General features: G+C 37.5%; 2 long non-coding RNA genes across 4 annotated transcripts; both read left to right on the forward strand.

The window, feature by feature from the left end:
- Nucleotides 1-2,211: 2,211 nt before the first annotated feature.
- On the forward strand, nt 2,212-80,594 carry LOC129534745 (uncharacterized). Of its 2 annotated transcripts, XR_008681438.2 has the most exons (4): nt 2,212-10,170; nt 22,288-22,379; nt 23,700-23,858; nt 73,321-80,594. It is a non-coding gene; the product is annotated as an uncharacterized lncRNA (long non-coding RNA). The 2 variants fall into 2 exon arrangements; XR_008681437.2 differs by lacking the exon at nt 2,212-10,170 and having other exon boundaries at nt 16,258-22,379.
- An 11,920-nt stretch (nt 80,595-92,514) lies between these two features.
- Nucleotides 92,515-103,186, forward strand: LOC129534746 (uncharacterized). 2 transcript variants are annotated; one of them, XR_008681439.1, is made up of 4 exons: nt 92,515-93,825; nt 93,995-94,159; nt 100,802-101,023; nt 102,401-103,186. It is a non-coding gene; the product is annotated as an uncharacterized lncRNA (long non-coding RNA). The 2 variants fall into 2 exon arrangements; XR_010134477.1 differs by lacking the exons at nt 92,515-93,825; nt 93,995-94,159 and adding an exon at nt 94,179-94,289.
- The last annotated feature ends 40,993 nt before the right edge of the window (nt 103,187-144,179 follow it).

Genomic DNA, 144,179 nt, shown 5'->3' on the forward strand with positions numbered 1-144,179 from the left:
GATTATTTTCATTTTAAAATTAATACAAATTTATTTTGGGAAATCCAAAAATATATCTTGTTTAAAAATATCACAAACATCTTTGCCTCTTTATAGTAATCCAAGTGTGTTTTAACTCACTTCTTTATTTGTTGTATTTATATGTTTGCTTTTTATAGTGATTATGCAACTCTAAACCCTTCCTTTTCATTTATGAAAATGATATATATATATATTTTTCCAAGAGCTAGCGTCTCTTATATAATATTTAATGACATTATAAAAGCTCACTGAATGTATATACTATAATTACTTAGCCATGATTCTATCATAAACAGAGATTCTGTATCAGTCAGGGTTCTCCAGAGAAAGAGAACCAATATAGATATATAGAGAGATACAGATATAGAAACAGATTTATAAAGAGATTAATCATGAGGAATTTGCTTACTTGATTTTGGAGACTGAGAAGTCCCATGATCTGCCCTCTGCAAGCTGGTGACTGAGGAAAGCCAGTGAGTTAGTTCTAATCTGAGTCCAAAGGCCTGAGAACCAGGAGGCTGATGGTGTAAGTTCTAATCCAAGTCCAATGTCTGAGAACTGGGGAGAAGATGGTATAAGTTTCAGCTCAAAGGCAGGAGAATATGGATGTTCTAGCCCATCCAGTCAGGGAGAGAGAGTGAATTCTCCATTTCTCTGCCTTTTTTCTTCTATTCAAGCCTTCAACAGATTGAATGCTTCCCACCCACGTTGGGAAGGGAGATCTTCTTTCCCCAGTCTATTGATTCAAATGCTCACCTCATCCAAAAACAGGTATTTGTTTAACCAAACATCTGTGCACCCCTTGACCCAATAAAGTTGCCACGTAACATTAATCATCACAGGACACAATCCTACTGATTGTTCGGAATTATTCTGTCATCAGTATTTGTGCTTATTTTATCTTTTTGTTCATGTTTCAGAGTTTATAATTAATTTCTTATAATAGATTTCCAGATATGGAATTACCAGATCAAATTGCATAATTAACTTTACATTTTCAGCTGGGCACAGCTGCTCTTGCCTGTAATCCCAGCACTTTGGAAGGCTGAGGCAGGAGGATCACTTAAGCCCAGAAGTCGGAAGACCAGCCTGGGCAACATAGGGATTCTCTGTTGCTACAGAAAACTTTCTAGAAATTAGCTGGGCGTAGTGGCACACACTTGTGGTCTCAACTACTTAGGAGGCTGAGATGGGTGAACTCATGAGCCTGGGAGGTTGAGGATGCAGTGAGTTGTGATTGTGCCATTGCACTCTAGCCTGGGCAACAGAGTCAGACCCTGTGTCAAAAGAAAAATCATAATTGTCTCAAATTATTTCTGAAATAATTTTATCATACTATATTTGACCACACATTTATTATTATGTATGATTTCATATGCTTAATTTTAATAGAATAAAAATTTATATTTCATTTTCCCCATATGCTTATTAACGATTTATATGTTCTCTTTCTTTAAACATCAGATCATATTCCTTGGCCACTTATCTATTGGAATTATAGGATTTTTTGATTGATTTCTGAAGTCTTCATTTATTAATATTGTTACTATTAATAATATTGATATTTCATCTAATGTGACCTTAATTGTATTATTTAACTTTGTATTCTTTTTGAACAAGGTTCTAACTTGATGTACCAAAAATCCATTTTTACTGTAATATACTTAAAATGATAACCATCTCATTATCTTGTGATTTAATGAATTATTATTTTTATTTCTCCCTGAATTCATGTTTGAATGTTTGCATCTCATATCTTATTTTGGAATAATATATGAGTTGAGTATATAAATTCATTATTTTCTAAATAGCAAACTGATTACCAAAACAGTTTTATTAAATAATCTGTCTCCTTCTCACTGGTTTGTGATACCTCTATGACTGTAGTAGTTCTCATGGAAGATAAGGTCTAATTCTTATAAATATGTTTTGTAGTGTTCATCGAGGTCCATCTAATTTTGTTAGTACCATGTTCACTTAAGTATTATAGTTTTATAACATTTGATGTCTATTATGTCTTGCTCCTCATTTTAATTATTTGAAAACTAGCTCTCCTCATATGATTTAACATATGGAATTTGAAATTTTAATTTCCAGTTTTTCAAAAATTATTTCTTTTATTTATAATAAAATTACATTAAATAAAATAATTTAGCATGAAGATATATTTAAATATACATCCCTCTTGCTTGAAGCATGGTGTATCTATCCAACTTCTTAAGTCTGCTTTAATTCTCTCTATATTTGGTAGTTTTCATTAAATATACACTAGACGTGTTTCATTGAGGTTACTTTTAGGTATTTTGTTACCACAAATGGGAATGCAATTATAGGCAAAGCAAGCAGAAACATACGGCTTTGATGAAAGCTCTAATCTCAACACTGTCCATATATATTTGACCACATCATTAGACCTATAAAAGTTTGCATTCAGGCAATACTCCAGATTTTATTTGATCTCATTTCTTGTTTTGAGCCATCTGGCAAGTATTCACAATTATTGATGGCAAGAATTTCTCAAACTGGATCAATAAAATGTCTTCCTTCCTAAATCCCAGTGGAATACACTGAGGACTGTGGGGAAGTTGATTTACTTAAAGATTCCGACAGTTCTGTAGAGGAAGTAAGAATGGAGGAACTAAAAGCTCTGTCACAGGCTCACTGTTCCATCTACACTTTCCCTTCCTCATCTCATTCTCACCCTGAGCACCAACCACCATATGATGTAGCTGCTGTCCAAATATAAATTTCTAGTCCAGGTCCTCTGATGAACCATAGCATAAATATATCTTCACTCAGACAAGCTCAATTTGTCCAAAACTGAATTCAAAATAATTTTGCTCAAGTAGGTTACTTCTGCATTCTATATGGGCAATGGCACTACTATCCCCGCAGCTGGTTATGCCTAAAAGAGACTATCTTAGTTTTTCGTTTCTTTTTATTTCCCCTAGAGTGTAGTCTCCACGTCTCCTTAACATCTCCTTAGTGCAGAACCTCCTCTGCCTCCTATCTGCTACTGCCTTGGTTTAGGGCCCCGTTTTCCCTCTCCCAGGCCTGAGCAATAGTTTCCCCACACTTCCTCCTCTATAGTCAGCTACTCCCACCATCTATCCTTCCCACTTTAGACAAAGGGAACTTTCTAAGAAGCAAATCATTGTTGTTGACCTTTTCTCCCTTCCAAAATACTTCAATGGCTCATTATTAACTTAAGGAGAAAAAGTATTCTATTTACCTGGACAACTATATAATATCTTGCATATTACTCATCCTGCTAAGTAACCCTTAGTTAAGTGAAAGCATTTGCATTGCTAAGGTAGTAACAGGAAACAGAGTGAAAGAAAATAGTCTGCCGAGCCTGGTGGCTCATGCCTGTAATCCCAGCACTTTGGGAGGCTGAGGCAGGTGGATCACAAGGTCAAGAGATCGAGACCATCCTGGCCAACATGGTGAAACCCCATCTCTACTGAAAATACAAAAATTAGCTGCAAGTGGTGCGGGCACTACTCGGGAAGCTGAGGCAGGAGAATAGTTTGAATCCAGGAGGCGGAGACTGCAGTGAGCCAAGATGGCGCCACTGCACTCCAGCCTGGCGACAGAACGAGACTCCATCTCAAACAAAACAAAACAAAACAAAACAAACAAATAAAATAGTCAATAATCAGGCATTGAACATTCAGCTAGGAAACCTGAGGGAATCAGCACAGTTTATACCAGAATCCAGCTCCCACTCCGGGAGAGATAAGAAGAAGACTACTACTGAGGCTTAGGACAGTGTAGAGGAATGAGGAAAAGCGACCTAAAATTTTCGTGTCTGGGAGAAGAGGGAATGAGCAGTGGCTGAGGGGAGCAGGAGGTCAGCATGGAGAGAAATAAGGAGACAGTTTTGGTGGCCAGCCCAGGGGCTGTGTGAAATCATTGAATGGGAGTCTCACCAATGGCAGAAGCCAAGCCAATGCCTGATTTTTGTGCTTACCTTCAAACTGCCTGTTCCTCTTCTTCCTGTCTTCAGTGGTTTTCCATCAACAGCATGCCATTTGTGGTTCATTCCGAAAAATGGCATTCTGGCCCCATGACTTTGCTTACTTTTTATACAGGCCACTTGGCATGGCCATTCTCCAGTCCCCTTTAATGGTCCAAAACATTTAGAAGACTAAGAAACAGAGAGTGAAGTGAAATTAAGTCCTGAAAGAGCCTTGTGTATCAGGGAAATCCTCAGCGCTCCTACTTGGAGGGACGGCACTGCGATTAAAGCACTTCAGTGACATGTGCATACACTTAGCTCTCCAATGTGACCTGTTCCTGTGGCCTCCCTTGCTTCAACCTAGTCACCTGTTCTAGTTACCCGTAGATACACCAGGTGGTGGGAAACTTTGACAACTTCACCAACACTCTTCCTTCTACTGAGAAACTCCCTTCCCTATCCCACATAATTTTCCAGTGCACACGTTAATCTTGCAAGATCATATCTTTTTAAAAAGTGTCTGTCTCTTACCTTGTCATACACATGTAAATAAAAAGGTGCAACAAAGTTTTTGGGTATTGACCCTCCCCACCATTCCACCCACCCACCTCCACTCACCTGTGGCTCCAGCCTCCGGAGCTTATCCATCTCTCTATTACAACAAGTACTCCTTCAAGCAAATGTTGAATAAATGAATGAAAGGACAAACAAATAAATCTGTTCTGTCAATCCTTAATAGCCAGCTGAAGGCTTAAATCAGAGAACTTAAATTGCCCCTGAAATAATCACTGCAATCTGTACTACTCTTCAGACAATTCCCTATTTCTGTCAACCTACCCCTAACTCAATATTTAACTGATTTCTAACTTTGTGTCTCAACTACGTGATGCTTTCCAAAACTAGAATTACCTTGGCAGCCAGGTTTATAGACTTCAAAGAAACCTGATGCTGCTATGGATGGAAATAGGGGGCAAGCTGGTTTGTGTGGTGAGTGCCAAGGTTAAGTAAATAGACATAGTGGAGCCAAACATTCACCTGCATTTCAATAGGATCAGATTTACACACACACACACACACACACACACACACACACTCTTAAAGTTAGCGATTTATGCTATGAGAATGAGAATATTTTAGACTTGAGGAAACTCAAATTTAATAAAACCTGTAAGATGGCTGGCTATGACTTTATGTAAGCTGAATAAACATATCTTCATTCAGACTGATACTTCTGCCTTTCTTCTTTGAGTCTCTAATCATCCAAAGCCAACTTTTCAGTTCCTGAACACTACAAATTATCTTCTATGAAAGTCATTGTTTTGTCTATGAAGCTTATCATAACTTCAGGGAATTTCACATTTGCATTTCTGATGGACTACAGTCTAAGGTGTTAGAAAATTGGTTTCAGCTTTCCCCACCTTTTTTTTTTCCACTGTGAAGCAGCTCATTACAAAATAGACACATTTCTAAATCAAATACTTGAGTTATTATTGATGCATGTAGAGAATAGAGATGATTTGGTTAAGAAATGCCTAAAAGTTACTTTCTTGTTCCCATGATTTTCTAGTTGATTGAATGATTTATATGCTCAATTCCAAATTTAAATGTATGGTTTTTAATCATCATGATATAGTTAGTGGAAGGCTTTTAACCTTTACATTTAAGAAGCCCTTAGTACAACTCAAGCTTATTGACTTCTAAAGCTTAACATACACTATTTTTAAATGATTCAAGTCTATACATTTTATAGGTCTATAGTTTGAGCAATAGTAGAAGAATGTTTAAAGAGCCACTTGTTTTCCAATTACTGTAGTCATGGCTCCAAGATAGGCATGAATCCCCACCCTAAAAACAAAACATGAAAAATTGGCATACTTTGAGTAGACTACCTCTGTAAAGTATTAAAATCTCCAAACCCAAAGCGACTCTAAGACTCAGTGTAATTCATTTATTCGATGGCACTATAATGGGATTTCTTGCACAATGAGAAGCAAGCAAATATTATCTTCTTTAAGTTCTTAAATGTTTTATTTAGTATCCCTAAATTAGGAAGGGAAACTAAACATTCACATAATCAAATATATAGGAGGGATCTGTATATTCTGTATTTTTTGAAGTTTTTTTCTACTGGAAGATAGCATCTCATTTTGCTGTGACGGGCATTAAGACTGTGATTTTGAGATATGGTCAACCAAAACTTCATGCAACTAATTCCAGGGTTTATAGCAGAAAAGAAATTGTTGTGTACCTCTCATTACAACTCTTAACTATTTTTAAGGTAGCTTATATGGTTGACTTAGGGAAAAGGATGAAGATCCAGAAGAAAAATAGTGAGACTTCAGGTGATAGAGAAAAAGAGTTACAAAATGTTCTAAAAGGATAAAGCCCAAAGGCTGTAGAGCAACACAGTAATATTAAATCCTGGATTAAAGTGAAATGATTTAGGAGACTTTATAAGACATATCTGCAAAGCAATGCCTTTAGAAATATTTATTTAGTGAGCCTAATTATGTAAAATAGCGAGAATTGGTGACAAAGTACAATATTGTCTCTTCAGATATATATTTAACAAAATTAGGGAGTTTTGAGTTCGAGCATTTATCATCCTACTAAAGCCTTTAGCACATAGTTAATTCCATGGCATGTATTATCCTGTCTTCCAGAGACAAGTACAATGGGATTAAGGAGGATGAATGGACTGTCTCACTTAGCCTGGGAGATTCAGGTGAAGTTTGTGCACAGACTTGAAAGAAATGCAGAATTTCCTAGGGTAGGCAGGAGATGGGGCTTGCGGTGAGGGAAGTAAATTTCGAAAAAATATCATGTGCAAAAAAGGTACACTGGTATGAGACAGCATGGTGTCTTTAAAAACTGTAGAGCAGTATTCCGATAGCATTTAGTTTAACTCCATCATTATATTTTTAAGCTATTTTTTGTACTATACTTCTAAAACATGTTTCTATCCTAAGCAAACTTACACAAACACCATAATGAGGCAAAATTTGGCACTAAAGTATAAGCCATAACATTACAAAGGCAACGCATACAGGAGATTTGATATAAGAGTGTTTTGTACATATTTCAATTATTAGCACAGGGTTAGATGTAATTCATCACTCAAAACTGATTGTTTTACTTGTACAGAAGCCAGTATGACTGAAGCTCTCTTTTCAGTCAATTAATGTCCACTTGCCTGCCAGTTTTTACCATACATACCTGTGCCCTCCATGAAGCTAATTCCCCAACTGTTTAGGAAATTCAAATGGAACTCCTAAATAGTTCACACACAGCTTTTGTTAATAAATTACCCAACATATTTCAACCAGGTCAGGCTTCACAGCTATACATTTTTTAAAAAGTGTAAATTAACTCTTGACAAGGGGAATTCAAAACCATTCAAAGGCAAAGCCTGTGAATGAGACAAAGGATGAAAGGAAAATAGATGAAGTAATGCAATAGCCAGCTGAGGAGGAAAGGATGCCAAGTAGCTGTGATACAACAGCATGAAGCAAAGTGACTTCATTAATACTCTGCAAAGTACCAGAATGCTGCACAAGACAACACTTCGTTTCCAAACCAAACACAACCAGAGTTTACCACTATTGATTTTAAGTAGCAGCTGCCTAATTGATAGAAAGCAGATACTTGAGCAGCTGTTGAGATATGCAAATGCAAATAAGCATTGTCACAAATATATCTGTATCACAGCGAGTATGGCTTTTGGTTTAGTTAGTTACACAATGATTGTGATATTTAGCCATCAGAGTAATTGAACTTTATAAAGTAATCAGCAGTAGCAAACAGGTATATAAATAGCAGTTACTTAGATGATAGTCAAATCACAATTAAAAAATATATAAAGAACTTTATTACTGTGCTTTTATTTCCTAATTTTAAAAACATTTTAATCTATTCCAACAATAATTTACTTTAAAATGATAATCTTTGTCACAAGAATATTTATTCTATGAATATTTACTCAGCATCTTCCACGTTAAGTGTTTATGATGCAAAAAACAAAAATTTTCCTACAGTTATTTCTGTGTTGCTGACGTTAAAAGAATTCATAGAATAAACAGCTTAGGGAAAAATGATAAATGTGTAATCACACAACTCCTTAGCATTGTTAAATATGTATCTGAAGAGACCATATTATATTATTCAACTCCCTCAAATTTCACAATCTAAAATAGTGATATATTTTGGCTGGTGAAAATTTTAGACTTGACATTCTACTGTGGATTATCAATTTCAAAGAATTACATTGCCAAGAATATGCTACAAATAATGTTCATGTTATACTGAACCTAATCTAGTTTTGCCTCCACAAGTTCAGAAGATACTTCCAATCCTTTGTCAGCAAAAGCATCCATTTTAATTGAGCATTGTGTTCCATTTACTGTATATTTAAGTTGTTGTTATTACACAGCAGGAACTGTACTAGGAGAAGGAGCCAGAAAGGTGGTGACATACTTTTCCTTTCATGGGGAAACAGTCTAATGGAGAGAAGGACAAGTAAGAAACCACAAAGTGTATTTTGGTAAGTGTTTTGAGAGCAGCTCTAGAGGCTCAAAGGAGGAGTTGTTGGTTGGGTCCCCTGAGAAAGCAGGCCTTGAAATAAGGACTTGAATAGAATTAGTTTATTTGGGAAATGATTACAGGGAACAGAAGTAGGGAGCGAGGAAGCAAGACAGGAAAGAGATAGAGTCAATTAAAGGTGCGTTGTCCAGCAAGTTCCCACCTGGCTGGCTGAAGCCTAATCCAACTGGGGAAGTTTGGGAAATGGTGTAAGACACAGTCTCAAATTTATCACACCTAAGGGAGAGGGATTTGGAGTATTTATAACTGCCAGCAGTCCTTGGTTGCAGTCTATTCAGAAAGGTATTAATTCTCTTACGCTTATGATTTGCAAAGGAAAAGAAAGTCCTCAGACCAAAACAATAACAGCAACAACCAAAAACTGTTTTCATTTGGAAGGAGGACCAAAAGGAAGGAATAAGGGTCAGGCACTGACTCTACAGGTACTCACTGATCTCTTTGTTATGACTATGGAGTTTTCTTTACTTTATTCCCACATTTTTTCACTGCACTGGGACCTGCATTTTTTTTTCTGTTTTGTCATTTGTCACGTTTGACTTTCTACTTTTCCTTAGTTAGGTCGTGAGACCAATCACAGAAATTATTTATTTATACATTTTCAAAATGTCTTTTCCTCTCCTACCCTTTTTCATGCTATTTCAAAAATTACACCACTGGATACATTTAAATGTTCTTCCTGTTTTGCATCTAAACCCAGCAGTGAACTATCACTAGAGAAAAACACCTGACTTCAGTGAACACCTGGTCTCAGATAAATTCATGACCACAGACCTCAAGTAGGTGCTGAGCACAGCCCCGCCATCCTCTTGCTACCCCCATCCTCCACTCCCAAACTTGACTATTTCATAATGGCTCCATGGTCAAAGTTTGATAACCATGCCTCAGCTGATAGTCTTGCCTCCTATTTCACTGAGGAAATGGATGCTGTCATAAAACAAAATACTTCATTTTATCACTAACAATTCTACCTAATTATCATTATCTATGCCCATGAACTCCATTTTCCACCTGTTACAACTGATGAACTTTATTGCTATGGCCAAAACTTCCAATGATACACTGGATCTCATCCCTTTTTTTGTCAACTCAAGAACTTTATTCCTACAGTTATCCATCTTTCCTAAAACATATATCTCTATATCTGTAGGATTAGTTTCATCAGCATTTGAACATACTCTAGGAAGTACCACAGTAATGTGAGCTTTAGTAATTAAATACCAAACTAAATAGCATTTCTAAGCCTCAGTTACTTCATCTATCATAAAGAATAATAAAATCTACCTTTTTGGATTATTGTTAGCATTAAATAAAATGAAGCATAAAAAGCTCCCAAAATATATGACATTGGTTAATAATTTATTAATATTCTATTACATAGCTAAATATAACAAAGCTAAAATATTGTCTTCTCTCAAGCATATCTTGATTTGTACATTCATTCTGGAACAGATACTCAGACTCAAAGCTCACTGGAGAGCAGAATGAGTATTCCAAAAATGGCCATCATATGTCTGGACCTATATTCTCTTCTAGAACATTGCCCCTACTCCATCAAGAAGTTGAGTGTATGTACTTCTCTCTGAACCTGGGTAGGTCCTTATGACTTTTTGACTTTTTCAACTGATATGGTATGGCAGAAGCAAAGCTGTGTACATCTAAGGCTAGGCATTAAAAGGGGATAGTGCATCCACCTGGTGCTAGTGCTCTCTCGCTGTCTCTCTTTTCTCCCTCTCTCTGTCTCTTTCTCTCCTTCTCTTAAAATGATCACCCCTGGAAATGAGCCAAGTAACCCAGGCTACTTGGACCAGCCCATGTTGAAAGAAACTGAAGTTCCCACTCTGTAGTCATGGCTATGCTTTACAGCTGACAGAGCACCACCTTGCCTGCTGTGTGAGTGAGCCATCTTAGAAGCAGATCCTCCAGTGTTCAGATGACTCACATCATCTGGTGTTGTATAGATATGGCTTTTACATAATGACACAAACTCAATATTTTTAAAACATTTATTCATGGAGTAACACTGCCAACTTGGACTGTGAGAGCAGAGACATTAAAAAATGAAAAGGGGTCTTTAGACTCCAAATTTATACAAGCAGGAAGCAGACTGAGAAAAGTACTTCATCAAACACATGTTACATATTATGGAAGAGGAAGGATAATTCAGAAGCAGAACCAAGAATTTAAAGACCAGACCCAAGAGCCATGGAGCTGACATGACAAAGTGCCACAGACTGGGTGACTTAAACAACAGAACTTGATTTTCTCACAGTTTTGGAGGCTAGAAGTCTGAAGTCGAAGTGTCAGAAGGGTTCGTTTTTCCTATTATTATTTCCTTCCCTGGTTATACACATTTAAAGCTTATTCCAACTGATTTAGTACTTGGAAGTAAGGTTCTTCAAGTATCAGAAACTAAAATGTGGCACTAAATATGTAATGGAAGCAGAGCTGCATAGGTGCATAGCAATGACTCAGATAATGAAAGCCGAAAATCTCATGATCTTTATAATAAATCTACAAAATATTTAGTAAAGTCATCACCTGCTACACATTGGAAGCCAACCACATGCTGCCAAAGGCTACATATAGTATTAGGAGAAATGGTAAAATATTAGTATGGGTTGTCAGAAAAATCCTAGCATGACAAATTCAAGGTGGAACTAACTACCTGGCCAGAAGACAGGCACCTTTGCTAAGGAAGGTACTCTTTGCCTATAACCCACAATCTCAGTTGACTGAGAGTCTGGTAATTTGAAAACTTTCATGGTTGAAAAAGCCAACTGCCTATACCCCAAATTGAAACAGTTAAAAGAAGCGTCTGAAAATTCTAGCCTTAGCGATAAATATGACTTTTGCCACACCATACAAAAGTTGTGAGCCTGCTGGCAAAGATAATGCATTACTTCATATGTTCTCAATGCAGCAGACAGCAAGCTGAAAATTATTTAGATGCACAGAGCACAGAGGTCTGTAAATAAAAGACCAGGGTCTTCAAGCTTAACAATTCCATTTACCCAAGGTCATTGGCTGTGTTTATTCACACTTGGAGATGACCAAAAAACAACTACGCTGAAAGTCTGTCATACTTCTTAGGGTATCTTATTGTCCAAAACTAATCCAGTGGGTCATGAACCCATACTAAAAGGAAGTGGCTTGCTACATATGTGCAGTCCTTAGTGAAGATATTCTCCTGAATGTCCATTTCAGATGTGGCCACAGAGGACAACAGAAAAGGAAGACCCTCCTGAAGAGCAAATCCAGGGGCCACGAAAGAAAATGAACAAGAGAATTTTTATTGAAGAGCAGAACCTGGGACTGCCAGATGGACCAACTAAAGAACTCACTTCACAACTAGGGCAGTGAGTCCTCACCATTTCTTCTCAGCAAGAGTTGGCTGCTGTAAAATCAGACAGATTATTCATGCCTTATGGTTAATAAAAGTATCTATAGGTAACTGAAACTTGAGGAGCCAAACTGAGGCCTGAGGAAGGAGACTGTACATCATCCAGAGAGAATGAACTTGGAGCAGGATGTAAAGACTGCAGGGGAGAAATCAGGGTTTTTCTGCTGGAGGAAGAAGCAGAGGGTACATAGACATAAGGTATCCAAAGGCGCCCACTATAGAAGCTGGGACAGATTGCATACTTATTCTCAATTCTTCACTCCTTCCTATGCAGTAGAGCAGAGAAAATCGAGTATACCTGTGACTTGCTTTGACCAGTGGAAAGTTAGAGGGGACAAGAGCACAGGCTTTAAACATGCCCATATGGGACTTCTGTGCCTACCATGAGAACATGCCCCATAATTGTTAATGCAGGGAGAATGAGGAGATGTGGTGCAGACTCTTAGCCAATCCCAAGAGCTGGGTTCAAGGGTAGCCAACACTCATCCTAGAGAAGTGTCCCCTCTGACCTGCAGACACGTGGCCAGGAAAAATCAATGCATGTTGTTGTAAACCATTGCATTTCAAGGCTGTTTGTGATGCAGCATCCTGGCTAATAAACCAGCCAGGTCTATTCTAACAATTGTAGCTCAGAGTAAAGAATGTGGGCATCTCATCAGCAGACATGATCACTAAAAAGACAGAGAAAAGATACAATGAGAAAACTATAAGCAAACTCTTGGAAATCCAAAGAACAAAATACAAGAAAGAAGAAAGATTAAGAAATTTCTAGAAACATCCTACAGTGGTCAGGAAGACTGAGACATTGAGCCTAGGAGATAAAAATGGACAGGCAGATTCACATCATGCTTAAAAAGAAACTGCAAATGATTGAGAAGTTTTTTTTAAAGTGGAACTATTTCAAAAGTAAGAAATTAGTAAAGGGACAAAGTTGTTAATGCACCATAAACAAGTGATCAAAAGCAGAAAAAAAAATGAACTGCTGTGGAAATGGACACAGTGTGATCCTATTTTTAGTGGAATACTTGAGTTTTTTAAAAAATTAGGAGGAAGGTAAAAGGTTCAGAAAATAGAAACAGAAGTGTAAATAATACTATGAAATGGGCCTAGCTGAAACAGCTGACTTTTCAAAAGAATACATTAAATGAAGAATACAGAATGAGATCCTTAAAAAAAGAAGTCAGGAAAGTATTACACAGAGTAATTGCAAAGGCCTTCTCTCCTTATAACACGGAAATTGATGGATTTGAGAATAAGGATATTAAAAAAGATCTTTAAGAGTCTACAGGAAATAGAAGAGCTAAGACAAAGCATGGATGTCATGTAGAATATTTTATGACAAACTGCTGACCTGAGCCAATAATTCTTGGGCTGGGGAAAAAAACTGTTTCTCTATAGATAGGGGGGTGGGGGTGAGGGTGGGGAGGGAAAATTGTGATGCTTACTTTCTAAATAGATTTCAAAGGAATGCGGGAGAACACAAACAGAACTAGCTTGCATTGATTTTTTTTAATATTAGCATTTTGTTGATAAAACAGAAAGCAGGAAGAAAAATAATAAATCATGCATGTAGTAATAAAAAGTGTGGTAGGTGATTAACGTGTTAAGAGTCAAGGGAAGAACTCATCAGAAGAGTAAAAGAAGAGAACTGAAAAGCAAAGGGGGACAATCAACAAAATGTGAACATACAGTTTATACGAGGAATGCAATCATACAGGTACCAATAACTCAGTTGCAAGGAATAATTGAAATATGCACATATATAAAAAGTGCACATACTTTGTATAACTTGAAAAACATTTGAGGATCAAATAAAATAATGTATTCGAAACTATTTATAACAAGCATGAAGTTTTCTACAGACAAATTAGTGGGTGCAATACTGAGCACTACTCCTTGAAGGTGAACAACATAGAAATATTGTTCAGTGCAACTCAACAAATGTTTATTTAGCGACTGCAATGTACTGAGCAAATTTTAGGCTCTGGTAAGACACATCAGTAATGAAGACAAACATATGCATTAACTATATCAAGCAGGACAAAGGGCTCTAAAGAGAATGAATGCAGTTCTCCAAACAGAGATCTCTGCTGTCACTATTGAATATCTTGTAAACTCTCCAGAAACGTGTATGTGCAAGCGTGTGTCTGTTTGTGCATATATATATGTGTGTATATTTTAATGCTATACATTTGAAGATACCTTATTACACTATTCACGACTTTGTGATTTTCTCTTAACACAGCAATTTGGAGATTACCGCCTTTCAGAACATAGAGAGAGCTACTTCATTTCTCCTAATAGCATATTTTATTGCATGGTTGTGCCATAATTTATTGAATTACTGGCCTTTAATGAACAATTATGCCATTTCCAGTCCTTTCTTATTCATGTAATGCTTATTTTCATACTGTGCTTTATATATGGGCTAATATACCTGTTAACACAAATCTTGAGAAGTGAAATTTCTGTCACCCGGCAAGTGAATTTTTAATTTTGATACAGAGTGCCAAATAGCCTTCAAAGTGAAACATTCACTTATATTCCCACCAACAGTGCACAAAATTGCTTTTGCCCTCAAACTTCCTGCCAATGCCATTTATTATCAAACCATTTGATCCTTGCAAGTACAGTAACTAAGAAGCTATCTCATTGCTGTTTGAATTACAAACTACAAATCTCATTGCAGTTTAAAATGCAAACCATAATGGTCTTATTATGAGCAAATATGAGTAGGTTTCTACATATTTAAAAGTCTTTTGAGTTTCTCTTACTGTGAATTATCTGTCTATAATCTTGGCCTATTTTTAAAAATTAATAAGTTAGAAGAAATGAGCCAATTTTCATATATCTTGGCAGGTTTTTCCAGTTTCTTATTTTCCATTCAAATTTATTTATGGTTGTTTTAAACCATTCTGACATTTTGATCTTTTTTTAATTTTGAGATTATTGTAGATTTATTTGCAGTTTTAAGAAATAATACAGAGAGAATTCCATATACCTTTCACCATTTTCCCTCACTGGTAACGTTTTGCATAACTACAGGACAATGTCACAAGTAGGAAGTTGACACTGACACAATGCATCTACCTTATTCAGATGTCAGATTTACATTCACTTGTGTGTGTATGTTAGTTCTACACAATGTTGTCACAGTGCAATTTCCTGTGTGCACTACTGTGGTCGAGATACAGACTTGTGTTTCATCGCAAGGATTCCCTTGCTACCCTTTTCTATTCACAGTCCCTCCTTAAGCCCTGACAAGCACACATCTGTTCTCCATCTCTATAACTTGGTCACTCCAAAAATGAATGGAATCATGGAGTATGAATGGAATCATGGAGTATGCAATATTCTGAGATTGGCTTTTTCCACTCAGTGTAATTGTCCTGCATTTGTAAAAAAATTGGCATTTCGAATTTTGGTACTATGCTATTTAGCTTAAGGTTCATACCAAACTTTAATTGTAGATTTAAACTTTTTCATTGTCTTTCGTTTGGTAGTTTCATGCAGTTTTCCCTAAAGTGGACCTTGTATAATTCTAATAAAATTACTCTTGCTTGCTTTTAGTTTTAATTTGTTTACCTATATTTTGCTTCCTGCCTTTATTGATTTTAGATGAATATCATAATAGCACCTGTGTCATTTTGTGGTCCAAATTGATGGTCTTTTAATGAGCAATTTTATCTCATTGATATTTACTGATATGGCAATTAGCTATGGCATTTTATTTCAAGTTCTACTTTCTGTATTTAATGCCATTTATTTTTGCTATATTGTCTATATTTCTTGTATTTGCATGTTTTACTTTTATAATTTGGAAAGCATATTCTCTTCTTCAGATTTTCTGGTAGTAACATATAATATACACATAATATACACATATAAATATATATGTATATATTTAAAGAAAGGACATGAGAAATGCACATACAATTCTGCAAAAGAACAAATAGAAAAAAGGTAAGAACACATCAAAAATATTTAGTCGTAAAAGACATGAAAATTATAAGAAAACCCTTCTCTGAGAATTCAAAGAAATTTTTTAAAAAGTCTTCTGATACATATATATGTATATATGTATGTCTATATATGTGTATACATGCATGCATATATGTATGTGTATATACATGTGTGCATATATATACATGTATGTAGTATATATACATGCATATATATGTATCAGAAGATTTTAAAAATTTTCTTTGAATTCTCAGAGAAGGGTTTTCTTATTTTCATGTCTTTTATGACTAAATATTTTTGATGTGTTCTTACCTTTTTTCTATTTGTTCTTTTGCAAAATTGTATCTGCATTTCTCATGTGCTTTCTTTCTGTTTGTCTTTGTTATTTTTGTTGTTTTTCCCCAGGCCAACTATGCATTAGAGGATAATGTTAGAAAGCACATCAGTGGAGTGAGTTAGATATTCGGGTAGCTTGCATTCAAATTTGTGTCTTGAAATGTTTCCCAACAAAAGACTGTCCTAGAATTTGATTTTTCTCTGGGATAAACTTTCCATATTATGCAATCATGTTTGCCACCAGATTTTATGCAGTAACTTGGAGTTTATTTTACTTTTGTATATCAAATAATCAACTGAAAGATTGCTTGCTAACATTTTCCCTCCCACTCAGCTAGAAGGATTGATGTTTTGTTTTGATTTCTGCTTTTTGTTTGTTTGTTTGTTTGTTTGTTTTGCAAAGAGAGGTGTGTAGGCACTTTACTAGCTCCACCTTCTCTGACATTCTTTTCTGCCCAGCAAGGTTAGTGATGCCCCAGACTCTGACACAGCAGCTGAGCGCTTGCTGTTCCAAAGAGGCCCTGATGACATTTCAGAAAGTGTAACTTACCTTTGGATAATTCTGCGTGCTTTCTGTGAACATGGAGGCACACACCTCCTGCTGCTTTCCTCATTTTAACTAGATTTAAATTTCATAACACTTTTACAGCCCTCCAGGTTTTCATTTCTGCTTCTTTGTTCTCTGTTTTGGTTTTAAGTTGGTTTCAAAGAACGGGGCAGAAATGTCTTTACTCTGCCATCTTTAATTGGTTCCTGTACTCTTCAATACATTTTAAAATTAAAGCCAGAGAAAGAATAATTAAACTTCCATGCTGCAACCCATAGAAGTTCCAATTTCTTGTGTATACAGACTCTCTCTCTCTGCATTTTTAAGAAGTTCCATACACTTTTAGGAAGACTTACTGTCTTCTCCACCAACCTGAGACACGTACCCCTACAAGGGTACATGAAATTCCACTCAACATTCTGTGAGTTCACACCAAAGATTCATACGGCTACACATTGTTCCTTCTATCATTTTCTAAAAGGGTTTTCTTCTCATATTTTCTTGTATGGTTATAAATAACATGTTCCTGTTCACAGTTTGTATTTAGAACATTTGCTAGGCATTTTGTTTTCAATCATAATCCTTAGAGCCTTGAAACAAACAAATCACATATACTGTATAGAATGATATCTGCTTGGTATTTCTGCCTTAGGAAATAATGTTCATTTTTGAGACTTCATTTTAAGGTACAGCAGAATTTAGTGATATCACAATCCCCTACACAGTTCTAGTAAAACTAAATGAAACAGTGTGAAGCTCCTAGCTTTATCTGAACTCCCATGTCTGAAATCTGTCATTTGTTGGTGTTTAGTTTGCCTGGAATGTTTGTTTACCTACTGCCTGTTGACTAGCTTCCAAATCCTCTTGATGAGTTGATTTCATAACAGCTGAAAATAACATTGCATTCCTCACCTGTAACAGGTGGTCCCCAAGTGGCTGTCCATCTTCCCTTGTGTTCTCTGCTGTGAACTGTAAATCATGTCAAGAAACGACAACCCGTTAGATGACATGATCTACCATCACTGCGAGGAGCCACCAGTCACAACATGCACACACTTTATCCATCCTATGCGCAAATAATAAATTTGGTCAAAAGATTGCCATTTCGTGTTCTGGAAAACATGAACTTATGTGAGCTTATACATAAAATATTTTAATCTATAATCTCATGTATATGTCATTATGTCATATTTCCCAGAATTCAGCTGCCAAAAATAATATTAAAGAAGTAGTTCATGTCAGGTAAGATGTGAATGCCCCATAAATACTGATTCTGAACCTCTAGCAGCCATACATATGTTAATTCATTATTCCACAAATATTTTGTGCACATATTCTGTGCCAAGCACTGTGCTAGGTCCGAAGGATACCAAAATTAATCATTACAAACTCAGAGTCCAAAGAAAAAGGCAGACTCACAAATAAACAGCTGTAAAAATGTGTGTTGCTCTATTTGGAGGTATTACGTAGACATTAGGGAGAGAGCATCTGTATTAGTCCATTTTCACACTGCTGATAAAGACATATCCGAGACTGGGCAATTTACAAAAGAAAGAGGTTTATTGGACTCACAGTGCCACGTGGCTGAGGAGGCCTCACAATCATGGCAGAAGGTAAAAGGCAAGGAGAAGCAAGTCACATCTTAACATGAATAGCGGCAGGCAAAAAGAGCTTGTGCGGGGAACCTCCACCTTATAAAGCCATCAGATCTTGGGAGACTTATTCACTATCACGATAATAGCACAGAGGAAAGTCCTGCCCCCATGATAAAATTACCTACCACCAGGTCCCTCCCACAACTTGTGGGAATTCAAGATAAGATTTGGGTGGGGACACAGCCAAACCACATCATTCTGCCCCAGCCCCTCCCAAATCTTATGTCCTCACATTTAAAAACCAGTCATGCCTTCCCAATGGTCCCCCTAAGTCTTAACTCATTTCAGCATTAACTCAAAAGTCCACAGTCCAAAGTCTCGTTCGAGACAAGGCAAGTTCCTTCCACCTATGAGCCTGTGAAATCAAAAGCAGGTTAGTTACTTCCTAGATACAGCAGTGGTACAAGCATTGGGTAAATACAGCCATTCCAATAGGGAGAAATTGGCCAAAACAAAGGGGCTACAGACCCCATGCAAATCTGAAATCCAGCAGGACAGTCAAATCTTAAAGCTCCAAAATGATCTCCTTTGATCCCATGTCTTGCATCCAGGTCAGGCTGATGCAAGATGTGGGTTCCCATGGTCTTGGGCAGCTCTGCCCCTGAGGCTGTGCAGGATGCAGCCTCCCCTCCCTGCTGGCTGCTTTCATGGGCTGCCATTGAGTGTTTGTGGCTTTTCCTGGAGCACAGTGCAAGCTGTCAGTGGATCTCCCACTCTGGGGTCTGGAGGATGGTGGCCCTCTTCTCATAGCTCCACGAGGTGGTGCCCCAGTAGGGACTCTGTGTGGGGGCTCCAACCCCACATTTACTTTCTGCATTGCCCTAGTAGAGGTTTTCCATGAGAGGCCTGCCCCTGCAGCAAACTTTTGCCTGGACATCCAGGCATTTCCATATAGCCTCTGAAATCTAGGCAGAGGTTCCCAAACCCCAATTCTTAACGTCTGTGCACCACCAGGCTCAACATCAGGTAAAAGCTGCCAAGGCTTGAGGCTTGCACCCTCTGCAGCCATGGCCTGAGCTCTACATTGACACCTTTCAGCCATGGCTGGAGCAGCTGGGATGCAAGACACCAAGTCCCTAGACTGCACACAGCATGGAGACCCCAGATTCAACCCATTAAACCATTTTTCCTCCTAGACCTCCTGGCCTGTGATGGGAGGGGCTGCTGTGAAGACCTCTGACATGCCCTGGAGACATTTTTCCCATTGTCTTAGAGATTAACATTTGGCTACTTGTTACACAAATTTCTGCAGCTGGCTTGGATTTCTCCTCAGAAAATGGGATTTTCTTTTCTATCACATTGTCAGGCTGCAAATTTTCCAAACTTTTATTCTCTACTTCCCTTATAAAACTGAATGCCTTTAACAACACCCAAGTCACCTCTTGAATGCTTTGCTGCTTAAAAATTTTTTCTACCAGATATCCTAAATCATCTCTAGCAAGTTCAAAGTTCCACAAATCTCTAGGGCAGCAACAAAATGCTGCCAGTCTCTCTGCTAAAACATAACAAGAATCACCTTTGCTCCAGTTCCCAACAAGTTCCTCATTTCCATCTGAGACCAACTCAGCCTGGACTTTATTGTCCATATCATTATCAGCATTTTGGTCAAAGCCATCCAAGAAGTATCTAGGAAGTTTCAAACTTTCCCACATTTTCCTGTCTTCTGAGTCCTCCAAACGGTTCCATCCAATCTCTTCCTGTTACCCAGTTCCAAAGCCACTTCCACATTTTTGGGTATCTTTTCAGCAGTGCCACACTTCCCGTACCAATTCACTGTATTAGCCCATTTTCACACTGCTGATAAAGACACACCTGAGACTCAGCAATTTACAAAAGAAAGAGGTATTGGACTTACAGTTGAACATGGCTGGGGAGGCCTCATAATCATGGCAGAAGGTGAAAGGCAAGAAGGAGCAAGTCACAATCTTACATGGAGGGGGTCAGGCAAAAAGAGCTTGTGCAGGGAAACTCCACCTTATAAAGCCATCAGATCTTGTGAGACTTATTCACTATCATAAAAACAGCACGAGAAAGCCCTGCCCCCATGATTCGGTTACCTACCACCAGGTCACTCCCACAACATCTGGGAATTCAAGATGAGATTTGTGTGAGAACACAGCCAAACCCTATCAGCTTCATTCTGGGGTCAGGTGGTAGGGACAACACAAACACCAAGATAAGTTCCTTTGGAGATATGGCATGAGCTGAGGCTTATAGGATGAATAAGAAGTATGCTTGGTAAAAGACTTCAGACAGGAAGGCATTGGGGAGTGGCATTTCTTGGTAAAGGAGTTCAGGCAGGAACACATTGGGGAGTGGCATTTATTGTATAGGGGAAGGAGCAAAGGTATAGAGTTGAGAAGGAGGTTAGAACACGCAAGGAACTACCAGCAATACTATAGGAGTTTACTTAGTGATGCTGGGGCCAGTGAGATATGTGGAGCAGTAAGCAAAAGGCAAGGTTGAGGAGCACTCCAGGAACAGTCTGTAGGAAGCCAGGCTGGATCCTGTGGTCAGGAGCTTCTGAAGAGCTTCCTGTTGTGGATATTTGCTTGCACTTAAATAACTTTCGTATTAGTCTGTTTCCACACTACTGATAAAGACATACCCAACACTGGGTAATTTATAAAGAAAAAGAGGTTGAATGGACTCACAGTTCCACATGGCTGCAGGGGGCCTCACAATCATGGTGGAAGGTGAAAGGCATGTCTTACGTGTTGGCAGACAAGAGAGGATGAGAGCCAAGCAAAAGGAGAAACCCCCTATAAAACCATCAGATTTCATGAGACTTTTTCACTACCATATGAACAGTATGGGGGACACCGCCCCCATGATTCAATTATCTCCCACCAGGTCCCTCCCACAATACATGGCAATTATGGGAGCTAAAATTCAAGATGATATTTGGGTGGGGACACAGACAAATTATATAAGCTTTATTGAGGTTTAATTTACATCTTAAGATTCACTTAGGTGAACAATTCAATGATTACTATTAAATTGACAGAGTTGTACAATCCTTAACACAATATAGGTTTTAGAATATTTCCATCATTCCAGAATATCCCTCATACCCATTTATAGTCACTACTGACTCCTACCTCCAAGAACCAGGCAAATGCTCATCTGCTCTCTATGTCTATAGATTTGTCATTTCTGGACATTTCACATAAATGGAATCATAGAATATGTAGTCATTTGCATCTGGTTTGTTTCATCAGGCATCAGGTTTTTTAGATTTACCCATGCTGCAGTATGTATCCATAGCATATTTGTTTCTATTGTAAAATAGTATTCCATGGTATGGATATAACATCATTGGCTTATCTTTTCACCAATTGATGGGCGTTCAGATTGTTTCTATTTTTTGGTTAATATGACTAATGCTGCCACAAGCATTCACATGCAAGTCTTTACACAGACATGTTTTCATTTCTCTTGGGTAGATATTTAGGGATAGAATTCTTGGGTCATATGGTAAATTTATGCTTATCTGCTTAAGAAATTGTCAAGCTATTGTGAAAAGCAGCTGCATGATTTTACAATCCCATCAGCAATGTCTAGGGTTCTAGTTTCTCCTAAGGAGTTTTAACGAGACGGATAATATGGCTAGATTTGTGCTTTAGGTAAATCAATCTGGTAGCTACTAAAAATGAGACTGAAAATAATGAGCCTGTTTAGGAAGATGTTACAATAATCTAGGTGAGATCTCTACTACGATTCCCAACTAGACCATTGGAGGAGAAGATTATCTCAGAAGAAGAACAATGCTGCTGAATAAGAACATGTGATTTGCTTCCATCAGTTGCTCAGCCTTGGGAACGTGACTCACGGTGGTGTGAGGACAAAGCAGGTACCTGTCCGCCAGCCAGATTAGCTGAGGAAAATACACTTCAGGTATGTAAGCTTATGCCTTCACATCTGAAATGTCCTGAACTAACATATACACCCTCAAACTTTCCAACACTTATACTATCACTGTGTCATTTTTTCCTGGTTCACCAACTGCATACTGGACACAGTGCTGCACATGCTATTGGGTATTTTTCCTCCTTTAGAGATGATGTTCATTTGGTTCTAAGGATAATTGCAAGAATATTGTTGTGCTATAAGTAAATAAATGCTATGTATTTATAAATTATCTGTGTTAAAATTATACTATTTCTATTGTTAGCACACACAGTATTAAGTCATGTGGCCCAAATCTCATATTTCATAGCATATTATGGTTTTATTAGGATACAGTAAATTAATATTTCAGTGAGAAAGTATTTGGAAGTACCCATAAGCCTTATCAACAGCTCATCCCAATGTTGCCCTTCAAACAGCCACGTGGAATTTGTGTAAATGAGTCTAAATGAATGATAAGGACAATATGATGTTTGAGTTAAAATATCTTTTGAAACTGAAAATGAGCAGCTAGCCAAAAAAAATCTGTCACTTTAAAAAGATCAGGAAAAAGTCTTAATTCTGCCATTGTGCAATGTATAGCATGTAACTAAGAACAATATCTAAGGACAACAAATATAAATATTGAAGGAAGTTGAGTAATATTTAATTAGATTATACTATATTTGGTCTAGGAATAATAAACCTGTAAAATTATCTACACTATGAAACCAAGCTCTGTATTATAACATATAAATGAGTTCTCTGATCTTTTAAAATATGTATTTCTAACAACCTTGTAAATGATTAATATTTCAAAATACTGCTACTACTGCTGCTACTACTAGTAATAACAACAATTTTGAATAGGCTTGAATGTCTTAAAAGTTGTAAAATATAATTTTATTAATGATGATTAAGTTCCATGTGAATAAGAGAAATAAAATGACTACAAATATTTAACCAAAAATAAAAGAACAGAGGGTTTGCCAAAAGAGACCAATTTACTTATTAAATAGAATGCCCATACATTACAGTTTCCTGAATGAAACACTTTTATAACTATTGTCCTGATGGCCAATCCAGTTTAGCATTTTGTCCTTGATTGCTTTACCTTTCAACAAAGTATTATTATCAATATTATGATTATTGTTATCATTAATGAAAATAAGCCAGATGGACTTTTACAACCTCTACTTCATACTCCCAATCTTTGTTATAATCATGTCTAAGTAGCATGAGACAAATCCAGGGAATGCAGTTCTCACCTTAAATGGGAGTTAATCTTAAAGAAGACCAGCAGTAATAACCTATCTCTTCCCATTTCAGACTCAACGTAACCAATACCTGCCTTTCAAGGAAAACTCATATGGGGCTCACTGATGAAACAAAGCGAGTTTGCAAAAAAAGATTCGACATAGTCAATTCTTTGTACTCTTCAGTGATGGTAGCTGCCTTAGTGGAAAATGTGGGAAATTACAGATTGGGGTAGGTGAATTGAAGATCAAATTATTTATTTTTGTTGTTATAAATACAAATTTTGATATAATATAGCATCATGTGTAAAACAATTTTCCTAACTAACTTAAGAAATATGTGGAACAGAAATATTTGAAATGTGGTGGTGTACAAGGAAGTGAGCTTGAAGAAAAGAGAGTCCCAAAAATTCACGTTTTACACCAAGAGAAATAAAACCATAGTAGTCACAATTTATGAATCTTTTTACACTTGTATATATATACTTGTGTATTTGTGTGTATATGTATTTGCAACTGAATTATAAACTTTAATGATTAAGCTGATTTGAAATAATTTTAGGAAATACTTTAGTATGGCAATACATACTTGGTCTTTTTGTTGCCCATAATCAATTAGATTTGAGAAATAATTAACCTTTGAATAACCTCTTTGCAAATTTACTTAGTTATCCTAGCAAAGTATTAAATATTTTGTAAATGAGTCCTGACATTTCTGATTGTATGTTTTTCAAAATTGTTGGAAATCTTTAAACAAAATCCTGGAGCATCCAAATTTCAACTACTAAAGATTATAATTTTTTGAGCACCCATATTTCAAATATGAAAGCTTTTGGCCAATTGCATTTATTGAAAATAAAGCTTTCATACAGGAAGATATTGATAGCTCTTAAAAAGCAAGGGATACATTGAATTGATTAGATGATAAGCGGGCAAATGGTATGGAGGATGTCATTTTGAAATTCTCTAAGAGCATAATTGAAATGTATTCACTTTTAGGAAGAATTTTGATGAGCCCCTATTTTTCAGTAAATTTCTTTTTAAACTTGTATTACATTTTATTTTGTCTCTTTTTTGTTATTATTATTATACTTTAAAGTTCTGGGGTACATGTGCAGAATGTTCAGGTTTGTTACATAGGTATACATGTGCCAGAGTGGTTTGCTGCACCCATCGACCCATCATTTACATTAGGTATTTCTCCTAATGCTATCCCTCCCCTAGCCTCCCACCCACCAACAGGCCCAGGTGTGTGATATTTCCCTCCCTGTGTCCATGTGTTCTCATTGCTCAACTCCCACTTATGAGTGAGAACATGCGGTGTTTGGTTTTCTGTTCTTGTGATAATTTGCTGAGAATGACAGTGTCCAGCGTCATCCATGTTCCTGCAAAATACATGAACTCATCCTTTTCTATGGCTGCATAGTATTCCATGGTGTATATTGCCACATTTTCTTTATCCAGTCTATCATTGATGGGCATTTGGGTTGCCTCCACGTCTTTGCTATTGTGAACAGTGCTGCAATAAACATACATGTGCATGTGTCTTTATAGCAGCATGATTTATAATCCTTTGGGTAAATACCCAGTAATGGGATTGCTGGGTCAAATGGTATTTCCAGTTCTAGATCCTTGAGGAATCACCACACTGTTTTCCACAATGGTTGAACTAATTTATATTATGTACCATTATAGAATGAAAATGAAGTCAATGATTTGATGGTAAAGAGCTGCATATAATATGACTAATACTAAAATAATAAATAATTTTATAAGAACTGAGGTATAGGCCCACCAGCATAATCAATCTAATTATAACTATTTCAAAAATTCTATTATTCTAATTATTCAACTATCTGCATTTACTATCAAAAATGCTTCAGCTTGAGAATAAATGATATGATCATCCCAGTTTTGATCAAGTAACTATTGGTGGACAATTTTGTGCAACTAGATCCTAAAATAATAAAAGCCTCTTTTCTTCATCATGATAGAAATAAAAATTCCTCTTTCCAAGTGTCTCTTTATGCTCATCCTACAGGAAATTCAATTAAAGATATTATACAATACTGGATGTTAAGGCTCTCAATCAAATGTTGCCATTTATTTCATTAAATTGTCTTTGTAACAGGCTAATTAAATTATTGCCCAGTTTAGAATGTAATTTCTATAGCTTATACAACCAAACTTAATATCCTTAATAATTCAAAAACAGCTATATTTTTATACTTGAAAATTGTTTCTGTATGTTGAAGATTACAGATTTGCAATTGTTCTGGCAAGTGTGAGCCTCTTTGAAAGTAGATCATATCCTTAAATGAATAGCAAATAAATCACAGCCACAAAATTGCATATATTGCATTTTGCAAATGATAGCCTCTTAGCTGCTCAGACTGTTATTTAAATAAAATGAATAATTAGAGCAGAAAACTGAAGAGAAGGTCCTATTTTTATCTCTGTACTCAATAGAATGTTTTCAAGACAAAAATTAGTAAGGAGCATGCTTGCTCAATTCCTTTAACTTTAAATCAATGTTTACTCTCTGAACACTTATATTGTAAATGTTAAGTAGAGGCTTAGAAACTGATAATACTAATAATAAAAAATGAAAAATTGAGTAGGCTATCCAGTTATTTGCCAATGTTTAAAAGCTATTTGGCATATCATTGGCACAATTTAGCTGACATAACTCAGGTGCTTAATTTCATTAATTTCAAGATAGTCAAAACATTTGGCATAAGAAGATTAAAGGAAACTCAAAATATAAACAGAATTAAAATAACATCATAAAAATAGTAGTTGCCGAAATAATGAAAAAAGTGTTAATAGCAATAAATTAGGGCACACATCAATCAATATGAAAACATACTATAAATGATGTGAACAAAAGATACAAGTTAAAGAGGCAAATAGTCAATAAATATGCGAAAAATTAAACTCACAAATAAATAAATGCAAATTAAAGTATAAGCATAATGGAATTTTTGCTCTCCAAATTAACAAATAATTTATTATCCCATTTCTCTCTGTGGACAAGAATATGAAAAAGATATTCTGATAACCTCCTGGTGAGGAAGCAATTTAGTATAATTTTTTGAAAAGTAATTTAAGGCCAGGCACGGTGGCTCATGCCTGTAATCCCAGCACTTTGGGAGGCCGAGGTGGGCGGATCACGAGGTCAGGAGATCGAGACCATCCTGGCTAACATGGTGAAACCCCGTCTTTACTAAAAATAAAAAAAAAAATTAGCCGTGCGTGGTGGCAGGTGCCTGTAGTCCCAGCTACTTGGGAGGCTCAGGCAGGAGAATGGCATGAACCTGGGAGGCAGAGCTTGCAGTGAGCAGAGATCGCACTACTGCACCCCAGCCTGGGTGACAGTGCAACGCTCCATCTCAAAAAAAAAAAAAAAGAAAGAAAAGTAACTTAAAAATACATATTAATAAAGATATTATACAGTATCTTTGTATAATGTCTTTGACCATATGTCTATGTATTTTAAAAATCCATCCCTAACTAATTATCAGAAATGTGAGCAAAGATTTATGCATAGTGATTTTACCGCTTTTTAGTTATAAAAATAAATCCTGAGTATGACCTAAATGTACAGCAATAGAGTAATAGTTTAATTAAGATGTATTCATAGAATGTAAAAAGTATTCAATGATATGAAACTTCTTTATTTTTAAGTGAAAAATGATGGCAAAAATATATACCTCCAATGTATCTATGTCTGTGTCTATCTAAATATGTTCATCTATCAATGTATCTGTAACCCTTTATGTTTACAAAATTAAAACTTAGAAGACTATATCTCAAAATGTCATTTCTTATTTGCATCACTGTTTTGACAATGAAAATGTATATTTCCTTTACAATTTGAGAGACATTTTACAAAAAAATTAGTCCAAATTTTGTTTAAAATGTTAAGAGCAGCATAAGTTTTGTGGGACTTTAAAGTAAGAAATTAAATTAAGGTTTTTCATAAGATAGCAATTAACTGGTCATTTTAATCTAACCAGTAAATTTGAATTAATTTGCTGCTAATGGGTTTGCTTTAGTTTAAAAGTATATGGAGTGCCTCAGACTCTTCAGGCTACTATAACAATATACCATAAACTGGGTAGTTTATATACAACAGAAATTTATTTCTCACAGGTCTGGAGGCTGAAAAATCCAAAAACAAGGCTCTGGAAGATTCTGTGTCTGATAAGGGCCCACTTTCTCATTCATAGATGGAGCCTTCTCACTGTGTCTTCACATGGTGAAAGGGATGAAGGTGCTCTCTTAGGCCGCTTTTATAAGGACACTACTCTCATGACCTAATCCCATTTATGAGGGCTCTATCATCATGACCTAATTCGCTCCCAAAGATACCACCTCCTGATTCGATTATGTTCATGGTTAAGATTTCAACACATGAACTTGGAGGAACACAAACATTCAGATCATAGCAGGGACTATTTGTTATTAGTATTATTCTTATTTCTTAATTACAAGTTTCATTAAAGGAACCAATAGCTAGGGAATACAGCCAAGTTTGTTTACAAGTATGAAGAACCACCAGTGCTACAATCACAAAAAATAATCTATGAAACCACTGTTGAAAATATTTTTATGTTATATTGTAAAAATCACTGAATTTATACCAGTGTTTATGGCAATATTTGCCCAATTTACAATCGGAATTATGTTGGTACTTTTTTATATGTCAAAGAGAATATAAAAGTCGCTTTGTTCTTATAAAATATAATCGGTAGATTAAATTTTAACCTCACTGAAGTACAAATAAGCTATCTAGATAGTATAAAAAACTAGTTAGAAAAAAATTTCAAACAAACTGTTGGTTTGAGTTTTTTTCTTCACAGTATATAAACATTTAAATAAAAAACTTTAAAATAAACTTCACACCCGGTTTTCTCATGTTTAAGAAAGTCAGTACAAAGTAGTAGTTAATAAAGCTGGATAAGAAGCAGATTACCTGGAACTAAGTTCTGCTCTGGCACTTATAAATTGTATTATTTAGGGCAAGTTATTTAACTTCTCTGTTCTTCAGTTTCCTCATCACCAAACTGGGAATAATAATTGTATCTACATTAAGGGATTATTTTAAAGATTCAAAGAGCTAATAAAATGTAAAGCCCATAAAAGAGTACCCAGGACACAGTAAGAGCTTAATCAATACTAACCTTAATTATTGTGCCCTCAGTCTACACTCATACTTTTCACAGCAAATCTTGAGTGAATAGTATTTACTTTTTTTCATTCATTTCAGAAGCATTTGTTGAGTACCTAACAATATTTGTAATTTTGAAGGCAAATGTTGGATAAGCCCTGGTGGGGAAAAAAGACAAATGTAACCTATTCTGACCTCAAATAATGCATGGCTTCATGATAGAGAGAAGGATCCTATAAAAAAAAAAAAAAACAAACCAAAAAAGTTTTGGAAGTACAGAAATGTACTGGCTGCAGAGGAGCAGGCAAGACATAGAATCTAGGCAGGCGGTTGGGATTAGGAAGGGCTGGTCTCTGGGAAAATCATTCATGCTCTGGGGTTCAAACAATGCATTGAATTGTCTTGAAAAATAAAGTGAAATAGATATACGGGGGAAAAATAATCCACACAGGCACAGATGCAAAAGAGATTGTGATGCATTTGAGGAAATGGAAGAAAACTGATTTGGCTAAGTTCAGGATACAGGTGGGAAAGAGAATTGTGAAAATTGTGGCTGTATAGCTAAGGAGAGGTCAGATTATGAAGAGCCTTCAAGTAGAGTAAACATATAATTTATTGTTGTACCAAACTATCTTTGCAAGTGAGGGGGAGAATACTAATTATTTTACCCGGAACACAGGCATAAAACAAAAATCTCCATAGTGACTTGGAATGTATAGTACTTCTAGGCCATGATTACTTTCATCTATGCATCTATGTTCTCTCCATCTTTTTTTTTTTCTTTTTTTGAGACAGAATCTTACTCTGTTGCCGAGGCTGGAGTGCAGTGGTAAGATCACAGCTGACTGCACCCTTGACCTTCTGGACTCAAGCAATTCTCCCACCTCAGCCTTGCAAGTAGCTGGGACTACAGGCACATGCCGCGACACCTAGATATGCATTTAATTTTTTGTAGATATGGGGACTCACCATATTGCACAGGTTGTTCTTGAACCCCTGTGCTCAAGCGATCCTCCTGTCTCGGCCTCCCAAACTGGTGGTGTTACAGGCATGAGCTACAGTGCCCATTGGCATCATTTTACCTTTACCTTGGGTACATGTATGTGTTGCATAAGGGAGCAGGGAGCACAGGGAGAGGAGAATCTCACAGGCAAGGGGGTTCTGGTACCAGATAAAGGAGATAGATACAAAGATAAGCCAAACCACAAATGCTTATTCAGCATTCTTCCTGAACTATCTTTCCTCCCCTGAAACTCCTTTTTCTTTGTTTTCTTCTTGTGTCTTTGATTACTTTTTTCAATTTCCTCCATGGGGTTCTCTTTTTTAATACGAATTTTTTTCTTTGCTTCTTTTCTTTTCTCTAACTGTATGTAGAGAGATATGAAGGCAAACATAATCCTCCCTACAGTGTCAATTTCAATCTTATTTTAATGGTTCCTGAATGTTTCTCTTGGTACTGAAACCAGCCCAACTTCCTCACAGAACTGATGTTTATATTTTTTAGATAAACATAAAAATTGACTCAACCAATCTTAAAATGTAAAACTTAAATTCGCCTTATCTGAGTTCCTTTCTCAGGAAACCCACTCTCAGGACTCCCAAATAATCCATAAGTATCTCTGAGTGACTTTTAGGTGCCCAGTAACTATAGCCTTTTTCACAAATCAGGGTCTCATATCTAATGCTGGGTCCAGTAAGGGACTTTAAACTTCATCTTAGGCCCTCCAATATGACTATAATATTTGCATGTCACTAAAATATTGTGGTGTTAGGAAGGAAGAAGGACAAGAGAAAAATTCAAAGAAGGAACTTGAAAACATTTTTAAAGTTCTATGTAAGGAATTCCACAAAAACACCTTTTATATTTTTTTCCTGCAAGAATAAGAAAATCCAATGCAAAATTGCTTAAGCAATAAGCAAAATGTATTATTTCACATATTAGGAAGTCTAAAGTTTGAAAGGTTTGAGAGTTAGATAATTCAGTGGCATATTGACATCATCAGTGACCTAAGTGTTTTCTATCTTTATGACCTGTCATCCTCAGTGAATTGCTTCGCCTTTTATGGACCCAAGATGACTGTAAAATGTAGAGAGGCATAAATGCAGTCTTTCCTTCTATGGGTCTCCTTAATGGACTTTATCCAGATGGTTCCCAGCAGATGTCTCCTTTCAGCCTATTTACCAGAACTGTGTGACAAGACCAAGCCAACACTATCAAGGAGAATGTTCTTGATCTGATTCTTTTAACCCATCTTTATTTACTTCTTGGAGCTAAAAATAATCCAGAGTGCAGGGACACGAGATACCTGAACAAACCTGAGCTTCTATTAATAAAGAAGGTGGAAAATAGTGGTTTACAGGAAAACAGCAGTATCTGCTACATTCTACATTCATTCTAGGTTATAAAACAGTTCCTCACGACAGAGCCAGACAGGTGTAGAACCATACACGATCAAGATGCAGCAAATCAAAGAGCTGTGTGTCTAAGCATCTGAAATCCATCTTTGACAATGACTATATACATGATATGAAAAAAATTTTAAAAGGTTAAGTGATAGACTGATTTGAGTTGAATCTAAGCCGCTCTTCATATTAGCTGTTGTTCTATTCCTTCTTGTGCTCCTCACTAAACCTCAGTTTCTTAATCTATAGTCGGATAAAAATAGAAAAATAATGAGAGGAAAGTTCTCTGTGGTAACACTTATATGATTCTGTAGTAGTCTGACTGTTTGCGCCTTTACCTTATGACACTATAAACTTAATAGACTTCCAACTCCCAGTCCCACATATAAGGAGCTTAGAAGCCACCACTCCATTGTAACAATAGGTAAAAAGCTGAACAAACTGAAAAGTCAACAATTCTTTTTAGATCCATAAAAGAGGTGAAGATCCAGGCAAACTAGTGGCTCCAAGATTAGAGAGACACACAGACAAATACAGAAAGGGGAGTCATGGCTTATCTAAACAGAGACTCACAAGTGGAAACCACTGCAGGAACTAGTGCCAGGGTAGAAAAACCTAAACTGTAATTGATGAATTGCTGGAGAATCAGCGTGGACAAGTCAAGAGTTTATAGCTCCAGAAGGACCTAAGCATAAGGGAGACTCCATACTTTTGTGTCTTTTATCTCTAAGAACTTGACCCAGTAAATATTGGATAAAAATTTCTTTGTGCTTTCAGCAAAGTGAGGGGAAAATGAATCATTTTGAAGCATGCTAGAATACTCTCTTCTTAAAAAGGCCTCCCTGAAGAAAAACTAATTAACTAGACCCTAATTTCATAGGAGTATTATCATAGTCTAACTAACCTGGAGGAAAGGAGATACCCAACTTCAGCCAGGTCTATTATTCCACACGGCAGAAGGAAAATACCAGTGTCCAGCCCACTGTAACCATCCTGTCCCACCTAAAAGCAAAGAAAAAGCTGAGATATACGTATGAAGTACAGTCTAGAGGCATAAGATCCCTGAAAGACTTGGAGCTAATCATGAGACTATGAACACTTCTCCTCCCACACCTTACCACCACATTATAAATACTTATTTACAAAAAGCTAGTTCCTTGACAAGATCAATAAAATTGATAAGCCTCTAACCAGGCTAAGAAAAAAAGAGAGAGGACACAAGTTACTAAGTAAAAGAAATAAAAAAGGGTATATCACTATAGATCCCATGGACATTAAGAAGAGAACGAAAGGGTGGGCGTGGCAGCTCACACCTGTAATCCCAGCACTTTGGGAGCCTGAAGTGGGTGGATCATGAGGTCAAAAGATCAAGACCATCCTGGCCAACGAGGTGAAACCCCATCTCTACTAAAAATACAAAAATTACCTGGGCGTGGTGGCATGTGCCTGTAGTCCCAGCTACTTGGGAGGTTGAGGCAGGAGAATCGCTTGAACCCAGGAGGTGGAGGTTGCAGTGAGCTGAGATCACACCACTGCACTCCAGCCTGGTGACAGAGTGACTCCAACTCAAAAATTAAAAAAAAAGAGAGAGAATAAAATAATACTATGAACAGCTCTATGTCCACCAATTTGATAACCTAGAGGAACTAAACTAATTCCTTGAAAGACACAATCTGTGAAAACTCATGCAAGAAGAAGTAAATAATCTGGATAGGGCTATACTTTTTCAATAAATTGAATCAATAACACATAACCAGTCAAAACAGAAGGCATCAGGCCCAAATTTATTTATTCACTGGCAAATTCTACCAAACATTTAAGGAACAAATTGTATTAATTCTCTATAATCTCTTTCAGAGGATAGCAGAGTAAATGCTTCCTAACCCATTCTATTAAGCCACTATTACCCTAAGACTAAAATCAAACAAAAACATTATAAGAAAAGAAAACCACAAATAAAGATCTCTCATGGACATAGATGTAAAAATCCTCAACAATATATTAGCAAATTTAATCCAACAATGTATGAGAAGAATTATACACCATTACCAAATGGAATTTATTCCAAGTGTACAAGGTTGGTTCAACACTTGAAAATCAATTAATATAATCCAACACATCAACAGGATATAAAAAAAAACATGATCATATTAATAGATGCAGAAAAGTCATTTGACAAAATTCAACATACATTTGTAATAAAAAAACCCTCAGTAAACTAAGAAGGAAATGTTCTCAACTTGATAAAGAATAGCTACAAAAAATTTACAACTAATATCATACATAATGGTCACCAACATTTCCAAAAAGATCAAAAAAACACGAAGATGTCTCCTTTCAGCACTCCTTTTCAGCATTATATTAGAAGTCCTATCTAATGTAATAAGACAAGAAAAATAAATATAAAATGTGTACAGATTGGGAAGAAATAAATAAAACTATCTTTCTTTGCAGATGACAGGAACATCTATGTAGGGTATCCAAAAGAATCAATTAAAAAAACTCCTGTAACTAATAAGGGATTAAAGCAAGTTTGCAGGATACATGGTTAATAGACAAAAGTGACTTGTCTTCCTGTATGCCAGCAGTGAACAAATGGAATTTGAAATGTAAAACACAATACATCTACACCAGCACCCCCAAAATAAAGCTTGCAGGTATAAAGGTAACAAAATATGTACAAGATCTATCCAAATGTAGAGAAAATAAATCAAAGAACTAAATAAATGGAGAGAATTCCATGTTCATGGGTTGTACAACACAATGTTGTCAAGATGTCAGTTCTCCCCAGCTTGATCCATAGATTCAATGCAATTCCATTAAAAATCCTAGCAAGTTATGTTGGGGATATCAAGAAATGGATTCTAAAGTTTATATGGAGAGGCAAAAGATCCAGATACCCAATATAGTATTGAAGGAGAAGAACAAAGTTGGAGGACTAACACTACTTGACTTCAACATTTACTTTAAAGCTACAGTAATCAAAACAGTATGATACTGGCAAAAGAATAGACAAATAGATAAATGAAACAAAATAGAAAGCTCAGGAATAAGCCCACAAAAATATTGTCAGCTGATCCTGAGAAAGGAGAAAAAGGCAATACAATACAGAAAGTCTTTTCAACAAAGAGTGCTGAAAAAACTGGACATCCACATGCAAAACCATGAATCTAGATAGAGATTTTGCATTCTTCATAAAAACTAGCTCAAAATGAATGACAGAACTGAATGTAAAATTCAAAACTACAAAACTCCTTGAAGATAACATAGGGTAAAAAATAGATGGCTGTGGGTTTGGCTATGATCTTTTAGATACAACACCAAAGCTATGGTCCATAAAAGAAATAATTGATAAGCTGGACTTCATTAAAATTAAAAGCCTCTGCTCTCTAAACAGAAAGTGTCAAGAGAATTTGAAGACAAGCCACAGAGGAAGAGAAAGTGTTTGTAGAACAAACATCTGACAAAGGATTTTATCCAAACTATTCAAAGAATTCTTAAATCACAATAAGGAAACAGCCTGATTTAAAAATTGGCAAAAGACCTTAACAGGTGCCTCACCAAAGAAAATATACAGATGGTAAATAAGCCTACAAAAACAGGTTTCACATCATATGTCACAAGGAAAATGCAAATAAAACAATAATTAGATATCACTGTATACCTATTAAAATAGCCAAAATCCAGAACACTGACACCACAAAACGCTGGGAAGGATATGGAACAACAGGAACTTTTATCCATTGATGAAAGGAATGCAAAATGGCACAGCCACTTTGCAAGACATTTCAGCAGTTTCTTATAAAACTATACATACTCTTACCATGCAATCCAACAATCACTTTCTGTGGTATTTATCTAAAGGAGTTGAAAACTTATGTCCACACAAAAACCTGCACACAAGTGTTTGTAGCAGCTTTACTTGTAATTGCCAAAACTTGGAAGTAACCAAGATGCTTTTCAGTAGATAGATGGATTAATAATCTGTGGTACATTCAGCCAATGGAATACTCAGTGCTAAAAAGAAATGAGCTGCCAAATCATGGAAAGACATGAAGAAAGCTTAAATGCATATTACTAAATCAGAGAAGCCAAACTGAAAAGGCTGCATATCCAATGATACGACATTCTGAAAAAGGCAAACCTATGGAGACAATAAAAAATAAAATCAGTGGTTGCCTGGGGAGGGGGGCAGGAATGGAGTATAGAAGATAGTTAAACTACTCCCTACAATACTATAGTGGTGGATACATGTCATTATACATTTGTCCAAACCTATACACAAGGAGTGAACCCTAAATTAAACTATGGACTTTGGGTGATAATGATGTGTCAATGTACGTTTATCAATTGTCACAAATTTGATACTCTGGTGAGGGTTATTGATAACATGGGAGGCTATACATATGCAGGGGCAGGGGAAATACAGGAAATCTCTGTACTTACCTCTCAATTTTGCTGTGAACTTAAACTACTCTAAAAAATACAAAAAAAAAACCTCTTTCTAAAAAAAAAACTCTTTAAGTTGAGGAATGTATCTTCATTGTGTCCCCGGTAGCTAGTACAGTGGCAGAATTGATGGCTTTTAAGTATAGCTAATGACTGAAGGAGCATGTTATAAAATGTTTATTAAAGCCTGTTCTATAATATTTGGCAGGTAATAGACATTTAATAATTATTAGATCATAGCTGATGATTTGACTCTTGACAGAACTAATTGCTACTTACATTTAAATAATGCTAATTAGAATGACAGGCTATTGGAAAGCATGCAGAAGAAACATATGGAAGTTAATAAACCTAGAGTCAAGGCCTGCCCTTCTGACAGTTATTCAACCCTAATAAATAGCTTTCTCTTGCTGACTCTCAGTTTCCTCACTTATAAAATGAGCACATTACCTACCTCATAACGCTGTTGTGATGTTGTGATGACTAAACATTTCTTACAGTTACTAAGTGGCTCTATGATCACTTCAATAAAACTATGTGCCAAGTTTCTATGTAATGATAGCCTGAGAATCCCCAAAAGTATTGGTTGCTTTCCGACCAGTCAATAATAGCTTACTAATTTATCTGGGATCTCATGTGACTTGCTTCGTCTGTTCCAATAAATTTAGCATAAATTCAATTTGTTCAAAACCCACTACTACTACTACTATCTAACATTTCTAGTATGGCTACTTTGTACTAGGTTCTTTTCTAAGTATTCCATGCATTCATTCATGGAAACACTTTTATTATTACATTTTGCAGTTGCTAAAACTGAATTTTACGTAAGACAAAATTATTTTCCTGTGTTTATACAGTTTGTGAGAAGCAAAAGCAAGTTGTATACCCAAGTTTGCCTGATTCCAGAGTCAGGTTAGTTATCCACCACATTATAACAACACTCAGGCAAAGTTTACATGTCTAGTTAAGGTCAATAATGGTATAAACAGGAATTAGGTAATAGGCCATTTTTGGCTCTCTTAGTGAGATAGTAATTAAACATTTTAGCTGAAATTTCTCTTTACTATAACATACCACTTGATAAAGCATACATTAATTCTAGTCTGGTTTTGCTGTTGAGAAATTATCTACATTTACTACCTTATTATAACATATTATTCTTTTCATTTTAAAAATGGCCATTAGGTTTATCTTACTTATATTACAAAGTGTACTTTATTTATTTTTTAACTTTTATTTTAAATGTAGGGGTATATGTGCAGGATGTGCAGGTTTGTTACATAGGTAAACTTGTGTCATGGGTATTTGTTGTACAGATTATTTCATCACCCAGGTATTAAGACTTGTATTCATTAGTTATTTTTTCTGAGTGTATTTTAATAGAAAACTAAACACTAATGAAATCACTGAAGATATCATAGGAATGTAAAACCCTCAAGAGATGATTTAGAGTTTTCCATTTTCAGTTCATGGAAGGCAAGGTTTCCACTCAACAGAGAAAGTACAAAATGGCAGTCATCAGGACTAAAACATTACAACTGTAGAAGTTACACAATGTAAAGCTTCTGATATTATAGGCACAAATTACATCATGAAACCATTTCACTAGAGCACATTAGTAAACTCAGTTTCCAACGGATTTCCCTTGGGGCCCTCGCCGTATTGAAACAATCACTATCTTGAGAAGAAAAATGTGTTCATTTGTTCCCATGAACCAGCACCTAGCATACCTGTCTTCCACATCATAGGTATCCAATAAACGTTTCCTGAATAAGCAAATGAAGAATGAATGAATGAATGAGGAAATAGGGAATTCAAATTTCTTCCAGTCTTGAAAGGATTGATAGTCTATGTGGACAGAGCATAGATGTAAATAGATTTTTAAGAAAACAAGGTGCAGACATGAATATTTAAAGAACTTTCTAAGGACTACAACAATTGATAGAAACTATCTCAGAGATCTGTGGGGCAGGATGCAACTCCGAAGGCTTGCTATCCACTTATAACCTCTTCCACTGGCTAAGGGAGACAGTAGGGACACACTGCATAGAAACAGGAAGAAAGCAATAATTAATGTTTTTTAAAGAAAACCATTAATAGTTAATTAAGAATTAAGGGCCCATGGTCTCTGAGGTTGGAGTCATTTCAAAGTACTAGAAAAAATGAGCGTAGGGAAGAAATCATATTCATAAGTACCTTGCTCTAATATTTCCAAATGTCCATCAAGAGAAACTGTTGCAACTTGCTGACTTTAAAATTCTAGCCTTCTCTGGCTTCATGAAAACCTTGCTAGCCTCCTGCAAAGTTACAGTTCAATCTGCTTCACATTGGGTAAAACAATACCCAAGGTACAGAGGTGCTGAAAGGCTTAGTTATTGTTAGTTAAGGGAGCTGACAATCTTGAATAAAAAGCACTCTTAGTGCAAAGTAGAATTGTAATCAGTGTCATTGTCATTTGAACCGCATTGTTTGCAGTGTAACCAATTGTGAAACCAACATAAATTCAAAAACTAAATTAGAAAAACAGATGCTTCTTTTGTTTGGAGATTTTAGTCCCATCTAGCTATACTGTATATCATTTTCTTTGACTTACACCACATAGAAAGAAAAATCAGAGCGCATAATACAAAAATGCAGAAACATATTTAGCAAATTTGTGGATTTCGTAAGTCATTTATAAACTTTGGATTTACAAACAATTTCAAAGGCTTTTGAAAATATTTATACACACAAGAATCTCTATACTACTACATATAATTATACCATGGCTTTTCCAAAGCATATTCCAGAGATAGACTTTCGGCAGAATATCAAGTTTCTTATTTGGGGTTTGTCTTGGAGACAGTGAACAATTTATTTTTCAGTCTCTGTCTCCACTGATGCTTGTGATTAAGATAAATACATTGGTGCAATGAGAGAAAAGAGATTTATCTTGTACATAATTTCTAAATTGACTTGTGACATTAGGAAGTCGATCTACCCAGGGTGGAATTTATTTCTTCAGTTCACTGAAGTTCATTTCTTCAGTTCACTAAGTTCCAACTAATTTTTGTTTCTCCACAGTCTCAACTATTTTTTAAGGAAATTGAGAAGTTCACTTTTAATGTTTCTGAACTACCAGACTTCCTATGATTTAAAAAATAACAACTGTAAATTTGCATGAAGTCTTTGGCATTATATACTCAAGTATAGCTTCAATTCTGGGCCAATATACAATGCTGATTTGTGTAGGACAAATATCTAGAAAAATAGGTATTTTTGAAAAGAAGATAAATACTCTACCAATGCAAGTTGAAGATGAAATAAGAGCTACATGCACACACACACACAAACACACACACAAACACACATCCATCTGCATCACATATCTCATAAGCACTAAGGGAAAAAAAACACACTTTTGTGTTTATGATGTTAATTTTAAGCAATCAAAAGTATAAGCAATAACATATGTTTTGCCAAGTTTACAGTACACCATTGTGGGTATAAGCATAGGGGTTTCAGCTTTGTTTTCAATAGTCTGAGGTGCTTGCATTTTGTTTATATCAACATTTTACTTCCAACAATTTTTTTAAAAGTCATCTTATTTGTAGTCTAAATAGTTCTTGGTAAAACACAAAATCTCTTAGTGAGTAGCAAATCGGGGCCACTAAAAATAAACTTCCTCTTTGTTGCAAATGAGACAAAAACTGTTGTATTTAGACTGTGGGGGCAGTTAACAAGGTCTAGGAAACCTCAACCTGCTGCCCCAAACCTTTCGTCTGACTACGTGGATAAGAACAGATGACAGGAGAGTGGGTGGCTTCCTGGAGAGAACTTGGGCTTTAACTCTTATTAACTATATTTCCTAGTAGAGTAGCATCTGTGCATACTACATGTGTAAGCTTCAACAAATGATCTTGCCCTGAGTCTGTTTTATTGTCTGTAATATGGGTAAAATAATATATTTTTATGAGATTAATTTAAGGATTTGATGGCACAATGCATGCAGAATCATTAGCATAGAACATATACTTGATATTTCTCAATTCTTCTTGATTTCCCCTTCCTGTCTTTCTTTCCTCATTTTCAAACAAATCAACATAAAACTGAAAAAGTATAAAGTATATCACGGGAAAATTTAGAATAAAATATATTTTATTTTTTTCTCAACATTAGAAAGTTAGTCAACTAAAAAATGAGCAGCTATCATACCAATACATCGTTTAGTACAGGGTAGTCAGTTGACCCACACAGTAATATTAAGTCAATTCAGCTGTCTTTGAATAAAAGGAAAGAGTAAGCAAGCAAAAGAAAGAAAGAACAATTTAATAATTACAGAGGATTCTTCCCACCATTCTAATACTGAATGGAGTATGAATCACCTAGCAAGCAAGAGATGGCAGACATGATTTGGCTTTCCATTCAATCATCACCCATCACTAAAAGATGCTTATTTTCATTACAATATGACACCTAAATTCATGCCAACTATTTCATCTGAAACTCAACCAAGAAAATGGCAATCTGTTCTAATGCTGAAGGAAAATACTGGTTTTCTAGTCTTCAACATGACCTTTCAGAGAGATTTTCAATGGACCTTTTAAATATACATATATATGATTTTCTTCACACCTCATAACTTTAGAGCTTAAATTCACATTTGTCACTCTACTGTACTAATATTTAAGTACACAACAGAATTTAACATTGTATTATCATTAAGGAGCATATTAGAAAGTTAAAATAGTCTATAAAATATACTACATAAGCAATACATATGTTCAGATAATTTGTACTTTTGGTTATTAAAAAGAATTTTTAACAATAGGTCATCAAATTTTTGTAGTTGAAGAAATATTTTCAGATTTTGCGATTTAGAATTGAAATTTCAAAAGAACATAGACAGTAAAAGTAAATATTAGTGAAATATTGAACTAATTAGAGGGAAGCCAACTGAGATATTTCTAAAACAAACAAAAAAACTAAGTGTATTTACTACATTTGTAGGGTAATGGGGAAGCCAAATAATTTTCATGGGTTTCAGAATGAATGATCAAGGTGGAAAGCATAGAAAAATACTTGGGAACACCTGATAAGCAAAGAGTACCAGCCCCATACACACACTTACATGCACCATACACACCCACCTGTTACTCAAGCTTTCAGAAGTGAAGCCACCAAAAGATTAAAATAAATATTGGTGACAAAAGATAGGTGCTGCTGGAGTAGATCAAGGTTAACGGAGGTCCTTGAACTCTTTGGGATATCAAGACCAAAAATAAAAGCTTCCTTTGAAGTTTGTTATCTGGAGAATCAGACAGACTTCTTACTCTTCCCTGGTTCTAGGGACCATGTGACAATTTATGGCAAATGACATTAGATATTAATCTTTGATATTTAGTAGCATAGATCATAAGCCTTTTTCAAATCAGGTAGCTAGAATCATATTTTCAAAGTACAAGCCCTTAATTTCCGTAAAAACTACAAAAGGTGGAGGAGGAGATTTTATTGAGATTATTGTTAGCCAGCCACCCACACACATGGGATCCAAAGTATAGTGTTCTTTGCTTCATATTCAAATCTAAAATCCAGCGCATACTGAGCCCATAGTGAAATGTGTTTACATACACCCAACAGACGAAAGGGAGGCAACAAAGGAGACTGAGAAGAAATGGCTAGGATTTTCAGAAACAAAATTAGGAGGCTGAGGTAATCACTTGTCTCTTCAGGGATCTGCTACTTCTTGAAGAGGATTTATGGGATGTTACAGGTTTCTGAGGCTTACCCTCTATTGTCTATAACCGCTTATTCACGCAGGACAAGAGAAGAAGGTTAATAAGTACCCTCAGGGATGTAATACTGAAGGACTTTGGCCCTAGGTAAATAAAAACTCCACCATTTTGTTCATTTTAAGGCTGGAATTCTGGTAGATAAGTCAGGTAATGTGCAGTGAAGAGCTATCTATATCCAGGTATCATAGAACAGATTGAGGTGTCCTAGACCATGGCTCAAGATATTGCAATGATGGCATAAGATAGTTGGTCAAAGAATGAACAATACAAGAGCTGAATAAACATAAAATAAAATGCAGGAGAAGAAAAGGAAGCCATCTTTAATACGTTATTATAAAGGACAAAGAATGTGAGTGAGAAAGATAGCTCCTTGTAATTCAGAAAAAGAAAGAAGCAAATGAGAAAAGAGGACATAATCAAAACTTGAGGTCAATCAGCATAACAATTTTAGGGTATGGGTAATCAATAGAGTAAACTTACAGCCTTATTAGATAAAGGGAAATACTTACTATGAATAATAAAGCACTTATGCCATGTGCCTCAAGCTTAGAATCCAGAATTGGAAGTGCATAACTTAATGGAAAAAGTCCACAGAAAGTATACAAAGCTAGATAGATCTATATGTCCATGAAATATAAATTTGTGAGGAAATCCATGAATCAGAAAATGGCTGCAAGCTGGCAGAGTCTTATTGGAAGCAAAGAAAAGAAGGCATACAAGTAATATTTATTTATGTGGGACACTTAAAGCTTTTCAGCCAGAGAAAATGGAAAATGCATTACTGTCATATGTCACAAAGCACATATAAAAGCAAAATATGGTAAAGATGGTGAGCTTTGGTTATCCGGATTTATTAGTTTTTTATTGCTCTGTAATAAGTTACCACAAACTTAGTGGCTTTAAAAAAACACCCATTTATTTGGTCAGGATTCTGTAGGTCAGAAATCTGGCACAGTGTTGGCATGTTCTCTGGTCAGGATGTCACAATGCCAAAATCAAGGTGTTAAACTCAATTGCCATTTGGACCCTGGGATAGAATCCACTTCCAAGATCATTCAGGTTTTTGGCCAAATTTAGCTCCTTGTGGTTTTAGGACTAGGGTCTCTGTTTTCCTTGTTGACTATCAGCCAGTGGCTGCTCTCAGCTCTTAGAAGCCATCTACATCCCATGCCACCTGCCACCTGGTTGCCTTCATCTTCAAACTAGCAACTGTGTTTTGCATCCATCTCCTGCTTTGAATCTCTGACTTACTAGTCTGTGAGCAGACAAGAGAAAAATTTCGTTTTAAAGAGCTTGTGTAATTACATTAGGCCCACCCTATCGTAAGGTCAACTGTGCCAAAACTTAATAATGGGAGTAAAATCCATCATATTCAGAGTCCCAGGAACTAGGCAGGGAATGAACATGAGGGGGGGGAAATCTCGAGGGCCATCTTAGAGTTCTGCCTACCACAGTGGACATCCGTCATGGGCCTTCCTCAGAAAAAGCAGAACAAATGATCACTGGTGACGTGATAAACTACTGACTTCTCCATAAGGCATGCGAGCCTCCCTCTGCTCTGCTCTGCTCTGTTGTAGTCCCTTGGGATACTATATCCCTCTCTCGTGCTGCCCTTAAGAGACGCAGTACCAAATTGGAACATGTTTAGAGATAAAAAATGTTCTTGCAACTGTGTATAGAAGGAAAGCCTGAAGGGTCTGAGGGTGTTTAGTGTGTAGGATAGGGGTCATAGAGACAAAATTCATTATTTTATTGATTTAAAATATTTGCAGTGTTGCCACAAAGTAAATATTCACTGTGGGTCTTTAAGGTGTACAGGAACAATGAATAGGTGAAGGCAACAAGAAAGAATTCTAGTGAGAGACATAGAAGGAATTACTAGGAAAAAAATTATGGAAAATCCCTGGATACACCTAGCTACTTTATCAGATACTTTATTCTTTAGAATATAGGTAACTAGAAATTAAAGAATAAAATGAATTTATGACCAAATTGGTAAAAGAAACTCTAGGTTAAGCAAGTAAGCAGCCTTTTCCTCCCACTGCAGGATTTCTCAAAGACTTTATTATGGTCCGTAATTCTCAGAAGGAAAGATATGGCATGCAAAATGTTTCAGGTTAATAGAACATCAAACATATTTTTCATTTAGACACCTTTAGGACTGGTATTTTACAAACTTTGCTTGGTAAACTGCTGTGTGTTATGGGGAATTTGTGTATCAGAGAGTGGTTCAACATAACCACTGCAATCTCTTTTTCTATTTCAGGACACATTTGGGTACTTAGCTAGAGCTGAGCCATCTTTATTAATGTGAGCTGAATATCTACACAGCAGCCACAGAAAATGAGTGGTACCTATTTGAATGCCTATGGGACTTCACTGGATTATATATATTCTCACAGAAATTAGTTAGAAAACGGTGCTCAAAACTTTGCCTCCTTGAAGTATAAGTAACTGGATGAAAGATCACCTGAGCAAAATCAATTGTGAAAAACTTGTTCCAGATTCAACAAAAATTATTAACAATAGTATATTAGTTCATTCTCACACTGCTGATGACATACATGAGACTGGGTAATTTATAAAGAAAAAGAGGTTTAGCAGACTCACATTTCCACTTGGCTGGGGAGGCCTCACACTCAGGGCAGAAGGCAAGAGGCACATCTCACACGGCCTCAGGGAAGTGAGAGAATGAGAGCCAAGCAAAAGGGGAAACCCCTTATAAAATCCTCACATGTCGTGGGACTTATTCACTACCACGAGAACAGTATGGGACAAACCACCCCCATGATTCAATCATCTCCCACCGGGGTCCCTCCCACAACACAAGGGAATTATGGGAGCTACAATGCAAGATGAGATTTGGGTGGGGACACAGCAAAACCATATCGAATAATGATGGAAATTAAGAAATTATTGTGATCTGCTATTCTCAGTAAATAATTCAGAAAAAATCTCAATCTTCATGATTTGTAAATAGTTGAAAGCTAGTGCACTTAATCAGCTTGGGAGCTGCATCTTGGCTGTTCTCATAAACCTCTTGTTGAGGAAGTTCATTGCTATAAAAATGTTAGAGGTTTTCCCTATTGCTTCTTTGAATACTAATCATTCCACCTTCCTTTTATATAACACTTTGACGAAACGAAGCTAAGACTATCTTGATATGGTGAAATATTTCTCATAGTAGATTCTCTGAGCTTCATTATAGAGAATGTTGCAGTCCAATAAATTCAGCCAGTTTTGTCATTTTGAAATTTTTATTAAAAAATCTTTAAGATAAAATATAACTAACTCTTCTTAGCCTCAGTATACCAAAAAGCAGATATTAGTAGGAAAAAAATATATATAAGGGAATACCTTCCGAAAGAATCTCACAATTCCTGAGCTGAAAAAAAGGTCTTCTATATTCTTAATTCCAGCTAAGCAGGTAAAAAAATCTAGTACTAAAGAGATAGCAAGGTATGACTGGAGCCCAGGCCATCTAACTCAGTCCAGGTCTCTTACATTAGGTTTTAGGTTTTGTAACTTTGTTCTATTATCTATACTCCTCATTATCTTTTATGTATGTGCGTGTGAGAAATATTGTACCATCAATATGATAAATTTATTTTGTAATGATCTGTCATTATATAATCAAATGTCAAATAGTCAAATGTCCAAGGTAGACATATTTAGTTATAATATCATTTCTAGCAGCAAACCTTGAAATCTCTAATCATATGTTCTCCATATTTATTTCTCTTCACTGATGACTGATTTTTTTTTACTACTGTCAACATCAAAATATATGGAAAATCCATTATTTCAAAAGAGCAATTTCAGACCAATTTTCAACAGAAAAGTACTCAAATAATAGGCTCTAATGTTCTTACATGAATACTGTATAAATGTGTCCGTCCCTGCAGAAGTTCTTATCATATCCTGCAAAATAGCAAAGCTATCAGTTACTTTCGATAAAGAAACAATTTCCATTTTACTCTAGGCCTGTCTTTTGGGTTACATCAATGTCTGTAATTCACATTTCTAATTTTAAGTTAATAAAATTTGATATTCTTCCTGTTAATCATTGTAAGCATGGGGGAGGATCTGAAAAAGCGTGAGATGGGGAAGACATGTTTTAATAAGAAATTCCTAAATGGAACTTGATTTTTTAAAAAAGAACTTGACACAAATATAATATTCTTAAAAATAGAACATCTCAATCTGTCCAAAGACAGGTAATATCCACGTAAAAATTCTCATATTAACCCACCAATGTCCTTCAGCCTGTGTTGAGAAGCACCAACTCTCAGGTTGGGGGAATAGTTTATCCTCACGGGTCCACTCAATTCTTGGCCTATAGGCTGAGATTGCCACCTAGGGAGCCAATTAGTGCCAAATATGTTGGTGGTTTTCTGATGTAGGAAAACCTCCCCTAAGAACTGGACTGAGATGAGCCATCAAATGATAGTGACTTTCAGTCACTAATGATTAGAGACTTTTAATTGGGTTACCAAGCAACCTGCAAATATTTTGGTGATACCTGCTGAGTCAATTGGGTAGTTTGTAACCCACTCTTCTCTGATTATGTAATCTTTGATATGAGTACATTACATGTTATAAATGATCAGCATGGTTTTTTTTCTTTCTCATTAGCCAAGAAAAGACATCACTGAGTCTTTTGTTCATTCCTTGCATTATGTTTCCATGTGTCCAAAAGAGGGTACACAGAGTAGAGAGTGGTTATAGGGAATAGAGAATAAGTATTCATTAAGCCATCTTCGTATGCCCCAGTCTTCTGCTAAGTAGAGTTAGACCTCGTGACATCAGAAAAGGCTACAAGCAATTGTTTTGTAAATCTTATTTCCACTTAATTAACAAAGCTGGAATTTCATGTCTGCTTCTTAGATCATTTTTTTAAAACATAAGAAAGTGAAATGTGAGTGTATTGTTATATGGTTTTGTTTTACCAGAGTTTTATTTTCAAATAAAACTTTCAAGAAAAATAAATTCTGCCTCTCGTTGTTTCCAGATGTCTCTGTCAGTTGCTGTGGTCCAGCATATTCACTTTTTCCTGACTGCTCCTGTCATTTCCTTCTGTCTTTCTTGCTCAGCTGCCTCACATGGGTCTCAATCAGTTCCTTCAACTACAACCTTGAGTTGTCTTGCCCCCGTTTGGGGTGGGTATTATTTTTCCCAGTGCTACTGTTCTGCCCCTCTGGCTTTTAGGTAACATTTCACATTGGCTTTCAACCTTACACGTCTCCAGATACATAGTGGGCTCTTCAGAAATGCTGCCTTTTCCCTTTGACGTGTGTGTGTGGTGTAACTTTCCCACTGTAGATGAAGCAGTGGCCAGATCTTTCCTTCTCCCAGCTTTTCTTCTATAGCCAGCTTTTCCTTTCTCACTCATTTGAACTCTTTGCTAGTAGGTATTCCTATGGGAAGGTGTGCACCGATGGTCTGGCTTTGTGTTTCTTTGAGAGCATTCTCCTCTCCCTTTGAGAACTTGTACCACGTGAGAAATAACATCAGTAGACCTAACTTTTCCATTCCTAGTTGTATTGCAAATGCAAGCAGTCGAGCAAATGATAACAAATCATAGTGCTGTTTCAAAGGTTGCATTCACAGGACACTTAGAGCTCTCGATTGCATTTCACAAATGAGGAAACCGAGGGCCCAACATGTTAAAAGGCTAGCAAATGTTACATAATTAGTAGAAAATGACTGGGAATTAAATCTTGTCTATAACTCCTAATCACATGTTTTGTACGGTACTTCATGGTGTCTCATTTGATCACTGTATTCCCGATCCAGTTTCACTTGTCACTATGTGTTCTAAACAGAAGTTAAAGTGGCAGCAGATTCGACATGTTTTATATAGAGAGATTTCATTCATAAAATACAAAATGAATGACAATATTATCAAGAAGGGAAATTGAAATAAAGAGAAAAAGTCATGTGAAACATATTTAGTTGTGAGTTGAAGCTCTAAATGCTTATACAAGAGGAAAGAATGTCCCATGTCATTTTATGTATCATATACCTGTGAACCACTGTCGTCCTGCACACCAAAGTGTCAAAAATTAAGTGGGAAAGAATCATACACCTAACAAGATGTTCTTTCAAAGGATTATCCTATTAGGTTTGGGGTTGGAGAAACACCTTTCTGTTGTATCTCAACTTAGCACTGGGGCTTGGGAAGGTGTCTAGGGAGAGCCCATCTCTTCCTTACAAACTTTCTCAAATGTGAGTTTTATGTTGAATCCCTTATAAGATTATTTCCAAGTTCCTTTTGAGCTGAATGATCAGCTGGGTTCCCATTAAGAGCCTTGGCAAAGAGAATTCTTAAATGTGAGCTTGCCAAAGTATGAAATGTGATTTCTGATAGTTGTTTTTCCTTTTTCATTTTTTTCCTCCTCCTTACTCTTCTCTGACCAGCCTGAAAAGTGATACAAACCAGGCTGGGAACTACATGCTTGCAACAGAGTAATACCCTAATTATCATCCTCTTAGTAAGGGCTGCTTTTGACAGGTGTCAACTAGATTTAAATGGTTGGCTGTTGGGTTCCTTTTCTTTCCCTTTTTTCTACACTGTCATTCCTTGAGGTAGGGTTAAATGCTGACATCCCTTTGTGCTTAACCAGAGATAACTATCAAAGCAATGTATAAATTACAGCTCCAGTTACACTGATGCTTAGGAGGCTCATCCACCTCTAATGACAAGATATCCAATCAACCTGGGCTATAGTTTTGTGAACAGAGTTGTGAAGTTTGGTTAATGAAATCTCACATTTCACATGGTTCCTGACTGTATTTTTAGATACTCTTACAAGTAGGATATCCTAGTTAGTTATTCTATCTTTTTATCGCTTGTATGAATAAATTACAGAGTTCTGCTTCTTATCAAAGAAAGCATTCACTCATCATCTGGGAAACACAAAACACTTTTTAGACCATAAATTATTCCTAAAGAAAATCTTAGATGAGTTGGGTACTCCTTGTCGTGTATGTATATGTGTTTGTGAGAGACAAAGAATGTCTGCTTGATGGCATTCATTCTAAATGATCATAGACAGACTACCCGATTGTCATCTTACCTGTCGGTCCTTAAAGCAAACTACCCTAGAATGCAAACAAGCAAGCCACCACCAAAAATATCCTTTCCAACTCCTTGACCAACCACTGTGAATGACTGAATACACCCAGTTCCTCCCATGGCATTTTCTTCCGGCTTACTGGCAGAGAATGTGATTTCGTGGTAGACTGGTAGACGGTTGGAAAATGACCCCTTATAATGATGGAATTTACATAAATAAATGCTGATAGCACAAAACAGATAATATGCTGTGGGTATCATCACAATAAGTTGTCTCCCACTGACACACAGTCTAAGTTGGAAGCACACAATTATGCAAATCAAACTAATGCCAGTTGCTCATTACTGTCATGGTGGTAAAGGCAAAAACATATCCTCCATAGACAGCTCGAGACTGGGCCACAAGCCAAAATGTTTGGCTTTGCTGACACAGTAACTGAGTCAACAAAAATAGGATATAATAGTAATACATCAGGGGAACCCACATCAGGGCAGACCTGAAGCTTAATGGACTGTGGATCCTATGTCTGTGCAGAGCACCCTTTCACTGGTATTGACCCATAATACGTCTGCTTCCACATTTGCCGATTATGTAGAAATAGATTACAGAAGCAAATTTTTTTAAGACCTCAAATGTCTGCAAGATATTCTATTAGCTTGTCCTAAAAAAGATGATATGACATTTGTAAATACTTAAATAATGTCACATATCCCAGGCTAAAACACTTCCCAGAATATTTCAGAGTACCTGCTGCTGTTTGATCTAGGTTTGTCCTGAGTTCTCATTATGGCACTGAAGATGTTTTCAAACAATAGAATGCTCATTTGCCACATAAACATCTTTCCTATCTTTAAAAAAAATAGAATAGCTGTCACCAGGAGAATATTTAACCCTGAATACTTCACAGAACCTTGAAAACAAATATGGCCCTATTGTAGGTTAGTGAAGCCACAGGTGCTGACCCACCAATTTAATCCATTTCTCTTCTGAATGACAGGGTAACATGTGGTGGATTGATGTTATAAATGGCCCTGATGCTTCACCCTTCATGATATTCATGCCCTTTGCCACAAGATTTTGCTGCTCTTCTCATCAAGAAGTATCTTTCCTTGCCCCTTGGCTCTGAGTCTAGTCATGTGACTTGTCTTGGCCAATGGGATGGAAGCAATTTTGCCAGAAGCAAACGCATAGAAAAGCATCTGCACACTGCCAAGTCAGCTTATGCTATAAGGACACTGTCTAGGAAGAACATGCTTGGCCTTGCTTGCTGGAGGGCAGGAGACACATGGAAGAGAGCTAAGTTGTCCTACTAAGGCCGGCCTAGGCCAGCCAACAATGAGCCAGCCCCTGGACAGCTGAGTGAGCTCAAGTCAGAACCACCTAAATGAGTCCAGCCTACATCATCCACAGATTCAGGAACTAATAAATGCTGAATGCTTTAAGCCCTTGAGTTGTATACTGTTTGTTAAGCAGCATTATTGTGTTAACAGACAACTGGAGAGTTTTCACAAAGTTTTACAATATCAAAAAAATACAAGAAAAATATACTCTATAAATAATGCAAGAAAAGATTATTTAGTCACCAGATTTAAAATACAAACACAGGAAAAATGGAAATTAAATCACAGTGAGACACCACTTCACACCTGCCAGGGAGAACTATAATCAAAGATAGACAATAACAATGTTTGCAAGGATATGAAGAAATTGGAGCCTTTGTATGTTGCTGTTGGGAATATAAAGTGGTGCAGCCACTTTGGAAAACTGTCAAACAGTTCCTCAAAATGTTAAACATAGCAATACTCCTCCTTGGTATTTACCCAAGAGAAAGGAAAACCTAGGTCCATGCAAAAACTTGCACAAATGTTCATGAGAGCATTACACAAATGGCCAAAAAGGAAACAATTCAAATACGGATCCACAGATGAATGAATAAACAAAATTTGGTATATCCATACAATAAAATATTACTCAGCAAGAAAAAGGAATGAAGTACATATGTGATGATATATGAGTCTTGAAAACATTATGCTGAATAAAAGTAGCCAGTCACCAAAGCCCATGTATTGCCTGACTCTATTTATACAAAATGCCCCAAACAGGCAATTCTATACATAAAGAAGACAGATTGATCATTGCAGAGGTGGAGGGCATGGGAATTAACTGCCAAAGAGTACAAGGGGCTTCTTTTCAGGTAATAAAAATGTAAACTTAGATCATAGTGATCATGGTGATGGTTACACAGCTCTGTGTTATGCTAAAACTCATTTAATTGTCAATAGGTGATTTTTATACTATGGGAATTATATCTCATTGAAGCTGGTAAAAATTACATAAACACTTCAGTCTCATCTTCTGACCAAAACACGGCTTGTTTCTTGTTTTAGGCTCTCTTATATCTACCTTCTTGATTGGAAGCTTTATAGTGAAAACAGAACAAATCAAAAGTCTTAGTATTGCTTCTTTAGAATCACACACGTATTTGCTATATTTGACACATTTGAAAAGTGAAATAATGAAGAATTTTTGATGTTCTATAATAGACACTGATTTTTCACAGAACTCCAGCTCTGTCTTTCATTATCATGTTTTCTGTGATACTCATGCTCGGCTTGCTCTTAAAACTCATCTGTGAAAAAGAAAGGGCACTACTTGCCACATCTTAGGGTTTGCATATCAAGGCCAACTTCAGTGTGTAAACGACACTTGCACCAGGCATGCTTGGAGCTGTTCCCAGTTTCGTGTTCACAGCCTCTCCTCCAGCAGCAGGTTTGAGGTTTAACTTGCCCAGTTGTGAGAACTGAGTAAACAGACAGCCCGCAGTGCTGTCATCTAAGTTACCTCTTCTGGAACCCCCACTCACTGCTCCCGCCACAGCTTTTCTTCAGCTCTTCATGATTTTTGCCTAAATTACCACATTTTCTGGACTAGCTCACTTGCTTCTGGTTTCACTCCCCTCGAGTCCACTCTCCTAATTGCCCCCAGAGTGATGGTTGTGAAGTGGGTATCCTGGCCATTTCATACCCTTACAAAAAACAATTCTAGTGGCTTCCAATCCACACAGATAAAAGAAAAAATTTCATAGTATAACTTGGAAGGCCTTTCATAATCCGACAGCCGCGGGAAATCTTGCCACTCCCTCCCCTTGGAGCTAATAAACATTTGCTATTCTCTCTCGTGCCTTCAAATAAGTGCTCCCTTGTCTTTATGTGTGGTAGAGGAGAAGAAATTAAAATTACAAATAAATTAAATATATTGGGAGAGACAGAAATGGGGAGTTGCTGCTGCTCAACAGGTATAAAGTTTCATTCACTCAAGATGAAAACGTTCTAGAAATCTGTACATTGAACTTAGCGTTAACAATACTGTACTGCACACTTAAAAAATTTAAGAGGGTGTATCTCATGTTATATATTTGTTACAATAGAATAGATGAATTTATAAATATTTATATAGATTTGGATATAGCTTTACTGACCTCTCTTCACTTGATAAGCCCCCTCATCCTCTTGCAGTCCTTTTAGCACCAACTCTGCCAGGAGGCCTTTCTAAATCTGAGATTTGTGTCCTCTCGTATTTTAAGCTACTGGATCAGAAACTACCTGTCCTAAACACACCTGAGCAAAGCACCCTCGTCCATGTTGCCAGCAGTGCTCTATGTACATATGTACACATCACACAGCATTATCATTCCTGGGTTTTGTTTTATTTTTCTGTAAACTTTTTTCATAGCCAATTGTTACCAGTCCATATAATGTCTTTCATTACTGTAATTCATTTTAATTAGTTAATTCCTGCATCCTCATTTTTTCCTGCCATTACCTCTCCCTATAGCCACCTGCTGTATAGCATTCTTTGGATTCATAAACATGTATGGATTCTTGATTGTGGATAAGACTGTGAAAATGTCTGCGTATTTTACACATAATTGCTATTCACCTGTCTCTCTGCTGCTGAATTGGAAGCTACTTGAGGAAGGGAAACCAGCCTTTTCCCAACCTGAACACCTTGCACAGTGTCTGATTCCCAGTAAGAGCTCAATAAATGAGTGCCAAATCCATGCATGACATGATACATTAATGAATTAAAAGCCCTACATTTTAGTTGAATTTCTAATAATCTTGGTGGGCTTTACAAGTTTTATATCTCTTGCTACAAATCTAACCATGAGAACTTGCAATAAGCGCTAAAAATCTTAAAATATGAGACCATTTGAATCTCAGCCTCTTTTGCTGCCCATGTCTTCCTTCTCTGGCATGTCCCTGAAGCACTCTGTCCCAACTGATACTAGTAGATATTTTAGACCATCTAGTGGACAGCAGCTTAAATGTTTGACAGATTTCTACTTCTTTCTCAAAATGGTTGCTGATTAATAGCTGAAAGGATCAACCCCAGAGGGAACCTGAGGTTTCCTACCTGCCCAAAGCCAGCTTTCACATTCCCATTTCCCACCAGAGGACTGCAAAGATTTTTCCCTTGACTTTGAAACAACACTTGGTTTTACAGTCTGCTTGCCTGTGGTTTAGAAACCGAGCATGTCAGCACTCCTTTTTACTGCCTCAGTGCAGCAGCAAATGTGTTCTGTTCTCTCCTTTCAAAAGTGAAGATTGTATTTTAAAATCACTCTTGCCCCTAGGGAGCCACTCACTCCTAACTCCCTGACAGGCCATGAGGACCTCAAAATTAAGAAAGATGTCCAGAAATGTGAGTTTGTACAGAAAGGACTAGAAAACCACCCAGACATGTAACGGCTCGGTTACGTGCCTGGCTTCTGTCAGGAGAAATGTGTGTCTGAATTTTCAGGCTCATAATAGACATGTACAGCTAACTGACTTTTATTTTGCCTCTGTCATATTGATCTATCAGTGAATCTATAATAGAAGATGGGAGCTTGGAAAAGTAAAAAGTAATAACCATTGAGATGGATAGCCTGAGCAAAAATGTAGTTTCATGGGGACACTTAGTGCAAAGAACTGTAGATTCATGTCAAGGGGGCATAAGTATCCCCTTCAAAGCCAACTGTTAAAAACACCTAGTGCACAGATGACCTGCCTTCAGAATATGATATGTTTCCGTATTGATTTTCAGAGTTTCCGAACAACAGGAAATAGCCAAATGAAAGTTTCTTTGCAGAGCACTAAAAGTAATTTACCTTCTGCCTTTGATTTCAGCTTCAGATTTTGTTTTATGGTTCAAAGTACAAGTGCTTATTTTAAAAAATTCATTTCTAACTTACGGTGGAAAGCAGCACCAGAGACCAAGGAAGTGTGGAGCAAGAAATGAGCCATGAAATGAAACAAAGCAAAACCCCTCAAATTGCATTAATGGAGTTAGTGGTAAGTCATTACACAGTGAAGTTTGTCTTTTAAGCACAGGCTCACTGATTGGCAGGCAGGATTTTACCATTATCAGAATGAGGAGCCTATAAAATGCCCAAAACTGTGGCTTTGAAGTCATCTATATTTAGCTTCTGTAATTCCATCTTTTGTACATCCCTTTGCATGAAAAATAAAGTGTCATATTCAAATAAAATTGGCCTTCCAGGACAGAAGAAAACACAGTTTACTTTCCAGTACAAATTGGTACCATTTGCACATGTTTGGTCTACAATAAGTACTAAGCATGGGGCAATACTAATAATTTGTGAGTCTTGACTAGACCTCTTTTTTTAAAGAGATTATTCACTTTATATTCAAATAAATTTGGTTTATACAGTATATGATGATGCAAGGAAACAAGTTTCAGCTTATTCAATGCCCAAACTTGAAATTTATTTGTTTCCATTGTTTTCTTCACTTGGGGCTTTAAGAAGTTGCATTAAGCAGAGTTCTGGCAAGAAACAGAACTCAAAAGAAGCAATTAAAGAGTTTCAACAGAGGCACAAAGCATGGGCAGGGTTAAGGGAATTCAACCAAGGAGGGTGAAACAAGCATTCCTGAGGCTCCCAACCACCACCACGTCTGAAGTGAAGAGAGAAGGGAATGTTTAAAGAGTCCATGCAGCCTGAGTCTGAAGGGAAGGCCACCCAACAGGAGCTGGGGCCGATGGAAGAGGAGCTCAGACACTGCCAATCCATGAACCGAGGGAACAAACGCCCCGACTTTTCTTTCTTCATGTCTTCTAGCTTCCTACCAGGGGCTCCTATTGGGTGAACCCCATTGAAAACCAGACAAAAAAAAGCTTAGTTTGTGTCACAGTCTATTCATATCAGCCTGCTGAAACATACAGCCAAGGGAGAAAGCCCCAGAGTGATCCAGAAGGGCACATTAAAAAAACAAACAAAAACAAAACAAAACAAAACATTGTATCATAAGAGTATTTTATTCTAGATATGTGCTCTATACTCATAGAACTGGCAATATAATTGCAATTCTTCAACTTCAGCAGAAAAACAAAAATGCAGCTTTTTGCTGCACATATGACATACCCTGACCAAGTTGAGAGAGAGATTCGGCTTTGGGAAGAACAAGGATGAAGTAAGAGTATCTATAAGTGGGAGAAACTGTTAAGATCTTCCGAAATAGAAGTTAAATGAAATTAAACAAAGCAGAACAAAAGCAATGGAAATCTGTTAACCTTTGCCTTCCACTTCTTAGCAAATACAACATTACAGCAAGCATAAGTACTGTGAAAATATTCCCAGGAGCCATGGGAATAACTAACCTCTTCCTCACTCTCTGCTCAAAAAACTCTCCTAATCAGACTATTGAAATATGCCCCCTAGTTAATAAGAAAAACAACAGGAAACTGGGATTTGCTTTAAAGACATTTAATCATAGACTATATTTTAAAATATGCATTATATCCACAAAAAGAGTGATATCAGTATCATATGTTTGTCAAAACAAGGTTAAAATATATATGAACTTTTGACTTTTTCCTTTCTAAATCACACCCTTGTAAGGAGCCCATTTTATTGTAAACATTTAAATCTGTTAGGTATTAGATATAAGCTCAGTTATTTTTGTTTTGTGTATTTTTTTATTCACAGATGTTTTTATTATGCTTTCTGCAATCAAATGATCTGGGTTAGAATTAGAGGATTAGAATGCCATTGGATCTTACTTTAAAAATACAAATTTATCTATTTTCATTAGGAACCTGACATTCTTATCCAGAAAATTTACATTCCATACTGAATCCAGGTATTATGTAACACATACTGGTTGTATTTTTTTTTAAAAAAAGTAACAACTACTTCCCTACATAGATAAAATATCTATCCATTATCCACCTATCTATGAATCTAAATTTACAATGAATCAAGTGCAAAAAATAGCCTAGCCTACTTACAGAGTTCTCTCTACAATTGCCAGTCACTGGAAAAATATTCACAATCCTTTAAGTCCATTAGGATGGTTGGTTCTCACTTCAGATAAAATGATAACTACGTTCTGCCCAAATTTGCTTTGCTTTCATTCTTTGCTTGCACTCTCAACAAAAACAACTTTTTAAAGCTTGAATATTGCATGAACAGTTTTGAATGGCTTCAATTGTTCTGTATTTTTAAAGTGCAGGTAACTGTAGGAAAAATATATAGCTAAAGATGTCTCTCGAAGTATGTTGACACTCCAATTTCATTAGAACAGGATTAAAATGTATATTTACATGTTGTGTGTAAAGAAAATACCATCTTTACAGTGGTAAGTATATATGTGAAGGACTCATTTCAGCATATGACTATACATACACCCACATACACATGCATAGACATAAACACAGACACACATATGCACACATATAAACATACACTTACACACATAAATGCACATATACACACATACATACATATACACACATACACCTATATACATACTCATACATATCCAGCCATAAACACATACATAATACAAGTACACAAACACACATATACACACATACACATAGGCATACACACATATATACACACATACATACACACATATCACATGCATACAGATAAACACATGCACACATACACAAACACATACAAATGAACACATATACATACGGACATACACACATATACACATACACATACATATACACACATACATCCACATCCATACTCATGCTGACCTGGGATAGGACTGTGAAGAAAAAGGATAGGATTTGAAATCAGAAAGTTGGCATTCAAACCTGATTCCACCTCTTCTTAATTATAATCTTAAACCTACACTACCTTTTACCCTATCAATTACTTCTCTAGCAACTCCCCTGAACCCTGTGCTCTCATCCATAACTTATGTATTTGTAATTCCCTGAACTCTCTGTATAGGCATCTGCCATCACTCATTTCATTTGCTTCCTAAGTACCATTGCCTTAAGTTCGCTCATCACTTGATTTTGTTAACTTGTCTCTTGTTTCAAGTCTCAGCTAACTTGTCACCTTCTCTAGGTTCCCTTCTTGAATTTCTCCAAACTGAGTCAGATGACTGCCTCACTCTTACTCTCCTATGGCCACTGTACATATCTCCTATATCACAGTGCTATCCCCATTGTCTTTTGAATTTCTGTTACCTTGCATGTCTTCTCCACTGGATCAAAATTCTTTGGAGGACAGCACCTTTTTTGTTTACTTTCATATTTTCAGTACCTTATATGGCACATACTTAGAATTTCAATGAGAGTTTTATGAATAAATGAATCTTGAACTCACTGAATTTAACTTTTGACTCCCAGCCTCACCAAATCTTTAGGTACTATCCTTCCATAGAGAAATGAGGGAACATAAAATTCCAAGTGTTTCAGAAACATGCTAAAGTAAACAACAGAAAGAGTGGAGCAGAAGTTAAACCCAAGGCTGTCTTACTTCAAAGACTGTACTGTGTCATGTTCCCTTTCCAGGTAGTTCTCCAAACCTCTGTTTATCAGAGAAATGGGGCTAAGAAAACTGCCCACCCTACAAGGCTGATAAAAAGAACCAGAGAAATCATGTTAGTTAATAATTTGGAACAGAGTAACAGAAAAGTCTAACTTTTTTATTTTACTTTTACAGAGGAAATATCTGTAAATAGCACAGAGAATAAGTGAATCCGAAGAGATTTCCTGGACACGTTTCCTTACCCCAACTTACACCAAAGGTTCTCTTTACCAAGCTCTGTCCAGCCACCTTAGTCTCCCCCTAGCATGTGTGCTAAGCACAGATGCACTCCTAGAGTTTATATAAACCAGCACTGACAAGGAAAGTATAGAACCAGAATGAATAAAGAGTATGAGGCTCAGGAAGGCTGCTCATTCTATTTGTCTGCAAAATGCCATCAGCTTGCAGTTTAAAGAGAGAACAACATAAGTAGAGCAAAGTTCAATTGCTCTCCAATTAGCCCTAATTAACGAATTGAAAGCTGTTTGTATATAACCAAAGATACCTTTTGTTTTGTTGTTGTGGTTCAGCAATTGAGATGAGTAGTCCAAGTGATTAGTAACTACCAGAGAAGAAGGCAATTTGGGGACAAGTACATGCAATTTTAGTACTGTTTTATGGGGTAAATAATGAGTTTAGAAATGTTTTCACTATTTTAATAAGAAAAAAGAATTTTAACAAACATGGATTATTTGTAGCTATCCAAAGGCAATAAAATCCAAGGCAATCTATGGAAATTAGTCCCCCATTTTTGCAAGACAAACGTGTGAATCAATTGTATTTTCCAATGCTCTGTTGAGAGGAGGTACCTCAGAAACGCAAAATGCATTACTTCATATTAGCAATGCCATTCCTACTGACAATTTAACTTTCAGTGGCTCTAACTCGAGTCCAAACACGTTTTCCACAAGAGTCCCATGGGAACTTGCAATCACCTTTTCATACCCCTAAGTTGGTGCAGATCAGGAGCAAGCCCCCCTGGATGCTAAAGCAGGAGATCCTTCTCTCTCCTTCTTCCCAAACTGTCGTGTCTATAACTTACAAAATCAAAATGGAGTTTTTAGAAACAGGATGCTTGGACTGAAGACAGGAACATGGGATGGGGCCCTGACAGGAGCAGGAATCACATGCAACTGGAGGGGTCAGCAATGAGGGCCAGGAGCTGTGCGCTTCCTTTCACACTGTCTACCCATCAGTAATTTTCACCTGGTGCTCAGTCATTTTCTATCTATTATAACCAAATTCCCAGCCAGCTCAGAATGGGCTGGCCTTGAATATCCCTGTCTTTACTGAATTCTTTCTTTCTTAACTGATGCTTTGTGGTTGAACAGATGCATCCCAGATGTGCAAAAAATAGTTCACATTCACAGAGAATAAAGTCCTGGCTCATTAAAGGGAAGACAACATTCCGTCCTGGCTTAGAATACCAAGATAGCATTTCCCAGAGTTGACAGCGAATTGGAAAATTTAACAAAAGCCATAGAAATACTTCCTGGGTCACCAAGAAAGTCATAACAAGAGAATACCATTGATATCCCACCCAGTTCCAAGGGCTTCCCATGGCACTTAGCCTCCTAGCCATCTCACACATACTCACCTTTCCTGACTCCTAGTTAGACCTCGTGTTGGTACCCATATACCTTTTTTTCTGGTTCAGAAAGGCTGGCCCCGAAAAGCAGTAGCAAAGCTCTAGCTCTGCGTGGTGGCAGGTGCCTGTAGTCCCAGCTACTCAGGAGGCTGAGGCAGGAGAATCGCTTGAACCTGGGAGGCGGAGGTTGCAGTGAGCCGAGATCGTGCCACTGCACTCCAGCCTGGGTGACAGAGCAAGACTCCATCTCAAAAATTAATAAATAAATAATAAAAAGATAAAAAAGGAGGAAGGTGAAATGGGTGCATGCCTATCCTTCACTAGGAAAGCGATTATAGTGGTCTGGGAAAACAGAATGATGCTGAAGTTACTTGAGAAAGGAAGTACCACCATTTGCTGTGGCCGTAATCAAGTCTGTAAAGGCTGCAAAGGGTCTGAGCATGTTCCTCCAATTATCAAAAACCCATTCACAACTCAGGAACTCTCAAGAGGTTGCTCCCTTCTCTAGTGCCACTTCCAGACCATCTTGCTCAAAGTGATGCTAGAAGTGCTGGCAAAGAGAACATCTTCACTGGAGTGTCTTGGGAGAAAAATTTCTTTGCTGCACATTTCTTAATAAAAGTCAATTATGTAAAATGAGGAGAGAGTTGACTAAAGAAGATAGAATGAAAAGGAACCATTGCACAAAGATATGTTTTTATTTGACCAACAGGCTTTATTTTGATTCCCCAATCTTCTGGAACTCAGACTTTCTCAGCAAACAATCGCACTGCCCACTGAGAGTAAACAGCAAACCTGCCAATATCACAATATACCCTGAGATGAACACGTGTGAGGGAAAGACTTCATACGCCAGACATAATCCTGATGGTTCCCAAATACACACTGGTTCCCAGATAAAGTCTGGTGACTGGCTAATGCTTTTCACTGTGATTAAAAGCAAATACTTTAAAAAATATTTAATGATTCATTATTATATTTTTCTGAGTGCTTAAGTCTATTGTCTCATTATTGTTTGTTTATTCGTAGTTTGGGAAAATTTTGTTGGGACAAGGTAACAAGATAGATCTCAGCTACAGCCAGAAGTCATAATGTTCAGACACACATTAATTCTGTGGACAATATGAGAAAATGGGAGCAACAATTACCCTATAATTAGGGTTGTGAACTGGGGAAGGGCAATGTCCAATATCACAGAGGGAGGGTTGAAAGAAACTAGAGATTTGACAGAAAGTGATCAAGCTCACAAACGTATCTATCATTGCCTCATTTTTTAATGTTTTAGCTGAATGAATTTGAGTTTCTGTGTTGAGCAATGACTTAAATATTTCATCTCACTCATGTAGCCCTTGTCACAAATTATTTTTCCCACTTTAGAATCTACTGGACTGCTATAAAACAAAACTCTAATGCTTGGAACAACAATAACAGAAACCAAAATTTTATGCTTTGTTCTTTTACAGGCCCCGTCAAACCCCAGGAACAGGTGCTTTAAATTAGGCTGCCGAAGGCCAGTGGGGCCTGGCTTTATTATACTTTGGTAAATAATAGTCACTGTTGTCATCAGAGTTCTCTACACTTCCAGAAAATGTCACTAGCCACATGTCAGCAGGGTTCTTTGTCTAATTTCTACAGCTAAGGTGGCAAGAAGGTTATTAGAAGTAATAGCAAATTTAAAGTTTTATTAGCAGTAAACTGCAAAAGCTAATGGTGATGCCAACACTAGATAAAATCATTGTCACAGTTAATTCTGAACTCCTTATTTCAAGCTTAATAATAGGAAACTCAATGGAAAGGATATTACACGCCCCATATCACTCATGAGTGCCTCAGGCCTGAGTAACTTGTTATTTTGCTCATGAGTGAAATAAAATGCAGATTATACTGCCTGCTATCAGGGGCATTGTTTTAATTGAGGGTGTATGCATGGTGATGAGGGGGGCTCCGAGTAGGTTCTCATTTTTGTAAATGTTATGAGAATATTCTTCTCATTTGTAACTGTGACTCGGCACATCACCTTTCTATTACTTGTGGGTGTGTGTGTGTGCTTTTAGAGTTACCTTTGTTTCAGCTCCAGAGAAATGAAAGCAGCTGGGGAGATGGGAGGGTAGCATTTGGTGCTTCTCACCAGCATTTCTGCAAAAGTGCTTCTCCAGCATTCTAGTGCCTTTGTCTCCAATCCCTCAGTCTACAGAGGCAAACAATGGAATATTTGTGTTGCTCTGTTTGTCTCATTCCAATCCTGTATGCCAGCACACACACACACACACACACACACACACACACAAAGCCCTTCCACTCTGATATACACTCCCGGCCAGGAATAAATAAAACAAGATGCACTCCTCTATGCTTTACATTTACTAAGAAAATAGGTGTTTCCGAGAATCAAGATCACATGGGATTTTGTGTTCTTTTTCTAAAGTATGTTGCTCTTTTTTTCAAACAAGTTGAAGTGATTTCTGATCCTATGCCACAAATCATCCAAATGGGCTGCCTTGAGAGCCACGCATGCATTCCTGCTTTAAGGGGAGCCTTCCATTCACTTGACACAGACTGTCTGTAATTATGCAGGGCTAACTTCAGGCTGCAGTGTGCGTGGAGACGACTATTTTGAAGCAGGTCCTATTCCCTTTGATTGAAGTTGAAATCCTAAGACTTCCACAGCCGAGAGAGATCATTTGTGCCTCTCTGAGTTTCAATATTCCCTTTGAAATATTTGTCTGATGATACACCGTATGGACAGAGCCTCCTATAGTTCAGTTTCTGAGCAATTATCACTCCATGGCAATTTGACTTCATGTAGCAGTGGAGAAATAAAATACTTAAGGCTTCTGCCAGCCTGCCTAACAAAGCTTTTGCATAAGTTAAAGACTCAGAGAGGGGTGGGAAACAGTAGTTAAACCTTTGCTTTATCTTTTAAGTTTGTAAAACATATAAAATCTGAGTTCAAAATCTTAGAGGTTGTGACAGACTTCTCCATTAGCAGGTGAAATTAGCCCCCAAATTATAATCTTGATTGATTCAATAATGTTCAACTAGTAGTGGAATGAGTTTTATTTTGAATAATTTCCTCACTCCTGTTTCTCTGCATCCTATTTCAGTTTGCAGTCTGTCCTTTAAATGGCATTTCCTTTTTGCCAAAGCACCAAGCTGTGAATTTATTGAGAAATGGGTGTGTTTACAATAAGACTATGCCATTACCAATAAGTCCCATTCGTATCAGAAAAAATTAAACATTATATTCCTAAATTGTAAACAAACAGTCCTAAATTCCAGAGATTATTATTCCCAGAAAGGCAAAGTACAGAGCCAAGAGAATTTGTAAATATGTACAACCTTACAAGACTGATATGGACGCCGATGCATGCTGAGCTCATCTCCACTTATTTCTTATTCATACACATCATTCTTATGTTTGACAATGAATATGGTATTGTGGCACTTGAAATCCTTTTTTTATTAAAAAACAGAAAGAATGTCAGCCAGTTAAACATGATATTAGGATTTCATCTTATTTTTTTGTTTTGTTTTGCAGCAAGAGAATTTAAAAGAACCATCAATCCTCTCTAAAAGGTACTTTTAATAAATTGGCATACCTAATTTTGCATGGATGCCATGATGTCTGGCCTGCTTCTATTTGGAGTCTCTTGGGATCCATACAGATTTTTAATAGTCATGAGAACTTGTCTTGTACTGTGGATTGTAGAATTGTCTTCTATTATAGTCAGCTATCCACTCTATTTAAGACAGAAGTTTCTTTTGCTGCTTTCTTGGAGTTGTTTGATGGTTTATTAATACATAAAAATCTGTTGGTAATTGTAGGTTAACGTAATTAGCAAACATTTTAAACTTAATGTTTTTCTAGGAACAGTTTTTGTCACTTTTTCATGATTGTTTAAATATTATATCTTTAAACTCTGTAATAATTTCATCTAAGCAAAAGCCTTGATCTTTAAATCATTTGATGAACCTTAACTATGCATGATTTGTTTCAAAACTAAGTCCACACGGAGACTTCACTATGCCATGTGCCTCATCTAGTTATTAAATGTGTGATACACGTGCTTCTTAATGTGTGCATATTAGCTACTTTTAAATTATAATTTTACCATGAAGAAATGAATAAAACTTCCAAAAATGTCTGTCTCAGTGGAATGTACACTATCGTAGGGAGATACGTATATATATAGTATATTGGTTGGTGATAAGTGTTATGGAGAAAAATCAGGCAGAAAAGATAATGTTTAGGGAGAGCCTCTCTGAAAAGATGACATTTGCACAAAAGGCCCCAAAGGAAGTAAGGAAGCAAGCCATGCAGCTAGGGATGCCATGCAGCTAGCCATGTTCTAGGCAGAGGGAAAAGCAATTGTCAAAGCATTGAGACAGGGGCCTCCCTGGAACATGTGAAGAGTATCAGGGAAGCCAATGTGGCAGAGGCAGTGGGAGTAAGAAAAAGAGAACTGCAGTGCATGAGATCAGAGAAATGGTGATGGTAGAGAATGTGTGTGTGTTGGGGGGGCATCCATTGAGTGGCTTCTACTCTGAGTCAGATGAACAGCTTTCAAAGGATCCTTAGCAGATAAGTGATGTGATCTGCCTTATAACTTAGAAAAGAAAACCTGAGCTACCCTGAGAATAGACCCTCGAGAGAAAAAGGGAAGGAAATAGACGAGTTAAGAAGCTGTTGAAATAATGCAGATGAGAGATGAGGAAGGTTTGTATTATCAGTAGAGATGGGATGGAGAAGTTACATTCTGGATATATTTAGAAGCTGGGGTAGATAGGATTTGCCAACAAATTGGATTAAACGTGAAAGAATGAAAGTCAAGGATAATTCCAAGTTTTTAATCTGAGTAAATGGAAGGTCAGAATTGCCATTTACTAAATGGAGAAAAGTTTGGGAGAAGCAGATTTGGTGGAGGCAAGTGGATAAAGGTTTGAACATTTAAGAATGGGGTTGAGTAAGCAATTGCATCTAGGAGTCTCTATGTCAGGGAGACAGCTTTTGCTTCAAGATTTTGAGGCCATGAGAAGAAGAGAAGAAGTCCAAAGGCTGAGTTCTTAGACACTCATTGTTTAGAGTTCAGGGAGATAAGGAGAACCCAGCAAGCAAGACTAAGAAGAAATGATCTGTGAGGAAGGACTGGATTCAGGAGAGTGCTATGTCTCAGAAGCCAAGTGAAGAATTAAAGAAATGAAGCATGACAGTAAAACTTATACATTTATTTCTAAATAAAAATAATCTATTCATCCCAAAATAGCACGACATTTAATGTGTCGATGAATATATTTAAATTTAAACAAACAAATTCTACTTTGAAATCTAAATTGAGTAGTATAATTGTTGATTAAAACACTCAAGAGCTTATATTCAAATCCCTACTTTATTTATTTTACAGTGCCATGAACATTCAAAAGTTTGACCCAATTCTCTTGAGATTCCAAAAATTATTTTCAAATTCTTTTGGTCTTTTTATAGTGTAATATGTATGAAATATCATGTTTGCTCTGGGGTACAGTATTGTTTTTAATGCTGGGCACTGTAAAAATTCTCAAATTTTAGAATTCCTAAGTATCTGCTTTTTATTTGTTCTTGGTTTATATTTTCTGATACCAAAGGTCTCATATTTGCATGCCTATTCTAGGCATGGATTGTGGGAGTCTGAGCTTTAAAATAGTCCACAAGAATCATTTTGTGATTTGGGCTTTATCTACTGCCTTTAATTTTAGGCATCAATTTTGAAGTCATATCAGTAGCCTTACCACTTGAAGTACCACCAAGTAGGAGGCTAATTTTATCTAAGAAAAGTGTTTCTACTTCCTTTGTTTTTCGTTTTGGTGAAGACATAGAGGGGATAGGAGGATAAAGTAGAAAGAAGTGATTTGGCAACTATCCTATTAGTTTAAATCCCAATTAGACCTAACTGCATAATTCAGAACCCAAGTTGAGTCTCCTAGCAGCTCCCCTTTAAGGGGCTCTGGGGCTGTCCCATCACAGAAGCCCTCCACTGAACTTCCTCCCCAGTTGCTCCCATGGGCACGTTGCCTTGTGTCAGAAGTCAGAGTATGTCTTCTTCCAGCTTGAGTTTCTAGCTTCTAAATATTTGTAGCAGACTTTAAGTGGCAGGATAAGTGAATAAATGAGGAATATATCACAGAGACTCACAAAACTGCTCAGGCCCAACTACTGCCTATGTTATCAGCTCCTCCAATCTCTGTACTTTTCCTTTGCTAGAGACATCACACCCACAACTGCTTTTCAATGCCCTTGCCACAAGGCTCTGAGTTCCATGGGGACCCATGTCTTATACGTTGTTATATTCCTGGTATCTGACACCATATCAGGCATTCTAAGATACTTTTAAAATAAAGCATGAGCGGCCCAAACTACCTTGTTTAAAAAGGCAGAAAAAAATTGTAAAGAAGGTTGACAAGGCGTGAATATTTTTCAAGTCACAATCATACAAATTTTTATAAATTGTTATTGATATATAGATTATATATAATCTATTTATATCAGATTAAATATAATCTGGCAAATAAATTAATGAATGGATCTCATATAGTTTATTTTAAGTAGAATTCATAGTACTGAGGAGAAGTAAAATCACCAGATACAAAATTAACAGATGTTTTAGTAGCCCAAAGTGTGGAGTAGGAAGTATACGTTAGTCCATTCTCACACTGCTATAAGATACTACCCGATACTGGGTAACTTATAAAGGAAAAAGGTTTAATTGACTCACAGTTCCACATGGCTAGGAAGGCCTCAGTTAACTTACAATCATGATGGAAGGTGAAGGGGAAGCAAACTTGAACTTTTCACATGGCAGCAGGAGAGAGTGCTAGCAAGAGCAGGGAAAACTGCCTTATAAAACCATCAGATCTTGTGGGAACTTACTCACTATCAGGAGAACAGCACGGGGGAAACTCTCCCTCTTAATCCAACCACTTCCCACCAGGGCTCTCCCTACAACAACGAGGGATTACAATTCAAGATGAGATTTGGGTGGGGACACAAAGCCTAACCATTTAAGGCATCTTAGAATTCTACCTACCTCAGTAATCTTGAGAGACAAATATCTGTTATTTTCACCTTTGAGGAAACTAAGATGTCAAAGATTTAGCTGACTTGCCCAAGGACATCTACCTGAGAAATGTTTCTTACTAGGAATGTCCCCAGGAGATATTCGGCAATGTTTGGAAACATTTTTGGTTGTCAAAAATGGGAAGAAGCTGGAAAACTTTTAGCTGGCCCAGGTTAAAATTCTATTAGCACGTAAGAAGAAAAGAAGATATCAAAAAAGAAGGAGAGAACATATCAAAGTTGCTTCATAATTAATATAAAGTCAGATGCTCCAAGAGGTGTCAAATAATTTGCCCATGATCTGATGATAGTCAACTTACTCACCATTACCTTGTTCTTTCCAGTAATGATGACTCACACTTTTCTTCACAGCATAAATGAAAAAGAATAACATAAAGCAAGACTCAACAAACTAAGGGTCTTCTTGATACTAATAATAAATTAGAAGTTCAAGTTCCCTATGAGATTTACAGGCTCCTTTAGAGAAAGTACATTATTAAGCACATGTCCTTCTAAGTGATCAGGATGTAAGTTTTCCTTGCAGTATAATGCTTTCAGGCGGAGAGGTAACAGAGTCCAGAGACCGAAGGGAGACACAGGATGAGAAAGGGAGGCAACTGTTATGATGTGCTATACACAAATGTGTGACAGTCTCACCCCATGAAGGCTCACAGCTCTCCAGTTCCTTTTGATGACTGCCTGTGTGGCCAAAGTTTAAAATAGACTTAGTATAAGTGAGTGCTGTGCCACAGGAGGAGATGGAAGAGGATGAGAAAATTACGAAGTACAATGTAGACAGCTTAGCTAGGAAGATGATGTTGACATAGATGATAGATCAATCGATAGATAGATAGATATAAAAATGGAAAACAGGCCCTTTCCTCTTAGGCACTACATTCTGTGGGACCTTTTTCAAGACCATGTGAGGTCAGCATTACTAGCCCCATTAACAAATGAGAGACAAAGAATGCTAAATATCCTGATGTAGACAGCAAAGCCCCTATTCCATCTGGCCCAGTTGCCTCTATAGGCTTACTTTGTATCACTCTCTTTCTCATTCATTCAGCTCCAGCCACACTGGCCACCCTGCTGCTCCTCAAATGTACCAGGCACACTTCCATGGGGCCTTTACACTAACAGCTTCATCTGCCTGTGGGGCTCTTCCCTGAAGATCTACAGGGTTCATTGTTTTTCCTTAGGTGTCTTCAAATGTCACCAGTTCCTCTCTCCCTCTTGATATTCCTCTACTCCATTCCCTGCTTTACTTCTCTTTAAAACATTTCTCACCATCATATTCTACATCACCCATCTATTCCAATCCTGCCCCCAACAACAAAATAACCTGATGCAAGAGCTTGCATGTAGGCAATGTATTTTGCAAGTAATGCCAAGGAACAAAAATGGGAAAATGGGAAGAGTGAAAAGAGAACAAAAGCAAAGCTAATCTAGCAGTGCATTATCAAGTTGGTGACAAATGTGGGTAACTACGGCTCAATATGATTAGGGTTCCTCTGAAAGTCCTGCATAACACATGTCAGAATTGTCTACCAGAGTTACAGGCTTCTATCTCCTATTCTTTAAGGGTAATCCCATGGCTGTGTTAGGAAAGATTCAGAATGGCTGAGCAGGTTCCCATAAGTGTTCCACACAGAGGAACGCTAGGGCAAAAGTTGGAGTGAGGTGTTAGCTGGTCACACCTGCAATCAGCTAGTTGTGGTACCAATGTCTGGAATAAAATGGTCAACCAAGAGGTTGTGAGGTAGGATATAAGAGGTTCATGATAGAGTCCAGCTTTTGCAACACTGAGACTTCTCCCAGAGCCTTCAAGGCAGTGTGGCCAGTACTGATTTCTACAATAGACTCGATAAAGAAAAGCTATTTGGGAAAGGGAGTCCCTGCTACCACCAGGCCGTCACTGATATTAACCATCTTTTTTCCTCCTCCAATGTCATTCTAAGTTTTCCCTATTCTTAGTCACCACTCCAGTTGGTCTAAACTGCTTTGTCTGGAGAGATGGCTCAAACCATCATCTACATGGGGTTAGAAACCTTTATTACTACACCACAGTCAGGTCATTGTCTTTACAATAGTCCGTTTTCTGTTATCATCTGGACAGCCCCAAGGAAGCTGCCGGTTTCTACACTTGCTCTTCCATGGTACCACCAAGCAGCACCACCACGAGTAGCAACCATAGCTCCTCATTCAAATCAGGCTCAGTTATCCCCACCAACGTGATGACTTCCTTCTGCTTTTGGGGCCACTTGCATGAGAAGCCCAAAATGGCCAACAAAGGTCATAGTTCCAAGACTATGACTTATTCTGTCCTCTAGTGAAGTATCCTCCTGCCATGGTAGAAATCAGAACTCCTAATCCATCAGAGCCTAGATTGTAGGAATGAGAAGCACAGACATCACTAGTAAGTATGAGTGATAACCATGGGGCCAATCTTTTACTTCATGGTTTCTAACCCATGTATTCTAGCTTTGGGGAGGTCACAGCACCATATGTTGGCCATTAATTTGGGGCATACACACATCCTGAGGAAAGCATTCCAAGCCTACATAGTGTAGTCCCTAAACTGGCACCTCGGCCAAGCCCCCAATATATCTTCCCATCATTCTTTGAGGAAGCCACACCACTGTAGGTAAGACCCAATACTTTTCACCATTGTATTCCAACATGTAGATTAGTACCAGGCACGTTCATCACTCTGAATATATGAATCAATTAATCAACCAATTATTCTCTTTAGATTAACTGAGACATTCAAAATCAAAAAACAAAGAGGTTGAAATTCATTATAAACTCGTACCTCACATTATTAAAGCTTGAGGAGTGATCTCTTAGATACAAACGTAATTAGCTTCTATGATGTTGAAAAATAAAATTAGGAAAATTGAAAAATTCACACTTTCATAATGTATGTGGAATTAATCTATTAATATAAAAACCATACTTATTTAGCATACCAACAAATCATACACTTGGCAACATAGGGGTACAAATTCACTTATTTTTCCTTGTCCTGAACACTAATGAATTTCGTGTATGAAAAACTTCATTAAGAAACATTATGTTTAAAAATAAATTGTCAAAACCCGACTCTACCAGATTAAATGTATGTTAAAACATTTAAGATGACATTTATTGCATCAATTTTTTAAATAATGCTTGAGAAAGCTGTTAACATAACTTCATAGCCCAAAACCTTCTTCTCTTTCCCTTTGTAGCATATTTCTCCGATAATGTATTTTGCCTACTGCTACCAAAGTACCAGAAAATAATGCCTAAAAGACCAAAATGAAATGTTTCAGAATTAAGGAGAAAGTTGTAAATTTGTAATGTTTTAGACACATTTCAGTTTAGCGTTTGATAGATCATGTTGGGTTGGTTGCGAGAGGGATTTCAAGGGCTTGGGAAAATAAAGTCAGTATATGTGTAGTTTCATTTTTGAGAGAATCACTTTATTACTGATCACAGGACAGTTGTTGAGCTCTGACAGCTCTAAGTGCTGAAAACATTAGAGAAGGTCCATTTTTTTGTTTTTGCCCAATTATGAACTGTAACTTGGTGAGAGAAGCAATAGAAGCTATTTACCTAACCTAATGGTAATGCTTCATTTTAACTAAAATGTCAACACATAGTGGTCTCTGCACATATTTCACCAGCATCTAAATTCCACCATGGGGTTCAAATTTTTTAAATGAAATCTTAGACCCTTGGTAGAAAAAGAGCCAAGGATTTATATATCAATGTAAAAATGGTCTATCTTAAAATATACTTATCACAAATGTAAGAAATTCCTAAAATTTGGGGTTTTCTTCTATGGCTTTCTCAAAGGTCAGAATGCAATGTTTCTATTCAAATGAACAATTCAACTAGTTAACTAATACGAAGCCCCTTTTCTTATCTTCTGCTAACCTCTCACCTTTGAAATCAGTTGTCTGACTTCAAGTGTTGCCTTCCCAATTAATGAAGTTATCTACACAATTTTCAAAATGTGACTCCATGTCTATGAGTTTGTTGTTAATATTACTGGAAAGACAATATAATGTGAAACAACAGCAAAAAGCAAAAATTGAAGGCACTAGCACCTTCTTTGTGGGACAGGAAAACTAACAAAACTTGGTGATTTATATTAACTCAGGACCACAGTAATCTCATAAAATGGCTCTTTCTTGGATTTTGCAAGATGGTTTCATTATTTAGTGCACCAATCAAAAAGATAGCCAAGTTTTTAATCCAGGCCAATTGAAAGCAAACAATCAATGCAAGTAAGAAACTAGGAAGAAAAGGAGAAATTCTGATGTCCAGCACATATATTAAACTTAATTATATTTTTCATGATAAAGTAAATTTGCTCAGTGGAGTCTCAAAGTATGTTATTAGAAATTATTTTAAAGTTTTCAAAGATAACTTTCAAAATTAAAGTTATAAAACATGACTCCCATTTTCTCATTTTCCTCCTCAGTTTTTAATGAGCATACATTTCTCACTTCATCCATTAAGAAATGTTTGTGGTTTTAAAAGTTCATGTTGACTGCAAAAATGGTGATAGAAGAAAGCTCTGAGGATATTGCTATAAAGTTAATAAATCATCTTCACTCATCAACTGTCTTCAACCCGCACAAGTTATAAAGGATTATTTTGTTAGCACCACAGGGTACACAATCTAAATTTAGAGAATCAGCCCTAGCAGAATAAGTTTGAATTCTGGAAGCTTCTAGGTCCCCTTGCCTTTAAACATTATACGCTTCAGAGTCCTTACATTTTCAATTGACAGAGAAACAGAAAATCATTCTAACGTTTACCATAGCTTTTCCCTCTAAGGGCTTCTTGCAAAGAATTTGCATGTTGCAATTATACCTCAAATTAGAGATTTGAGTTTCCCTGCCTGGTCAGTTATAAGACCCTTGGCCTTACCAGAGAATGAATACACGCTCTCAACTTCGCAAAGGTCTGAGTCAACAGCTTGTTGGGCTTTGAAGAACCTCAGCCGTTTTTGCGGCTGGAGCTTTTTCTCCTGTTCGTGTTTCAGGACCACTGCTGGTTTTCATTCATCTTCATTCAGTGGGTTTCATGTGACATTTTGGGGCTGGAAACATAATGTGTCAGAAGATAGCTGCAGCTTCCTACTGCGTTAGTTATTGTTTCCTTTGTCAGAAGGTGAGTGAGCACAAACATTTTCCAATTGCTCTGATTTTCAGACAGGTTTAGATCTACTGAGCCATCACTGATGCACACGCCTATACCATTTAGAAACACTTGATATAGATTTCAGAAGAGATTTCTAAGTTCAGTTCTATACAAATAAATGTACTATCATTTATCCTTTTTCCAGAAGAGGCAGAGATTTCATATCCTCTCCTTGGTTTACCCCGATCAGTATAAAAGGAATAGATACGGTGCTTCAAAAACGCTTCTCATTTGGGTTCAAAAACAGCAGCTCACCTTTCTGCTGGAAGCAAAACATTATCATGATCAACAGAATCTGTCTGTTGGGATTCAGTTCTGCAGTCCTTTCATGGATCAAATTCCCATCAGAATCAGAATTAAGTCCTAAGTGAAAACTTAAATTACATTATAATACTCAGCCTCATAAGTTCCACCAAGGCTTTGCCAAAGGCATTGAATGATTTATGATAAACTTCAGAACCTCAGTTCCCTCTTCCCAGGGTGTCTTCAATTAATTCTTTGAAGAACTTTACTCTTGATTCCTTGTTGAACTGAAGTAATAAGGGGTTTAAGGCCTTTATATTTTTCCTCAAACTTTTTCTTCTTAACTTAGAATATCTGCAAGTGAAATATAATTGATTGGATCTTTCTAAATGTGTCTTTTATAAAATTATGGTTAAATATTATCTTATTCCTGCAGAATTTATATGACTTTTAAGTATAAATCTCTATGTCATCTTAGTTATAAAAATCATATCATTAGAAATTGCCAAAATGCATTACACTTCAGCCTGAAGAGTAAGGTTCTTTTCAGTTAGAAAATAGCTCCCCAGGAAATTCCATGTTGGTCTGTATTTGATTCCCCAGCCACTTGGGATGCAAATGCATGCCATTGACTGTAATAAGAATTGGATGTATGTCTATAGGTAGACTGTAAAATTTTAAAGTTTGATTTGTCTCCTCATATGGAGAAACTGAATCCTAGGAAAATTTAGAGACATTTCCTAGATCACACATTTCATTAAGGTTAGTGTGGGTTCTTTTTCTATTATGGGGTGTGGCATCAGAAAAATGTGGTTTTAAACACTGGGTCAACTAGTAATATGCCTTATATAAGTCATGGCATAGTCTACTTAGTGATGCCATGAATAACCCACTGAGCTTCATATTCTTAACTTATCTATATTCTAAGATAGCTGAGAAGATGAAAAAATATGTATATAAAAATTCTGGCCCCAACACGCATTAAATGATTGTAAAGATTATAATTGTTGATCTTTTTATGTAACTAACCTCCTAAAATTATCTTTCTGCCCTTTTCTCCCTGATTCATTCTTCACACAGCTTATGTATTAACTGTCTATAGCACAGGTCTTAGTATGATTCTCTTTACTTTAAATATTCTCAATGGCTTCCTATCATCAATGAAATTATCTTAAAATTTCTCACCCTAAATTGCAAAGCCCTGCATATCAGGCTGCAGCCCACCTTTCCAAAAATCATTTTAACTGTTTTTCTGTAATTACACTATTTTCATGTCTAGCTAAATTGGTTTACATTCCACAGACAATTCTCCAAATTTTTAAAACCAAAATTCCATCTCCCCTATAAGCGCTTTATTTATTCTTCCAACCACATGCAACATTTCCCACAGAAGTGGGGAAGAGAAAGGAAAAAGCACCTACTGAATATATTTTCTGTGCAGAGTTCTTTCTTCTGTGCTGGGCACTTTAAATTTGTTATTTCATTAGTGCTTCTCTTATGACATGTTATCTTTTGTCATAACAAAACACATGTTTGTTGTTGTCCATTAAAGCTGTCCATTAAGGGCAGAAATAATGTCTTAATCTCTAGCATAGAATATTTACAAGTAGAAGGACATAGGGGGAAAATGCAAACTGAACACCTTAAATTATTATCAATAAAAGCATTAGCCAGAATGACGAGTTGAGGGGCATTTGAAGCAACTTGGAAAACCATGGCAGCTTATTTTGGGGTAGAAAGGCCATCATAAATCATCATCAGATTTATACTTTGTTAGCAAAAGGGGGCTGAAGTACAACATGTCATATAGTGTGTTGCAATTGTAACAGGGCCTCACTCTTCTTTCTTCTTCCCAAGGCCTCATCAGTTACATAAAAAAAGAAAGAAGAGAGGAGACGAGAGAAGAAAAGAGAAGAGAAGACAAGAGAAGAGAAGAGAAAGGAAAAGAAAAGAAAACAAAAGAAAGGAAATTACCACGAAACCAGTCCTGGAAAATGTAAAATGTTACTTGCATCATCATGTGAAAAAGCTCAAAAGATGGAAAAATATTTTCTAAGTACATTTATTTGGACATAACGTAAGTATCTTCCAACATATTTTAGAGAATGGAAGATGTGGTGAGTTGAAAAGATGAGTTTACCGTAGGAATTTAACTAGGTATCAGCTCTACATATGCTTTATGGTCACAAGTTGCCACTTATAAAACATTTATATACTCTTATGCATATCATATAACTGAACATGAATGTTAGCATGTAAGTATATGTATCTGATGAAAATGCCAGAGTTATAAAATCTTTTTTATGTTTTTTTAATCACAAAAATATCAAAATGCACCTTGGTTTTAGGGAATAATTTTCTATCACTAGTCCTGAGAACCTCTAAAATTATGGAACAATCATTCCAGACTCTCAATACCATTAAGTTCAATGAACTATAAACTCCAGGGCAAAGAACACAGCTTTTTTGATCAACAATGTATACTTAACGTCCAAGCTTAATGACTGAAGAAAGTAAACTCCCTAAAAACATAGGTTTTTTTTAATGAATCAAAAGAAAAGGAAAAAGAAAAAGATATTTAGAAAGGACCCATAGTTTGTCATCTGAATGCAGCAGACATTTAAAATGGACTCTATCTTTTCAAGAATATGAATGACCCCTTTCAAGGGGTTCCCCCACCTTTCATTGCCTCCCTCAGCAGAGGGGTTGCTGGATGCCATTACTCAAGGAAACAGTTTTGATTCCTTCCTGATCGCCTATTATCTCTCTTGTTTTATTGAACCAGGGTCTCTCTGCACCCTGGCAGAAGCTGGCAATTCATCAGGATACCATTTAGGGAATCACTGTGATGCTTAGTTTACAGTCCACAAGGCAGCTACTGGGAGAATCTGGATCAATGTGTTTTATGCCTCTGAAATTTGGGCAGCAAAGAAAGAGTGCTTCAGTTATAAACATGCAATGTCCATAGTTCTCATCATCCTTCTGAACAAGCAGAAGCTCCCCTTTTCTGAACCCAAATGGAGCAATCCAATTACAAAGTCATTAAACCCCGTTATAAGGTGGTTCATAGGAGTTCCTGTTTCCAGCAAAAGCCTTTTCTGTGTTCATCCAACATATATTCTGGCCTCTTGCACTCAGTTTACAAGGTTTCTAATTAAGCTCCAGAGAGGATGATATAGTTCACTGAACTGAGTCACTATGCTACAACTGGGAAAGAAGAGGCATTCCTATTTTATCAGAAAAATAAACACTTTAGTTTCATTTCTTCTGCCACACATGTTATCTCTTTGTGCTGTCACAACATTTTTTATAGGTTTTTATTTCAAAGGACTACCTTGAGATTACTGTCAACGCAAGCCAGAGAGACATCTCCATACAGAATACAGGGGTAATATTTTTTCTCCTAAAACATCCTGCTACAGACAATATAATATCATATAATATCACCGAAATAATCTCCCCTATTAAGAGCAAAGAGACAGTTTTCAATAGTACTTTGGTCCAAAATTTGAGGAAAATAAAATGTTTATCAGTGACAAAAATACAATTTACCAGCTTGATTTTTAAGTCAAAAATTTAACCTTTTAAACGATTTCAGAAGCTCCGCTAATTTCTACTGTTCCTTGTAACATCTGTAGGCAAAATACAACATGCTGGGTCATAATTCATAGCTTGGCAAGAAAATGTTGCTTAAAAACATAAAGGTCCTTTTCTTTTTATGCAAGAGGAAAACATTTTAGTTATTATTCAACTCAAGTAAATGCTCATAACCATGGAATTAAGTATTTCTGAAGGGTTCATTCCTGAGCTTTCTGGGTTGAATTAGGCTTTCTCAGAACTATACTTCATGTCACCCACATGTCTTAAGAACTGGTGCCTTCTGCTCAGCTGTGCATTTTTTTGCAGACATGCCGGATATCTACGCAGTAAGTGCTCTGAAACTTCAAAGAGACATAGAGCATTCTGTGCTTTCTCTTCCCACCATTCCATGTAAACACCATGAATAACCAGACCATTCTTATGCCAAAAGGCCCTGATGGCTTGACTTTTTGGTCTGTTAATTGTTCACAATCACTCCTTGCCTGTATTGTGCTTGGTAGGACCACCTTTCTGCAGCCAAAATCCAGCCACTTACCACTGCATATACTTCCTACAGCAGAATAGATACTGACCAAAGCCTAGTAGAAACCTGCATGGCATCCTGTCTCTTAATACTTAATGCTACCATGCCCTCAGAGTATTCTTATTCAGAATCTAAACAAGCATGTATTCAGAGGCTACAATGTATCAGGCATTGGTGGTGTTAGCAGTCATAGTTCAGTGAATGGGAAGAAAGATAAAAATCCATGCCTCCCAGTGACTTTAAGTCCTGGTAGGGACAAATACAGAAGATGAGTAAATAAACAAGATAACTGTAGATAGTAATAGGCTCTGTAGGCAATAAACCTCAGGATAATGTGATAGAGAATGACTTGGGGATTGGTAATAGCCAGATGGGGAGCTGGAACACCGTCCAGGGCAGATGGCATTTGAACTGAAACCGGAAGGAAAAAAGAATCTGGACAGCCTCAACACCAGATCAAACAGTTTTTGAAACATAGAAAACAAGAACAAAGCCCCCAGTGGGTGAGAGGAACTGAAGAAGCCTAGTAGCATGGAAGTATAATGATACTCATACACTGGAGAATATTGCTAAGCGCAAACAATTCTAAGCTTGTGAAAGTTCCTTGTGATTATTCTATATTTCTTTGAATCATATTGATGAAAAATTCGTTGTAATAATTCCCATCCAAATGTGACTTCTTGGGTGCAAACATAATTTTCACAACTTATTTAAAAGCCTATTTAACTTTGCCTATAGCATGCTTCACAGAAATAGTAACACCCATCTTACAGGACTTTCATGAAGACTACTATGTACGGCAGTCCTCACTTTTTTCCTGCTCAAAATCCTGTCTCCCTTTCCTTTTAAAAGAACACAGACTTTGTTCGTGACCATAATGTGTTCTCCTTAAAACTACATGCATGCATGCATTCCTACACATATACCCACAACCTCACCACTGCTTGCAGCTAGAGAGTTGGTAAGTATGGCACACGTAGCACAGAGATACTAATGAGATTTGAATAGAAAATAGATCTTAAACTCACCCATTGTATTTCCCTTTACTGTTCCCTGTCTGGAAAATGAATGTGATGCTAAAAGAAAGGCAGCCTTCTGTGACCCTGAGGTAGCTATGAGAAGTTGCATATTTGGAATAGTTGAATGGACAGCTTACAGGAGCTGTATTCTACATAGATACATAGTTGTATGTAGCCAAATGCAGAATTATATGTAAAGTGCCACAAAACAAATGTAAGGTAAATAGTAGTGTAAGGCCTTCATTATCATTTATATTACTGGTGGGTTTTAATGAAGCATTGAATTTATTTACAGAAAAGGATGCTAAGTTGAGATATTTTAAAGTCAAGCTATATAAGAATTTGAAGGGATATTTAATATAATATCTCCTTTTCCAGCAGCCATCAATCTCAGCAAACTCACACAGGACCAGAAAACCAAACACTGCATGTTCTCACTCATAAGTGGGAGTTGAACAATGAGAACACATGGACACAGGGAAGGGAACATCACACAGCGGGGACCGTTGCAGGGTGTGGGGGCAAGGGGAGGGAAAGCATTAGGACAAATATCTAATGCATGTGGGGCTTAAAACCTAGATGACAGATTCATAGGTGAAGCAAACCACTATGGCACAAGTATACCTATGTAACAAACCTGCACGTTCTGCATATGTATCCCAGAACTTAAAGTAAAATTTAAAAAATAAATAAATAAAAATAAAATAAATTTAAAAAAAATCTTTTTAAAAAGTAACACACCTAGTAGCTATTTACTTCCATAACTATTGTATTTTCTTGCCATGCCAAAATATCTGGCATTGTAAGAATGCACAATTAAATATCATTCATTTACTGACCTAGTATATTGCCAGCAAAGAACATGAAGACATATTCTGCTATTGTTTTTCTTTCTACCATTGATGGTGGCACCAGGCATTTCTCCTATATTCCAAATAAATAATAGAAAATACCTTTGCAGCCATATGAGCATTTGGAAATTATCCTAGCAATCTGGCAAGAGCAAGGAGGTTGACCCGGCCTGCAATGATAAGAACTTAGGGGCTCCTTGTGGCCTAAACTTGAAGCAGGACAATTCTGAGATCAACGTTATCACTGTCAATGAGATAGAAGTCTTCTACACAAACAAATGTCTGCTGCTCAAAGGCCTAGTCAGTGTACACCATCTCCCATAAGAAACTTCCCACAAGAATCTTTAGTAAACAACTAAACAGCACTATCCACAATAAGCAATTGTTATTTATTAATGACCTATTATTTCACCAAACTTATAGTATTAAAATTGTAATTAGTAGTTGCTATCCATTAAGTACCTATGAGCCTAGCACCATACAATACAGTATACATTGTCCTTAATCTTCATATTACTTAATAATATGATTAATAATCCCCAAAATATGTAAAATTAATTGAATTAGCATACATAGGAAAAATTCAAATGCATTCTAAAATTTCTTTATTAAAATAAGCTAGATAACTATGTGGTCAAAATGCTGTCATCTATTACCTACGTTGACTTATTGATGAATGTGTGTAGATACTTTGTCACTGGGTCACTTATGTCTTCAGGCTGCTTATCCATGTCTGCAGAATTTTGCACAGAGTTCTTCCAGGAACCGCCAGGCTTTCTCAGGATAAGATATATCAGATGCATTCAGTGTGATCAGACACATTGGGGTACATTTCACCCAGAGGTGTACCTGCTGTTTGTAATGCTGCTCAGGATTTGTGCCTACAAACATGGGAATTCTGATAAATTCTATCTTACACAATTCCCATAAAAATATATGTTGTGGGATTATGGTTACACTTATACTTTTCAGGTATATTCCTAATAGGAGAGACCCATCATTTTGACTAGGCATCTACAAAAACTTAACTCTACCCCTGTCCCTTACAATTTTTCATGTTTAATGTTTAGAAGAGTTTTCAACAGACCATCTTCTGGCTCCAGATATTTCACCTTTTCTCTGCCACTACCCAAGTATTTTTCTATTTCTTTAATTTTTTAAATTAAACTTTTTTTAAGTAAATCATAGATCCACATGCAATTGCAAGAAATAACATAGAGGGACCCATTTCTTCCATATGGCAACGTCTGGCAAAACTATTCTATAACATCGCAACCAGGATATTGATGTTGATACAGTCAAGATTCAAAGTACCACCATCACCACAAAGATCCCTTATGGTGTCCTTCTTCCCTCCTGCCAGACCCACTTCCCTCCTGCCCCCACCTCCTCTTTAACCCTGGCAACCACCAATATGTTCTCTATTTCTATGTTTTTATTTTTTCAAAGATTTTATATAAATGAAATCATATAATGTGCAACTTTTGGTGACTGCCTATTTTCAGTCACCGGAATTTTCTGGAGCTTCATCCAGGCTGCTGTGTATGTGAATAATTTGTTCCTTTTATTACTGAGTAGTATTCCATGGTATGAAAATACCGCCCAACTATTTTTATTGCCAAACTCTGTAGTTCACACTCATATCACAACATGACCTCCATCCCAGCACCTTCATGACATGATGCCAAGTAAGTCAACTTAGTGGGCAAAAGGAATGTTCCTTACAGATATTCAAATTCAGTTTAGCAATGCCTGAATTATATTTGGAAGTTTTTAAACATTCCAAACTTCATCTCCAACTCAACTTTCTCTTAGTAAAATGCAAAAGTTAATTAATTTTTAAAAGAAAGAAAAGAAAAAATTATGTTGCCACTCCAATCCTGCCTGATACGAAGGGAAGTATGGCAGAGGGGAATACAGCGTGGAAAGAGACAGTGGTCTCACACAATTATGGTTAAAATATTTTACACTTATAAATTGTATAGCAGTCTGTGCTCAGATGAATACATGGCTAGGGCCTCTTTTAGGAATCTTGAAAGAGGTCAGAGGAAGCATGGGACCTGGAGCATAGGGCTCTTTAGAATAAACCTGCTTCAACTTTCAAATTGCCTATATGTTAACAGGATCTCTCTTGTTAACTGGAGAAGCTGCCATGCTTATCTCACCAGGCACAAAAATGCTTCCAGCCAAGTCTTCACAATTGCCCTGAACAGGTAAAATGAAAGATACCCACACTTGAGGCTGATGCCCCAGAATACAAATTATTAATGGGTACAAGACCTATTAATGACTTGAGTCTGTAGAGAGCACCCAGAAAAAGAAAGAGCTCTTGATGTCTCACATAAAGAGACGTTCTAATTATTGAACATTTAGTGGCAGGGGTGAGGGAAGGGGAGTGTGGGAGGGCCCAGGTGGAAAGCAGAAATTTTCCTCTACGACTCTCTAGCAACAGCAACTGCCAATGACAACAGCAGCTATGTGTTGAACATTTGTTCTGTGCTAGTACTGTCAATTCATTTAAGTCATAAAACAATTCTTTGAGGCAAGTACTTTATTATGTCCATGTTTAAAAGTCAGACTTATTAAGGTATAATTTATTTATCCTTTTTACTGCAAGCCTCGAAATCAGGTAGTGTAATTTTGCTAGGTTTGTAATTCTTTCTCAAAATTATTGGTCACTCTTGGCCTTTAGCTTTTCCATATAAAATGTTATATCATCTTATGAGTTTTACTAAAAAGCCTTCTGAAATTTTGACTATTGTTGCATTGAATCTTTGATGAATTTGGGAATAAGTGATATCCTAAAAATATTGAATCTTCTTAACCATGAATATAGTATATGTCTCCATTTATTTGGGTCTTTAATTTGTCTCAGCAACATTTTGACATTTTTATCAAACAAATCTTACGGATACATTGTTAGATGTATATCTAAACCTCTCATGACTTTGATAATATTTAAATGATATTTCCAATTTTCAATTGTTTACTGCTAACAATTGATTTTTATATTGATTTATTTACTGTGACCTTGCTAACCTCATTTTATTAGTCCTAGTAGATATTTTTGTAAATTCCTTGAGATTTTCTTTAGAAAGAATTATCCTGTTTGTGAATAAAGACACATTCATTTATTTATTTTTGATCTGTATGTCATTTATTTATTTCTCGTTATAATGTACTTGGTATAACCTCCAGTGCAATGTTGGAAAGAAGCAGTGAGAGTAAACACCCTTACCTTATGCCTGACCTTGGGAGGAAGGTATTCATTCTGTCTTTTACTATTAAATCTAATATTAGCTGTGGACTTTTTGTAGATATCCTACATCAGATTGAGGGAGTTTCCTACTATTCCTAGTTTGCTGAGAGTTTTATAGTTGAAAACTATTTTCAATAGTTGCATAATTCATTGTTAACTAGAATATGGTCTATGTTGGTGAGTGTTTCATGCGTACATAAGAATTACGTGTTTCCTGCAACTGTTAGGTGGAGTGCTTTCTAAATGTTAAGTAGACTCATATTATCAAGTAGGTTACTGTTATTAGAATCTGTTATCCAGGTCCTCTATATTCTTACTAAAATTTTGTCTACTGATTCCATCAGTCAATTAGATAGCAAAGTTAAAATATCCAACCATAATTGGGATATACCTATTTCTCTTTTATGTTTTATCAGATTTTTGCTTTCCATATTTTGAAGCACTGTTATGAAGTGCATACAAATTTACAAATTATTATTTTTTCTTGGTGAATTCGCTTCTTTATATGTCTCTTTACTTCTGAAATTATTAGCTATTACAATATATTTTTCACTCTTTTTCTTTCAACCCATCTATGTTGTTATATTTTAAGGTTTTGTTTTATAGACAGCATATGATGTATTTCTGCTTTTTGATTCTATCTTAGTATCTATGGTTTTTAATTGGGGTATTTTAACCCTTTATTATACTGCTATTTGTTTTATTTTTCCTTTGTCTAATCTGTTTTTTAGTTTTTCTCTGTTTTCTTCTGCTGTATTTTATTTTATGACTCCATCTTATTCCCACTTTGGTTTATTAGGTAAACATCTTTTTTTTTTTTTCAATTTTTTAATGATTACTGTACCGTTTAAATTATATTTTTAAAATTTATCCAGTCTATCTTCAAATGATATTTCTCCACTTTAGATACCATTAGAAACCCTGAAACAGTATACTTTTATTTCATCCAGTCCATTCTTTATGAAGTTGCTGTAATGCATTTCATATATATATAAGTTATAAACCCCATATTGAATGTTGATATTTTTTCTTAAGTTTTTTATTTTATTAAAACAGTTCAAAATTAAATCAAATTCTTTTGTATTTATCTTCATTTTTACCACTTTTAGAACTCTGTATGTCTTATGCAGATCAAAAGTTTCACCTAGTATTATACTCTTGCTTGAAGAACTTACTTTGACAATGCTTATAGTACAGGTCTACAGGCAATGAGTCCTCTCAGATTTGTTTTGTTTATTTTTTGTCTTTATTTTTATAAAGATATTTTTACTGGATAGCAAATTCTGAATTGGCAGGTTTTTCCCCTCCAAGTACTTTAAACTTGTAACTCCATTGTATTTTAATTTGCATGATTTCTACAAAAATATTTGCTATTGTTCTTAGTTTTGTTACCTTATGTATAATGTGTTTTGTTGTTTTTCCTTTTGACTGCCATAACATTTTCTCTTTGTTTTGGTTTGCAGTAGTGTAAGTGTAATGTGACTAGGTATATTCTATTTTCTCTATCTGTCTATCTATCTATCTATCTATCATCAACTGATCAATTGATTGATCTATACTTACACTGCTTGGGATCACCTGGGCTTCTGGAATTGAAAATTTGTTGACTTTCATTATTTTAGAAAATTCTTACCTAGTCTCTTCAAAATTTATTCTGCCAAGTTTCTCTCTCTTCTCGTCTAGGACTCCAATTACACACACATTAGACTATTTGACATTGCTTCATAGCAGCTGGATGCACCATTATGTTTTCTTCTCTTTACGTTTCCATTGATATACCTTCTAGTCAACTGAGTCTATTCTCTGCTCTGTCCAGTTTGCTCATACACCCACTGAAGGAATTTTTTATTTGTGACATTTTTTTATTTTGACCCTTTGCACATGACACATATTTCATATAGTTTTCATCTCTGCTGAAATTACTCATTTGCTTATATATGTATAACATCTATCCACGAAATCCTTTAAAATATTAAACATAGTTTATTTAACGTTTCTATCTGATAATGATGTCTGGATCATCTATAAATCTGGTTTTGCTGGCTACTTTATACCTTGACAGTGGGTTGCTTCTCCCTCAATATCTCTTTCTCTCTCTCTCCCCACCCCTGACCAATGAGTATGTGTGTATCTTGTGATTTTTGGTTTATTGCTGAACATTGTGTTTAAAATAATATAGACTGAGGTAAACAGTCTTTATCCTGGAAAATAGGCATGCCTTTTATTTTCTCATGCCATTGATATGCATGTCATGTTGGGAAGGTTTAGTCAGTCTAATCAGTTTTTGAGCTTAGTTTGTGTTTTGTTATTGCCATGGTAACCTTCATTCCAGCAATAACTTCACATTCCACTAGCATTTCACTGTCAATACCTTGTGCTTAATTGGATTTTGTCGTAGGAGGATTTTCCCCTGTGTTCTTGCTTTATTCTCAATTTTTAACAGTCCTTGTATGCTTATGCCATTTAGGAGTATCTCTTTATACTATTGTTCTGTCTTAATTATTATTTTGCACATTGTTCAAGGTGTGATGGGTAAAGTGGGTAGTTTTCTATTATCTTGACCCAGCGTCACACTTAAGTAAGTCCTGGGTGTATAGACCTTGAGAATGGAGCTCTCTCAGTGTTCCTGCCCATCCTCATGGTAGCCAAATGTTTCCCTTATTTCTGTAGGAGGGTGGGGGAGCTGGGTGGGAGAGAATACTGTTATTTCCCCCTGTGCATTGTATCATCTCAAAATCCTGGGTTCTAGCAGTGTTTTTTCCTCTCTCTCAAGGAATATAGATTTTGTTTTCATTCCTCTTTTGGTTCCAATTTACCCCTGCCTATTTCTATTGGCAGGGGTTTTCTTAGCACTTCTGCAGTAGTACACTGCTATTGCTTATTACTCAGTACAAACCTTCTGGTTGGAACAGGCAGCTTTTGCTTCTATTCCTCCCTCCTTTCCTTTTCCTGGGACTGGAAGTAGTTGAGTTTTTAACTCCTCCTCCAGAAGCAAACTACTTTGCTTTTACCTTCTCCCACAGGCACTAGTTCTTTGCCAGGGTGTTAGGAGAAGAAGGAGTTACCCGCCCCTTTTCTGGGATCAGAAAAAGGGAGACAACCAGTATTCATTTGAGAGAAATATGAAGATGCACCATTGAGGGTGTTCACTTAGTTTTCCTCCCCTTCCCTGAATACTTTCTGTGGGCACAAGTAGGGCCTGTAAATTTAAAAAATACTTAGGAAGTACAGACTTCACACATATCTGAAGTCCTGGGGATTCTACTCTATCATATTAACTTTACACTTGGCCTTTTAAAACGTGTTAAAAATTTTGGCTATTTTCTCCTTACTGGCTGTAATTGACAGTCACCTCTTTCTTTCATAATCTTCCAAAGGTGAAATGGTTTATTTGACTAATCTCTTTTTGGAGGGAGTTTCTCAGTCTTTGAAAATAAGATTCTGTGATTAGAAGCCTCGTCTCTTTATTTTTTATTTTTATTTTTTTGAGATGGAGTCTCACTCTGTCACCCAGTCTGGAATGCAGTGGCACGATCTCGGCTCACTGCAAGCTCCGCCTTCCAGGTTCATGCCATTCTCCTGCCTCAGCCTCCCAAGTAGCTGGGACTACAGGTGTCCGCCACCACGCCCAGCTACTTTTTTGTATTTTCAGTAGAGGCAGGGTTTCACCGTGTTAGCCAGGATGGTCCCGATCTCCTGACCTCGTGATCTGCCTGCCTTGGCCTCTCAAAGTGCTGAGAATACAGGCGTGAGCCACTGCGCCCAGCCGTCTCTTTAAAAGAGTAATGTTTTCATAGATTTTGTTGTTATTTTTGTTGGTAGAGTAAAATGACATTCTCTTGCAGCTTTCTACATTTTTAGCGAAAAGGGAGACAACCAGTATCATTTTATATGAGAAATATGAGACTTGGAGAGGCCAAGTAACTTGCCATGTATCGTAATCTATTAAATGTTAAGGCCAATATTTAAGCTCAGATTTTTCTGAAATAAAAGCCTATTGTCTTAAACATCACACTGCAATATATCTTGTGTAATCTTCTCATCAAAAGTACGTATTTGAGGTGTCTAATTAATTCTAGTCAGACCCAACTGTTTTCCTTTTTATTCCAAATGAGCACTGGAAGCAATGTTAAAACTATTCGACGAGTCAATACATTTTCTATCCTAAGTGCATCTAGAGTACAAGATTTTTTTTTTTCTTCAGGTGAGTATGCCTAGAAAATCTAAGCCCTTCTCTGATACCTCAGCCATTTTGGAAAGTAAATGCTCAGCACTTTTGCCATTATTAAATAGGCTTGGATAACTCTAAAAATTTCTACTAGCGCTGCCTTGTAAAAATGCACAGGCAAGCCCAATGAGGACATCATGTGATCACAGGAGCTTGAGCTTAGAAAGAGAGGACAGCTTCAGGGAAGAATTCTGCATCAAATTGGGGAAGGCAATGGAGAGGCAACTCGGAACAGATGGCACAACAGAAAGTAGCTTAGTAGGAACTGATATTGTTACCAGAGAAAGTATCAAAATCAAAGGCAGAGGCAAAGATAGAAGCTAGAGCACAGAGAATGGTCAAGAAAGGAGGACAGAATTAGGCTTTTGAAAGAGGTGGAAAAGTGGTTTGGAAGAGATCTACAAATGTAAAATATATCCTTCTAGTCACCTGCAGAAGCCATCCTGGTAGTTAGGAACCTGTGAGAGTCTGATATGCAGCCAGATGGCCCTCACACCTTGGCCAGACATGTGTTTATACAGTAAATTCTATCTCATAAACCACTTTCTCGTGTTATCTTATTTGAAATTCATGGCAATCCTATGTAGCAGGGACAGAAGGTATTGTTAGTTCCATTTACCAGATGAAAACCCTGAAACAGAATGTTCATAATTCATCAGATTTTCCAACCATACCTGCACTCATGGATCATGACATAAACAACAATGCTATTTTTCATCAGTCTGATCATGCATATTTATGTGTGTATATTTACTTCCAAGGTGTCTACAGAGTTGCACACACTCTCTGAATGTTGCTAAGATATGTAAATGTGGTTACTTTTAAAAATCACAAGAAATCCATTAATGATTCATTCCATTTAACAAATTACAACATGATAAAAGGGAAGAAATTTAAAAGGGAAGAATTCTCTCCAAAGTTCAAGCAACAAATTTTCATGTGATGTTGGGAAAAGCAAAATGTTTTACAGCTTTTAGAGGCGTAAATCAAAACCTTCCCACTAACACTTACAACCATTTTGAGGTTTTATTAAAGAAAAAAATTATCTGAAAATTCATTACTTGGATGATGAATAGGACTAGAAAGAAAGAGGAAAGGCCTGCATGTGGTAAGTGGAAGGCATTGATGAATATTTGGAACATTCTTTTCTTAAGCCCCTCTATAAACTATTTTCCTACATCATCTTTAAACTGCACAGATGGGTTCATGAATCTGGCTTCCTCACTATAGCAGGACATTCTTAAAGGCAGGGTCTGGACGGATTCACTTTTTATATCCTAAGTGCCCAGCAGAGTTCCTAAATGCAGTAAATGTTCAATAATATTTGGTGGATAAAAGAATGGTGCCATCACAAAACACACATATACACACAAGTACATATACTCACATAATAGTAGCACCCATACCATTCCATAAATGTATACAATTTTATATATACCTAATCCATATGTATGTATATGCACACATATTTTCATCTATATAATGGGCTATATATCCTTATAAATAATACAGAATCATATAGGTGTTGTTGCTATGTATGTGTATACTCATATAAAAGTACGCTTCATACACGTGTGTGTATATGTATACATATATGTATATAGTCATTTTATCTTTGAATTTTTCACATTATATTTTAATCTCAAATAAGCTTTAGTGAAAGTGAGTTATAACAATGAGAATAACTGATTTTAGTCTTGACTAATGAGAATCTCAATTAAAAATGTAAGTCTGAAGCACAGCATGTCAAATATACATATGTTCATATAATATAAATTATTTTGGAGGTCCCCGATACTTTTCATTACCTGATCACAATTACAGGTAATTGAAAGTTATTAGAAACTAAGCATAAAGCTGTGCACTCCCGACACCACAAGACCTCCAAGCCACTAGTCAGCTAAAACCACTTTCTGATACACTCTGCACAATGACCCTGGTGGCTGTCAGCTCTTTCCTGCTTTCCTGCTTCCCTGGAACCTGACAGGGCCCCAGTGATGATTTACCTATGTCATGTTATGTAGTCCACAGCTTGACTGAGGTCTTGTTCTGATGCACAGCGGAGTGTTGAACAAAGTCTGTCTGGAATAAACTGAATGCATTCAGGAAAATTTCCTTCTCGTTCATTCATTTATTTCCTCATTCTCAAACATTGAGCATCTGCAATGTTACAGATACTGCATTAAACATTGGGGTCACAAAAGTGAATGAGTCACAGTCCCTGTCTAACTGCTGCTGAGGTTTCCACAGTGACATTTTCTTAAACCCCAACTTATACAGGGTGTTTTCAGAGTGGGATTGTACATGTTCCAAACCCAAGTGATTTTGTTTAATAATTTTGACCATCAAAAATCCAGTTTGAAAAATGAACCAGAATACAAATATACAACATTTAATGACAGAGAAAAAACAAAGGCATACAATTTTTTAAAGAAATATTTCATCCTTTGAAGAATACTGAGAAATCTGAGTTCAAAGGTGATGTGAGCATGCTTCAATCATGACTATACACAACAGAATCTGTACTCAGCTCAGTATTGGCTAGAGAAGTTCTCTTTCCCTCATTTAAGCCAAGACCAGAACTCCAAGGCTGAGGCTTGACATAGGTGTACTGTAAATGAAGTGTTAATGAGATGGAAATTCTCCAAGTTGCTTTTGAGTCTCACTCTGTATCAATGTAGACCTGCCTAAAATATGTAAGAGCTGAGAATCCTTTTGAAATGATTCCAAACTCTTGAGTCTGAAAACCGAGCTGGGAATTCCTTTGTAACAGTTTTGTGGGTTATTTTGGCACTTTGGTTTATAATCCTAGCTGGACCCCATCTGAAGTTCTAAAGCCCATAAAATAAGAATGAATGGACAATGTAAATAAGCCAAATTTGAGAAACTTCAGACCCTGCTTGGCTGAATGTTTCTGTTAATCTACCTTGTCTGTGCTGGTAGAACTGCCATTTTGCTATAACTCCTTTGTAAATAAGAAACTTTTCTTCTCATCAGGCAGGGGATCTTTCTCTTCAAAGGCTGTGATGTATTATACTATATTGAAATTAAATTGTTTGGATATGTTTTGCTGAATACTGATAAAACTATGATATAAAGCGTATTATCCTTAATCAAAGGTTACTTTTATCTGCAGATTTTAAAGGCAACAAAAATTTTTATTTGACAGGTTCTAATAGTTCTAGTTTGGCATACCTGCACATTTTTTATTGTATCCTGGGAACAGGCATAAATCAACTGATTTCCCACAGACAAATAAAAGTGGTGGAGTAATATAGTTCCTGGAATTTAACACTTCACGGTCAGGAGGTCACATATGCTAAGTTGCTTATTTACGCGCCTCTTAAAGTTTAAGTCTGTGGGCAAGAGACATGAAGCAATGTGACTTACTATATCAATGAAGAACGTATTGTTCTTTTTCTTCGGGTAGATACAATTAACAGCGTTGGAACAGCAGATCACATAAGAATGTCATCAGAAACATCAGCCATTTTTTCAAATGTGCTTGCTTGATGATTCTCTGTTATTACAATCATCAGTTTTAAACAATGAGATTTATTAAACATTTTTTTAAGTGGGGAAGAGAGAGTTAGTGTGTACCAATCATTGACATATTAGCTGGCATCTCGAAGCCTAAACTTGTAGTTAGGCCAGTGTAGCCAGAATGGAGGTGATGCAGCAACCCAGGTGCCTCCTCTGGCCCTCACTTTTGCTGCCAAAACTGATCTTACAGCCCACATATTACAGATGGTGACTGTAAACTGGAGAGATAGCCATTTGACCCACATTTAACTATGATACAAGATAAGCGATAGTTATTTTCACAGCTTTCCATATAAAGGATTTTGATGAGAACAAAGTTACATATAAACAAAGTTCATTTACGCAACGCAATTGTGTTGAGATCCCAGCATGTAACTAGTACTAAACACTTCTTATACATTATTCCCTTTTCACATGCTCACCCATTTAAAATTTGACAGCATTCTTCAGATCAGTATATTAAGGCTTAGAAAAGTTTTGACTTGCTAAAGACACACAGTTAGAAATTAAATGAGTCAAGATTTGAATCCATATCTCCCTGCTCAGCATCTACACTTTTCTTCGCTGGAGAGTACATTAGAAGCCTAAGCTGATCATATTCCATTAAACCTCAAGTCATTTTGAGCCCAAGGCTTCAGTTTCTTCCTTTAGAAATATATCTCCCTTCAAATATACCTGGAATTTATAGGTGAAACACTGGCAAATTAATAAAGGAAATCACATCAGTGCCCTAAGAAAGGCAGGCCAAGAGTGCTGGTAGGAACCACAGAAGCAAGAAAACCCCTGCAGCTTTATCACAGTCCACATGCAGTTACTTATTGCAGCATTTAAAGCCTTAAACCCTTGTCCCTTACCTGGTGGCCTCACTGGATCCAGCAACAAGGAAGGAGGCTGGGCATGGTGGCTCATGCCTGCAATCCCAGCACTTTGGGAGGCCAAGGTAGGCAGATCATCTGAGGTCAGGAGTTCAAGACCCAGCCTGGCCAACATGGTGAAACTCCATCTCTACTAAAAATACAAAAATTAGCTGGGCATGGTGGCACATGGCTGTAATTCCAGCTACTTGGGAGGCTGAGGCAGGAGAATCACTTGAACCCGGGTGGCACAGGTTGCAGTGAGCTGCGATCACACCATGGCACTCCAGACTGGGCAATAAAATGAGATTCCATCTCAAAAAAACAGCAACAAAAAAAAGCCAGCATGGTACGCCTGTAATCCCAGCACTTTGGGAGGCCTAGGCAGGCGGATCACCTGAGGTCAGCGGTTCGAGACCAGCCTGGCCAACATGGCGAAACCCTGTCTCTACTAATGATACAAAAATTAGCCGAGCATGGTGGTGGCACGTGCCCGTCATCCCAGCTACTGGGGTGGGAGGCTGAGGTAGGAGAATCGCTTGAACCCAGGAGGCAGAGGTTGCAGTGAGCCGAGATCACGCCAAGGAAGGAGGTAGAAGGAAGGGTTTTCTTCTTTCCATATTAAGGAGGCCAACTGCATTGCCAGGACTCTCCTGGAGGCAAACTGAAAAATGAAGCTCTTTCTGTTTTTCTATGCAAATCGCAATGCTGAACTTTCTGAGACCTGGCATAATGGAGTCACATGTCTTGTATTTGCATTCAGAATATTGTCTTTTCATAGTCTTTCAGAATATGTTAAGGAGGTTTCACTATATATCACAAATCATGGTTTAAATTTCAAAGCATTAGATAAAAATGACCTTACACTGCATTTGTAGATGTCACTCTCAAGCCATCCCAATGTAGTTTCCATGGGAACTAATGTACATCAAAGAAGAAAGAGAGAGAAAGAGAGACTGTAAGATCAAATTTTTAGTTCCTGCCTCCTCTTTTTTTGGGAAAACCAAAATGAGCCCCATGTTAAATGCTGTTGAAATTAGATACTGAATCTTATCTTCTATGTGAATGCAGCTTTTTGGTTTTTTCCTCCTAAGAAGGAGTACTACCTATATGGTCATGCACAATTTTTCCATAGAGTCCATCCATATAATTTATAAGTTGTATTTACAGCCTCAGAAGGCACATGTGCTTATTTAGGAGGAGAGTCAACATCATCCATTATTACTTTGTTTTCAAGTTGCTTTCAGAATTAATTATTACACAGACTTACAACTTGTTGAGAATCCACTCTATGGCAACCATGAGTGAAAGTGGTTCATGAATGAAAGTTTATAGTCACATAAGAACACATTCCTAGATTGTCCTCTGTTGGTGTAGTGTCTTTCATAGTCATATGCCAGACAGTGTAACATGAGTAGCTGTCATTAGCTTCCCATCCAAAAAGAACAGTTACCAAACAGTATTGTTAAAAAGAGCATGTTACAGCTATTATTCTTTTTTTCTTTTTTTTGAGACAGAGTCTTGCTCTGTCGCCCAGGCTACAGTGCAGTGGTGCCACCTCGGCTCACTGCAAGCTCCGCCTCCCGGGTTCAAGCGATTCTCCTGCCTCAGCCTCCTGAGTAGCTGGGACTACAGTCACGTGCCACCACGCCTGGCTAATTTTTTGTATTTTTAGTAGAAATGGGGTTTCACAGAATTAGTCAGGATGCTCTCAATCTCCTGACCTTATGATCCACCCACCTCAGCCTTCCAAAGTGCTGGGATTACAGGAGTGAGCCACCGCGCCCAGCAGAGCTATTATTCTTAAATCCAATGCCACATATCAAGGCCAACTTTATCTACCTCTGTCTCATAGGATTCACCTGGGTTATAAAATAAATTCAATACTTTAATCGGGGGGTGGTTGGAGAGAGACAATGATATATTATATTCTCAATTATAATTGAGAATGGTGATATAAAATGTATTTGTAGCCTGTAGATAATTAACTAGAAAAACAGGTGATCATGTGGTTTAAAATAACAATTAATTTAAGAACTTAAAATAAATGTTTTTAAAAAGATATATAATAGTATTATATGTCTTAATAATTATATTTATTAAATATAATAAATATCATTATTATACTATATTTACATTATATACTATATTTATATTTATAAATATAGTATATAATAGTTATATTTATATTATATATTTATATATTATATTATATAATAATATATAACTATAATAACTATATTATAAATATAATAGTTATAAAGACAATATGACAAATAAATATTAACCATTTAATTTATATCAGTCACTACCCTAAGGATTGTTCTTTTATCTAATACATTTTATTCTAATAACTCTGTTAATTAGGAATTCATGTTCCCATCTAACAGATTAAGACACTGAACGACAAGAAGGTCAAATAAAGGGCTGAAAAAAATCTCGTAACTTCTAAGTGAACCAGGCAGTTTCCAAAACCTGCCTCTTAGCTATTATGCTATAAATATTTGAGAAAAGTATTTACATTGACAAATAACTATGAAGTTTTTAGAACTTATGAAGATCATGATGAAGAAAAAACTATTTGTAACATTAATTATCAAATTGTTTATTCCTTTCTGAAATCATTTATTCAATATCATTTATTTGCAGATAATAGGTACCAGGCATTGAGAAATTCAGAATGAATAAGAAAATGGAATAAACAAAGGGTTATAAAAAAATCTAGGATGGGTTATTCATTTTAAAAGAGAATGGAGCTTAGGTGAAAAAAAGCAAAAATATACACAAGGCCTTGAACATTCTAACATAATGAGCAAGTCATACCCTGCCAGATCCATGAGAGTGGATGACAGGATGTGCTGGAAAGGAACATGGGAAGTACCTAAAATGAAAAGGACCTGAAATGCAATTCTAAAGATTTCGTCTAAAAGAAATGGCAAGTTGGCAGATAATTTTTAAATTCAAGTGTAAATAATCTGATAAGTATTTTAGAAAGCTGACTGGATGGTATAAAGAGGGTGGATTAGAGAAGGAAAATATGGGTGGCAGGGAGATCTATGAGGGTTTTGTGATGGGTTGAATGGTGTCCTCCCAGGAGATATGTTGAAGCCCTATTTTTGGTACCTGTGAATATGACTTCATTTGGAAATAGGATCTTTGCAGATGAAATCTAGTTAAGATGGGTTCATTAAGGTGGGCCCTAATTCAATATGACTGTTTTCCTTATAAAAAAAAGGAAAAGACAGAGAAACAGGGAGAAGAATGCCACATAACAATGAAGGTAGAGAATGGGGTTACACAGCTACAGACCAGAGAACATGAAGGACTGTCACCAACACCACCGCTAAGAGAAGGGCACAGAACAGATTCTCCCGCAGAGCCTTTAGAGGAAGCAAGACCCTGTCAACAGCTTTTCTGAGTTCTAGCCTTCAGAACTGTGAAAGAATAAATTTCAGCTTATGGTACTTTTTATATGACAGCGCAAGGAAACTAACACAAGTATTGGTGGAACACTTCTTCAACAAATAGCACTTGAATTAAGGCAGCGGCACTAAAAATGGAGAGGAGGAGGTATGTGGTAGACCAGGGATATATTTGCTAAAGGACAAACGAAGTAATGAGACTTAGAAACAGAATGATGGAGCCACAAAGAATGCCTGAAATGGTAATAGGATACATGCTTGAATGTTGATGGGCCCCATTTCCACAAGCCTCCAAATCTGCTTCTAGATCCCATTCGAGCAAGGGAGGATTTGTGAAGAAGAAAGGCCTTTTGAGAGCACCAGTCCCTCCACCAGCCAGTCTAGTCCTAAGAGCTCTGAAGGCCAACCTTGGAAGTGGTTTAGGAGGGAAAATGCAGGACCCAGGATTTCAGTTGCCAAGCCGGAGAGCAGGGGACCCAGGAAAGAATATTAGCATTCACTTGATTTTTCCATCTTCTGATATCACCTTCAAATGGTAATAGTGTGTCGAAGAATTTATTGGAAGTGAGAAACAAGAAAACAGTGAGTCTAACCTAGTCATTCTAGAATTGGGAGGTAATAGAAAAGAGAGAAATGGGAAAGTTGCTCAAATGCAAGTCCAGTGAATCAGAGAGAAAAGGCTCAAAGCAGCAGAACAAAGCTTCAATAAAGAGATATTGTGACTTGGAGAGATGGCCTTTTGTCCTTTGTTCTATTACCGGTCAGAGGATGGGGAGCACACCCGAGCCTGAGACAACAGCTCTGCTAAGTGCCCTTGAGAGGGCACGGTGGGGTCAGCACCAAAGCCAGACCACTAAAGAGAAAAAGAGATAAAGACAGGATTGCAGAGGAGAAATGAGAATGGCAGAAAAAATAATTTTTTAAGCCAAAAGGAATCAGAGAAGAGCAGAAGTGCCTCTAGGATAAAGCGTAGCAGGCAGTTAGGGAAAAAGGGCTGTTAACTACCTTGAAGCTCTGACTACATTAGAAAGCCTCGCAAGACAGTCGTTGCTTGCACGGGCAGGTAGAGAACTTTTCCTGTCCATTGTTCTTCTGAATTATAAATCACTGACCTCTTTATGATTTCTAAAGGGAAAGTGACTTCAAGCTTCTTAAGAGTTCCCCTAAGGCATTCTCTATATTCAATATAATATGGGAAGCCCTGAGTTTGTCTTTGTATGTTTCATCTGCAGTGACCTGAAATCTTCATAACCCTCTTCCTTTCTCCACTTATCAACTAAGGGGTGATTGGCAATAAGCATGGGTGGGAGAGAAAAAAAAACAGAATTTGAGGAGGAGAGCATTTAAACCATCAGTCTGTGTGTTCTGTGACATCAAAGACTGGCAACATTCTAAAGGTAAATGTAACTATGCATCCCTTTGGGATTTTCAGATATCTTGTACAATCTATTTTATTCCTCTAAACATGGAGACTATAAAGCTGTGTGGAAAATCAATAGTTTAATTCATTCATTCAACAAACAGGTGGTGAGTGCTCATCATAACAACCACATCATAATAGCTAACATGTTGAATGATTATCACACATCAACTACTATGCTAAGTGCTTTTCATGGTTTATGTCATTTAAGTATCACAAATAATACTATGAGATAGGTGCTCTTGTTATGTCCACTTGACAGATGAAGAAACTGAGGCCCAAGTCCCAGTCCTAAGATGAGGCAGAGCTATGTTAGAATTCAGGTAATATTACTCAGGAGGCCATGTATTAAACCTCTTTATAACATATCCCTGTATCATATCTGCATTAGGCATAGAAGATTCAAGGGTTATAGGGTTTCAGAGAAGGGAAGGGCTGAAGGGAGTTAATTAGGACAGACTTTAGGCAAAAGGTGATACATGATGTTAGCTTTGAAGAAGAGGCAGATTTGAGTCAGCAGAGCGTGAAATCAAAGGCTCCCAGGTAAGGAATGGGAAAGCATGTGAGTGTAGTCCAAAGTCAACATAAGACAAAAGGCACTGTAGATAATGAGGGGACAATTTCAACCAGAATGGTGACCCTATGAGCAGTAAAAGAAGTCCGAGAAGATTGAGTTAGCCATTGGAGAGAAGTGTCTGACATGTTGGTGTTGGAAAATAGAAAATCTTGGTGGTTTTCTTAGTCTAAGCAGTGTTGAAGGTAACAGCAGTGGTACACAGGATGAATTACACCTAATAGAAAGCCTGGCACCCAAGGATTTCAGCTAGGGTTTGTAGAAAGATAGAATTATATGAGAGAGATGTGTTCTAAAGGAAAAGTGATAGGACTTGTTCTCTGTGACATATTGAAATAAAGTATATGAACTGATTATACCAACAATAACTAACTTTATTGAGCATATACTGTGTCCTATAGTGGTTTACATGTAATCACAGATTAATTCTCATAATAGCACCACGATTTAGAATTAAAGGAAGGCCCATTCTAATCCTAGGATTTCTTTCGTTATCTATTGAAGACAATGAAAACAGTAATTCTTTAAATAATGTTGTGTTATGGGGGTATTATGATACCATTGACAGGAGTGAAATAGTTTGGGAGTTTAGGAGCAGAAAAGGACAATTTTGACTGAAGGCAAGTAAACCAATCAGGGGCAGTGTAACTCATTAGGTCGTCATAATAATAACTATTGTTATTATTATTTATTTTGATTCGACTATGAATCAAGATGTCCTGCAGATACCAAAATCGGTGGCTGCTCAAGTCCCTGATATAAAGTAGCCTGCCTTGACTACCCTTCTCTTTATAATCATAATTATTATTACAGCTAATTACTGCATGCTTATTATGTACCAATGTTGTAAACATTTCACATGCCATAGCTCAGTTAAGATAGTAATAATTATAGTGTTCACTATTACAATAATGAGTTTATATTTACAGTGCTGATAGTGTTCCAGGCACTGATATGTTTTTAAATAGATTAACTCATTTAATCATCACAAAACCCACATGAAGTAGATACTAATATTCTACCTTCACTTTACAGATGAGGACACTCTGGTCCAGAGAATTTAAGTAACTTAACCAAGATCACAAAACTAATGATTGGCAGTGTCAGGATTGAGCCCAGATTCTCTGGCTGTAGATTCTATTCTCTTAACAACTGCTCTACAAAATCATGAGCTTTGGGGTCAGGCAGGTCTGGGTTGCAATCCCAACCTTGTTAACTTACTACTAGTGAGAACTTCGGTATGCTCCTTTTTTGTGTCTAAGTCTGTTTTCCCATAAGCAAATTTCAAGATAAGATAACAATAGTACTTTTCATGCAATAATTCCTATGAGATTAAGCTCTCCTACCCTTCTCTGTGCTTATCACATTGCTTCAAAACAGGAAGTCTTCGGTGTGTGTTTTACTAATGAATGAATAAATGAATAAAGCACTTATCATCCATGCTGCACAATTAACATTTTGTTGTATGCTACTTTATATTATTTAACTTTTCTGTGCATGTACTTTTCTTGTCAATCCAGCTAGATTATATGCATCCTAGGACTAAACCACAAGCTTTTTACTTTAATATGTACCCAGTTCTCTGAACAGTGATGTGCACATAGAAAGCTTCTCAATAACGATGACTCCCATGAATGAAGCATTTACTATGGCCTAGACATTGTGTTAAGTATTTAGTCTTCATAGCAACCCTAGATAGTAAGTACTAATGTTAATTCCAATTTACAGAATAGGAAACTATGCCTTAGTGAGCTAAAGTGATTTTCCAATGGCCACACCATTAGTCCATACAGAGTCAGATTAGATTGAGCTCTACTTATCTACAGAAGTCCTGGGCTTGACCCCCATGCTGTACTAGCTTGGTGTTAAAGCCCTGATTGATGGGTAATTTGACAAGAAGCCAGAGCCCATTATCACCTGCCTTTGGAAGGGAATTTCCTGCATCTGAAGTTCTTGTCTATTTGGCCCACTTGGCTCAACCACCTAGTTCACGGCTTTTCTGTAGATTTCTCCTCTAGCACTCCCTCAACAGGCACAAACCACATATCCAAGTCAGGGATGCCATAAACAGTGGCTGCTGCTGTGGCTGGCCCACAGAGCATGGAAGCAGGAATACTCATGAGCCCCCTCTGTCATCTCAGTATATTATGGCTTCAGCATTCTCTTTGCTTAACAACCTCTGGCTGATCCACTGTGAAAATTGTGTGCAACAGTCTTCAAAATTTCTAATTTCATACCTGTGGTGAAGTAGCCTTGTGGCTGGTCAAAGAGAACACCTTTAAAGCTGACAGTGGAAAAAGCCTTGGCTCCTAACCTTCTGCAAAACTGTTTTTACTACTTCATGCAAGCTGTTATTGGTGTCTTTATTTAGGCTGTATTTCTTCATTTCAGCATCTATGTTTAGCAGTTATATAAAGGAGCGAAATGGGTTTAATGGCCTCAAGTGGCAAAGCAGTGACATGTGGTCCTTCTTGGAGCAACAAAAGGTCAAAAGACTGTGGAGGAGACTTCTTGTTTCCTGGTGACTAGGAGTCAAATTTCTTTTATCTGTCTGAGTCAAGGGGAAATGATGTTCCTTTGAAAGTCTCATCTTGTAGGTAGAGTGTAACAGAGTAGGGAGGTAGGGAAGGTTCCTTAAAGGGCCATGCAGATAATCTCATCTGTTGATTTGTCCTATTGTGGGTGATACAGACTCACATTCCCTTTCTGGAGAAGGGAGGGTTTTAATTAAAACTAAATAGATATCCACTGGGTCTGGGCATGTACGTAATCTAGAAACTGTGGGCTTCTCAAGGCCTCGGCATTCAGCATCTCAAGAAGTCCTATGGGTACCAATTGATCCATCCTGGAATCACTCTCCTCTGCTTGCATGGGACTTGCCTTTCTGTCCTCCTTCTTTAGCACTCCCCCCAGGCTAGGTATGAGCCCCGAGTAAGGAGCCCTGGTCTGATTCCAGCTTCTTTCTCTTATTGACTCTGTGATTTCAATAAGATATTTGACTTTACAAGTTCTGCGTCTTCATCTGAAGACGGAGATTATGATGAAAATACAAACCTTATGGATTTATTGTGCAGAGTAGAAGGACAAAGTATACAAAATGCTTTGGATAATTGTTATCTAACATCAAAATTTAGGTTCACATACCTGATGCACAGTAAGCTAAACACTGACACATCAGCATAAATGTTTATTCAATTTGGCCAAAGTGAGAGGGCAGGAAAGACAGTCTCTAAAGTCCAACCTTCCTTTACACATAATTGGGGGCTTCTATGAGTCAGGTAGGTATACAGGAAATGGGATACCCCAAAGACCAAAGCTGTTTATGTCTCTTGGCCTGATCAAACTTCTGGATGCCATCAAGGTTTGTGTGACCTAAGATTCATTTTTCTTCTCCAAAAAAAATACAGTTTATCAATCTTGCAGGCCAGGGGTGTAAGGATATGAAGTTACTAGTGACTACCTTCTACCAAAATGACTATGTGCAAGCAAGCATGCATGGAGGCAGAAAAAGGCAAGGAAAAGAGAAAACTAAGTAAAACAAACATCTTATGATTCTTATAATAAAGACTCAGTTACACAATAACGTTGTTCACACTAAAATCCCAATGAATGGGTGCTGTTAGTATAGGCAGCTGGCATATTTTTCCCTAGACCAATCAGTCTTGTATTTCTGTTTCAAGGCAGCCTGCACAGATTCTCCAAAGCAATTCTCAGCTTATTCATAGTAGAATCAAAATAATCAGGTGAAAGAAAAATTTATTCATAAATTCTTAATCAAAGCTTCCGCTGTACCCACCCTGAAGCAGTATGAGCACTAAAACCATCCTATTTCTTTTTATTATACTTTAAGTTCTAGGGTACATGTGCACAACGTGCAGGTTTGTTACATATGTATACATGTGCCATGTTGGTGTGCTGCACCCATCTCCTATTAGAGAAATCAACCAAGCCAAGCCTGAGTATCTCAGAATCAGCATCCTTCAAACTCAAATTTGAGTCTTGACTACTCGACATCTATAAGCGTTAAGCACTTACTTTGTCATTCAATACTCGTTTAATCTCCTAAAAGAACTGCAAGCTTCTTATTATTGCCCCTACTAGTGGAAAAAATAAAGCCAGAGAAAGCAAAGATTCTAACACCGAGCCCAGCACAAGTCTACCACCTTATGCTGTTTCTATGACATTAACTTTATAGCATGATCTGGATTGCTAAAAATGTTCAAGTTTGGGCCTTATAACAATAGAAAGAGAACTATATAAAACTACAGTAAGACTAAAAGTAGCTAAAACATATTACAAAAATAAAAAACTGGAGTACCTCGATTATATACAAAAGAGCCTTTGAAAAATGTCTAGGTGAATTTTTGTCTATGTACCTATGTTGACATCACAAAATAACAGCTTTCAATTCAAAACTCATTCCTTCTATATATTTTTCTCATATCTATTTTAATTAAAAGGCTTAACTTGAATATTAATCTTTCATGTCCTCCTTATCTATTTGACCCTCTGGAATACTGCTGAGTAATGCGGCATTCACAAGAATATTACTGTGTCCACTTATGTGATTTAAAATGTATTCTCAATAGCCAAAGTGTCCTCCTGACTCTTTGAAATTCAGCCATCCTATGTTTCAGATGGCCTTTCACTTGGGCTTTTAAACCACTTTACAGACATCTCTTTATTCTCCTTTATTTTATAAATTGGGAAATAGATCAAATAGAAGTTAAGTGGCATATAGAGGTCAATGGCAGATTACTGGAAGACCCAGGGAAAGGTATCACCCTTGACTCACCTAGAGTTATCCCTCAGATAATTTAACATTTCTTCAGAAGACTGAGGTAGCCTCTGAATGTAGGAGGCAGACTAAAAGATCATTTTTTTTCATGAGGCTGCCTCAAGCAGATTCACAATTAATTGTGATTCAACTGGCATCTCCTTTCTTGCTGCCACAAAATATCTATAATGAAATCAGGTTGACTGTTCATCTTTTCTTTCTGTTACATCTGCTAGGGATCAATAGAGATAAAAATATTTGGAGCTTTGTGTTCAATCTAAGTTCCTGCATGCAGTTGCTTGATATAATGATTTTGTAAGGAAGCAAGTAACCAAAGTATTTTTGCAGTGTTTTTGATAAAGGACTGCTCTTTGCTGGCGTCCTCCTCTCCACTACTAATTGACAAAACATCTTGAGGAAAATATCCATATGTTTAAATTATCCTTAAAAGCTCTATCGGCATTAAAAAAAGACCTCCGTTTTGATAAAGATTCCGATAACTATTTGGCTTTTGCAAGTCCAGCTTTATGACTAGAAATTTCTAGATCAAGAGTCTGCAAACGATGGTCTAGAACCAAATACAACTGCTGTCTGTTTTTGTAAGGTTTTATTCGAATACAGTCTTGCTTGCTCATTTAAATATTGTCTAGGCTGCTTTCATGCTACAATGGCACAGTGGAATAGCTGGGATAGAGACTATATGGCCCGCAAAGTCTAAAATATTTACAACTTCACTATTTACATAAAAATTTGTCAACAACTGTTCTACATTAAACAATATATCAGCCCTGGCAGATGTAACTGGTTACCTTGAGTATCTCATAGCATGTATGCAGTGTAATTTTCAAGTTCCCAAACAAAACTTTCCAAAAGCCATTTCTTAAGACCACACACTAGAGTCAGATCCACCAAGTTTTGAATTATCTGAACAGAGCTTTGCAAATGTCAAACCAGTATAGTAGATGATGACGATTTTGCTGAAAGATCACTCCACTTTCATCAGGGGAAACAAGCTATTGGGAATATATTTTAGGACCTCAATTTTCCACACATTGCTCTAATTACTAGAGTGCTATAGATGCATATCTCTGATTTACAGTCCGCCAAGTCAAAATTTCTGAATTTCTTGGCATAAGTTTGGTAGTACAGTATTACTTTGATTATGGCTTCTTATATCTGGCATAAATATATTCCCTTTGTGCATATTCTTTTTAGATACAGTACAAAAAAAAGTATGACTCTTCCTTTTTTCTCTCCTTTTACTTTAGGAAAAGCAGCTGTGAAGTCATAATTATGTTCACTTCCCACTGGCAACTGGCAAGCCCTTTATTTTTGTGCATTCGGAACTCATCAAGAATAAATAAAGTCCATTCCCTCCTTGAGGGGCTATTCTGCCATTCCATCTAGGATTTAAAAGTTTGCCAATTCCTAAAACATCTATTGTTATAAATAGTCTTGTGTCTTTCACAAAGCGGACTTTACAAAGTAAGGTAAGGGGGAAAATGTCAAAAGTACATGAAAAAAATCATCTCTAAGAAACAGCAACAAATCTGCTAGCTCTTAAGAACTTATAATTATCATTGCTGGTTAATTGGTATTATAGATTACCCAGTTCTGACATGTAATTTTCTAACACAAAGAGGTTTCTATCATGTTACATTGTGCTTTGCATTTAGGGACTTTTTATTTTACATTTACACACTAAAGAACTAAGGGCAGAAGTCTCAAAATATGCAAGGATTTAGATAATGAATTGCATCCTAAATTTAGAAAATATATCAGACAATACAGATGATTCATTGTAGAATTTGTAATTCTGGAAAGGCAAGTTTTGGGGACCATTGTTTATAACTAAGCTAACTTTTATTGGCTCAAATCTGGATAAGTACCAGAAGCATTAACGAACATTTCTTCAGCTGCACACGGACCTTCAAAAAGTTCTAAAACAGGGCATGTTATTATGTTTTACAGGAAGATGTGTTTAATATTTGTAAGTCAATATGGATAATAACACTGATTTAAATGGACTGATAGATGTATTTGTCTTTTAATGTCTATTATAATAACAATTGCCAAAAGCCTATGAAAAATTCAACATTTACTTGTTGATTAGTCTGTTTTTGATTCATATATGCAATTAATTCTTAAGTGAAGTTTTTCAGAGACACTAGCCTCTCCTTAAAAGGCAACCATGTTCATTTGAAAATATGAACAGACTATAGATTTGAGATTCTGGCTTCACGCTTTGTCCTGGGAAGCAACCTTGGATTTGGAATTTAATGGCTTCCTGGCTATCTGGACTGTGAAGAAATGCTTCTGAGGGGAGACAGATGTTTGTCTGAAACTCTATTGTTTAAAGAGCTGGACTTTGTCTGTAACAGCAGGTATGAAGATCAGAAAGAAAGATTGGGAGCCCAAATGAAGGCATTAGTACTTTGTAAACATAGACCTCATGCCTCAGTCTGGGTGGATTGATGATAATGCTGCAAAGAAAAATGCAGCAAAGGAAACTTAGGAATGAACCTAAAAGACATAGTGTCTTAGTAAACTAAAACGAAAGTAAAAGGAGACCTTCAAAGCCCACTGCTTGTAAGATGCGCTTCTTTTTTGAATATTATTCCTTAAAGGACACCACACACACCCAGGTGAACTCATGGAATTTGCATTAAATAATTGATAACTTTTTGACATTTATTTGAAGTTTCCTTCCAGGAAAAAATGGTTCAAGTAGCACTCTGGCATTATTTCATAATTAAGCAGCCTTTTGCATGTACCATATGCAACCACCAAATCTAAGGTCCTGTGTTATGTAGCCTTTCCAACCTTTCTAAATCTCAGGTTTTCAGTAAATTTAATGTTTTCTTTAGAGAAGAAGACAGTGAGAGACAGGCAGTGTCCATTTGAACATAGCAAATAGTCTGACCAGATGACGAGTCTACTAGCTCTTCTAGTAGCTGCTGCAACCAGCAACTTAGTGGGGGCAACATCCTCAGCCGTGCTACGTGGGCTTTGCCTGAAGACAATAGATAACAGCCAAGAGGCAGACAAAGAAAATATGTGTAAAAACAATGGTAAATAAAGTAAATAAAATTAACAAATTAGATAAATGAATAAAAATAAAGAGCAAAAGCAAATGTCAACATGCATCAATTCCCCATCCAAATTACATACCTCATGTAATTTTTGTAAACATTTTGTAAGATTTACCTTCTTGATTTATCAGCAATCATTCTGGTTTGCAATAAAATAATACCTGTAAGTGGTTTAATTGGAACTGCTGCCACTGCTTGAGATTTATGAATTGGAATATTACATGATAATCCACAGGATCACCTTGCTTTCCTATTGCTGAAGTTTGCCTCAATTCTTCCTTCCATTCATTCATTTATTCAACAAGCCTCCATTGAATGTCTGCTATAATTCACATAGGGGTCCCCCTCCCTTAAGAATTGCAAATTATACATGCAAGAGAAAATATTGTTTTCACTTTTTAAAAATTATTTCATTTCTATTTTTAAAAAGAGATTGTTTTCAGACAGATGGGCTACCCTGTACATTTTTTACTTTGACAAGTACATTCTGCAATGTTTTGTGGGAGAACTGAGTTTATCCTTTTGTTAACTTCAAAAGGTCAGGTATGTGCCTCAATCCTCATTTGTTTCTATTACAAACATCTTAGGAATCCATAAAGTTATATAAACTTTCAAATACTTTGATATTTGATGAGCAAATCTATGTTCATTCTGTTCATAACCTTTATGACATACCAAACACCAACCATTTTATCTCCAAATTCCACAAATGAAGGGGTCATTATCACCCACCAAAAAGCGGTTTACAAAGATTTTAACAATGTATAAACAATCTTGCTTGAAACTAATGAACTCTTACAATCTTTCTGTCTTTTTTTTAAATTTTTGCCATTACTTGTTAAAGAAAGTGACCCTATTGGATCGTGTTTTCATGTAATAAATTTTCTGCGAAATTTACTGTTTAGTCCTTGGAAGCATATTACTAAAAATCAAATTGGATTTTCTTCTGAAAGAAGGTTACAGAGTGTGACTTCATGAGTGGAAGTATGTTATGGCTAAAGACCCCATATTTCATGCTGTAATATAGCCAAGTTACATTGGTATATATATTCCTTGGCCGTTGAAACAATGTTAAACAATATTTTTCTTTTGTCTAAGATACAGTTAGTTAAGCTGTCATTAAAAAATAAACAAATTGATAATCAGAAAAAAAAAATCAGAGCAAAGCAAGCTGTCAAAGGTTGGCTGTAAATCCAGCACAAGGTAAAATGTGGCTATTTTAAAAAGGGCAACTTCTTCCTAAGATAACTGTTTTTTTTTTCTCTGCTTAAAATAGTCATTGAGGGATATTCAATTGGGACCAGAGAAAGGGGAAGCCAGAATCATTCATCAGGCACATACTTTGTGTCAGTTATAAACAGTACATTTCAAAATTAAGTATGAGAAACTCCAGGAGGAGATTAGACATGAGGAAACAAGCTCAGTAAAGCTAAGAATCTTGCCTATAGTCATCTGTGCAGTAAGAATACACTATGACTATTACAGCTAAAATATCTTTTTAAATGCCAGGTATTTTCTATTCTAATTCTTAGAACAAATTAGAGAACTGAGATTTCGAGTGGCCCCCTCCTCTGCCTAAAAGCACTCCAGATCTGGTCATTTAATCTCTTTGGTATGCCACTTGTCCCCAGGGAACCAAACTAACAAGTTTTTCTTCTGGTGTGCTCTTCAGCAAAAATGTAGAGTCATCAGACATTAGTGTGTTTGTTGCCAGCTTCGTGTGTGTGTGTGTGTGTGTGTGTGTGTGTGTGTGTGTGCGTGTCCCTTTCTCCCCTGCACTTCCAACTAATTTAACTTTCCACTTGTAGGTGGGTGTAGCTCAGAGAAGATCAAGAAATATTGCACTCCCTCTACCCAATATTGTGGAACAAATTAAAATATGTTCAACAGTTGTGTACCTACAATAGGCAGGAGAGCTAGGGGCTGGGGATTCAAAGATGGCAAACACAATTTATGCTCCTAAGCAAATACACAAGCTCAGCAATGGGATAGACAGGATCAAGTAAGACTGAATGTGCTGTGCTATAATTTGGGCACAGATCACATCCTCTTAATGCACAAAGAAAGAAATAACTCCAACAATGAGAGGAGAATGGATGGGAGGGACTGAGGCAAACTTCCTGATGCCTGTAACATTTGAACTGATCTGGAAGGATGATTATAAAGGATTTTAATTGACAAAAACAATGGTGGAAGAGACTGCATGAGCCACTGCAGGAACATTCTTACATTCTAATTATATTCTTATATTCTCATATTCTCACAGGACATTATCTTTACCAATGTTAAATGATTAAACTAGGTAATAAACAAGGCACACAATGATCAAAAGAAAGGGGCTCTGGGGATGAACATTCTGCCTTTAATCACTAATGGTGTGGCCTAAACTGTGGGGATTAACAATGCTCTGTAATACCCCTAACTATGCAATGGGGATAAGAAGAACCTCTACTCCACCTGGGCATTCTCTATTGTTGTCTTCATAAAGACTTAGGTGTATGGAAAATTGGGCCCAGTGACTGACATATGACAAAGCACTTGAAACATGATTCTATTTTTATCATTATTAGTTCTACCAATAATAATTATATACAATTAATAGAAATAATTCGCTTCCCCAAAATCAAGAAGACAGAATTTTAATATAAAATAAAGTTTTAAACTAAGGATATTTTTCTTCACTAGTAGAATTTTTGACTCAGCATCAGCTGGCAAAACGATTTAGGAAAATTAAGGAAATGTTCTAGCATACTCCAAATCACATGATGTAGTTGCCTACATATTCCAAAGGCTTTCATTCTTTGCTCATTGGCATCCATATTTCCACAGAAAAGGTTTGCAAGCTCAGGGCATTATGCTAATGTCTAAGACATTCCATCACCATTAAGGGACTTTAAAATTATTCCTAGTGACAACAATATGGTTCTTTGTGTTATTAAGTAAATCATGGAATAATAAGAACAGGAAGAACACTATCTCGTTCACTAAATAAATGATCACTATCATTAAAGAGCTATTAAACCAAATTCTATCAGGTATTTTTTTAAAGATGTGTTCATTCTTTCTACTCACTTGCTAAATAAGAAAGAAGAAAAGCTCAAGAGTCTTTAAGCAGAAGCTCTGTTCTGCAGCTCACAGAATGGATTAACACCAGCTGGAAAAATCTGGGGAAAGTAGGCTAATCCTTGCTAAGTTGGTGGCCCTATCTAGCTGCTGCAGAAGCTGCAGCATCTGGGACTGGCTTTTACTCCCAAATGGCTTCACCCTTCCCCTATAACTCTTATCCTAATGTTATTCAAAGAGAATTCCATCATTTGCCCTGATATAAGCATCAGGCACACAAAGTCAACCCACAGACACTCCTGCCTATCCCTAGAAATTTTGAAAGCTCCAGTATCTGTTTAGCACTAGTAAATCATTTCCTGCTTGGTCAATCCATATTTTACTTTGCGTATACAGCCTCTACTTTTATCCAGTTATATTTAATTAATAAAAATAATTCCTGTCTTCCAACTATACCAAGGAAAATTTCTTCTTTATCACACCATTTTAGAACATTTATTTACAACATACGGAAATACAATTATATCTTTAAGTTAACAACTTGTAACTGAGATAAGAAGGCATTGCTTCTCTGAGTTTATTTTGTTAGAGCTGTTCTTTTTTTTTTTTTAAAGGAAGCTTCTGCTCAGAAAATGTGAAAGAAATAATCTATCTCAAGACCTTGCTGTTCTTGACTGTTCAAAAATTCTTTAAATAAAATATAATATGGAAGCTGTGCTCTGCATGTCGAGACCATTTCACTGTTGAGCCTTCACAGCCAGAAAACAGGCTCGAAATAATTAGACTTGAACAAAATCACATTATTTACTTTTTGCTTTAATAAGGAGGTGATTATTAGAAGATGAACCATGACTACCAAGATAGCAGGTATAGATTCTTTTTAACAAAATTAATTTAGATTATATTCACTATCTTAAGATACTTATGCACATAAATCATATCTCTCTCTATGTATTTTTGCATGAAACAGAGTATATGAAATAAAATGAATGCAATGAATAGAAATTTAATCATATATTTACCTGAATTATTAGATTATTCATAAATAGCTTATTAGAGGCAGTAAAAGTCGACAGAGAATGATTGCAATATGCAGATGTGATGTAAGTCTGTGATATTTTAGAAGAAATTTTCCTGTAAATCACACATGAAAGATGCAGCCACTCATGCTGGACAACTGCCTGGTGTTCCCAAGAAACATAGGGACAACCAAAGGGCACCTCAGTAAGTTTATAGTGGACCATAGATAATAAACTCATCAACAAACACCAGATTTTTGTTCTGGAGAAAAAGATGAAAGCTTTTGAACAGTACTAGTCATCACCAAGGAAACTGTGGTGGAGTAAAAAAATTTTAAGAAGATATCAACATTGCAGTAAATCAACCTAACCTGGAAATGTGTTTGGTGACAAACTGAATTTTCCTAGGTGTCGGCAAACTAACTCTTTTAAGGCCCCAATAGGGGCCTTAAGTGATCTACTCCCCAATTCTTCCATAGATGCACAAAAATACTAACTGATCTATTCATTGTGTGTCTTTAGAAATGCAGACATTTAATGGGTTACGAAGCTTAACTGCTAGACACATTCATTAGATGTGAACAGTTAATATGTAGTCATTTCTGTTGGCTTCTAAATTATCCTCATCACTCTTTTGAGACATAGCAGCTCATCCTAGGCCAATGATATCAACCATGGCTGTACTGTGAACTGTAATCCAGTATCTTTCTCTCAACACCTCCTCTCCTCTCAGCTAAGGGTGTTGTATATTGAAGATGCTCTGCTTTTCCCTCTGACTTTCATCACTTAAAACTTTGTTGATTTCACCTGAGGCAAATTGACAAATATTTTTAATCATCTTTCACCTTTCTTTCTCACTTCCAACTCTTCTCCAATTGCCTGACTGAAATTTCTATTCCTTTTCCTGTTTTCTTCCTACATATTTCAGAAATGGTCCTGATTTGAGCAGAAAATATTAAAAACAATGCTAATAAAAACACATTCATGTTTTCAAATGTAATTAAATTTTTAAAAAGTTTTATGCTCAAACATTTCTAGAAATATCCTGAATTACATTTCAGAAGTTTTATAAACTATCTCAGCTATTTCTTTTCCTCTTCAAGTGAATATCTTACCATCATACATATTCAAAATAAAATACTATGTTATTCAATTATTATGTTACCATACTACTGCTGTTTTAGTTCATTCAGCTATAACAAAATATGACAGACTGGGTGGCTTATAAAGAACAGAAATTTGTTTTACACAGTTCTGGAGGCTGGGAAGGTCAAGGTCAAGGCACTGGCAGATTTGGTGTCTGGTGAGGGTCCACTTTCTGGATCATATATAGTGCCTTCTCCTTGTGTCCTCACATGGTCAAAGGGGTGAGGGGTCTCTCTTGGGCAGGTTTTATAAGAGCACTAATCTCATTCCTGAGGGCTCTGACCCCATGACCTAATTATCTCCCAAAGTAACCACCTTTTAATACCATCCCCTTGAGGGTTAGGACTTTAACATATGAATTTGGTGAGGACACAAACATTCAGACCATAGCAATTGCCTTTTTCTCATAACATATAAACTCTCAAACTATATTATATGGTAATTAGACTTTAGAAATTAGTTTTAAAAATCTAACTACAATGTTCAAACAACGAATTCACTAGGAAACTTTTAGAAAATAACTGATTTCTAAGTTGGAGACATACTATGTAACTGTATTAAGTCACAAAGCTCAAATTCAGTTTTTCTATTTGACTTCAGTGTCAAGATTCTTCACATTTTTGCTAGGCTACTTACTCTCCATATTCAAGTTATCTCTAATGACTATATCAAAATAGAACACAGATGAAAGCAAAAATAGAAATTGAACCACAAACATGAAACAGGTAACAAACAGAAAATGTCTCTGAGAAATGCCTTATAATTCTAAAATAAATTTGGAACTAGATTTTTGCAGAATACTGCTTAAGAAATTAAATTGTAAAACATAAGGGAATCATTTGAATAAGCCATTAATAAGATTAATGGAAAATAATTTATTCTCATTTTATCTCTAGATGCCATGTCCAGCCAAATAAATGAGACTGAACTTCATGGTTGTTGTTTTTACTTCATCCCGGCAAAAGAAATGAAATTAAATATAAAAAGCAGATGACCAAATAAAGTCCAAATGAATTAAGTATTGCTCTTAGTATAACTCACAGTTAATATAAGTTGACTATCCTCTCTGTAGACAACACTTTTCATCAACATTTTTCACCATACAGCTAGACCTCAACTAACAGTCAAGTGTCAAAAAAATGAATCACTTTAGAAACCATCTTAATAATGAGACAACTGACTTCTGGTACCCAATTTAGAACATCTACAAAAGGAGTGGTGAGCAGATTTCCACTGCGATGCAAAATCTTATTCGTTGGGCATTGATAGCTGAGTGCTGTGTTAAGGATTCTGAAGTGGTAAATCACAAAGAATGCTGTCAACACACTTAGTAAATAGTTAACACAGGACTTCTCTAGTATTAAAATTCATAATAGTGGCCAGGCGCGGTGGCTTACGCCTGTAATCCCAGCACTTTGGGAGGCCAAGGTGGGCAGATCATGAGGTCAGGAGATCGAGACCATCCTGACTAACATGGTGAAACCCTGTCTCTACTAGTCTCTACTAAAAATACAAAAAATTAGCCAGGCGTGGTGGCGGGCGCCTGTAATCCCAGTTACTCAGGAGGCTGAGGCAGAAGAATGGCATGAACCTGGGAGGCAGAGCTTGCAGTGAGCCGAAATCGCCCCACTGCACTCCAGCCTGGGTGACAGAGCGAGACTCTGTCTCAAAAAAAAAAAAAAAAATCATAATAGCAAATAAATGGCATTCACGTTATACCATCTCCTTTTTTGCTCATGGCAAGTAGTGTAATCCCTGCCAGAACATGGGAGGAGACAATGTAACACATGTGCCATTCATTTCCTCAGAGGTATACAGTGTCTTTCCTTATGTGTTACCAAGTTTAGGCTGTCTGCACCCCTCTGTGCACTGTTTTTTGGAGACTGTTCCAATGTCACTAGGTAAGATGCTACCCCCTGTGATATAGCAAGACATATTTTGTGCCTAGAGTTACAAGGAAAATCTTTTTTTTTCCATAGAAACAAGACTAGGCATGACAAGTATATGTAGTTTTATTTGTTCAACAAATATTGAGATAATACACTATGGTTAGTACTGATGTATATACTAACCACAGTGTATTATCTCAAAATTAGATATGTGTACGAAGTTGACCCTTGAACAATGCGAAGGTTAGGGAGGCTGACCTACAGTACAGTCAAAAATCTGTGTATAATTTTTGACTCCCCCAAAACTTAACTGCTAATACCCTGCTGTTCCTTGGAAGCCTTGCTAATAACATAAACAGTCAATTAACACATATTTTGCATGTTATATGTATTATATACTACACTATTACATTAAAGTAAGCTAGAGGAAAAAATATTAAAATCACAAGACAATATATACTCACTATTTATAAAGTGGAAGTAGAGCATCATAAAGGTCTTTATTCTTATCACCCTCACACCGAGTAGGCTGAGGAGGTGGGAGGAAGAGGAGGAATTGGTCTTGCTGTCTCAGGGATGGCAGGGGCAGAAAAAAATCTGCATAGAAGCAGACCCCCTTTGTTCAAGCCCTTGTTGTTAAAGGGTCACCTGTACATCTAATTTTACCATAGTCTTTTTGATGATTTCAGGTTTAATATTGAAACTTTGGCTAAAATTCACCCATGGGAAAAATAGAAAGTACCATGGATTTTTATATAAAAGGAGTCCTGGCTGTACTATTTACAAAGCATGCTAACATATCACTTTTCTTCTCTGAGTCTTCATGTTTTCTGAATATCAAAGGTTTCAAACTTCAGAGAGCTGTATGGGACAAATCAAATAAGACATTAAAAACGCGTTCTGGAGAGTAAAAATGCTAGCAAATACAGGTGTCTCAACTTACTTGTTACCTTCCATTTCTGTCCCCTACTCACATTGCTTTCTTTTCTGTAATTGTGTTTAAAGCTGTCCAAAGAGACTCTCCAAATGCTGGGCTCTCTGTCTGGAAGTTTCAGATGAGGCTTTTGGATGTGCATCTTTTTCTCTGAGGGTAGGATTGGGGCACAAAGAAGGTGATTTAAATGTACTGGTTGCCTGGGTGACAATTAACTGGGTATTGCTTTTAGGGAGTCATACAGAAAAATAGAAAAGACCAGTAAAAAATGCCATCCTAGTTTGAATGCTGGATGTAGTGAAGCGGGTTTTGATGAAGAAACTGTTGAGGAACAACTGAGATTAGAACCACTTGGAGAATTAAAATTTTAATAAGGAGGCATTACTTTAAAGTGAGGGGAGGGATTTATCCTAACTGATGCCTTGTTAAAAAGAATAACACAGAGTAAATAGTCCTAAGAACAATTGCAATCCTTTGTAGTCTGTAATTTGTAATTGCTGCACATAATTTCAGTTAACAGGCCATGAGAGGAACAGTCACAAATACCAAGAAAGGTACATACGGAGATAATTCCAATCAAGGTGAGCACAGCCTACACATAAACAGGATGTAAGTACCGCAAGTCACCAAAACTACACTCAGGATAAAGTGCTCGTTATTAACAGACAGTGGATTAGTTTCAATATCTACACCAGGGGTCATCAAATAGGCCCACAGGGTGGTCCCGGATTTGCAAACACAGCTTTTTTTTTTTTTTTTTTTTTTTTTTTTTTTTTTTTTGTTGAGATGGAGTTTGGCTTTGGCTTTTGTTGCCCTGTTGTCCAGGCTGGAGTGTAATGGCCCGATCTTGGCTCACCACAACCTCTGCTTCCCAGGTTCAAGCGATTCTCCTGCCTCAGCCACCCGAGTAGCTGGGATTACAGGTGTGCACCACCACGCCAGGCTAATTTTGTATTTTTAGTAGAGACGGGGATTCTCCCTGTTGGTCAGGCTGGTCTCAAACACCCAACCTCAGGCGATCCGCCCACCTCAGCCACCCAAAGTGCTGGGATTACAGGTGTGAGCCACCACACCCGGCCGCAAGTAGAGTTTTACTGGAACACGGCCATGTCTCCTCATTTGCTATTGTCCAGTTGCTGCTTCCACACTACCAGGACAGGGCTCAGAAGTTGTGAGAGAGATTGTGTGGCTGGAAAAGCCTAAAATATTCAATGTTCTGGCCCTTTGAAGAAAGTTAACTGAATCAATCTAGACTGTTACACTTACAGTGAAAATAATTAAGGATTAGGAGTTGGAAGGATAACTCAATAATTCCATTCATTTGTGATGTGTATTGTCATTATTTCATTCAATCAGCAAATAACTGTGATAACATGTGCAAGGAAACATGGGAGATGCAAAAGTTTAGTAAAGCAGGTATCCTGCTATAGTGGAGAGAGCTCAGGACTATGCAGACCTGGGCTTGAAACCCAACTTGAATGGATTAAGTGGCTTTGAAGGAGTTACTTGGACTCTCCTTAAACTTCAGTTTTCTTGATCATTTCACATCATCATTTCATAATCACGATCATTTTCTATGGGCATATCTATTCAAAATCTCTCTATCAGATCCCCCAGTCAATATGGAGATTGCGGTAGGCACCAAGACAGGAAGGTGTGATTTAGGATCAACTGGATTTATAATTTTAAAAGAATTTATTTATATGACTGATGTTTTGTCTGGTGGAGCCTGAAGTAACTATGCAAAATATCTTTGTATTATTACTGCTTGTTTATGTTACTTATATAGTTATATTATTTCCCAATTTCATCTTTTGTATTTTTATCTTCAAAAGTTTTGGGCTTTACGATCCCAAAACACATTTTCATCATTCACATATTTAAAAAGTGACTTTTTTCAGAGTTTTGCTATTGAAGCAGTGATACAAAACTGGTTGACTTTTCTTCTGGGGCAGAGGAGAGAGTCACCAAGTCAATTGAATTAATCATTTACCTCACCACCATATATACCAGACACAGATAAGACAAACTGACTTTTATAAAATCCCTGCAAACCCATCATTACAAACATTAACTGGGTCAATTTCACCTGAAGGCAGGATTACTCTTTCCTATACCAATTTTGGATTTCCCAGATTAACCCGTTTTTTGTTTTGTTTTGTTTTGTTTTAAGAAGTGTGGCATTAGCAACATATTCAAAAGTCTAAATGCTTATAAGCTGCTTTGAAAAACACATTCAAAAGTAGAAACAAGGTTTTAGGGAAGCAAAGATAGGAAACATGAATGAGGGTTTAGTAAACATAGCATAAGACACTCGTTATCGAGGCAAAAGGATTAATTGAGCAGTAACATCATCAGCTATGGTTGGACAGAGGAGTGGAGATACCAGAAGTGCTATATCCCTGCACAAATAAGGAATCCATTTTCAGTTTAGACTCCAAGCAGGAAGATACTGCTGCTGCCTCTTGAAGTACTTCGTTCTTTTTCTCTGAAGCTTGAAAAGTCACTTTACCCAGGAGTGGGTGAATCTGGGGTGCTGTTTCTGTGCCTCTTCACGCAACTTGATTGGCATATAAAGATATTGCTATAGGTCTCTGGGTACTTCAGTTTCTATTGCCTAAACTATGCTTCCAAAATTAGAAAATATGAGCTTAACTCTCGTAACAGCTGAAGAAGAGTTTACAACCTTAGAAGACATAGCTCTGTAATTCTGAAATAACTCAAAAACTATTTTAAAATTTCTTCTTCTCCAGTCTTCCTTCTTCTAACACATAACATTTTCCCAAGGGAAGGCTTGTAAAAGCTTCTCAACAGAGAAAACTCTTAGGAAAGAAATGGAAAATTATAGCCATATCAATGAAACCTAAAAATCAGGCAAAATACATAAAAGGGAAAGAGATGTTATTCCTCCAGATTTATACATTCACATCTTAACTGATGAAAGCTTCTCTGATAGAAGTCTGCCCTGACCCCGACATGACATAACCTCCACAGTCATTTTTTTCACAATCATTTCTTATATTCTCCTGCTTTATTGTCTTCATAGCACTCTGTCACTATCTGAAATAGTTGTTCTGCTTGCACCGTTACTGACAATTCCTCATCCCCCATTTCAATGTAGACACTGAAATCAGAGCCTCTTCTCCATTTAGCTTAGTGTCTAGCACATACTAGACATTGAATAACATGTGGTGAATGAATGAATGAATGAGATGTTCCATGGCAGAGTTCATCTCCCACCTCTGGTTGACATTCAGTCTCAGCAAGGATGTGCAGCTATCGAGAAGTAAGCACACACTCCAATCTTACATCTTTGGGGCATTCTTCTTCGGACTGTTGCAAAAAATTTCCTTGTAATGTATACAGAGAGCAATTGAAAACTCTGAAACTCTAACGCATTAGACAAATATAGATCTTTTAATGAATACTTTTATTTAATAACCAGAATAGCCCTTAGGTATTGTCTAATTCACAGCCTTTTATATAGCAATGGAGAAATTAAAATTAAATGGCTTTTTTTTCCAAGGTCACAAGCTAGTCTTAGCTTGAGCCAGTATGAAATGCCACGTCTCTGAACTCCTAGCCTGGTGCTCATTTTACTGGAGCCAAGAAGATACCTTCATTGCTGGGCAAAGGAATGAACAATGATTGAGTACCTAACATGTTTCTAGGCACTTTGTTAACTGCTTGTGGTAGACAATGTGTGTTGCTGACCCAAGCACCATTTCTTCTTCCTTTCTTCCTTACAGAATCCCAAATTTTTAAAGTAAGCATCCCATCAGTAGCTCCAGAGTCAGATTCTGTCTAGTCTAAGTCAATTCATGCTTAGCAGGTCCCATTACAACAGCCACTGGTCCAGGGGTGGCCACGTAATTTAATTCAGTCCAATCGAATTGAAGGAAAAGAAATGAGCCATGCCTGGAGGACATGATTCTCTTCCCACCTTCCCCTTTCCTCTGCTAGTTATAAACAGGGAGATCTACAGCCCAATGGCTGCTGGTAGCCATCTTGTGGCCATAAAGAGATTCATCTTTAGGATGAAATCACTGCTGAAGATAGTAATGTCTATATTTATATTAAGCGTCAGTAAACTCTGCAAAGAATCATATAGTAAATATTTTAGCATTGCCAATCTGATGGTCCTTGGTTCCTGCAGCAACTATTCGACTCAGACATTATAGTGCAAAAGTCACCAGAATGACATGGCTATGGTTCAGTAATATCTTGTTTTCAAAAAAAAAAGTCATCGGGCTGTTTAAATCATTGAACCTTTTTGACATCATTGAGCCACATATTTCATCATTCCTTGAGCTTATCCTGCACATTAACTCCCAATATTTGAGATGATCAATTTCCTTATGATTTAAACTGGCTTTAGTAAGATAATTTTTAAATGTTATTACTAAAACCAAATCAATATAATTAATTCAGCATTTATATACATTATTACTCATAATATTCACAAAACTCCCATAAAGCTGATATTAGTAGACTGATTCTTAAGATAAGAAAATAGAACCAAAGTTTCAGAGTCTTTGAAAATACTGGTTCAAAAACCAGCATTTGAACCTAAATATGTCTAATCTTCTACTCTATGATGACCCAACTCCCAATTGTCTATTCCTCAGCACTTAAAAGTGGAAGAACAGTAGCTGCTTCAGTAAAGTTCCAAACCCACCACCAGCTTATCAAACAGAAAATGATTTCATGCAGGGAAACGTGCACTTAGAAAGTCTTTTGAAGGGCTGGAGGAATGGATGTCAGTGGACTGCCCTTGAATTTTTAGTTTCTAGGTCATACCATTATATGTGAAATCCAAAAGTCAGGCAGTGGCTACTGCTATCAGTTCCTACCACTGTAGCCACCATAGCCTCCTCACACCAATGGCTCCCCAGAATGTCATGTTGAACCACTATAAACTTCATAACTGTCAAATTTTACCTGTAGCTACAGCTGCATGAAAATGGCCTCTGCCTCACTTCTGATTTCCAAATCTCTTACAAGTGCATGTAAATGACTCTAGCTGCAAAGGAGTTTGGGAAGTATACTTTTTAACCTCTCCAATAGGAGGATCAAATGGAGATTGGTAAGACTTCTCTTCAGAAGATTGACTAAGGCTTCTCCCTAGAATGTCTGGCATGTGTATCTCCCATATCTGACAAAGAATGAGGGCTTCAAGACAGCTAAAAAATTTTGAACAAGATTTAAAGGACTATTTTCTCATCCCCAGTCCCATCGGCTGAGCCAGAATAACGACTTCATAGTAATTTTTCCCTGTACCTTTGAGGGAAAGTAATGCATTCATTATTGGAATAAAAGTGGTTCATGTGTATAAATCTTGCCCTTGGCAAAATAAATTATCAAAGCTCATGCCAATGGGAGAGATGGCAGGGTCCATGATGCTAAGAGCCAAGTGCCATAAAGTGATAGGGAAGCAGCTTTCTTTTATCCAAAAGAATTTATGTTTTATGGCTCAGTGTTGGTGAGGTATTGATCTTCCAAATGAGACACTGTGGCCACTGTAAATAAATTCAATAGATGTGTAGTTGGCCTAAGAATATAACCTCAGTTATTTAAAACATGTGGCACTTGATGTAGATCACCTTCCAGTGGTCCTGTGTGGAAGGATGGAGCTTCCACCCAGTACAAAGAGTACTCTGGGACTCCATGCCTAAGCTCCTTAATTAGCATAGTACATGTTTGGGGGTAAATAACTCCACCTCTCTCAATCTTAATTTCCACAGCCCTGAAATTTGGACATCATAGTATGGGAGGATTCATGAGAAAATGTGTGTGGAATGATTTGAACTTCTTGAAGAATACATACTCAGGAATACTGCTATTTGTGATGAGATAGTGTCAGATGCATAAATTTGGGTTCTTTGAATTACTGGCATACAGGAAAATAGCAAATCTAGGTCAACAGAGACCTTTTTCTCAGACTGCCTTTACTATGAATAAAACACAAAGGAACTTTTCTAACTTTCTCAGAAAAGTGTCAACTTCTATAATTATTTCAATAAATAATCTTCCTCCAGGAGGATATAATTTTAAGGTGTGTGCAGTGTCCTTTTAAAGACAGGTTTGTAGGTCTCACTTTCTTTTATTTCCAAGTTATTCCCTGGCAACAAGGGCTGTTTATGTGGAGTATTAAACAAGCTTCAGGACTGTGCACAGAACTCACTCCTATTATATCTTATTTTAATCTGATATTACCAAACTTCCCATGAACTAAAAAAAAAAACCCCATAAATGTTAAGTCCAATGAGATTTCTGTTTTCTCTGGAAATTAGAGAGCTGAACTGTGTTTTGTGTGAGATCATCCAACAGTTTTTTTAAAACATCTTACTTCAGAATCACATTGAAATCATTATGTCTTCTGGAAACCAGCTGATAGCCAAAACATTTATTTAAGTTGTTTATAAAATGGGTGGGTGGTATTTCATAATAGTTATTGGTTTACTATGCATGACCTGTTGATCTACCTGTTGAAACCATTATTTTAAAATGTATTTCCCCAAAAAATGCTACTTCTGTATATTTGTTTTTATCAAATATAAATTTACCTAGCTCTTTTAAGACATAGATCTCACCCACTGAATTATGACTAACATGAATTTTGGAAATTGTCCTATTTTGATATGTCAGGAGAGAACGTTTTACTAGCAGGTTTCATTAGCCAAGGTGGACCAGTCGGTATTTTCTGACATTGCAAAAGCAGCTTCAAAGTGTCACTTTCCTTTCCAGGATGGGTCAAATAAAACAACTCTACTCCATTCTGTACGAGATTCAGGCACAGAAAGGAGAAGATACTGGGCTGCTGACATGTTTTCTATTCATAAATGCTTCTGTTTATAGTAGAAAATATGACATTCACCATGAGCTGACCAGCCATCAGTTCTGACATTTATCAGCATCACTTTAGAAACCCATGTGGGAAGGCAGAAAAGCAGAAGGGAACAGAAACTCACATGCCACTTGCAGCAGAATGCTTGTGCCATCCTGACTCCCCCTCTCTGAAAGCCTGACTGTGCACTATCCTCCTTGATAACTACTACCACCCACTGAGCAAGCCTGCGGTAGGTTATGTAGGTTCTAGGGGAAGGAGATACAAAGCTATGTTGGACACTTGGAAATGCTTAGAATCCAGTCGGGGAGCCAGCACAGGAAACAGTAACATCTGAATGCATAGCCAGCTACTGGCCCTCTACATGTATAGCCAGCTAATAATGTGTGTGTGTGCATGCACACACACACGACTAGAAGAGGCATTGTGCCTGGCAGTGAAATGACAGAGGAAAGGCATTTATTGTATGAGGGAAATAAAAGTAGGGAAGTGGTATCTTAAGAGCAAAACATACAGTCTATTCCTTCTACTCCAAATAATTGAATGCTTCTGAATGTGCATTCCAAATTTTGAGATTAAATGAATAAGGCCAACCTGCTGCTGATGGCCACAGTCAGAAAGGAGGGAAGAGACCACCCAACCCAGGACAGGAAGTGGAGCAGACTTCATCTGGAACTTGGGAATGCCTGCCTCCATGAAAAAAAGTGTAAGTGAGATTTCCCCCTTTTTGATCCATCTTCAACCACTTGATAAATTTTCACAAAATCAGTAATTTCCCAATGTGGTTGTGATGGAGCAGGGTAGCTTCCTATTTGCAAGCATTGGGTTAAGCATCTATGTTTTAAAAGAATTAAACATGTTAATATAATACTGTCCCAATAGTGCTTACAAAACATGTGTGTGGGAGACACACTGCTGAGTTTCAGGAAATAAATATCCCTTAACACAACACATTGTAATCAAAGAAGCATATTCACAAAACGTTAAAACTTTTTGCCAACTTCATGCCAGCAAGCCCAGAGGGAGAGAACACATATGCTCTTTTTCAATAGAGTATCACATTATAGACCCATTCAATAAGGTCTGTATGAGTTCATTTGTTTCCAGATAAAGATTTCTGTGTGTGGGGAGACTTAACAACAACCACAAAAAAAGGCTTCGTGGAGAAGGGAACAAATTAGTTGGTGTTTTAAAAGACAGAAGTATGTAGACAGTGAAAGAGGAATTTGGAGGAAATGTGGTGGGAAGGGTACCCGTAAATCTTAAACTGAGGGAAGAGCTCAGGCGAAACCTCCAGTGATCTTCACAATGCTCAGGAGAATGCCTATACATGATTTGCACACAAAATATTGAATTTGAAAAAATCTTATATTGAATTCCCAAGCCACTTGTAGAATGCAATGTGGCACACTAATGTGGTAGAAGGGACATAAAACAAACAAACAAACTCCCTACACAAATACCCACGGGAAAGGAAGAACAGCCTCACAGAACTTCAAAAAGAGAAAACAAAGAAAAAAAATCTCATTTTCCAATGTATGCAAACATGTATTTTCTGAGCAAAGACAGGATTACAAGTAGGCAGAATATAAGACTTGAAAAGCAAAAGGAAAGGTTACATCTCCCCACCACCTACCACCCACAAACCAGTTCATCCACAGGCAAGCTGATACTGAGACTCTACAACTACATATTTATACTTTTGACTTAAATGTGGCCTTCTCTTGAACAGCAAATAATCCCAAGATTTACAAATTAAGCCACATGAGGCATTTACACATTAAAGAAATGAATTTTTAAGTCTTTCTTAAGATAGAGATTTTTGGGTTTGGAAGACAGAGAAAGAATGAGAGTACTTAGGGGAAGATGGCATGGGTTAGGGGTGACATTTAGGATGAAGTGAAGAGACAAGTTATAGTAGCTTAATTCATAGATTAAAAGGAAGACCTTTATAGGAATCTGGTTGTATAGCTAGGAGCCAAACAGCCCCTTCCTGATCAAACATGTTTTCATCTAGTCTTTTACAATAGAAATTCATTTATATTGTTTTAAAGTATTCTTTATGTCATGCATGTAAATACCAATAAGGTATTTAAATATTCCCATATTGACAAGTATCGCTTTGCTTCTAATCTTTTTTTTTTTTTTTTTTTGAGATAGGGTCTCACTATATTGCCCAGGCTGGTCTCGAACTTCTGGGCTCAAGCTATCCTCCCACTCCACTTCACCATCCTGAGTAGCTAGGATTATAGGCACAAGCCACCTCACCTGGATTTGCTTCCAATCATTTTCTATAAGCAAAATGTTACATGAAAATACTTGTATTTATATCTTTGTAATTTTGTGCAATTTCTAAAAGAAAAAAATCTTAGAAATACTAGAAAAATCCCAAGTCAAAAGGCACTTGTATATATAATTTTGAAAGGTCTTGTCATATTGCTCTCCATAGAAGATACACCAATGCATCTTCCCACCTGCAATGTATAGAACACCTGTGTCCCCATATTCTTTTTTCTTTTTTTTTTTTTTTTGAGACGAAGTCTTGTTCTTGTCACCCAGGCTAGAGTGCAGTGGCATGATCTTGGCTCACTACAACCTCCACCTCCCAGGCAGAGAATCAAGAGAATCAAGTGATTGTCCTGCCTCAGCCTCCCCAGTAGCTGGATTACAGGCACCTGCCACCACGCCCGGCCAATTTTCGTATTTTTAGTAGACACGGGGTTTCACCATGTTGGTCAGGCTGGTCTCAAACTCCTGACCTCAGGTGATCCGCCTGCCTCAGCTCCAAAAGTGCTGGGATTTCAGGCATGAGCCACTGCACCTGACCTGTGTCCCCATATTCTTGCCAACATAGTGTATTATCAAACTTGTTGATCTTTGCCAATCTGAAAAGCAAAAGTAGTATTCCCTTACAGTTTCAACTGCTTTTTACTTGACTTACAGTTTATCTGGGCAGAAAATTTAGGGATCACATTCTTTACAGGTTGTGGTTATTGCTTCAAAAGACTCTAGCATTTTATATTAATGTAGAGCTAATAAGGATGACCTGATTTTTCTTTCCCTAGAAGGGTCTTTAACCTTTTGCCTGCTTGAGGAGTCCTTTATTATATCTCAAGTCCAGTAGCATTAACAGAATATGTCCTTTAAATATATAGACTTAGGTCTCCTTTTATAAATAAGTCCTCTTGAATTATATTTTCAAATACATTTGAATCATCCACCACTTTTCTAAACTCTACAAGCTCATATTTCTTTCCGTAGTCTTCTCATATCTTTCCTCAACTCTTACATGAATTTTTTGTGCTTTTATTTTATGAAAGCAGTTGCTTTAAGTCTTATTTTAATTTCATTGATACATTTAGAAACAACTTTTATTGTTCTGTGAAAAACGGGTTTGTTTTCCAGAGATTATCCTGTAACTGTCATTTGGTTTTTATGTTCTCTTTAAAAATGACAATACATACTATGCTAGTTTTTGTTGTTTTTAAGAATATACCTTTTTCATTTGACTAAAAATCCTTGACCAGCTCTTTCCAGAAAATGTGGCAGGGGAACAGAGTCATGTTCAAGTCTAAAAAGACAGAATTATATATGTTATTTCGATTTTACTTCGCCCCAGTCTACCAAAATCAATTCTGCAGAGCTGCTCACAATGTGAAATTTCCTTACGTCCTCTACCTCACTGATACTCTACCTGCAAATGCAGCTCATCTGTGAACATGGCCCATGAAGATTTCCCTCTCTATTTCTCCTCAGAATCAGACTCAGGGAATTTCCCACTAAGAGTCCCTAGACCTTGGTCCTGTTGTAAAGAAAAACGTGCTGTTTTGCAATAGGTTGTGCCACTTAAGTTAGAAAGGAATGCTTTGCCAACATTTTCTGAGCTCTGAAGTTATGACCATTTTTTTCCAGTGTCTCTCTCCACTCACACCTGTTTCACCTTGACTGATTTGGGCTGCTCGCTTCTTGTTTTGCAATTTAGAGATTTAAGTAGTCTGCTGGTTTCAACCAAAAATTTAACTTTTTTGCTTTTTATTTTTCTGGTTAGTTTTTAATAATAATTGAAAGAAAAAAATAAGAAATGGTCATTTTAATCAGCCACCATAAAACAAAATTTTTTAATGTTTCTTTAAGGGAATATTTTAACTATATTTTGTTTCTTGTATTGCAATTGGTCTATTTAGGTTATCTACTTTTCTTGAGTCAATGTTAGTAATTTACATTTTTCTAGAAACTATGCATTTCATCTGGATTCTAGATTTTTTTAAAATGTATATGCTATTTTACATATATTTCGTTACATGTATAATGATTACATATATGATAAAAAGATATATGTTATTCTTTTTATTTTTAAAAAGTTCTCTTTATTTGTAATTATATCCCCTTATCTTCTTTCTTCAACTAACTTACAAAGTAGATTGGTACAGATTACCAGATACTTTTCAATGTTGTTTAATTCATAATGTTTTCTTTGCAAATTCTGATTTACTTGCATTTTACTCATTATTTTCCTTGATTTAGAGTACAATACTTTATATTAAACTATGTTGTTTCCAATTAAGCATTTTGGGGATAGTGAAATTAACTCTGAATATTGCTTTTATTGTATCTCGGAGGGATTGATGGTTAATATTCTCACTGTTAAGTTTTTAAAAAGTTTCTAACACCAATTTTGATTCTCTGTTTATTGTCACTGTTATGCATTTTTTTAATTTCTATGGTAAATGGATTTAATTGGCTATTAATTCATTGTTCTTTTCTAAATTTATGCATGTAGTTTAATGATATAGTCTGAATTATATCCATTTGGTATTTTGTTTTTAATTTCTTGAGATGATTAATGACTAATGTCTAGTAAATTATTTTAGATATTTCATTAATGTTAAAAATAATGTGTATTCTTAGCTTAAGTAACATATTTCTATGTTTAGTAAATATATGTTGTTCATCATGTTTTAAAAATTTCCTGTATTCTTAGTTTCCAAGAAAAAAGCATTAAAGTGCCATAGAATATTAAAGAGCAATTAAAAGAATGAAGATCTCTTCATATGCTGGTAAGAAAAGTCTTCCATATGTTTAGTGTTAAACTAAGTTTGGAACATCTCCTGCAAGTCTTTGCCCAAATACTCTCAGTGAAGCTTGTCTGGCCATCTTATTTAAAATTGCGGCACTCCTCACTACACACACAAACTTCTCACCCCTCTTCCTCTGCTGTGCAATTTCACCGCATTGCCATCTTCTAAGATGTTACATGATTTGATATGTGATGCTTATTGCTCATCATCTGCTTTTCTCCACTAGAATGGAAACTTCACAAGCCCAGTAGTTTTTGCTTCCTTTGGTGACCAATGTATCTTGGTGCCTGTATATGTGGGTGCTCAGTAGTTACAGGTTGAAAATATTAGTATGTGCATTACGGTAATTCATGTAAAAACAAAGCCACAAGCTATTTTGGAAACAAGTATATGCAAATGTATAGAAAAAGATCTGGCAGTACACTCACCAAATTATTAATAGTATTTGATTTTAGGGTGTGACTGAAAAATCAAGACAGCTATTACCTTTTATCAGATATCTTTTCATTACCTGCTAAATTTAATACTTAAAGAGTATTGTCTTTGTCATTGCAATGTTAAAATTTTTATTTGGAATAATAAACCATTCAGAAAACAATTAAATATTTTGATAACAAAGAGTAATAGATGAGGACTATCCTTGACATACATGAAAATACACTATAAGATTCCAATCATTCAATTAGAATGGTATTGATAAGAGAACAGACCTACAAATCATGGAACTAAACAGATATCTGATATAGATTACTTAGCATATGTAAGAAAGTACCACATAACAAAAGAGACCTTTCAAATCAGTGACAAATAGAAGGATATAGGAATAACTATTAGCTTTTGGAAAGACAGGGTAAAACAATGTAAATTTTCACTTTATATATAAAAATGAGTAGATTTGTGAACATGAAACATAGCACTCAGCACAGAAAACATCATAAATAAAATTTAAAGTCCAATATTGTCTTAGAAAAAATTTTGAACAAACATAAAGACATTAGGTTGAGATCCTTATTAAATCAAGGTCACTAATGAAAAACACTAAAACGCTAGTAAATAGACCAAGCTCTTAAGTATGTAGAACTGATTCAACTATAAACCACCAGTTTGTTTCTCTGATTTCATGGGACAAAAGGCACTTGCAGATGGTTCCTTTATACAGAGTGACTCTATGAACAAAGTCTGTGGAATCGACAAACAGCACACTTGCAGAATTTTGAAAAAGCTTTGAGATTGTGGGAGTACTGCCCTTTACATAAACTGAGACTTCCCACATTTATTTTTATTGTAGTTTAAACACAATTCAGGGATGCTAGTTCAATGACAAATCTGCACGAAGTAAACTGGGACAAGAGGTTATTCAATTGCCCAGAACAGGAAGAATTTGTCTCTCTATCATCCCTGTCAATAATAATTAGCCCTTTCTGAAAAGGGTGTTGTAGATACACAGTCAAAATGATCCTTAAAGGGAGGATATAATTTGGCTTACAGAAATCCATTACCAACAAATAACTGCTTGTGGAGGAAATACACAACAAAGCACCACACATGGAAGTGATAATCACAGTAAATAGCATCCCTAGCCTAGATTGGGTCTTATATAAGAAACTATCATATTGCCAATTAACAAGTATTTTCTCAGTGTGATGACACTTTGAAATGGCTAAATACAAAACTGGGAGGAGAAAAGAAATTGCTTAGTCTCCTCCCTGCCCCTCATCCCCTGCCTCCACAGCTCCCCAAACTACACAAGAGAAAACTCAGTAATTCTGTAAGAATGATTTTCCTGGCTCAGTTTTATAAGAGACTTGGAAATAATACAACATCAGTTTATAAACCAGACAGGGCTTGGCCTGCTATGTCAACACAGAAAATCAATCCAGGAGTCCCAACCCTGCTTTGTGGCCTTTAGGGCTGCTTCAGAAATCAATTCCCAAGAAGGATAAAAGGTCACTGCCATGGGGCTCAGGAACACATGCCTCAAATTGCCAGCTGCAGAGCTCAATTCCCCCAGGGACTTGGCAATTTTGGCTCTAAATGTGGATTCACAAGGGAGAGCCATCCTGACCAAGCACATATGCTCTTTTGAGGTAGTGGCCATTTTCATGCCGACATTTTTGAGGACCTATCATGGGTCAGGACTGAGCTGAGGCTTTCCATGCATTGCCTCGCTGAATCTCCACAATAACTCCTGTATGAGTCCGTTTTCACACTGCTGTAAAGAACTGCCCAAGGCCGGGCGCGGTGGCTCACGCCTGTAATCCCAGCACTTTGGGAGGCCGAGGCGGGCGGATCACGAGGTCAGGAGATTGAGACCATCCTGGCTAACACAGTGAAACCCCGTCTCTACTAAAAAATACAAAAAAAAAAATTAGCCGGGCGTGGTGGCGGGCGCCTGTAGTCCCAGCTACGCGGGAGGCTGAGGCAGGAGAATGGCGTGAACCCGGGAGGCGGAGCTTGCAGTGAGCCGAGATCGCGCCACTGCACTCCAGCCTGGGCGACAGAGCAAGACTCCGTCTCAAAAAAAAAAAAAAAAAAAAAAAAAAAGAACTGCCCAAAACCGGGTAATTTATAAAGGAAAGAGGTTTAATTGACTCACAGTTTTGCACAGCTGGAGAGGTTTCAGGAAACTTACAATCATGGCGGAAGGCGAAGAGGAAGCAAAGACTTTCTTCCCATGGTGGAAGAAAAGAGACAGCGTGTATGTCAGTGCAGGAAAAACTACCATTTATAAAACTATCAGATCTCATGAGAATTTGCTCACTATCACAAGAACAGCATGGGGAAACCATATCTATAACCCAATCACTTCCCGCCAGATCTCTCTCTAAACATCTGGGGATTACAATTCAAGAGGAGACGTGGGTGTTGACACAAACCCTAACCATATCAGCTCTTGAGTAGATGCTATCATTATCATCATCCCCCTTCACAGAAGGGCACAGAGGGACTTAGAGCATGTGGCTGGCCGAGGTACTAATCTACCCAGTGAAGTCAGACCTTTTAACTTTTTTCTGCTGTTTGTATTCATTCACTGGGGCTGCCTTAACAAAGTACCACAGATTGGGTGGCTTATTCAACAGAAATTTATTTTCTCACATTTTTAGAGGCTAGAAGTCCAAGATCAAGGTGGCGTCTTCTGAGACTTCTCTATCTGGCTTGTTTTTTTCCTTTGTCTTCATATGATCTTCCCTCTGCACCTGTCTGCTTCCTAATCTCTTCTTACAAGGACACCAGTCCTATTGGATTAGGGCCCACTTTAATGACCTCATTTAACCTTAATTGCTTCCATAAAGGTCCTACATCCAAATGCAGTCACGTTCTATAGTATTGAGGGTTATCACTTTAACATATGAGTTGGGGGGAGCACAACTCAGTCCATCACATTCTCTATTATTGTAATTGTTCAGATCCATTTATCTCTTAACCAACGATCAAAACCTGTACATCCAACTCTCTGCCCATCCCATAAGAAATACCTGGTTGTGGCTGGAGAAAGAGCTACAATATACTGGCTGGTCTCACTTGGCATGTTCTTGACATTCAGGATAGGTGGAGTGACCCAGCAATCATATGGACACCATCCATTCCAGTGACACTCAAACTTCAGCGTCCATCAGAATCCCTGCAAGGCTTGCTAAGACACAGACTGCTGCGCCTACCTCAGAGTTCCTGATTCATCAAGCTGGAAGTAAGGCCTGAGATTTTTGCATTACTAACAAGTCTTCAGGTGATACCAATGCTGCTGATCTGGAGACTGCCTTTGAGAGCCACTATTCTATCTCTTTCCCAATCAACTGTCCTTTCTCACCTCCCTTTTAAATCTCCAGCACCTGCTCCCTCATGTTCATTCTCAACGCACAATCTTTTTTTCTCCTTCACTGACAGAGGTGAAACAATTAAAAGAGAATTTCTCCAGTCTCTCACTACTGCACCTGCTCACCCTCCCACAAGCACGTGTACTCACTGTGCTTTTCTTGCTGTTTTGAAAGGTGAATTGTCTTCTTTCTAGAGCCAATCTCTTCACATGTGCACCAGATTCCAAGCCCTGCGGCCCACTCAAGGGCATCCCTGCATGCCTTCTCCCATCTCTTACCTTGTCAACTCTTTCCACTTTTTGAGTCATCCTCCTCAGCACAAAAGATTGTTACTCATTTATCTTAAAAAGCAAAAAACTAAGCCAACAAAAACAAGAAAAAACAAAAATAAAACCTTTTACTGGACCCTCTCTCCCTACCAGGTATGACTCCATTTCTCTTTGCCTTTGCAGAAAAACATTTAGAAAGGGGGTCTGTATTAATTCTATCCAGTTCCTCCCCTCTCATTCTCTCACAGACCCACTGAAATCAGGTCTTAACTCTCAACAAAATTGCTCTTACTGAGGTCTCAGATAAACTTCAGGTTGCTAAATCTCATGGCTCACATTTGGTCCTCTCACATTTTATGCTCCTTGACAGAGATGACACCACTCCTTGATACTTTTTTTTTTTTTTTTTTTTTTGGCTTGTAAGGCTTCCTAATTCACTGGCTGCTAGTCTCAGAACTTTGTGAATGATTAATCTTTGCTTATACCTCTTAGTCCCGGACTGACTTGCCCCAGATTGTAGTTTCTTTTTTTATCCACTCTCCTTCCTTTGGGGATCTCATCCAGTCTCCCTCTGTATGCCCTTTGTTGCCAAATTTACATCTCCAGCCCTGGATACTCCTTTGCCTCAGACTCCAAAACTATATTCAAAGTCTCTCATTTAGGTCATTCAAACTTTTCAAGAGTGACTCCTGATCTTCTCTCAAATATCTGAGCTGCTTAAAGCTTTCCGTCTCAGTAGATGAAAAATTCACCCCTCTAGTGCTTAGGTCAAAAATCTTTGAGTCACCATTGTTTCCTCTCTTTATTACTCCCACTGCACATCCGATTCACCAGGAAGTCTTCCTGTGTTTACCCTAAACATAATTCAGAGACCAATTACTCCTCACCGCCTCCATAGCTATCACTTTCGTCAGACTTGCTACATTTTAGCAATCGTCTTATAACTGTTTTCCTATTCCCACCCTTGCCTCCTTCCGTTCTATTGCCCACAAAGAAGTATAAGTGATCCTTTTGAAACATAAGTCAGATCACGGCATTTCTTTCCCAAAAAGAAATGCAAGTGTCTAAATTCTTCGCCTACCTCAGAGTAAAAGTCCAAGTTCTTATATGGCCTTTAAAGACCTCTGTGTACTCTCCTCCTCCCTCCATTAGTTCTCTGATCTTCCCTTCTTCTTTTCTTCCTCATCCTACTCTGCTCCAGCCACGCAGTCTTTCTGGCTATTTCTTGAACATAGTAAACATGATCCCTCCTCTGAGCTTTGAGTTGTTTCCTTTGCCTGGGAAATTCCATCTGGAGACTTCCGGGCTTGCTCACCTATATAGGCAAGTCTGTACATAAGACCTGCTCTGACCACTCAATTTAAAATGGCAGCAAAATCCTTCCTGGCACCCCACCTTTAAAATGGCAACAAAAGCCTTCCTGGCACCTTTCCTTTCTAGCTTTGGACCTATTACATAATCTATGTATCTTTTGTGTTATCATCTGCCTTCCCCGCCAGTATGTAAACTCCACAAAGGTTGAGATTTTTGTTTGGTTCACTGATGTATCCCAAGGACATAGTTCAGTATCTAAGTTGCAGTGGAAACTCACCAAGTATTTATCAAATTATTTGATAAATGAATGTGATGATAAATGAATGTGACTGTAAAATGATACTTTATAGTCACTGGAGAAATCAGTCTCTGACATCCCCAGGAACAAAATCAACATTCTTTGGAATAGTCATTGATAAAGGGTTCATAACTTTTTGTGCCATGGACTTCTTTGGCAGTCTGTCAAAGCCTATGAACCCCTTCACAGATTAGTATTTTTAAATGTACAAAATAAAATCAATAAACTACAAATGCAGTAAATTATTTTATCAGAACATTTTTAAAATTATAAAACAAATTTGTAGCTAATAGTAATACACATACTTTGTTATCCATTAATTGACAACATCTGGTAGTGGTTCTAATAACGACCATAATTTTGAAGTACTGATGTCTATGAATGATATTTCAAGATGTCTGTAATAACTCTAATGTGATACGAATGTATCTGTAATTTCCATTGTGAATAAAGTCACTGGTACTGCTAATAGCACCATGGTTTCTTGCCTATATTCATAAATGAAGGAAATGTTAAATTTTAGCTAGTTAAAAAAAAAAAACAAAATGAAAATGAGGTTGTATTTTCTACAGATACTTAAATGAATGCTTTGGAAACACTTGTAAGGAGTAGAAATAAAAGCAGAAAGACTTTCCCCTTTCTTACTCCCCCAAAAGGTGCTACTGAATTGTTGCAGATGAGGAAATTGTAAGATAATTGAAAAAAATGATAAAAATCTGGAATAATTCTGTACCAAGACTGTTTTTGCTTTTGCAAGTGTCTAAATTCTTGTTCTACTTTAATAGAATCAAATCTCCAAATTATCAGAGTGATGATGTACATGGTTCATATAAAGCAGACAATGTGGAACTCCAAGTATCTGAACAATCAGATCAAAATACCCAGACTACATATCAAGAAAGCAGGCTGAGTGTGATGGTTCATGCCTGTTATCCCAGCACTTTGGGAGGCTGAGGCAGGAGGATTGCTTAGGAACTCAAGACCGACCCAGGCAACACAGCAAGACCCGTCTCTACAATAAGAAAGAAAAGAAAAAAAAATAGAAAAGAAAAGAAAAAAACAGAAAAAGAAAGAGCTGGGCATGGTGTCACTTGCCTGTAATCCTAGCTACTAGGGAGGCTGAGGCAGGAGGATCCCTTGACCGCAGGAGTTTGTGGTTGTTGTGAGCTATGATTGTGCCAGTACACTTCAATCCAGGCAACAGAGCGAGACCCTATCTCTTAAAAAAATACAATAGAAAGCAGTGCCTCCATGTGCTTCAATGTGCATTTATGTATTTAAGATAAAATAAAATTTTTATGATGTATATTTATAATTTCCTATCATTTTTCACTCACAGTTTTGTGGTTTTCTCTTTCTTTTCTTTTCTTTCCCTTTCTTTTCCTTCCCTTTATTTTTCTTCTTCCTTTTTTTTTATTCACCAACTACCCACCTTCCCTAATTCGTAGGTTAGAAGGAGTTCTCTACAGTTCTTTCTCTTTTTTCCAATCTCTTCTGGATGTTTCTTTGTCTCAAACTACACAGACATTGTGGAAATCAGTATCTTCATTTCAAGTCTAGGTGGGTCAAATTTGATTCTCTTGTATTTTCACTCTTAAAATAGCATCTTGAACTTTCACCTGTGATCCATCTATAAGGATCGAATGTAAGGACTTCAAGAGGGCATCTGCCCAATAATTTCTGTATACCCAGTACAGCAAACAGGGTGGTATTGTTGATGTGTACTCAGTGCATACAATAGTATAGTAGTGTTGTATATGCTTTGCAGAGAGTAGCATTATTGTTGTATCAGCACATAGGACAGGACAGTTTTATTGCAACATAACCAAAACATGGGTTAAATGTTAATGTTGTTGTATACCCAGTGCATAGAACAACATAAAATTGTTGTTATATGTTCAATGCAAACCACAGAGTAGAATGCTCAATTTTTGTTGAATGACATAAATGAATTAAATGGACACAGCATCACCTACATGCCTCACCTACAAAGGCCTAACTTGTAATGGGATTACTATTGTTGTTTTAATAAATTAAGCAATGAATACAGTTTCAAAAAGTACTTCGCTTTATTTTTCAACACAGTAAATATCAATATAACCCATATCAGTAAAAGTTGTTTGGGGTCTTCAATGATATCTTAAGACTATAAAGAGGTCCTGACACCAAAAGGGGGAGAAGCACCGCAATCCTGCATGCTCCTGGTTCCTGAGAGGTTATTGCAGTCTGCCATACTATTGTATTTCCAGTACTTACATGGTGTTTTGGCAAAACCTGAGCATGTGTTGTCAAGTGGCTGATGAGGATGTGATTCTGAGAAAGGCACCATGAGATAAAAGATATGAATCTCAGCTGGGCGCGGTGGCCCACACCTATAATCCCAACACTTCAGGAGGCTGAGGCGGGCAGATCATGAGGTCAGGAGATCGAGACCATCCTGGCTAACACAGTGAAACCCCGTCTCTACTAAAAATACAAAAAAAAAATAGCTGGGCATGGTGACAGGCACCTGTACTCCCAGCTACTGGGGAGGCTGAGGCAGGAGAATTGCTTGAACCCAGGAGGCAGAGGTTGCAGTGAGCCAAGATCATGCCACTGCACTCCAGACTGGGTGATAGAGTGAGACTCCAACTCAAAAAAAAAAAAGACACGAATCTCTTTAACGTGAGTAAGGTTTAGATTTTTATCCTAGTAGAAGAAACAGCAACGCAGAGAATAGACAAATCTACCAAGGTCTCAATTCCTACAAGTTCCCCCAGCTGCTGAGTGTGAAGCCCCACGAGGTTCTTTGAAAAGTGTTCCTTTGCCAGTCTAAACTGTTCTGGGACTTCATTATAGCAACGCCTGCTCACCACAGGCAAGGAACCAGCAATCTGATGAAGGATTTATTGAAAATGTGGGTAAATCAGAGTTTTTGTTCCCATGTGAATGATTCCCCCGGCAGGCTTGAGCTTTAGAAGCTCTATAAATACTTACTAAGTAATTAATTGATTGACTAAAGAAATAAATGAAAAAAATAACAATAATTATAAATCGAGGAAATGTAAAATATGTATTATTGTCACAATGGATGAAAATATCCCAAAAGAGATCATTTGGTTGTGAGTTAGGTTTTAAAGTATATGCAATATTAGAAATGAATAATTGAAGATAGTTTCAATACTTTTAAAAACTACTGCCCAATGGTAAAAGATATAAAAGATTATGTAATTTACAAGGCAGATGTCCTATATCTCTTGAATTATTTTAGACTGGGACACAAAAAGCCCAGGCAGTCAAGATGATATTAAATGATTCAAAAATAGCATTATTTCAATTAAACAAATAAATGCCCACAAGACCTATACAACAAGCTGAAAAAGTTAGGTGCTTATCACATCAGGATTCTATACTACCTTCCTTTAGGAAAAAAATATTATTGAAATACTAAATTGTATTGAAACATTGTTTTTAAAAGAATTAGGCAATGCATGGAACATACTTTTGAGTCTTTTTCCCTGAGTTTCAAAACACAATTCAGTTGTTTCCTTTCCAAGAAGTCAAACAGGTATTGTTATTTACAAACTAGGCAAATAGCATCAAGAGAAGAAAATATATTTCTTTTTACTTTTTCTGCCACTGAAGATCTACTAACACTAGCAGAGAAGACCATTAATACATGATAAGGCCACATTCAATGCCCCATGATTTTTATTATTCTACATCAGCTTAAACAGGGGAATTCTAATTCTTTTGACTGTGCACTTCCTCTTTTTCCATTTTCTTTTTTTTTTAAATTAATGTTAAAACTTTCAGGGCTACAATATTGCAATCTATTCTTTCAAAGCACTATTTGCCTATTAAAAGAAATTCCACCAAGTTCAGACATTACCTTAGCAATACGGTAGAATATTTCTCTACTAATAAAAAAAATCAACTCCTGCAGTTTTAACCAACACCTATGTGTAAATAGTCTTCTTATTTATATCACATTTACAACATTTCCGCTACTCAGTTAAGGTGCATAGAGCAGAAACTGTGACTTCTCAGCACTAGGACCTAGCCAGATAGTCATTGCCCAGTTCAAAATAAGTTCAACAACTGTTAAATGACAAGTTTAGATGGTGCCATCTGAATCCTCCATAAGCACTGCAAATTCAGCATTTCATTCTCCCATTCTTACTTATCTGTGTTGATTGCTTCACCACCTACCCATTTGTTAAGGTCAAAAATGTTGGCTTCATCAATGGCTGTACACTCTCCTCCCTTTGAAATTCTTACCCTATTATTTGCCTAGTCCTACAGATTCTCTGCAAATTCTCTATTACTACACAAATTTAGCTTTCATTATTACTCATCAAAATATTACTTTTGTCTCTTACATTGTCACCAATAGAATGCCTTCTCTACCTTCTCCAACCTATTTCATTATAAAGCTAGTTGTGCTTGCTTTCTAAAAAGTGGATATGCTTTTGCTTTCCTCCCAGTTTCCCCTCTGTTTAGATTTTTAATGGCTCCCGATTTTCTGTATTATCTAAATGCTCAGCATGTCCTACTGGACTTCACTACTACCTTTAAATAACAGCTCCCCGACCAGCTCTTGCCTAGACTCTCCTTGTGCCTTATATGACCAACAAATGTCTCTGTCTTAAGTTGGTTTCCCCAGAAGCAGATTCTGAGACAAAGATTTGAGTACCGGTGCTATATTATTTGGGAAATGATCCCGGGAAACAACAAATGTCTGGAGAGAGATAAAGAGAAGGAAAGAGAACCAATAATTTGTGCCTTGTCAAGCAGGTGTTAGAGGTAGGGCAACTGAGTTCAATCTCATTGGGGAGTCCTAAAAGATAATGAGGAACACTCTTCCTTATTATCCAACCCCAACCCCTCCTGCCTCCAAGGGCAAGGAAGGTAGAGTGTGTATTCTCCAATCCATTTGTCACTGGCCAAGAACTGCTACTGCATACATTCATCACTTACCATTTCCAACCTGCCCAATAAACAGAAAGTCTCAGGTAGAGAGTTACAGGTGATTCTAGCAGAATGCCAGAATGACATGGGTAGGCATTGATGCAGGACTGATTTTATGCACATACCACACAGCCTCACGTATACACTATTGTTGTGCATAAACTGTTACTTGTGTAGGAACTCTCATTGTTGTTGTTCCAGTGAAATTCTACTCAATCTTTAATCCCAATGTCAAAAGTCACTCTGATTCCATTTCTGAGGAAGAATTAATGATTCCTCCTGTACTTCCATAATACTTCCTTGGAGATTATGATTTCAGCTTGTACTCATCGTTCCACCTTTGTATCACTATGCAATGCAGTAATCTCCATTTAACAAATCAGGAAACAGAAAGATCATGCCAGAAATTACATGATTCCTAAAAGTTGGAGTGTGGAACTCCAACCTAGCCCTCTTAAAAATCTACTTTGCCTAATAAATCAGATATCCTCAACCTGAACTGACTATGTATCTGCTATATTAAATAATTAAAGACCAACTGGCCTAAATAAATGCCCTGCTATTCAGAGAACCAGCACTGCAATGTGGAACAGATCTACCTGCCTTATAAGCAAGAAGTCCAGTTTCTCCTTCTTCAGGCTCTTCACTCCTCTGGACTGTTCTTAATCATGAGGGTTTCACAAACCAAAACAAGAACCTTACAAACTTCCACACTCAAGCCTGCAAAGACCCAGTATCTCAAGTAAGCACTTCTATTGGGTCTTGTTGCAGCATGGTGGACAATGGAATGTGGCCCCACAGTCTATTAGTCAATATTGGTCTCCTGCTATGGTCATCTCACTGCTCTAGATGCTTTCCAGCTGTTCTTCAAGGAAGCACACTGAAGCAGTAGGTGCTCAGTCCTTTCAGTCTCCTACACAGTCAACTCAGGGTGTTCTTAGTTCCAGGCAGCAGGACAGAATGGTTCAAGCACCTGTCACTTCGTATGAGTAGTGCTCTTTTTCCTTCCCTTCTTTCGCTTCTTATCCCCATCTCTTGAGCCATCATGTCAATATCACACTGGTTGTTCTTTTTAACTCTATTTACAGGTATGAATCTCAGCCCACAAATTCAGGTGAGCAAGAAATCTACAGTCTTTACATTATAAAACTTTATTTTTTGTTGTTAAGAGCCGCCTTTCTCGCATGAGTAGTGGGAAACTTAAACTCAGTCCCATTCATGATTTTCTGTCCCTTAGTGGGTTCTCAGAGAGTGCCTTGGGATTAAGGAGTGGGATCTCTTATCCTTAAGCATCTGTCCACACACAGACAGCTACTGAGACACCCTCTGTCTTTCTCCACACGGCCCCTCTGGCATGCTGGCTCACTCCTGCCAGGCACACTTGGGACATAAAACCTTTCTCTGAGTTTGTCCATGGAAACCACCTTCTCAAATACCCCATACAGTCATTTCCTCTCAGGGGTTTTTCCACCACTCAACCTTACTTCTGTTGACTGAGGCCTTGGTCTCTACCACACAGGGACTTTTACAAACTATCTTGCTTTCTCCTTGCAAGTGGAGACACATCTCTCTAGTCTTACAGGCTTTAGTCCAGCTCTCCCTACTGCTTCTGGCCAAGATACTCTGTCCAGCCTGCCAATTCTCTCTTCTCTGTGGGGCTTTTAAAGGACAGATAAACTAACTAATAAAAAGCCAGAAATATTGGAATGCCATTTGTTCTTTCTGCTTTTTAACACCCCTTCCCTGAGTTGAATGAGAGGAAGAGAATCAGAGATTCAGGGAGAAAACAATTCTAGATTAATATTACAAATGATTTCTCCAGATATACCTAGAAACACAAACAAATAATTATAGCCATTTCATCCCATTGGGGTTGTTAACTCTGTCCTTCTTACTCTACTTAAGCTAATATCCTAAATCCTTGTGCACTAATATCCTCTTTATATCCCACTTCCTCTCCAAAATATATCCTCTTTCCCTGCTCCTATTCTTGTAGGAGTAATTCCAGAAGGCCCTGACCATCGCTCCCCTTTTAGGGAGGAATTGCTCCCTAAAAGTCCAAGGTGGTTTTCTGACTACGAATGTATTCTCTAATGGGATAGTCTACATGAAACAACAGAAAACAAAATTAAATGTGTCAATTGATGTAACTTGATAAACCTTAATATCAACATATTTGCTACCAAAGGATGTGGAAAAAGGAGCAGGTGCAGATTAACCAGTGATTAGGAAACAAAATTCTGAGTCAGAACCTGGTCTTCTGTTTCAAACTTTATCCCTTCATCATAAAATACATGCATGTTTCTAGATAACGCAACCCTTTACTCTTTTCCAAAAGGGGAAAAATATCTCTGTGAGTGTCTATTCCTAAATTCTAACAAGTGTCATCTTAGAAAAAAAAAAAAAATTAGAAAATTGCTGAACAATCCTGCTAGCTGCTATTCAGTTATGAAGATCATAGTCATTCTGTTCGTGAGATACTCTAGAGATGTTATTCAGAGGCTGCTTGGGAGAAAAAAAAGAAAAATGCAAACTGTTAGATCTCAGTTAAATAACTGAGTTTATTGCAATTTAAGCTAATAGTTATTCAGTATTCAGTCAACTATTTGGTGCAAACAAATAAATATTCTTCCACTTGTTAGTCCCTAGGGGCTTTCTTAATCCTATCTGAATTTACTTTCTGTGAATTTCTGAGTAATCAGAAGTTATAGGTTGGATACATCTTGTGCTAGGGACACCCATGGTGTAACTGCTTCATTTTTTCTTTTCATTTCAAAGGAAATGGTCCATCCAAAGTGAAAATTGTTGTGTTTTTTTTTTTTTTTTTTTTTGGTGGTAGAGTATATTTTCCTCTTTGTTGGTGTTGTTATTGTTGCTGTTGTTTTAATCAGATAGTTATTTCAAAGAGAAGCAATCAAGTTCCTTTTTTCATTGCCATCTCCCTCTACCCCTCCTACTCAATCCATGCTGTTAAGAAAATATCCTTGTTAGTAATGTGACATAAAGCAGCCTTAAAAATCCATAATTCAGCTGGGTCTAGTGGCTTGCACCTGTAATCACAGCATTTTGGGAGGCTGAGGTGGGAGGATCGATTGAGCTCAGGAATTCAAGGCTGCTGTGAGGCATGATCACACCACTGCACTTCAGCCTGGGTGACGGAGCCAAGACCCTGCCATAAAAAAAAAAAAAAAGATTCAGGCCCGGTTTGGTGGCTAACATCTGTAATCCCAGCACTTTGGGAGGCCTAGGCAGGCGGATCACCTGAGGTCAGAGTTCGAGACCAGCCTGGCCAACATGGTGAAACCCCCATCTCTACTAAAAATACAAAAATGAGGCCGGGCGCAGTGGCTCACACCTGTAATCCCAGCATCCCAGCACTTTGGGAGGCCGAGGCAGGCAGATCACCTGAGGTCGGGAGTTCGAGACCAGCCTGACCAACATGTAGAAACCCTGTCTCTACTGAAAATATAAAATTAGCCATGCGTGGTGGCACATGCCTGTAATCCCAGCTACTAGGGAGGCTGAGGCAGGAGAATTGCTTGAACCTGGGAGGCAGAGGTTGCAGTGAGCCAAGATCTCGCCATTGCACTCCAACCTGGGCAACAAGAATGAAACTCTGTCTCAAAAAAAAAAAAAAAAAAACGAACCAGGCATGGTGGCGGGCGCCTGTAATCCCAGCTACTTGGGAGGCTGAGGCAAAGGAATCTCTTGAACCTGGCAGGCAGAGGTTGTAGTGAGCCGAGATCACGCCATTGCACTCCAGCCTGGGCGACAGAGTGAGGTTCTATCTCAAAAAAAAAAAAAAAAAAAAGATTAATAATTATTTTTCATCAGTTCATTCAGTCTTGTAGTTAATTCTTGCTGTGATCTGTATTAGCAATTTCACAAACCCATCAGTTTCTTCATTCGAGTTTTGGAATTTTTTTTTTTTTTTTTTTGGACAGAGTTTCACTCTTGTTGCCCAGGCTGGAGTGCAACGACAGAATCTCAGCTCACTGCAACCTCCGCCTCCCAGGTTTAAGCGATTCTCCTGCCTCAGATTCCTGAGTAGCTGGGATTACAGGCATATGCTACCACACCCAGCTAATTTTTTGGTGTTTTTTTTTTTTTTTTTAGTAGAGACGGGTTTTCTCCATGTTGGTCAGGCTGGTCTCGAACTCCCGACCTCAGGTGATCCGCCTACCTCGGCCTCCCAGAGTGCTGGGATTACAGGCTTGAGCCACTGTGCCTGGCTGAGTTTTGGAAATTTAGTTCAATAGTGTGAACTCAAAGTTATTAGAAACCCGTACTTGTCAGACTTCATTCTTTCCATGAAGCTCCTTGAAGACATAACTCTCTGGGATTATAATTGCCTGCAAGAAGCTTTCAGAAAGACATTAGACTAAAGCAATTAAGTGTGGACATGAAGACTTCAAGTGACCATGGCCAAAACCTGGTCTGAGTCCATGGTAATGAAGACATAATTGACAAGAATGTTATTTCTGAACCAAAATTGACTGATACCATTTATACCAAGACACATCAGATTTTTAAATATGTTATACAATTTTTCAGTATATTAATAACATAGCCATATAAATATACCTCAAGGTGAAATATTTCTTATTTTGCCAATCCCTCTCTTATAATTATGTATTTCTTTTTTTTTTTTTTTTGAGACGGAGTCTCGCTCTGTCACCCAGGCTGGAGTACAGTGGCGCAATCTCAGCTCACTGCAAGCTCCGCCTCCCAGGTTCATGCCATTCTCCTGCCTCAGCCTCCAGAGTAGCTGGGACTACAGGCACCTGCCACCACGCCCAGCTAATTTTTTGTATTTTTAGTAGAGATGGGGTTTCACCGTGTTAGCCAGGATGGTCTCAAACTCCTGACCTCGTGATCCGCCTGCCTCGGCCTCCCAAAGAGCTGGGATTACAGGCATGAGCCACCGTGCCTGGCCTTATTTTTTATTTTATTTTTAAAATTTTTAAACTTTTTGGCCGGGTGCAGTGGCTCATTCCTGTAATCCCAGCACTTTGGGAGGCCGAGGTGGGTGGATCACCTGAGGTCAGGACTTCAAGACCAGCCTGGCCAACATGGTGAAACCCGGTCTCTACTAAAAGTACAAAAATTAGCCAGGCAGAGTGGCCGGCGCCTGTAATCCCATCTACTCAGGAGGCTGAAGCAGGAGAATCACTTGAACCTGGGAGGCGGAGCTTGCAGTGAGCCAAGATGGCGCCACTGCACTCCAGCCTGGCCCACAAGAGCCAGACTCCGTCTCAAAAAAAAAAAAAAAAAAAAATTAAAATTTTTTTTGTAGATACAGGAGTCTCGATATTTTGCCCAGACTGGTCTCAAACTCCCGGGCTCAAGCAATCCTCCTGCCTTGGCGTCCCTTGGGATTACAGGCATTAGCCACTGTGCCCAGCCTCATATAATTTAATATATCAGATAAGCCCAATTGGTTTAATATTTCTTTTTTTGCAGATCCTTTGAGAGGTTCAGGGGTCCTCTGGAACATCCTAAAGTTAGTTTGAGGTCAAAAATACTTAATTTTGATTTTTTTTTTTTTTTTGAGATAGGGTCTTACTCTGTCACCCTGGCTGGAGTGCATGGACACAATCATATCTCACCGCACTCTCAAACTCTTGAAGCAAGTGATTGTCCCACCTTAGCCTCCAGAGTAGCTGGGTCTACAGGCATGTGCCACCACGTCCAGCTGATTTTGTTTATTTTTTGTAGAGATGGGATCTTGTTATGTTGCCCAGGTGGGTCTCAAACTCCTGGGCTCAAGCAATCCTCCTGCCTCAGCCTCCCAAAGTGTTGGGAATTCAGGTGTGCGCCACTGTGTCTGCCTTAATTTTGATTTTTGAAAAGTTTGTCAAATATCAAAGTTTTAAAACGCTTGATCAAAGTAGGATCACAAGTCACTGTGAAATAAAACCAAAGTGAGAAAAGATTTCAAAGACACAAAGCACAATAAATACTCTTTTTTTTTGAGAGGGAGTCTTGCTCTGCTGCCCATGCTGGAGTGCAGTGGTGTGATCTCAGCTCACTGCAACCTCTGCCTCCTGGGTTCAAGCAATTCTCCTGCCTCAGCCTCCCAAGTAGCTGGGATTACAGGTGCTCGCCACCACACCGGCTAATTTTTGTATTTTAAGGAGAGACAGAGTTTCACCATGTTGGCCAGGCTGGTCTTGAACTCTTGACGTCAGGTGATCTGACTGTCTTGGCCTCCCAAAGTGCTGGGATTACAGGCGTGAGCCACCGTGCCTGGTCAATTTTTTTTTTTTTTTTTTGAGATGGAGTCTCGCTCTGTCACCCAGGCTGGAGTGCAGTGGCGTGATCTCGGCTCACTGCAAGCTCCACCCCCCGGGTTCACGCCATTCTCCTGCCTCAGCCTCCCGAGTAGCTGGGACTACAGGCGCCTGCCACCACGCCCAGCTAATTTTTTTGTATTTTTAATAGAGACAGGGTTTCACCGTGTTAGCCAGGATGGTCTCGATCTCCTGACCTCGTGATCCGCCCGCCTCGGCCTCCCAAAGTGCTGGGATTACAGGCGTGAGCCACCGCGCCCGGCCTGCTTTTCTTTCTCTCTCTTTCTTTTTTTTTTTTTTTTTGGAGGCGGATTCTCGCTCTGTCAGCCATGCCGGAGTGTAAATGGCGCGATCTTGGCTCACTGCAACCTCCGCCTCCCAGGTTTTGAGAGATTCTCCTGCCTCAGCCTGCTGAGTAGCTGGGATTACAGTTGCGTACCATCACAGCCAGCTAATTTTTGTATTTTTAGTAGAGATGGGGGTTTTGCCCTGTTGGCCAGGCTGGTCTGAAACTCCTGACCTCAGGTGACCCACCTACCTCAGTCTCCCAAAGTGTTGGGATTACAGGCATAAGCCACCGCACCAGGCTTGATCCCTTTTCTTGAACAACTTATATATCCCAAAGCAACACACCAGAATATTCATTTACAATGAGAATGAAACTGTCCCCACAGGAGCGACAAGAACTGAATGCTGGGTTCTGGACAGAAATAGAGTTATAATTAAGCATTAATCAGGCTGCATTTTGGCCCACTTCCTTGTTGCTAAAAGTCAGGTGGCACTAGTTCCTGACCATTGCATACCATTGTTCCTGTAGATAGGATTTCTGACATTAGAGTCATAAGACTGTTTTAAGAATTTATTTGGGGATCTCCTGGGGCTGTATCACAGGGGGAAAAGTGAAATAAAAAAAAAAAACACAATCAATTTGGGCTGGGTGCGGTGGCTCACACCTGTAATTCCAGCACTTTGGGAGGCTGAGGTGGAGGGATCTCTTGAGCCCAAGAGTTAGAGACCAGCCTGGCCAACATAGTGCAACTCCATTTCTACCAAACAAAATATAAAAATTAGCCAGGCATGGTGGTGAGTGCCTGTATTCCCAGCTCCAGAGGCTGAGGTGGGAGGATCACTTGAGCCCAGGAGTTGGAGGCTGCAGTGAGATATGATCCAGCTACTGCACTCTAGCCAGGGCAACAGAGCAAGACCCCAACTCAAAAAGAAAAAAAAAAAGGAATTTAGATTAAAAAAGAAAAAGGGCTCGAGTTTGAATGCAGTGGCTCAAGCCTATAATCCCAGCACTCTAAGAGGCTGAGGTAGGAAGATCGCTTGAGCTCAGGAGTTCCAGGCTGCAGTGAGCCGTGATCATATCACTGCACTCTAGCCTGGACAACAGAGTGAGACCTTGTCTCTAAAACAAAACAAAACAAAACAAAACTTGAGAATGGACCAGACGCGGTGGCTCACGCCTGTAATCCCAGCACTTTGGGAGGCCAAGGCGGGTGGATCATGAGGTCAGGAGTTCAAGACCAGCCTGGCCAAGATGGTGAAACCCCGTCTCTACTAAAAATACAAAAATTACAGCGTACCTGTAATCCCAGCTACTCGGGAGGCTGAGGCAGGAGAATCGCTTGAACCTGGGGGGCGGAGGTTGCAGTGAGCCGAGATCGTGCCACTGCACTCCAGCCTGGGTGACAGAGCGAGACTCCATCTCAAAAAAAAAAACAAAAACTTGAGAATGATAGTGTTACAGTAAAGGGGTCCCTACCCAGACCCCAAGTGAGGGTTCTTGGATCTCACACAAGAAAGAATTCAGGGCGAGTCCATAAAGTGAACGCAAGTTTATTAAGACAGTAGAGGAATGAAAGAATGACCATTCCATAGACAGAGCAGCACCGAGGGTGGCTGGTTACCCATTTTTATGATTATTTCTTGATGATATGCTAAACAAGGGGTGGATTATTCATGCCTCCCCTTTTTAGACCACATAGGGTAACTTCCTGATGTTGCCATGGCATTTGTAAACTGTCATGAAGCTGGTGGGAGTGTAGCAGCGAGGACGACCAGAGGTCACTCTCGTCGCCATCTTGGTCTTGGTGGGTTTTAACCGGCTTCTTCACTGCAACCTGTTTTATTTATTTATTTATTTATTTATTTATTTATTTATTTATATTTTTTTTGAAACGGAGTCTCGCTCTGTCACCCAGGCTGGAGTGCAGTAGCGCGATCTCGGCTCACTGCAAGCTCCGCCTCCCGGGTTCACGCCATTCTCCTGCCTCAGCCTCCCGAGTAGCTGGGACTACAGGCGCCCGCCACCATATCCGGCTAATTTTTTGTATTTTTAGTAGAGACGGGATTTCACCGTGTTAGCCAGGATGGTCTCGATCTCCTGACCTCGTGATCCGCCCGCCTCAGCCTCCCAAAGTGCTGGGATTACAAGCGTGAGCCACCGCGCCCGGCCATCACTGCAACCTGTTTTATCAGCAAGGTCTTTATGACCTGTATCTTGTGCCAACCTCCCATCTCATCCTGTGACTTAGAATGCCTTAACCATCTGGGAATGCAGCCCAATAGGTCTCAGCCTCATTTTATCCAGCCCCTATTCAAAATGGAGTTGCTCTGGTTCACCCGCCTCTGACAATAGTAGGAGTTAAAAAAAAAAAAAAAATAACTTCTTTAACTCCACTCCAGGTGGCATTTCTTAGTGCCTCTGAAGGTTCTGATCTAGAACCAGCCCCCAGCTCACCCAGAGCAAGGAAAGATCATGAAAACCCAAGCAGAAGCAAGACACTGGGTTCCAGCATCAATGCTAAGGGCTAGGACATTTTCTGATGTTTTGCTTGGAAAGGCAGAATTTGGTTGTCTAGTGTGTCCACTAATTGGCCTCCATCTGACACCCTGGAGGGATGGGCTGATTAGAAGCCACAGCTGCTTTGCTCATTATTTCTGATGAATGGACATCACCTGGCGTCTCCGGTGATGGCGCCAGCTCAGGACCCAGGTGTGACCTGCACAACAAAGAAAAGCAAGATAGCTTTGCAGCCAACATGGTGAAACCCCATCTCTATTAAAAATACAAAAAAAAAAATTAGCCGGACGTGGTGGCGGGCGCCTGTAATCCCAGCTACTCAGGAGGCTGAGGCAGGAGAATCACTTAAATCTAGGAGGCAGAGGTTGCAGTGAGCCAAGATCATGCCACTGCACTCCAGCCTTGGCGACACAGAGAGACTCTGTCTCAAAAAAAAAACAAAAAAACAAACAAACAAACAAAAAAAACAGATGGCTTTACAGCCCTGAGGAGTAAACCAGTCTTCCCCAAATAATTATCTTATGTAAATCCCAGCCCCTTGGAACATGTTTTGAAAGGGCTCACCCATCTGGGCAGGTGACTCACGCCTGTAATCCCTGCACTTTGGGAGGCTGAGGCAGGCGGATCACCTGAAGTCAGAAGTTCAAGACCAGCCTGGCCAATATGGCAAAACCCCATCTCTACTAAAAATACAAAAATTAGCCAGGCATGGTGGGACACGCCTGTAGTCTCAGCTACTTGGGAGGCTGAGGCAGGAGAATCACTTGAATATGGGAGGTGGAAGTTGCAGTGAGCCAGGATCATACCATTGCACTCTAGCTTGGGCAAGAAGAGTGAAACTCCATCTCAAAAACAAAAGAAAAGGCTCACCCTTTTCACTGGTTCCCTTGTGGCAAATCTAAAATAAGGTACGTGTGCTCGCTGTTCATTCATCTGAAAAGTTCTAACAGTTTGCAAATACCCTCTACCCATACCCCACCCCCACGTGTTGTCCTTTTTTTTTTTTTTTTTATTTGAGACAGAGTCTCACTCTGTTGCCCAGGCTGGAGTGCAGTGGCGCAATCTCGGCTCACTGCAAGCTCTGCCTCCCGGGTTCGCGCCATTCTCCTGCCTCAGCCTCCCAAGTAGCTGGGACTACAGGCGCCCACCACCATGCCTGGCTAATTTTATTTTATTTTATTTTTGTATTTTTAGTAGAGACGGGGTTTCTCCATGTTAGCCAGGATGGTCTTGATCTCCTGACCTTGTGATCCGCCCGCCTCGGCCTCCCAAAGTGCTAGGATTACAGGCATGAGACACCGCACCCGGCCCTTTTTTTTTTAAGAGACAAGATGTCACCCTGTCACCCAGGCTGGAATGCAGTGGTGTCGTCATAGCTCACTGCAGCCTGGACCCCCTGGGCTCAAGTGATCCTCCTGCCTCAGTCTCCCAAGTAGCTGGGACCACAGGGGTGTCCCACCACACCCAGCTAATTTTTTTATTTTTTGTAGCGATGGGGTCTTGTCTTGTCACCCAGGCTGGTCTTAAACTTCTGAGCTCAAGCGATCCTCCCACTTGGACCTAGCCAGGTGCTGGGATTATGGGTATCAGAGTTTAAATTTCTTTGCTCAACACCACTCCCCATTTTGTGGCCAACAGTCACATTCTTTCTTGGGCCACGTCATTCATTTTCAGTTGCTTCAGAGCACTGGTGGCCCCTTGGGTGTGTTGAACAAACCCCAGCCTTTGAGGAGTTAAAAAAAAAAAAAAAAAAAAGACACCATCTCTAGGCGGAAAATTTCAGACAAAGAACCCCTGCCAGGAATATTTCCTGCCGCTGCTCCTGCCACTGCC

The sequence above is a fragment of the Gorilla gorilla genome, chromosome 6, assembly GCF_029281585.2.
Source record: "Gorilla gorilla gorilla isolate KB3781 chromosome 6, NHGRI_mGorGor1-v2.1_pri, whole genome shotgun sequence".
NCBI lineage: Eukaryota > Metazoa > Chordata > Mammalia > Primates > Hominidae > Gorilla > Gorilla gorilla.